Source organism: Chenopodium album, chromosome 20 (assembly GCF_948465745.1).
Source record: "Chenopodium album chromosome 20, dcCheAlbu1.1, whole genome shotgun sequence".
Taxonomy (NCBI): Eukaryota; Viridiplantae; Streptophyta; class Magnoliopsida; order Caryophyllales; family Amaranthaceae; genus Chenopodium; species Chenopodium album.
In genome coordinates this window covers 39,339,335-39,440,988 of record NC_137853.1, presented here as the reverse complement: position 1 = coordinate 39,440,988, position 101,654 = coordinate 39,339,335, and the positions used below count along the sequence as shown (strand labels likewise).

The window sequence follows — 101,654 nt, the reverse complement described above, 5'->3', positions numbered from 1 at the left end:
GTCATCATCCTTGTTTATTTTATCAAGCCATTGCTAAGTTCTCAGAGGTACTCCGTAGTAAGAACTGAGGAGTGAGCTTGCATTGTAAACGCACTCTCGAGTCCATATAAATCTACTTCTGTATTACTCATAAAGGTTACGAGTATCGGGTTTGGGCACATAGCTAAGTTTTGCTACAGATTAAATACGAGAACCTTTATTGTAACTAAAAGACTTTTGCACATCTTAACATTTTCTCTTCAAGTATATGTATTAAGATAATTGAGTTGTCGAAGAGAAAATCCAGGTATCGGTTTAGGACTTCTTACTCTTGTTAGATTGTCGATTGTCTAACATGACTACTTTAAAATTTACGATAATTAGAAGAACTAGAAGTATAATTGCATAAGATTTATTGGCTTAACAACAATTGCCCTTGGTGAAAGGCATGCGTCAAGTTCAATATATACTTTCAGATTTGTCAATATTTGGAGAAAAGTATCCCCTTAATGTTCTGATGTACCTCTTTGAGTTCTTTGGAGGTCCACTTGGGCACTAGGATTTTAGGACCATATATGAGGAATTGGATCACAGATTCACTGTAAAGTATACCTTTTAGAATTTGAATTCTGAGCTTGTAATCAACAAAATTGTAAATGAAAATTTGGTTTATTGAAAATAAGCTAAACAGTTTGGTTCATATTTTCAAAAAAATAATTCAAATATTAAAGTTGAGGTTAGAAGGTGAATTTCGCACCATTTTTGAAGCATAATTGCCCTCATAAAAGGCCACGGTCATGCTAATGGGCTCATAGTACCGATTCTTGACATTGTTTTCTTAATTGGGAGGAAATAATCATGTAAAGTCAATTATATGAAATAATGAAGGACATAGATTTGTTTGGATATTTTGTTCTCAATTATTAACACGACAAATGATTTATTTATGATTATCTTTGTTGTGAGTTTAGTTATACATGTTTTTATGTTTTTAGGGGGTTTAACTTGAGTAGAGCACTGTCGTGTTATACTGTGACAGCATTTGTTATACTCACATAAATTGCAAGTAGTTGTAATTGTAATTGTAATTGTAATACATACCGTATACGGTTCAAAGTTACATGTTGGAGAATAGTAGACATCATTGTCCCATTTCTCTGTCTTTTTTGCAGCTGCAGATTTCTGCTTTGGAAAATGCTTTTTTTTTTTTTTTAATAAAAAAAAACTAATTATTCAATAATAAATTATATTACTTTTAAATTTATTATTTTTACTGTAATTTAAAAAATACTAAATGCTCCACCAATCCATACTTAAGGTTGGAAGAAAATTCAGAAGCACAATACAAATGGCAAGCAGCTTTAAATTTGATGTCTTTTTTGCCAAATTTGTGAAGAGTGGAATAGAGTTTAAGCTTAAAATTGGGAGGACGGTGTTATTTTATAAAGCTGAAAAGTTAAAAAGAAACAGTCAAATGAAAAACAAAAATTCTACATACAACTTACATGAGGAGATGAGAGAAGAGATTCTTTGCTCAAAGTACAAATTCAAGGATCATCTCTTTGACTGCTTAGCTTAGCCCGGTGGTAATTGAATAATGATGTAATAAATTTTGGTTTTTTTTTTTTTTTTTTGGGCGGGGTGGAATTTGTATATAAGTTTCAAACTTAATATCGAAGCCAGTTAACTTTGATCATTAATAGTGGGTATATACGCCGAATATAAATTGTAGGCAATGATCCCATAACTTTGTCTATGTTAATATTACAAAAACGATTGGTGTCTCTTACATAATACCTTACCAAGTAAAGAAAAAGCGGAAAAACACAATAACTACTAAAATCCTTACTAGTACATCCTTCCCCGTACACCCTTGTTAAGATCAGCCACCTCCTCTTTTATCATCATCAAGCTATAATTATTAATTACTATCCATCCAAAATGCTTATGGTGGAACCTACTATAATGGCATTGTTATTTATTGGCTAAATCACACTTATGTCAACATCTTCTATACCATTGGCCAACTTCATCACTTGTAGAGCCTCATGTTGCTAGTACAACTCCTAGCATATGATATAGTTCAGAGTTTCAGACCAATATTTAGTTGATTCGTGAAATTAAGACATCATCTTACTACCGGTTATAACATGATTTATTTAGGTGCTTATTAATTGTAACTTATAAACACCAATAGGTTAATTTTAGAATTTTTGTATGTGTGTATATAAATAATTTAATAATATATAATATTCATTTCGAATTTTACCAATAGGTTAGTAAGAAAGTTGATAATACATTAATACCCACAGCAAATTGCATTATAATGGTGTGATTCTTCCGTATGCTTTTTTAACTCTTCTTTAGTACTTGAACTGTTTTTTGGGGTATGATTCTAGCAAATTTGCTTTCCCTAGTTTTATAATTATCCATTTTGGGTAGAAATCTTGCGGTTGAAGAGATGAGTTCCATCACGTTGCCAAAAGAATACTCGACATGATGTGGTGGTTTGCGTGTCAATCAAAGACGTTAAGGATTACCTACAAGTCATGCAAAATTCAATATGGTATGCGAAATCATTCATTCATCATGTCTTTATTAAATTCAAGAATTATTAATAGGTTCATTTTGGTTATAAAAAAATTTAATTTGTATCCCTCTAATAAATTTTATTATTTTCATGGTACTCTATGTTATTCCAATTTTCTACGTTCTAAAAAAATGTCAATTAGAAACAAGTAACATTTTTAACTGCCTCAAAAAAAAAAAAGGACGTAACATTTTTAACGTGGAGAAATTAGGTAACGCTCGAGCTTATAACATAATTTATCCATCTTTATTGTGAATATGAAATTATAGTACAGAATGGAGTACATTTTTTTTGTAGGTTGTTTCTTGTTTGGTTAAAAACTGAAGAACATAGCATTTACTTATGGGGGGCCATTTCCGACTTTTTACTCCTTTCACCTCCTCGTATGTTTTAGCATGAATTATTGTTTGGTTGTAAATTATTGAGGCTGAAGTCGCCATCATCCATCAGGTGAAATTATAGCTTACTAATAAGGTCTATAACTATACTATACAATCCTGTCTATAAAAACCAAATAATAAGGGGTATTTGTGATAGCTTGGTAGAGTTTAAAATGTTATTAAAACCGCGTTAACTATTTAGTTAGTTAAGTTTAACCGTAATTAGAGGCCAATTTTAACTATTAAAAGCAGTGGCGGATCCAGAATTTTACGGGTGCTAGGTCACCATTAGCTATCGACCGCATACCAATCATAATTAATGCATTGATATTCTAAAAGTTAATTAAAAAAAAAAAAAAAAAAAAAAAAAAAAAAATTCCAAAAGTATTAAATGTTACGGGGAAGGAAAAGGATAATGACAAGTCACTAATGAAATTACCCAAAAAAATTAGAACAATGACCTTTAACAATTTACCAGTTTGAGAACTAAGTAAGTAGTGGTAGATATTATGTAAAAGGGAAAAAAAAAAAAATGATGCCCGTAGGAATTGATCCATGATCTTTGACAAAATTTATAATGCCTCCCACCACTACAATACTAAGAACTCACTTGTAAAGTTGTAAGTATGCATTATGTTTACATATTAATCTTCTAAATGAAAAAAAAAAAAAAAAAAAAAAACACGGAGTGTAGCTTCCCCTAGGAGTCGAACCGCTGACATTAGTCTAAAAATATGAAGCCTGCACCATTAGACTACGGAGTACATATCATTACCAATTACAGTATTTAATATTTAAACATTTCCCGTTTTTGTGCTAGGTCACGTGACCCACCTTGCACAAGGGTGGCTCCGCCACTGATTAAAAGTAGTTTTTTTTATACGCTTGAGTTGAGAGTAATTCTTATATTTGCAATTAGGTATCTTACCATTTCCTCATTTAAAGGATTAGCTAAGCAGCCTAAGATATTGTTGCAATGTAATATAGTCAAAAAGGCTACTTAACCATAGAATCAGTTAATCTGTAACATTATTTATACATTTAGAAATTGTTATTTTCCTCTGAAAATGAACATATAAGTACACTTGAAAGACATATAAAAGTCAAAAGTCAACTGGGATTGATATATGATGTCCTTTTTAATGATCATGTTGCTATTATTTGTCATGATATTTAAGGTTATTTGCTTCTATTTTAAGAAACAACTACTGATTAGAACCACACAACACATTATTTATTCTAAAATTGGAAGCAATTATCTCTTTTGGAAGATTATGGTCAAGTGTTAGGTTTCCTTTATGAGGAAGGAGGTGTTAAGGTAGGATGGCCGTATTTATTTAAGCTTATAAAGCTAGCTATAGTAGGTCAATTTGGATGTGATATCTATCAAATTTGTGATTGTTAATCATGAAAAAGAATATTCACAAGGTTGATTTTTTTCTTAAAAAAAGCTAGGGCTCTAACAATCTAACATCTCATCTATAGACTATATATGTTTTACGATATTTGTTACTTTGTCATAAGTTTTCAAACTACTCCATGATATTACATACTGAAACATATACAAATGTATCAAGTAGGATTATATACAAGTCTGAAACATGTATATAATGTTTAAAAATATTTAAGACTTATATGAAATAGAGAGATGAGTATATACTTTAAATATATAACATGTCAGAAACGTAATATATAATCTATTATAAAAACACGAATTACGGACGCGGTCTATAATAAAGAGAGAAGTACAATGTATGCCATTGGGTTTAGTTTGTGATGCTAAATTGGGACTAATTAGCTCAATGTTAATTGGCTTAATTTGAACTTTACTAGTTAATTGTGCTCGAGAGATTCACAAGCTGAGACAAATACTTGATTGCTACAAACCTGGCCTAGAACAATGAAAAATTAGAGACCAAGTTAGAGAATCAACACAGTCCCCCCACATGCAGCATGTGTTTTACAATTAGTCAAATTAATTAGTGAGCTTAGTCCAAGAAATCACTTTGTTTTCCTTAATTATATAATTAATCTCTCCTTAATTAATTAATAGATTACCAATAACATCAACGTACATTAGACTACATAACCATATGTTCATTTGCGGGGCCCACATGGGATTTAGTACTTTCAAAGGTTATTTGTTTAGCTAGTGCTTAATCCAAGATCTAAACTTGCTTTAGTATGATAATTAAAGTGCAAAAGAATACTTTATTAATAGTTGCACGAAATTCTATGAGATCGTGTTATATGGGATTGATCTGAATAGGGGAGTCTAGCTAGGTCTAAGTAAAAATGCTTTTATGGGCTAATAAGATCCTACATAGATGTAATTAAATTAATACTTTGCATGTTCATATGAGTGTACTTTATACTAATCCATGCATAATTACTTTATTTAGTCTATAAGATTAGACGTGAGTTAGCTAAATCTCTTTAAAAGAAAGCCAAAATCTTGAGATGGGGAGATCTGCCTATAGTATATTAGACACTAGTCTAAATTTGAGTCAAAAAGGGGTTCAAAAATATGCTAAACGTTCTAATTACTAGAGCATATTTTGTTCTTGTGTAAAGTAACAATTGAGAGGTTTTAGGGTAGGCATGATCACTAAAGTTGGAACCCATGAAAAATTCTATGAATCTACTTCATCCAATACAAAAGTATGGGTTTGGATAGGTTCAAGAAGGTTATTATAATCTCGAATGAGGTATAATTTAAGACAAAGTTTTAGATGTCTTGTGTACCTTATCGATTGTAAAGTTATATATCAGTCCGATCTCCTTAAATACATTACAGTGTCATATTACTGCATTATTGTGTATTCAGTATGCTATAAGCATATACCAATTTCTATGAATTCTCGGGTATACGTAAAAATAAATTTTGCATATGGGGTTTAAGTTTGGGTTTAAAACATTCTCAAAGTCCAACCCCCACCCAAAATATGAGTAGAAGAGAAGAGTGTTTATTGCTCTAGAAATAAGGCAAAGTACAAAAAGTAGATGTGGCTGTTAGCACTTCCAAAAGGCAAACATTCAATTCTATTGGAGTTTGACATTAATTTCAAGGGGAAATTGGAAATGGGTACTGTTTTTATCTTGATTACTGAACTGATGAAACGCAGAATGAGAAGAATTGCATTTACAATGAGTTCTAGCTTCCTGGTTCAAGATCTTAGGAAATAGTGAAATTGAACAATGGTGATGATTTTCTATGATGTGGGTGCATGGTTCATCTTGAAAAAATGGCAAGATAAAAAAAAAAAATCATTTGGAAAGATTGATCACGCTTTTTATTTAAGGATGATAATCGATATATAACTACGGACAAGTGTACGACTTTGATACATCATCAAATAAAGTTCCTGCTTCGTATAATTCAAATTTAGTTGAGTAGAACACAACCTTTACTGATGAAAGTGAAGTTTATGAAATTCGCCATATAATTACAAAAATGTAATTTAAAATTGCTCCCTGAATTGTTTTTCCTATAATTACTCAATGTGTAAGTAAATTAGAGTCTTGATTTTCAGCAGAAAAGCCTGAAACAAAAGTTCACTGGTAGCAAACTCAACCTGCTGTAAGCTTTTTTTTTTTTTTTTTTTTTTTTGAAAGAAGTCCTAAAGGACATTAAATTTCATTAATAATAGCCATACGGCATCTACAATTGACAATTAACGATAATGAAAACGAATTGAACAAAATCAAACAAGAATAAATCGGGGAAGGGCTAAGAATCCAAACACATAAATATAACAATTCGGCACATTCTCGGTTCGTTGTCTCATACAACTTTTTGAGTGGATCCGTCGCCGCTTCGTAATTTTGGGAGAAAGAAAATTCTTGTGTTGATTCCATAACCTGCTGTAAGCTTTTATTAAAGTAGTATTAAATTGATAAATTTGAAGCTATTTGTCTTAACTAAACTTGGCATGTTTCAAGAATTGGGTAACAAACAATTAATTACGACAACAGTTGCTTCATAAAATCTTGGCTGAAATTGTCAAAACTTGTACTTCTACTAGCAGTTAATAATCTCATTTACTGTCTCATCAAAATTTATAAGGGTTTTCTGCACTTCAATAAATTCCACCCAAAATTAATAGTCATACTACTCAGTAAAAATTCATACAAGCATTGTTGTATGATTAAATTTGAAATTATTAAATTAGATAATGTAAATGATCTACGTTACTTGAATAAAACAACGTGATGTCCTTAGTTATCAGAGGTTGAGATAATACGAATAAAGTAAGGAAGAACCAACGGGGACAATATCATCGTCGATAATTTTGAACTGTTGTTGTTATCATTAGGAGGACCAGGATGAAGTAGAAGAAGACAATGCCAGGGTGTTTGATCTAACTCTAACCTGGAGTAGGAGTAGGAGTACTACCCTGTACCCAGCTGCCCACGGTGAGTACTATTATGGGAATGGGATAGGTTGCAAAGGTTGGGCAGGTGAAAATTTGGTAGATAGATTACCAGTATACTTATCCAAATCTGTGATAATTAAACTATCATTAATTTTGTCTAAAGCAATTGTTAGTAGTTGATTACTCAAAGTGATTGTTAATTAATTTTATTGGTGGATTTTTATTTGAGAATGTGTACATTTGTCAGGTTGGACCTTTGTGTCCTCCTTACTGTCCTTAGCCCTTAGGTATAAATAGTTCGATTGAACAAGTTTATTAAATGATTTGAGCATGTAAAAGATTGAAACTTTTTAAATAGACACAAAATACATTTTGTGGAAAATCTTTGTTCTATGAGTTTCATCTTGACTGTAAATTGTGAATCATCTTAGTCACCACTAGGGAGTGTTATTTTGATTTGTAAAGCAATATAGACCTTATCATACAAATTCAAAACTTTTGCTTACCACATTACACTTAGTTATATCTCAAAACTAACAGCCTTCGTACATTAAGCGTACCTCATAGTAATATACGTATACCCCTTTCAAATATAAAATTTAACATTTCGCTGTAACATATAAACAATTGAATATGATGATCTTAAAGCAGCAATAATAACAGGTCATGAAGTATAATTTATTTTATTCATTATATATTTGTCATACTTTCTTTAAAATGTATTTTAGACTACATTCTTCATATTAAACTTTAATGAGTAATACAAAATCTTTGATCAAAATCACAATACATAACAATTAAAGTATTTATGTTAAATGATATTCCGTACTCCATATGATACCACACAATTATTATTATTATTCCTTAATTTGAATGGACGTATGTGCAATAATGCAAGGATATGATATGTTACTATAAATATCACTCCAATACTGGAAATAATCATAATTGCTTACATATTCCTTGTACGTACATAATCACGATGATAACATACTTTATAAGGTATAAATACTGAAATACAATATACTCTAAATATACAATTGGACTATATTCTACTTCTACGAGACAGCTTGAAATAAAACCCGAGTGTATAATAGAAACCTTATGTCGCCGGGGCTTAAGATCAGAGTAAAAAAGCCTAGAGTGGAAACGAGTGTCTCTCTAAACTCTCTACTACCCCCTCTCCTCTTAAACTGCAGCACTTTATTCTCTCTCAAAAAATTCGATACTTTGCCTTGCTCATAACCAGCATAAGAAGAGGAGAGATTACACCCTGCCCTTCTCTTTCTTTATGTTCCCCACATTGTCTTGTTCTTCTTCTCTCAGAATCTCATTGTCATAAATCATAATAAATCATAATACTATATACTTCTTACTTCATTATTTACTGTCTCAATCCCTCTCTTTCCTCTCTTCATTTGTCTCTTGCTATGTTTCTTCTCTTTTGGCTTCCTCTGTTTTTTCCCCTGTTTTCCCCCCTTTTTTCTCTTCACTTCAAATTAGATTCAATGACTTCTGTTTTAACCAATTTCCTAACTGGGTTTTCTTTCTTTGACCTCCTTGCTTAAAACCCAGAAACCAATTTGATTTTAATCCTGTGTTTTCTTTGTTAGCCTTGATTTCTTTCTCCTCATCATTTAAAGGGATAATAAATAATTTTTCCCCCTTTTTCTTTGTCACATTTCTTGTAAAGATCTTTCAATCATTGGTTTAAGAGTGTAATCTTGATTCTTTTCATCAATCTATTATTGGGAATATTGCACATTTTTCTAATTTCTTCTCATTTTCTAACAAATTTGTTGCACAAATAAATTTCAAATTTAAGTACCCTAGAAAAAAAAAAAAAAATCAAGGTTGTGGGAAGTGTTCTTCCTATATGAAGTAGTGAAAACAATGACTGATGGAAGCTCCAAAAAAACCAAGGTTTGTGTGTGTTTGTATAAGAAATGCTCATAAATTTTTCCTCTTTCATTCTGTGAAAATAGATTTATGAGTTTTATTAATTAATTTTTTAAAAAAAAATTTCTGCAAAAATACAGCTTTCATGGCCCAAGACATTGGTAAAGAAATGGTTGAATATCAAGAGTAAAGCTGAAGAATTTCATGCGGATGATGTCTTCAATGAAGGTAAATTTTTACCCCATTTCTTGTTCAATTAAACCCCCAAGAACCAATATTTGTGCTGAACCACCCTTTTTACCAGGGTAAATTTCTGTATAATTTGATGTTTTTCACATTCTTGTAGACTGTGCAATTTCATCCTTATGCAGTAATTTCTGTATCAAAACTGTTGTATTCGATTATTTTTCTGGTTTTATTGTGTCATGTATGAGCTCATATTTGACAGTTAAAGATCCCTAGTTAAGTCCCACCATTTTCCCTTTACAAATGCTTTTTTTCCCTCTCTTTGGGGCTAAGAAATGTGGTTGTTTGATTTCAGAAGTTGAGTGCAAGAATACTATTGCTTTTTAGTACCCTTTTTTTTATGGGTTGTGATTCTTTTTTCAGGTTGTGATGAAGATTGGAGAAGCAATTACAGGGAGAGAGAGGCATGCACTCTAAAGAAAAGCAAAACAGGTTCAGTATCAATGACATTATATTGCTTTTTGGACCACCCTACTCTTTGAATTTCCAAATATATTCCTATTTTCCAAGAATTGCTTTTTCTATTCAAACTTGTGCTTTAATCTCATCATAATTGATCTTGTTCTTATGCTTTTTGTAAATCCTTGTTTTATCAGAAAGATCATATAGGAGGAGTTCTGACCGTGCTCGCCGAATTAAGGTTGATTTTGATAAATCTCAAGTTACTGATGTAGAAAATTATAGGTTAGACACCAAATTTCCACCAAAATGATATAAATGTTTTTATTTTCGTACTTTTGAGAATTATTGTTCATTTTTCTCATTTTTGGTATGGGTGTAGGATATTTGTAGCCACATGGAATGTAGCAGGAAAATCTCCACCTAACCATTTGAATCTTGAAGATTGGCTTCACACATCACCTCCTGCTGACATTTATGTTCTTGGGTGTGTTTTTCATCTTCAAACTTCATATCGAGTTCCTTAAATATTTGCATTTTCTTGTAATGTACAAGCCCTTATTGCTGTTTATTTGGATTTTTAGTTTTCAGGAAATTGTTCCTCTGAATGCTGGCAATGTTTTGGGTACAGAAGATAATGGTCCTGCTAAAAAGTGGCTATCATTGATTAGGACAACTTTAAACAGTCTCCCTGGTTCAAGTGGTTTCTATCAAACACCATCTCCAATCCCTGATCCTATTGTAGAGTTAGAAGCCGATTTTGAGGGATCAACAAGGCAAAAGGCCGCCTCATTTTTCCATCGAAGATCATTTCAGTCACTGAGCCGGAGCATGAGGGTGGACAATGACATGATGGAGCCCCAACCACGGCTTGATAGAAGATTCAGTGTCTGTGATCGGGTTATGTCAGGACATAGGGCTAGTGACTATGATCCTAACTACAGATATTGCTCCTCAGATGAAGAGAACAACAACGAATCACCTGTTGTTCCACATTGCTCACCTATGTCCTATTACAATGGATCTAACCCCGGGGAGGACTCTGAAAGACAAAGAGGTCAGTCTAGATACTGTTTGGTCGCAAGCAAGCAAATGGTGGGAGTATTTCTCACTGTTTGGGTAAGGAGTGATCTAAGAGATGACGTTCGAAATATGAAAGTATCCTGTGTAGGAAGAGGATTAATGGGATATCTTGGAAACAAGGTACTAGAATGTTTTTTTGTGAAAAGTGTGCTTTTATGCTTGGAAGGGTGGTAGGATGAAGCAAGAGCTCTACTGATGCTGGAACTTGACATATAATTTTTGCAGGGTTCAATTTCAATTAGCATGTCTTTGCACCAAACGAGCTTTTGCTTTGTATGTACTCATCTAACTTCAGGACAAAAGGAGGGCGATGAGCTAAGAAGAAACTCTGATGTCATGGAGATACTTAGGAAGACTAGATTTCCTAGAGTTCCTGGCATGGGAGATGAGCATTCCCCTCAGCACATTATGGACCATGAGTGAGACCTCTTCTCAAGTCTAATACTTTTTATTACTTCTTATTTGGTTGCTTTGGCAGATAGCTTAGCAGTTGAGTCATTTGATGTGTGTTAAATTTCATTGCAGTCGAGTCATTTGGCTTGGGGATTTAAATTACCGAATTGCACTATCCTACCGAACTGCCAAGGCTCTTGTTGAGATGAGAAACTGGAAAGCCCTGCTACAGAAGGACCAGGCATGTTTCTGAATTGCAAAGCATCTGGTTCTATCAGAGATTATTTTCTGCATATGCAGAATAATATTTAGTCTGAATATTGAAGTGTTTGTGTTTTGTGTTTTATGCAGTTGCGCATTGAACAGAGACAGGGTCGCGTTTTTGAGGGATGGATTGAAGGAAAGATATACTTCCCGCCTACATACAAGTATTCCCATAATTCAGATAGATATGCAGGTGCTGATACTCATCAAAAAGAGAAACGAAGAACTCCTGCATGGTAAATCTTATGTATATTTTTCTTATTGTATTCTTTCACCTAATGATGCTGATATTTTTTGTACAAACCCAAGGAACATTAAGCAGGATTATATTATAGATGTCTTGTTAATTAATATTATGTCCAATATACATTTGATGACTAGACATGTGAGGATTATAACATCTGATTAGGCTGTTGATTGCCTGTGAAGGTGTGATCGTATCTTATGGTATGGGAAGGGCCTCCGTCAACTATCCTATGTGCGTGGTGAATCAAGGTTCTCAGATCATAGGCCAGTTTACAGCGTTTTTTTGGCTGAGGTAGAGTCTCTCAGTCGAGGCAGAATCAGGAAAAGTATGAGCTGCTCCAGTGCTCGTATAGAAGTGGAAGAGCTTTTGCCTCAAACACCTGGATACACAGGATTCAATTTCTATTAAAGGGATTGATTATCAATCAGGTAATCTCCTTTGCTCTTTTCTTTGAGGCATCTTAATATCACTTTCAAATCTTGAAAGTACCTGAACTTCTGTGCAGAAATACGTGTCGCAAACAATGATAAGGGTGTTCCATGAATAGGTGGACATTACAAAAGAACCTTTGAAAGGTAGGTTACCAAAATAACAAAAGCATTGCAATCACTTTGCAACAATCTAATCTTTGATTTCCTGCTATGCATCTGTTTCATCCTTCTGATGTTGCCAATCGCTTTACACTCCACATCAAATTTTCAACTTAGCATTTTTAGCATGACCCCATCGTTGTACGCACCCTTAGGAGGATACATGCAAATTATAGTACTCATGTCTTTGAATTTAGTTTCTCTTTTCCTCATTAATAGCATATTTGCACAACTTCCTTTTTTCCTCATATTTCACCTATAAGTCAAATTTGTGCCAAATTTCTAAAGATAAGTAACATCTTTGTTTTGGTCCCCCTAATATGTAGGTAGTGGAACTGTTGCAATGGGTAATAAGTATAATGGTTGAAAGTGACATGTTACCATCTTCCTTCCCCCAAAAAAGGTTAGTTCTTTTACTCTTTCTGTTATTGCTGTTATTCTTCTTCCTTCTGTATTTTTTCCCTTTGTCTAATTCTCTTTGTTCTCCCATAATTTTCTTCAGAAATCACAGGTACCCTTAACCTGTTATACTTTGGTGATTCCTTGTTACTAACCCCACAAGTCTGCAACTTACCATTCTTTTCCACTGCCATTTAACCCTTGGCATATGCAGTTATGCACACAGTTTGAATCAAACAATAGCTTTAACGGTAAGTTAAACTACGAATTGGACTAATCCCTGCCAAATTTCACCCTTTTTGTGTATTAGTAACAATTAAGCTAACTTTTGAATCTACTTGATTTTATGCAGGGTAATGTTGGCTCTATTCGAACCTGCCTATGAGCCACTATCGTTTTGACACAGAATTACCATTCTTGTAAAAACAAGTATAGGAGAAGTGGATATGAGATGACAATAACTAGTTAGACTCAAGAAACAGCCCTATTGACATCTCATCACTTGTTAGTTTCCTAACTGTTAGGCAATTAGCCGGACTTTTACAATTTTTAGTGTAGAGTAGATCGAAGATGAACATAATCATTGTAGATTGTTCAATTATATCATTAAAGTACTGTATAAAACTATAGATCAGATTTTAGGAGATGAGGATTTGGGGTGACAATCATTTATTGGACAGAAATACAAAGTAAAAGAGCAAAGAAAAATAATAGGAAAATTTGATTGATCTATGAACTACTTTTTACCCCCTATCCTTTTTCTTTTTTCAGTAGTTGTTCTGATTCTTCTTTTATCTACTACTGTTGATGGTTTTACTGGTTAAGAGAAAAATACAAAAAGAAGTGATTTTTATATTATTTGTCTTCATATGCAAAGCTTTGCTCCAATTTTCATGCTTTGTATTGTAATTTCTTTTTGTAATGTAAGTTAAAATTGATGAAGGTAAAAAAGAATCTACTTATTAAACACACATCATACTCCATGGCTATTGTCAGCTTCTTACAGAGATGTCATTATATGGAGTTATAAGGAGGAGCATAACAAGAACAAAAGAAAAGTTTTACCTTCATTTTTAGGCAGTTGTGTGATAATTTTATCTTTTTTTTTTAATTTTTTTTTTAATTTTTTTTTGGTTATGTTCCAATTTTGAGAATTGACTTTCCAATCTAAAACTTAAGTTGGGACAATTTGAAAGCTAATTTTAGACACGTTGAAATCTTTTCCCTGATTCTATTTACGTCAATCCATTTGTTTGTATATGTTAACAATGCCATTAAGTTTAAGGTTTCCAAATATACCCTTTTTAATGGTTGGTTTTTAATTTCATTGTTATAATGACTAGATATATGAGAGTGAGGGATAACTCAAGTAGTTAGAACTCCCCTCGCGATTCTAAGAGATTTTGGAACTAATTCTCATCACCCACGAGCAAGCTTTTAGAATTTGAGGTGAAAGATGAATAATACCTTATACAAACTTTTCATCAATAAAAAAAAAGTATGGGTTACACAAGTACCACTTACTATAATTTGTGTAGGAAAATGGTGGTAGTAGGAAAACAGGAATGGTAAAATGAAGACAAAAAGAAGAAAAACACCCTTAAAGAATGGGGTTTTGTTTCGAAGGACATGTCGCAGTCTCACTTGCTAATAGATTTTGTGCACACTTTATCATTAGACCATGTTGATTTGTATACGTGGCATTTGACAAGATATTTTTTGTGGGTCCTAAGATTCTTATTGGTCACTAGCTTGCACAATTTTCCAGCTGGCACCTGTGCCCCACTCAGAGATTATCTACTTGTACTCCGTACTTGTAGTAGACTTATACGGTACTGTATTGTTTTTTGGTTTTTAATTTTTTATGGATTTCCTACTAGATTTTGTTTATACTCACAAATATAAAACAAACGAATCATTTGTACTCCGTATAAGTTTTTTTTTTTTTTTTATTATTATTATTTTTTTCACATTATATTTTCTTCATCTCTTGGACGAATACTGAGAAAAATGATAATCATAAATAATTATATTACTCCGTATAATTATTTACAATCTTAATCAATTATTCCTTGTTTTTTTAACTCATCTTAGTTATTTTAATTAAATATTGTCTCTATTTTTTAAAGTTTTCTTGTATATACTACAATATTGTCCATATTTTATGGCACTGTGTAATAGTGATTGGTTGATGATTGTTAACAATAAAGGAGTGAACTTATATGTGTAAATACATTGAATTCTCAATTAGGGGCATGTTCACATTAACTAAACTAAACTGAACTGAATTAATTGAAGCTGAATTGAACTGAACTGAACTGATTGAAGCTGAACTAAACTGAACTAAATAGAGCTGAAATGAATATTTTATGAGAAAAAGGAAATTAGGAGCTGAACTGAAATGAACTAATTGGAACTGAACTGAAATTAAGTTGAAGTGGACAGACCCTAAGATATAAAACGCTTCATATAAGAATTAATGTATTCTAGTAATAATACGGGATAGTATATTATTCCGTACATTTTACCCTATGTAGAGCTAATTTTATGGAGTACAGAGTTGTTAGTAATTGAGCTTATTGTTTAATCGAATAGCTTAAGGAGACAACGCAAGACAAATGAAGAATATAGAGCAAGTAGGATAAGTGCAAATTCCAAAGCTAACCTGAATTTTGGTTAAGCCGACATAAAATGGACGTTTTTGATGTTAAAGGAGAATCTAAAGCCTGGTTTTGTTAGACCAGATGTGACTTGGACTCATACTTGTCTTCCCCTTTTTTTTTTAACTCCCGTTTTTTTGAATGTGAAATTTATCAAAATTTTCTTTTTAAGATTTCCAGAATTTCTTTAGAATCTTCAGTGGCGGCCTTGATTTTGTTTAGTACTCGTAATAAAATTATCCTTTTACTTTATAATAATCATTCATTATGTGTCAAACTAATCCTTGTTAAAAAGGTGCAATTTTACTGATTCTGCTTTTTACTGCTTTAAAGTTTAAACGTTCAAGTTGAACCGTTGTATAGTATGGAGTATATTACTACGGAGTAGTATTTATTTGAGTATGATACATGAATCATACCTATTACGTATTCTAGCTTGAGCATGCAATTACTATCCTAGGCCTCTTAAAGATTGTTAGGCTTAATAATAAATTTTTGGTCTTCAAAACACAACTTAAATTATTCATACGAAGTATATCATACCTTAGCCCCATGTGAATAAAGATTAGACAAAGTACAAAACGTGTAACTTATATCTTTATGTGTAATATAAGAAAATGCATCATTAAATACAAAAATTGATTTATTTGATTGAAATGAGCAATGAAATTCATATATACAAAATGATAAGTAGAATGAATTGCAATTTCTTTATGTTAACCAAACAAATTAAAGCAATTTTATAATAATAATGATACAAGGGTAGTAATTAACTTTCGGACCAATGCAACCAACCAACGTATGTACTAATCTATGTTGACTACTCATAAAGTCGTAATTTTATACGAAATCTTTAAGGGGGCCTCTAAAAATGTCAATAAATTTTAGATCAAAGTATAATATAGCCATTATTGAAACCATAAATTAAAGAACCCTAGAGGGCCTAGGCTCAAGTCACTCAATGTTATTATTGATAGTCCATTATTTGCCTCTACTAAAAAATGCTCATGATAGATAAAGGTAGAGTACTCGAATAAAATAATAACTTGATAGAATCACAAGGTATAGTTGCCCCACTATATGAACCTATTAATCATTGAGTGGTCCCTAACCCCTTGATTTGGTTTAATGCATGATATAAGATATGGTTTGATCATCATCATAATTAGCTTAATCATCCATTACTATTGCTCAATGGTGCATTCTGCTTGAGAACAATACAACACACTACCTATCATACGTGGAAAATACTACATACTCAGATACTCTCGATCTTTGTACCCAACCCCAAAATCCATTTTTACTTTGGAAAAGAGTTGTTAAGAGAAATGTATGTAACATATGAATCTTATAAGTGTTTATGTAAAGTTGTAATCTCCATGAATATATAGAAATGAGACAATGTTTTAACAGTGATCTTAAAATAAAGTATTCTAGATATACAATAAGTAAAATATAAAAAAAATTGTGATTATGGTTGCGTTGCAAAGGTCATAATCTATGTCGTACTCATAATCAAAATATAAATATGTGAAATTGTGAATGCTATTTAATTTTTAGATCATATATATTGATGTTATGCAACATACATGTATAGTAGGAGTCATCTAATTAATTAGTACGAGGGCTAATTAGTGCTTGCGCATACATAATTGCATATGTGTGACCATTCACGTGGTAGGATCATTCACATCTCCAATTTATATGCACGTGATGATCACGTGAAATCATGGACCAGAAGGGGACTGTTCTATTCCTACACCAGTTTTTGAGATGTTGTAAAATAGATAGTGCAATAATTTTTTTAAGAAAAATAAATTTATACAAAAGTTTATTTACTTCAATAATTATTTTAATTAATTATCTTTCGAAAAGTAGTAGTCTAGTAGAGTGAGGACCAAGCAATGAAGTAATGTTTAATGAAACTCAATAGATCATGTGATTATTAATCTTTTGTTCACCTAATTTTTATATCTAAGTCGAATAATATCTATATTAAATTATCAATATATTTGATGATTATATACTAGTCATTTTCAAAACGACTACGATAAGATTAAAATAAATGGCGCTTTGTGATTAGAAATTCGTTTGAAATCATGAATTGTAACCTTCAATTCTAGATAATTTTTGACTTTTAAAAACCTGAGGGAAAGATATTAGGGTGCTTTGTATAAATTTTTCCCATATTTTTAAAGGTTTAGAGTGTACTGCATAGTAAACATGCATTTTCTTGTTGGTGGGTTATGGGCTTATGGCTTGGTTGGGGGGTTATTCAATGTTGTGATGATGATTATAAGGTTAAATATAAAATGAAATGGAATTCCTCATGAAATTTCCTGCAAAGCATCATGCATACATACCCACATTCCCTTAAACCCATGCATATCCTCCATTCCCCTAATTATTGTTTTTTTACGTACTCACTACTTTTGCCCCCTTGTCATCATTGTTATTAATACTTCCTTCATGTATAAAAGTTTTTCTACTTTGATTATTTTTTTAACCTATTGTCGTCCGGCCAATCAAAATGAATTTCAAAGGCAAAGGGAGTAATACTGATTAAACTAATTATACGATTTTTTTTCTTCTCAATCCCACATAACTAATAGTATACAGGTATTAGCTTAGGTTTAATATAGAAACTTTATGGTAGATCGGTAATACATACTCCTGATTTGAGTATGTTAAATACGAGTACCATTTAAAATAGTTGAGCTCGAACTCAACAAGTTCAAGATAAACTTTTATCACCCTCTAACTCATGTCATTTCCTTTTAAAAAAATAAAAATTTTAAAAAAAAAAAATTAAAGAAATTTGAAAATTGGCACTCCACTAATTAACAGATTTTGGTGAAAATAAAAAGACTGCAGAAGCATCATACATCTATGTGTGACTTTAAAGATTGGAGAGGTAAAAATGTACTGTAAAAATGGCAGTGTAATTAATGAGTAAAGTTGATGGGCCAATATGATGGGCCTGACTTTAATTCTGAAAACTGAGAGTGGAGGGCTTCTTTTGGGCCGCTGACACACCATATTGTTAGCACGGTCACAGGATACTTACTATGTCTGTCGCTGACATAAGTTGCACGCTTTCAGAATTTTTATTACGTAAACATGCAATCATTTTTGGTCCATCCTATTTTAACTCGATTTCTCAATCTTTCTTGTTGGGAGGTAAAGCTCCTTTCTATGGTGTTGTCCATGCCATGCTAATGAAATTAAGAATATTCCACCTTTTTTTTTCAGTTTTTATCATCATCAAACTTGTTACATTAATCTTGTAAAAATAAAATACAAGTAGATATATAGGTGTTAATTAATATATTTAGTCATCTCAAGTTAGGTCACATCATAGTCATATACTATTACAAAGTTATGTTTCATATGTATGACGTATAGAGTAATCTCTTACTTCTTTTTTTTTTTTTTTTTTTTTTTTTTTTTTTTTTTTTTTTTTGAAGAAAGGATGCTAGATTAATTGTTAAAGTTTACAAAATAAGGTGATCTATTCCACCATAATTTGCTAATATTTACATATAATAACAAGCTTTATATCTTACATGATGAAAACATAATATCACAACATAACATGCAAACTCAATTAAGGATATCTCACATATGCAATTTAATGTATAAACTTTTAGTATTACTCTCCTACCCCTTTTAATCTATCAATTTAATTACACTACTTATGCAACCTATAACTACGAGTAGATAGATCGAGTAACATATTAGACTTAATGATGATTTATTAAATCATCAATGTCTATGTCCTATAGCACATCCATTAATTTATGTCACGCACTTAACCAAGTTTCATGCATTAGCTAGTGAAGATATATAAAATAGTAACAAGCTTGTGGAAAAACCCATAAAAGAAGTTACAGTACTTTGGTTCAACAACATTGGTAAAAAGCCATCAATATCAAAGAAGTTTAGTAGGCGAGTACAGTTAAAATATAAAGTATTGCCAAAAAGAGGAACAACCAAGTGAATTGACCCAATTACCAAATTTCAACAAATGACATATGCAATAGCCTATAAATCAAACAAATAAACAATATATTTGCAAATTAAATACATGCAATATTTTTTCACTGTTACATTTAATTTTATTTCCCTACATTATCTTAGCTTGCTTATGTAACACGGCATCAGAATATCTGCAGTGTTACAGTTGAAACAAAACAAAAGCACACGATCGATCGAACTGAAGTTTAACGTACATATACGTAAGCCAAATTTTAAGGTTGAGTTTGTAGTATCAACTCGTTACTTCCCACGTGCATGCATGTACTATAGTTTATTTTATTTCTATTTATAATATAATGGAGTATATTTTTTGAACTATTCATTCTTTATTTGCCCAAATTTAGTCAACATCTATCTTTGAAGGGTACATTGTATTTTAAGGTGGTGCATGTTTGGTTTGGCTATTTTTTCTTACATAAAACTTTATTCTTTTTTTTTTTTTAACTCTATAGTTTCACCAATAAGGTAAAATGTAACATGAGGTGAAAAATATACTTAAGAGTTTTTGGGTTATGTTATGGGTGATGTTTAGTCTACATCAGATGATCATGTAATAGTACACGTGGACCATGCATATAAATAAATTGGGGGGTAGTATCTAGTGGTGAATAAGAGGAATTGCTAGCTAGGGTTAGGTTTTGCTTTCCTAGGATGAAATCTAGACGTACCAATATTAATTATATTGTTGTGAATTTTGATTAGTATATGAGTAGTGTAATCACTTGACGAATGACTGAATTGACATGGGTCTCTATTTATGTCCTTTTTGAGTTTGGTATGTGGTTGTTGACAAAATAAATACGAATTGGTGAGCTAGTAGCCTCCAATCGATCTCTATGAAGAAAAGGAGGTTATGTGCTTAATTATATATTTTCTAAATTGATTAGTAATTACCTATTTGAGACTTGCGAGGGTGATGATATTTATTTACCAATTATTATGAGCAATTTAGACGATAAATTACTTAAATTGAAAAAATGAATGAGGATTTGTGGAACAGAGAGAGTATTGCACTACGTAATTGGATTTATTTTGTACACGGATATGATTAAATAATTGACAAGTGATTTAAGTAAGACTAACAAATAGTGATTGGTGAAATACTTTCATTCATCATGCATGCAAGAGACTATCTAAAGTCAACCCTATAAATCAAACACGTTACAAGGGCACATGGTAGTTATTGTTAGACAGACAAACCATTTTATCGTTTTTAGTGAATTCTTCTTTTATTGGATTACCATGCCATAGAATGCATGGGAAAGAGTCTAAAGCAATTAAACTTGCTGATTAGAATTGATTAATGACGTTAATATAGCAAAGATATGACTAGTATTGTGAAAGCTCCATAGTTTGTATTTCATGTGCATCAACCTTTGTCACACCATTATTGTTGTCATTTTCAGTCACCCCCTATTGTGGATCTTGTCGACAAGTAGTCGTGATAGACTTGCTACAGCGAAGGAGAAAGTGGTGACTATTGCATTTAAGAAACTAACTTTATCTTTTTTTCGAGTTTCAAAATAATTACGTGTAACCATTTTAATGAACTTCTTTTCGAGTGAAACTATTTATTAAACCATATTGACGGTGTAACTTCTTAATTAACTTTAACCATGATCCATGTACTCCAATAAGTGGTATATATCACTATAAAGGGTGAGGTGGTAGAATAGTGACATCACTTTCCATACTACTTAGATATTTGGGGTTTAGGGATCAAATTTCTAGTGGTTTAACCATAATCCATATACTCCTATAAGTCTTAAAAAAATTCATGTATTTCCCCTCAAATGAGTCCCCCTTTTCTTATCTACAAACAAAAAAAAAAAATGACTATATATGTAAAAATTTGACTCTACAAAAGATCTCATATAAAAAAAAAAGAAGGAAAAAAAAATGAATGCAAACCTTAAAGACCAAAGTTTTAACAAATTAACATTCTGTACTCAAAGATCTAAATATGACACAAGTTAACTGAGCAGGCCGGAAATGAAGTCAATTGAATGACAGAAAGTTACAGCCCATTGGGCCTTATCTCTTCCAAATCAAAGAATGGACATTTTGATCCACCTGAAGCCCAAATTATGATATCATTGAACAGTAAATATTTGTGAACTCGGATCAATCTCACAAGTTTCACAATTTCACACTCCTAAAATCCACCCTTTTGAGGAAATTTTGATGTTTTGGGGCCTGGTGGCAAAAAAGATTGAGACCCTTGGGATAAATCTCGGAGTCATATAATGCCGTTTGAAACCATATATGATCATTATATGTTATTATAAACGTCCGTGGTAGGCTTGAGTTTACGAAATCACTTCAAGTTGTGAACGGGTAAATGACCGTTTAAGGGCATATTGGATGGTTCCACCGACCAAATTTGACTCCTGGAGGATATTAGAGACCATGGTAAACATCTAGGCAATTTTATTTACGGGCGAAAAAAGGACAAAAAATTACAAAATTGAAGGCTATAATCCACGCTTTTTGAGAAATTTTGAGCTTTTAGGGCCCGGTGGCGAAAAGTCTTGAAACCCTAAGAGATACATCTCGGGGTCACATAATGCCGTTTGAAACCATAAATGATCTTAATATGTTGTCATAAACGTCCGTGGTAGGCTTGAGTTTATGAAATCATTTCAAGTTGTGAACGGTTATAATGACCGTTTAAGGGCATATTAGATGGTTCCACCAACCAAATTTGACTCCCGAAGGATATTAGGGACCATGCTAAATATCTCGGCAATTTTTATTTCAGGGCGAAAAAAGGTCAAAAAATTAAAAATCTATAATCCACGCTTTTTGAGAAATTTTGAGGTTTCGGGGCCTGGTCGCGAAAAGCCTTGAGACCATGAGGGATACATCTCGGGGTCATACAATGCCGTTTGAAACCATAGATAATCATTATATGTTGTCATAAACGTCCGTGGTAGGCTTGAGTTTACGAAATCACTTCAAGTTGTGAACGGGTAAAATGACCGTTTCAGGGCATATTGGATGGTTCCACCGACCAAATTTGACTCCCGTATGATATAAGGGACCATGGTAAACATCTCGGCAATTTTAATTTCCAGACGAAAAAAGGTCAAAAAATAACAAAATTAAAGGCTATAATCCACGCTTTTTGAGAAATTTTGAGGTTTTGGGACCTGGTGGAGAAAAGCCATGAAACCCCAAGGGATACATCTCGAGGTCATATAATGTCGTTTGAAACCATAAATGATCATTATATGTTGTCATAAACGTCCGTGGCAGGCTTGAGTTTACGAAGTTGTGAACGGGTAAAGTAACCGTTTAAGGGCATATTGGATGGTTCCACCGACCAAATTTGACTCCCTAAGGATATTAGGGACCATGGTAAACATCTTGGAAATTTTTATTTCCGGGCGGAAAAAGGTCAAAAACTTTCAAATTTGAAGGCTATAATCCACGTTTTTTGAGGAATTTTAAGGTTTCGGGGCCCGGTTGCGAATAGCCTTGAAACTCTAAGGGATACATCTCGGCATCAAATAATGCCATTTGAAACCAAAAATGATCATTATATATTTTCATAAACGTCTGTGGTATGCTTGAGTTTACAAAATCACTTCAAGTTGTGAACGGGTAAAATGACCGTTTAAGGGCATATTGGATGGTTCCACCGACCAAATTTGACTCCTGGAGGATATTCAGGACCATGGTAAACACCTCGGCAATTTTTATTTTCGGGCGAAAAAAGGTGAAATGATTACAAAATTGAAGGCTATAATCCACATTTTTTGAGGAATTTTAAAGTTTTGGGGCCCGGTGGCGAAAAGATTTGAGACCCTAAGGGATACATCTCGGGGTCATAAAAAGTCATTTGAAACCATAAATGATCATTATATGTTGTCATAAACGACCGTGGTAGGCTTGAGTTTACGAAATCACTTTAAGTTGTGTACGGGTAAAATGACTGTTTAAGGGCAATATTGGATAATTCCACCGACCAATTTTGAATCCCGGAGGATATAAGGGACCATGGTAAACATCTCGGCAATTTTCATTTTCAAGAGAAAAAAGGACAAAAAATTACAAAATTAAAGACTATAATCCACGTTTTTTGAGGAATTTTGAGGTTTTGGGGCCCGGTGGCGAAAAGTCTTGAAACCCCAAGGTATACATCTCGGGGTCATAAAATGTCGTTTGATCGAAACCATAAATGATCATTATATGTTGTCATAAACGTCCGTGGTAGGCTTGAGTTTACGAAATCAATACAAGTTGTGAACAGGTATAATGACCGTTTAAGGGCATATTAGATGGTTCCATCGACCAAATTTGACTCCCGAAGGATATACGGGACCATGGTAAAGATCACGTCAATTTTTATTTTTGGGCAAAAAAAGGTTTAAAAATTAAAAATTTGAACGCTATAATCCACGCTTTTTGAGAAATTTTGAGGTTTCGGGGCCCGGTGGCGAAAAGCCTCGAGGCTCTAAGGGATACATCTCAGGGTCATATAATGTCGTTTGAAACCATAAATGATCATTATATGTTGTCATTAAAGTCTGTGGTAGGCTTGAGTTTACAAAATTACTTCAAGTTGTGAACGGGTAAAATGACCGTTTAAGGGCATATTAGATGGTTCCACCGACCAAATTTGACTCCCGGAGGATATTAGGGACCATAGTAAACTTCTCGGCAATTTTATTTCCGAGCAAAAAAAGGTCAAAAAATAACAAAATTGAAGGCTATAATCCACGCTTATTGAGGAATTTTGAAGTTTCGGGGCCCGGTGGCAAAAAGACCTGAAACCCTAAATGATACATCTCGGGGTCATATAAAGTCGTTTGAAACCATAAATTATCAATATATGGTGACATAAACGTCCGAGGTAGGCTTGACTTTACAAAATCACTTCAAGTTGTGAACAGGAAAAATGACCGTTTAAGGGCATATTGGATGATTCCACCGACCAAATTTGACTCCCTGAGCATATTAGGGACCTTGGTAAACATTTCGGCAATTTATATTTCCAAGCGAAAAAAAGGTCAAAAAAATAAAAAAATTAAAGGCTATATAATTCACACTTTTTAAGGAATTTTGAAGTTTCGGGGCCTGGTAGCAAAAGCCTAGAAACCTAAAGGGATACATCTCGGGGTCATATAATGTCGTTTGAAACCATGAATGATCATTATATGTTGTCATAAACGTCCATGGTAGGCTTGAGTTTACTAAGTTGTGAACGGGTAAAATGATCGTTTAAGGGCATATTGTATGGTTTCACCGACCAAATTTGATTCCCAGAGGATATTAGAGACCATGGTTAACATCTCGTCAATTTTTATTTCTGGGCAAAATAAGGTCAAAAAATTTCAAAATTAAAGGCTATAATCCACGCTTTTTGAGGAATTTTGTGGTCTCGGGGCCTGTGGCGAAAAACCTTAAAACTTTAAGGGATACATCTCGGGGGCAAATAATGCTGTTTGAAACCGAAAATGATTATTATATGTTTTCATAAACGTCCGTGGTAGACTTGAGTTTACGTAATCACTTCAAGTTGTGAACGGGTAAAATGGCCGTTTAAGGGCATATTGGATTGTCCCACCGACCAATTTGACTCCCGGAGGATATTAGGGACCATGGTAAACATCTCGGCAATTTTTATTTCTAGGCGAAAAAAGTCATAAAATTACAAAATTAAATCCAAGCTTTTTTAGGAATTTTGAGGTTTCGGGGCTCGGTGGAGAAAAGACTTGAAACCCCAAGGGATAGATCTCGGGGTCATATAATGTCGTTTGAAACTATAAATGATCATTATATGTTGTCATAAATGTCTGTGGTAGACTTGAGTTTACGAAGTTGTGAATGGGTAAAATGACCGTTTAAAGGCATATTGGATGGATCCACCGACCAAATTTGACTCCCGGAGTATATTAGGGACCATGGTAAACATCTCGGCAATTTTTATTTTCGGGAGAAAAAAGGTCAAAAATTTTCAAATTGAAGGCTATAATCCACGCTTTTTGAGAAATTTTGAGGTTTCGGGGCCTGGTGGCGAAATGCCTTGAAACTCTAAGGGATACATCTCGGGGCCAAATAATGCCGTTTGAAACCAAAAATGATCATTATATGTTTTCATAAACGTCCGTGGTAGGCTTGAGTTTATGTAATCACTTCAAGTTGTGAACGGGAAAAATAACCGTTTAAGGGCAAATTGGATGGTCCCACCGACCAAATTTGACTCCCGGAGGATATTAGGACCATGGTAAACTTCTCGGCAATTTTTATTTCCGAGCGAAAAAAGGTCAAAAAATTACAAAATTAAAGGCTATAATCCACGCTTTTTGAGGAATGTTGAGGTTTCGGGGCCAGGTGCAAAAAAGCCTTGAAACCGTAAGAGATACATCTCGAAGTTATATAATGTCGTTTCAAACCATAAATGATCATTATTTGTATTCATAAACGGCCGTGGTAGGCTTGAGTTGACGAAATCACTTCAAGTTGTGAACGGGTAAAATGACCGTTTAAGGACATATTGGATGGTTCCACCGACCAAATTTGACGCTCGGAGGATATTAGGGACCATGGTAAAAATCTCGGCAATTTTTATTTTCGGGCCAAAAAAGCCCAAAAAATTTTAAAATTGAAGGCTATAAATCAATGATTTTTGAGGAATTTTGAGGTTTCGGGGCTCGGTGGCGAAAAACCTTGAAACCTTAAGGGATACATCTCGGGGTCATATAATGCCATTTGAAACCATAAATGATCATTCTATCTTGTCATAAACGTCTGTGGTAGGCTTGAGTTTACGAAATCACTTAAAGTTGTGAAAGGGTAAAATGACCGTTTATGGGCATATTGGATGGTTCCATCGACCAAATTTAACTACCGGAGGATATTAGGGACCATGGTAAACATCTCGGCAACTTTTATTTCCAGGTGAAAAAATGTCGAATAATTACAAAATTAAAGGATATAATCCACGTTTTTTGAGGAATTTTGAGATTTCGGGCCCGGTGGCGAAAAGCCTTGAAACCGTACGTAAGGGATACATATCGGGGTCATATAATGCCGTTTGAAACCATAAATGATCATTATATGTTGTCATAAACGTCCATGGTAGGCTTGAGTTTACGAAATCACTTCAAGTTGTGAACGTGTAAAATGACCGTTTAAGGGCATATTGGATGGTTCCACCGACCAAATTTGACTCCCGGAGGATATTAGTGATCATGGTAGACGTCTTGACAATTTTTATTTTGTGGCAAAAAAAGGTCAAAAAAAATTACAAAATTGAAGGCTATAATCCACGCTTTTTGAGGAATTTTAAGGTTTCGGGGCCCGGTGGCGAAAAACCATGAAACTCTAAGGGATACATTTCGGGGTCATATAATGCCGTTTGAAACCATAAATGATCATTATATGTTGTCTTTAACGTCCGTGGCAGGCTTGAGTTTACAAAATCACTTAAAGTTATGAACGAGTAAAATGATAGGTTAAGGGCAGATAGGATGGTTTCATCGACCCAATTGGACTCTTGGAGGGTGTTAGGGACCATGGTAAATATCTCTGCAATTTTAATTTCGGGCGAAAAAAGGTCAAAAAATTACAAAATTGAAGGCTTTTTGAGGAAATTTCGAGGTTTCGGGGCACGGTGTCGATAAGCCTTAAAACCTTAAGGGTTACATCTCGAGGTCATATAATGTTGTTTGAAACCATATATGATTATTATATGATCCTGAGATGTATCAATTAGGGTTTCAAGGCTCCGAGAGTTTATTTCAAAAAAAAAAGGCTCCGAGAGTTTATTTCAAAAAAAAAAGGCTCCGAGAGTTTAATCGGGTGGGAGGAACCATCCAATTTGCCTTTAAATGATCACTTTACCCGTTTTTGACATGCCTCTTGTATTGGCTATAAGCTCTCACGGGGCCTTTACGTTGCTTGATAATAGTCATATATGGATCCACACAATATTATATGATCCCAGGATTTATCCCGTAGTGTTCCGTGAAATTCCAACACTAGCTCCCGACAAGTCCTAAATCGCTCTGATTTCGTTATATTTTTTGACAGGGGTCTAAATTATTTTAGTTCAGTAAATGTGAACAGGCCCTGAATCAAATGTTATCAAATGTTAAGGTAATTGAAGTCATGTTAAAACATATTTTATCAAAGATAAGAAGTACTTAAGACTACATCATGCAAGCAGATGCCTTATCATAGAAACAGGCTAACAGCAAAAGTAAGGCCAACAGAGCAACTACAGACTCTGTAAGTATGGTACTTGAGGTCAGAATTAACAGCTAAAGACGCGTTACAGAAACTACTACAATCTGAAGCAACAAGCCTCTTATGCTTATGTTCCTCACATTAATAGGCAAATAGGAAAACTGTTGGCCGTCTAAGGTCGACTATAGAATGCTACTTAATTGGATTACAGGAGACCATGCAGCAGCACAAAGACAATTGAGATTAGAGTCATTAGATAAATTGTATATTGGTATTAGAGTATTATTGTGATCGAAAATATCATCCAAGTAATGAACAGAACAAAAAAAGTTCATGCTAAAGAAAAAAACCAACTAAAAAAAGTTACTCAAAACATGAACATTAAGCTTACATACATTTATTTGGAGAGGTTACTTAAAAAATCATAAGTACTTAAATTATGAACAACCTTCTAGCTTCTCTGCTAAATCAGAAAACTATCTTAAAAGAAGTCTGGAATAATAAAAATCAGAAAAGAATGAACTACTGAGATTTACAGAACCTAACTTTTAGTTCCTGAGAAATAATTTGTCTAATTAAGAGTCATTATATTTCTAAACTGGAAAGTACTTGCTGATCCCAAAAACTTGAAAAGCATGCCACTTCCAGATGTAGTTATTGTTATTCTAATTTACCCCAACAAGCTAGCTTAGGAAGCACCAGGCTTCCCAGACTTCGGCGACGTTTTCCGGTCTTCAATCCTCATCTCCGTCGGTGATATGGAAAGTCGTCTATCCTTTTTAATCTGTTGCGCACGACATTCAATGCTGCAAAAGGCTCCGAAGTTGCTGTATATGACAATAAAAAATTTTAAATCAAAAGCTAAGAATTTAAAAAAAAAAAAAAATGTATGGTAACTCAAACAGAATGAATTCAATAGAATGACTAGCCAAAATCATTTATTTCTCTATATTTTAATACGAGTAAAACAAATCATGAATAAAAGTAATGTTCTTAGGGCGTTGATATTCTTGATAATAATCTTTTTTATCGTAGTTGTTTTCATCACACATATACAATTTGTACAAATTAACCATTTAGCAACTCGTAAAAACCATTTAGCCAAAATTCTCAAAACATTAAAATTTGAGAGCAACTCCAATGACAAGCTAATTTTTAAATGCAAACCTGTACATATAAATTGTGGAAGTACTTTGAATCAATTTCTTACAATAGAAACACTTCTTAAGAAATTCACCAAACGGCACTTTACTCTGATCAAGCGGTTCACGTGTTGCCGGAGCAATTGTGAATATCGACGGTCGACTATAATCCGGCGGATTTCTCGGAACTATCGCCGAAAAATTACGTTCCGACAGAATTGTGATCGGAGCAGTAGGAAGCTCCGGCGAATATTCTGGAAGCAGGGGAGGAGGATGAGATTCCGGCCACAATTCCTCGCCGGAGATGACGGAGGTGTACCAAAGCTTGATGATCGACTATCACGAGATCGTTTTAACGACATTGTAGAAATTAGTAAATTGAATTAGGGGATTCGGAAATTAGGTTTATAGAATTTGGGAATTAGGGTTTATAGAAATTGGGAGTAAAGAGGGGATTCCGATATTGAGGGGCGAGAAGGTTTTGCCGAGGCGTCAAGCTCGGTTATTTATAGGCTATTGTGGACCCTACTTTTTTTTTTTTTAAATTTTTTTATTGGAGGAAACATCAGAGAACTCGTCTTAGACAATTATGCTGAATTTGCGGAGATTTTGGTGATTAAAAACGGAATCTTAAAAGTGAATCATATTAATGAGATTTATTTCCATGCTTGAGAGATTTTTTGAGATTTTTCTAAACTAAGATTCTGATTCTTTTCCTAATTATGTTCTAGGTTGTTTGCAATAAATAATTTAATGAAAAAATTGGTAAAAATAATCCTGATTTTCACATATTAGCTTTAAATAATCCCAATACGTGTCAACATGTTATTGGTTCAAGAAAACAATACCCAAACGGTTAAACCTCCCTAGCCCCTGCCACCACCCAAACCTTCACAAGTCGACAACCCCAACCACCTCTGGCAACCCCAAACCTCCCAAAACGGCCACTCCTCTGCACCTTAACCCTTATAATTACCGCCCCTCAGCCCACTTCCCCTAAATTTGCCTCGTCCCAAAGTCTGCCACCGGAAACCCCAATACCTCCTTTTCCCAAGCCACGAAACAAACCCCGTCATCTCCCTTTTTAATTTCCATCCACAAAAGTACAAAACCCAACCTCCTCTCTTTCCGCAGCCACAAATCCCCGTTCCCTCCCCTTCCACAACTCATAAAGCCCTTTAAACGAGGCAATTTAGATTGAGGAAAGGGAAAAAGGGTGGTTTTTGGGGGGTGGGATGGGGGTTATGGCGGTTTCGGTTGTGGGTTGGGGAGACAATCGATTTTGGGAGGTGGGGTGGGGATGGGGCGGTTTTTGGTGGTGGCCTGGGGAGGGTGGGCTGTTGGAGACTGGTGGCGAGGAATTGGTTGATTTTTTTTCCTTTTATTAATTTTACTTTATTTTTGACCATTCACTACCTAGTTAATAGATTAACAATCACTCATGACCAATAAAAGCAAATACGCCCCAAAGTTGAGATTAGTTAAAGTGTATACGTAAAGTTGAGATTATTATTGCCAATTTTTTCTAAAAAAATTTATTATTATTATTATTGTTATTATTATTATTATTATTATTATTATTATTATTATTATTATTATTACAAATTGAAAAATAAGTTATAACGTAGTTGTATTAATTGTTTTATTTTATATGTAAAATACTGAGAAATTTATTTAAAATAAAACTCTAAATAACTCTTTTGTCATAAAAAATATATTAGAGATTGCTTACTTGACCTTTTATGTGTCATACTTAATTATTAATGGATTATTGTTATGTACGTGGCACACCACTTGGCATTTGGCGAAAATTGGAATGTCAAGTATCATTGTCTTGTGGATGGCTTCTAGATCCGAGTTTGTATGTTAGTGAAATCTTGACATGATATGACAGCAATGATACACGTACACTTTAGCTGTTCATATCAAAGAGGGAGTTATGAAGAAGAATTGTCATTTTAAACGTTCAAATAAAGGGCAAAATCTAAAACTACCCTAATTGAAAAGCAAAGGGTAGGGAACTCACCTTCTTAAGCTTTAATATAAATTGCCGCATCTAAACTCCTTGTTAGGCTACCTTCTTCACTCATCGCCTTGTTTCAAATAAATCTTCAATTTTCCTCTCAGGCTTCTCGTTCTTCATCTATCTCCATCCCAATTTAATTTCTCTATCGAATCTTTCTGGGAAAGCAAATCAACAGTTTGCGGATCAAAATTTACAAGGCATCGGGCCTGGTAATCTTTCGTTTCCCTTTTTAAAATCTGTTTAAGTTCATTTCTTAAGATCATCTTGACTACTTTTAATTAAATTATTTTTTTTTGAAGGAATAATTAAATTATTTCAGTTTAGGTAAAAATTAATTGTTAATTTTTAAAATTCTAACAATGAGACTTTAATTTTGATTTGCCAAAAAAGTAAAACGGATGGCAACGGGTCGGACTCGGAGCGGATTATGCTAAATCTGACTCCGATCCGACAGGAAGTCGGAGGTTAAATCCGACTCCGACTTAGTATCCGATCTCTAACTCCGACTCTGATCTGATCCGACCGACTTCGAGTTTTTTTCATTATTCAATATACTTTGAGATGTTGGGCTATTTGGGCCTTTACAACCCATACCCAATGCCACCATGACCCACATAAAAATTCACTATCTATTGGAGTCGGAGTCGGATAATCCGTCAAAGTCGGATGTTTATCGGAGTCGGATTTTTTTCTCGGATTTTTTGTAGGATTCGACTCCGACCCTCCTCTGACTCGGAGTCGAATTATTTTAACGGAGTCGAACTCGGATTACTTTTTTCTTGGATTCGGAGCAGATTTTTTTACCTCGGATCGGGCGAAGTAAGGTCGGATCCGGATTGGATTGTCATCCCTAAATAGCGGACTCTAATAAAAGGACGGAGGGACTGATCGATTCTCACCCCGCCTTTGTGGCTCTCAAAACACACAAAAAAACATTTTATTTTCTCTCGACTTTGACTATCCTTTTTTTTTTTAAAACAAAAAAAAATCTATTAACTTTTTTTTTTTTTAAAAAAAAAAATCTATTAACTTTTTTGACACAATACTTATTAACATTTAAATTTACATAATATCAATAAATATGGTCAAAGCAAGGTAAAATGGTCAAGTAGGTCAATTATTTTAGAACGCAGTGAGTAGTTTATTTTTATTTCGGAATTTATATTGGATCCAATCTATTGAAATATAATTCTAATTAGTATATAAATTTGAATGGGAAGTTTCAAGTTATACTGGACTCAACTTTTCAAAACCGAATATTATTTTGAATTTAATCCAAATCCAATCCGAACACGAATTAACACCCTTATTAAAACTAGGGTATCCTACGCGCGCGATGCGAGCAAAGGGGCTAGCTCTTGCGGAGAATTTGTATTGACATGTATTTATACCGTTGGTTTGGGTGGTAGACATGGTAATTTTAATGCATACACTATCTGATTTATGTGTCTATGTGGTGAATTTGTAGAATAGTATAAGAAAGCCACCAAAATCTTTTAAGACAATTATTTTTTAAAACCCTAAAAAGTTTGATAGTGTTATTTCAAAATTATTATTAAATAATATTTAATTGATTTGCATCCCTTCATATTTTAGGCGTCGAGTGTTAGTTTAGAACTCTTAATTGACGTGCATGTTTCAATAATACTTAGTGTAATATTTTTAGCGTGTTTTTCTTCAATTAAATTTTTTGTGAGCTGTGGACTTGTGGTCATATGGACTATGGAGTAATAATATGTAAGATGTTGCAGCTAAAAACATAATTATGTATATTTTTTCCTCTTAAATTCTCTCAATAATTAATACCAGCTATTTTTTTTTCCTACCATCGATTGATTTCCCTTGATTTTAGGATTTTTAAGCTCTTTATACCTCTTGATAACATACGTATGCTCAAATATCACTGTATGTACATTTCAAAAGCTAATAAACCTTAACGATAGTTATAATTAAAGGACAACAAGATAGTAAATAAGAAGAGCAATTACAAAAGAGTAAAAATAAACAGTATCTTGGTTATAAACCATCTCTTTGTATATACAATTTTTATTGCTTTATAAATAATAATAATATCATATGAAGTGCAAAACATTAGAATTTTTTTATTAAAAAAAAACATTACATGTTTTTTGTTTAAAAAAACTGAATTAATTGATGATATATGAATAAAGAAAAAAAGACATTAAATATATTAATGATAGTAAATATATTAATGAGGGTAAAAAAGTAAATACACATTTTGCACACAATTTGGTATATATTTTTGAGGGTATAATTGGTAGTACACTATTCCTAAAAGTTATTTTCTACTTTTTATAAGGTAGGGATAGGGAAGTACAAAGCTATTTGGTGAATGGATGGATTATTCGAAAATATATACTTCTTTAGTTTGTATATAAATTTGGATTTTAGTTTTTCTTTGAATTATATTCAATTGATCGTTTTATACTCTTTAGTCTTTACCTGACCACTTTAGTTGTCATAGTTTGATTGTTTGAGCAAAGTCTAAAAGTTTTCAAGCAATATTGAACAAATACGTAGCAAAATTAGGGTAAATAATATTTTTAAATTTATATTTAACAATATTTTTTAGGGGCTTGGTTGATAAATATCCCAAAAGTTGTTACACAATCCTTTATAAAATAAAAGATCATACTTTGCAACTGATTTCCAGGACTTAAATAAACCATCCTTCATTAGGGTTTTATTTTTTTGTATATTTTTTCACAGTTAATCTACCATGGATTTGAGTGATTATGATTCCGACTCCGACTTCTACGAAACTAATGAGGATTACTCCAATGGCAAGGCCATTACAAACTACACAATATTAGACGAAACAGAGATTCAACGTCGACAAGATGAACAAATCTCTCAAATCTCCTCACTGTTATCACTGTCCAATGATGAAGCAAGCCTCTTGCTTTACCATTACAATTGGAAGGTTGATAAGTTGCAAGACGATTGGTTTGCCGATGAGCACGCTGTTCGTGTCAAAGTCGGGTTATTCATCAACCCTAATGATAAAGACATTGATAATATCAAAGGTGATGGTGATACTTGCAAAATCTGTTACGACGAATTGAAACCTGGAAACTATCGATTCGTGTCGTGCGGACACAAGTTTTGTGTTGTGTGTTGGAAGAGTTACATAAGTGTGGCTATTAACGACACGGGTGCTGGTGCTTTGTCCCTCAAGTGTCCGGCAATTAAGTGTCAAGCTGCTGTGACTCGTGATTTGGTTGTTGAGTTGGCGTCGAAAGAGGAGAAGGAGAGGTTTGATGAGTATTTTGTGAGGTCTTTTGTGGAAGGAAGGAAGAATACTACTAAGTGGTGTCCTGCACCGGGTTGTGATAAGGCGGTGGAGTTTGTGCTTGAAGATGGAGAAAGCCATGGATATGATGTTACATGTGTGTGTTCGCGTGCCTTTTGTTGGAATTGCGCGGAGGAGCCTCATAGACCGGTGGATTGTGAGCTTGTTGCGAAGTGGACCTTGAAGAATTCATCGGAGGCTGAGAACACTAAATGGATACTCGCGTATGCTAAGCCTTGTCCCAAGTGCAAGCGCCCTATTGAGAAGAATCATGGATGCAGTCATATGACTTGTTCTGCCCCTTGCAAGTAAGAGCTCCTACAACTTTTAATTTTTTTTTTTACTAGTATTATGAAAAGATTTTTATAGATGATTACACGGAATAATCCCTTTTGGTTCATGCTTGTAGCCGACTCTACCTATGGGATTAAGACTTTGGTTGATTTTGATTGTATTGATTGATTGACTAGTATTATGAAACACTTCAGTAGATGTTAGCTAGTGTGTTTGATAACATCTTGAGAATCGTAAAGCTAAGTTATGAGGTTGAATCTCATGTACATTCCTGTCTTTGATTGTTGTATTGTATTCAGGAAAAACAAAGTCTGTAAATCAAATTGTAGAAATTGAGTGTCTTGATGGTACAAATAATCTGTATATAGATCATCGTTTCACCTAGAGATGGATGTTGTTACTTATATGAATTATATATTCTTAGGAAAAACAAAGTAAATTAAATACTAATTTCATTATTACTTTACCTAATTTCAAAATAGAATGTTAAAAAAAGGATGGGTTAATTGGGAGTAATTAGACTTGCTTTATGGTTGGAAATTTAGAAATTGATGTTTTGAAGTTAAAATTAGAAAAGAGTAAAGTTTGACAATATACCAATTGATGGAAGTGGAGGGATATTTACGCCTAATTATTTGTTTAGGTTATTTGCATTATATGAAGGAACTTTAATTTTTATCAGAAAATTGAACATTATCTTAGATTATGTGAAGTGTTAATGTATGAATAATTTGTGTAGGTTTGAGTTCTGTTGGTTGTGCCTAGGGAATTGGTACAAACATACGGGGTGCAACAGATTCAATGTAGAGGATAAAGATATCGATGAAAGAATGAGGAAAAATGCGCAACTATCTATTAGAAGATACTCACATTATTATGAAAGGTGGGCAAGCAACCATAAATCGCGACAAAAAGCCATGGATGACTTGCAAAGAGTTGAGGAGCATGATCTGAACAAGCTGAGTGGCAGGGTGAGCACCCCTACAACACAACTAGAATTCGTCGTGCAAGGATGGAAGCAAATCATAGAGTGTAGGCGAGTACTGAAGTGGACTTACGCGTATGGGTACTACTTAGAGGAGGACAAAAAGGAGGACAAAGATTTTAAGGTAAAAAAAGAATTGTTTGAGTTTTTGCAAGGTCAAGCTGAGACTCAGCTTGAGAGGCTTCATTCTTGTGCTGAGATAGAACTGTCGCGATTCCTTAAAGATGTTGTGAATGAAGATGATGATACAACAATGAAGAACCCTGATGATGATATGGATTTCAGTAGGTACCGTGTTAAGCTGGTTGGTCTAACAAAGGTAACTGGTACACACTTTGAAGAGTTGGTTAAGGCCTTGGAGAATGGATTATCGGAAGTGGATTTGGGTCGAAAGATAGGGTGCAACAACAGGTCGAAGAAGAGAAAGGATTCGGCTTCTTCTTCACAAGATCCTCAAGGTTTTGTTTATGATCCGGATGACTCTTGGCAGTGTGATCAGTGTACCTTCATAAATACAGGCACAGCTACTTCGTGTCAGATGTGCTATACATAGATTTGATTGAAGGTTTATGTTTATTTAAGTTACTAGTACCATTGTTTACAAGACAGAGGATTATGGTTTGGTTTGAGGTTTTTTATTTTCTTCTTATGTTATTTGCTTGCTTTGAATTGGAATCTGTGAACAAAATGATACAGGATTATGATTTAAGTTTTTGTTTTAAACTATTGTAATTTCATGTGTTTTTAACAATGGTTTTTGTACTGTATTATTTTTGTTCTAGCTCCCTTTCCAGAACTTCAAAATGAATAGTACTCTGTAGTATGCAATGAATGTTGAGACCCTAAAAACTTAAATCCTAAGCTACAAGCCTGCAACCAAAATACAACAAGTTTTCCTACCGGGTGGCCATCTAATTAAATTGAATTGTTGGAGTACAAAATTTTACTTAAATCAGTTTTACATGATAGAGGAGGCTGAGGCTGAGATCTAAGGATGGCAACGGGTAGGATCTAGGTAGAGTATAGTAACATCCGGACCAGAGTTTTTTTTTTTTTATCTTTACGACCTTACCCATACCCTACATGGACCCTAAGGTTCTAAAATTTTAAAAGCCTTACTCGTACCCTATGAGCTTTGGGTCTAGCAAGGTCGTCGGGTGGGGGGTGGGGTGCCATTTGGGTCTTTTACCTACTTTTTTTTTTTTTTTTTATTCCTCATCCAAATTCTAATCGTCTATATTATAGTGTACGGCTTTTGTAGTGTGTAAAAATTATAGTAAATAACTTGCGTGAATATGACTGATCAATCAAACATATTGAAAAAACAATTCTAAGAAGAAGAAAATTTACTCCATAATATGAGTATAATGTTAACTCCAAAATATTATTGTCCATAAGCACATTAAATTCAAAGTCTCGCAAAATTAACTGCACAGCTATCAAGTTAGTAGGTTTCTGTATTTAGTAGTTGTCTTCCATATCATTTTGTATTCGACGCTAGCTTTTAGGTAGCTTTTAGTGGTTTGACCAAGTCAAACCACTACATACTTAATAAAAAATGTGAGCGTTTGGCAAGGTAGTGGTTAGGGTAGCTTTTAGTGGTGGAGGTAGCTTTTGTGAAAAGTTAGAAAGATTAGCTTTTGATATTAGAGGTAACTGTTGAAAATTTAATCTATAGTTTTAAAAATAAAATATTGATTTTTATATGTAACAGCTAGTCAACCGCTACTTTACCGAACGCTCATATCTAAATTACTTATCTTCACAGCTAACGGCTTATTGACAGCTAACAACTACCTACACAGCTAACAACTGTATCCACAGCTACAGCTACTTTCACAGCTATATTTTGCCAAACACGCCTAATCAATGAAATTACTCTCCAATTTTCATTTTAAGAGAACTATATAAAAGGTAAATACAACTATTTTTGCCCACCACTAGAGAGAACGGTTAAATTTTGTGTGTACGGCAAAAGTGTTAAGTTGAAGTCAAATTAATTATTTTTATAATCGTTATTATAAGGATAAGTACAATATTTTACTTTATTTGTTGGCGTTAATTAGATATTCGAGGGCGACGTTTATCTTTCCACTTTATTTAATATTCCATATTACTATCTCCATTTTACAAAAGAAATACAACAAAGAGAATTAATTTTTTTTTATTTATTAATATTATCTAATCTATACTATATACTAAAGTAATCACCGGAGGGGACACTTGGCATGATTTTGTGAAAATTTTTCCCTCCAAAATGCTTTACTTTCTTTTTTTTTTTTTAAAAAAAAAAAAAAAATTCTAATAAAATATTTAAAGGATAGACATTAGTAAATTCAATTTTTTTTTAAAAAAAATGTTACGTAAGTATTTAATTTCAATTAATTCTATTTCAATTGACTATTATTATATTATACTTTATAAATCCGTGCATTGCACGGGGTTAAAACTAGTTAACAAAATAAATGATAGATTTAATAATTAATAAAATCAATTATGCAATTTAAAAGATAACAATGCTGTTGTCAAATAAAGATAACAATGCTACAAAATAAAAGCAAGAAAATTTAGATATGAAAGCCTGAAGGGTGTACTCCGCATAAAACTAAACTCTCTGTGTCAAAAAATAAAATAAGTAAATAAATAAATAAAAACCTAAACTCTCTACCTTTCGAAATTCAATCTCAAACTTATTTCCATAAATATTAATACAATTACTTTCCATAAATAATATGCAATTACTCTAACATATGTTAGGATTCCTATAATAAATTAATAACATCACAGCCCTTACCATAAAACCAATTGGTAGAAGCTCCCCAAGATCAGAGAAACCCATCTCAATCTGCCCAAAAAAAAAAAAAAAAAATTCGTCGACAAGCCATGGAATCTGATGATGATAACTTGGAAGTTTACGACAGCGATTATGGTGAGGAAGAATACAACTACGGCAGTGATTCCGACACGGGCAATTATAGCTCCGTGTCAGATGAAGATGAATCTAATGTCAATCACTATGGTACCTTCAACTCAAAGAAAACTTATACAGTATTGAAGGAGGGTGATATCAAGAAACAGCAAGAAGATCAAATTTCTCATGCTTCTATTGTTTTATCTATATCAGAAGTTGCTGCAAGCAAGCTGCTTTATTACTATAAGTGGAACGTATCTCAGCTCCACGATCAGTGGTTCGCTGATGAAGATAAAGTGCGCGATAAGGTTGGTTTACCTAGCGCAGTTGTACCCTTTTCAACCACTGAGGAATCGATCACTTGTGGTATCTGTTTTGATGTCCTGCCTTGGGAAGAATTCTATCCTATGGTTTGTGGTCATCTGTACTGTAAAACATGTTGGAGAGGGTATATTACTACGTCGATTAATGATGGGCCAGGATGCTTGTCGCTAAGGTGTCCTGAGCCTTCGTGCAGAGTGGCAGTTTGTCGAGACTTGATAGATGATCTAGGAACGGAGGTAGAAAGAGAGAAGTATCATCGGTATTATTTAAGGGCGTATGTGGAGGAGAGCAGGAAAATTAAGTGGTGTCCTATGCCAGGGTGTGAGAATGCAGTAGAATTTGAGTTAGGAAATAATAAATTTGATGTTACTTGTCTTTGTTTTGGTAGCTTCTGTTGGAATTGTGGGGAGGATGCTCATCGCCCTGTGAACTGTGAAACCGTGTCTAAGTGGGTGTTGAAGAACAGCTCTGAGGCCGAGAACACCAAATGGATCCTAGAAAACTCGAAGCCATGTCCAATGTGCAAGCGCAACATTGAGAAGAACAAAGGGTGCATGCATATGTCTTGCTCTCCACCCTGCAGGTACCAGTTCTGTTGGCTCTGTCTCGGGGATTGGAAGAAGCACGGGCAAGAAACTGGGGGTTTCTATGCGTGCAACATATACAATGATAAAAAAGAAAAAGGATTGTTGGACGAAGAAGAAACGACCAGGAATAGGGCAAAATCATCTTTGGATAAATATGCACATTATTATGAACGGTGGGCAGCTAACCAAAAGTCAAGGGAGAAAGCAATTGAAGATCTCAAGGCATTAGACACTGGTATACTAGTGGACCTTCGCAACAAGACCAATGAAACAGAGGTACAACTCAAATTCATAGCAGAAGCTTGGGAACAGATAATAGAATGTAGACGAGTATTGAAGTGGACTTATGCGTATGGCTATTATTTACCTGAAGACGAGCCTGTCAAGAAACAATATTTTGAGTATCTCCAAGGACAAGCTGAGGCTCAACTTGAAATACTGCATAACTGCACAGAGAAGGAGCTTAAGAGTTTCCTTGAGAAAGATGATGAGGATTTCGGAAAATTTCGTGTGAAGCTTGTTGGTTTAACTGCTGTCACTCAATCCTACTTCACAAAATTAGTTGCATATTTTGAAACTCAGAAGTAGTAAGCTAAAATAACCTCTGAATCAGTACTATTAAGATTCCCAAATACTACGACAATTGTTTATGTTATAATTAGTTACGGCCCTAATTATCAATCTATGTACATGAGTCACATGATACAGGATCACAAGAAGCTACTTCAGAAACAGATTATGATCCAGTTTTGCTTGTTTTGGACGGATTATCACGTTTGATTTATGTATATTGGTAGTTTTACACTTTGTCTGATTAGGTGTTTAATAGCAATAGTTTGTTTTCGTTTTATCTATTTAGTATACTGTTTTCCAAGATCTTGAATGCAATTATATTAAAACGGGGAAGTATGACTAAGTTTGATGTACTTGGACTTAATTGGATTTGTTTATTAGTGAAAACTGCTTTAAACCAAATTCTCAGTGAGATTGGCTTGAAAATTAGATTTAGTGAACTTATACTTGATTTTAAGTGTATCAAAAACATGCTTGAAACTAAAATCTGAAACAAAAGCTGTTACATGGATAACTCAAGAACACCTTGAAACCAAAATCTGAAGCAAAAGCTCACATCCATAACTCAAGAAATTATACCTGGCAAGGATAAAATTTCTTTCTATTGTCAAACCATTGTTTGGTTCGTCGTGCATGTTTTTACATACAGAACAAAGCAATCAGTCTAAAACAGGATTGAATATTTTTTCTATCCTTGATACAGAAAGGATAAAAGAGCAGGGGATGACATGCTAAGGTCACCCCTGTATATGCCCAAAAAACAGTAATAATGAACTCAGAAAATGGATGGTAATTAATACATGTAGATCTTGGAGTACATATAACTATACAAGTTGATAAAGTTGTCAATTATGTTGAAACAACCCCAATTGAAAATGTGAAACAGACATCAATTTGGAGCAGAGGAAATATTGTTAACTGTTTTGATCCTGGCATGATGTTTATATTGTGAAACTGATCGGTACAAATTCAAGCAAGAGTTGAGATTCTTCTTTAACACAGTGGATTGAAAGAGAATGGAATGAGGCAGAAAAAAACAAAAAAATATGAAGTATCATTTTCACAAAGCTGATGACAATAAATACATGATCTTTTCTGAAGCAGCATTACCTTGAGGCCTTGAATAGCAAGTCTTTGTGCACATTTGTTGCCTTAATAGTTCAAGTAATTCTGTTGAAATCATTTGAACTCTAAAGTTGTTAGGGATTGTTTTGTCTTCATGACTAAAAGGAAGATCACCCGAAATCAGCATAATTTTTGTAGGCGCTGAAGGTTTACACAGTTGACCTTCACAAAGTGTGAGAAACCTTTGTCTTGTTTTACAGTTGCTTCAGATTCCTACATCTGATTGCTTGTTCATGGAATTGGAACTTGATATCTGCCAATGGAAATTGTTTACCAAATCATATTTGATGAGTAAAAAATCAATCAGGCAAATCAACAAATACTCTAGGTTGAAATAATGGGGAGTGGGTTATTCGCATTTGTTCTGGCCATTGGTTGCTCCAGTCTACAGTTGATACAGTGTTATATAATTCAATTGTTTTATAGTTGTTTCACTTTATTTATATAAATTCAAGATTGGGAATATCATGGATGATAATCAACCTTATCCTATGTACACTCAGGCTAATATGAGTGATCTTCCAAGCTGTTCTGCGGAGTTCATGACTACACATCTACACATACATGTATCCATTGTATCAAATCACTACTCCGGTTGCTGACCCTACCCATTTTAAGCATGGTTATAAATTTGTAACTCAACAGTCACAAAGACATCCTATTACACAAGAACTATCACTTTCTATTTGCTAACATAAAACCCATTATTAGGTATTAAAATAAATCAAAGCCTACAGAGACTTTCTGAAAAGAAGGGACAATAACAGATGGATGCTTTGACTTACCATTGGCTGGCTACCTTCCACTACCTTCTCCTCTTCCTTCCAAACCACTTTAAGGCTGTGGCTAAACCCGTTGAACTGGAAAAAGAAACAAACCAACAACAATGATATAACTATAACAGTTATATACTTCATTAAAATATAAAGTATTACCTATTAAATGTGCATTGTCAATGTTTTAACACCAATCAAGTATTAATTGATGCAAAGTTTGTGAAACTATTACTATAGAAATAGCAGAATATATTATGGTATAACAAATACACTAATAATCAAGAACTATTAACAAGCACACATGCACAAAATATTACACATTTCTTCATAAATATAGTAAACACAACCAAGTTTGTATCAGCCAAAGCAAAGGTAATAAAACCTAATCAGCAATCCAGACTGTACTCACAAAATAAACAACTTAGAATTATAGAATTGCCCCCATCGTTGGCTTTTGACTCGACAAAATCATATTGACCAAACAAGAGGAGACAGTAAAGGTTCTCAAAAGAGCAAAGATCAAAGAATATGTGGCACTGTAGCCTTGACAGTTTCACAGATAGTGACAGAGCAACCTTGGTACAGATCTACAAACAGGCAAGACGGTTGAAATAAATAGTACAAGTTGATTTTCTTTCTTGATTGGTAATCAGATATCATCATTCATCAATAAGGCGCCAGGGTTACTTTGTACAATTTGATTACATCTTTCACATCTCTCAAGTCTATCAAGCTTTGAGTCTTTGACACACCCTCTGCACAGCATAGTGCCACTTACTTATATAACCACCCACTTACTTATTTATATAGCTCAGAACTCTCTTTATTTCATACTATGTGTACGTGTAGATTAAATTAACTAGTCTTGTTCCTATATTATCAGTCACTTAATATTCGAAAGCAAAATTACATTTGAATCGATAAATAACCAAGTAGTATTACTTGTGAGTTTCGAAATTCCAGTACATAACTCCCTTAATCTAATAGGGAGTATGCGGTATGCCTATAACAAGTTTAGGGGATCTGAGCCTATAAGCATTTATCAACTTAGTTCATGGCTTGATAGTTAATATCCTTTTCTTAATGCCAAAGACCTTTCACGGAAGGAAAAATTCCAAATATTTATATTTGAAGAGACTAAATCCCGATATACCCAAATACAGGATTCTAAATAGCTTCAATAGAGACTGAATATCAACAACATTAGTAATTACTTTAGTACCTTAGTGGCTTAGTTCAACAACCAATTCCCAAAAATTCAATGAAGGATTCATATGTAATACTACGTACTATTGATGATTTCAAAGGTACTGAATCCAGGTTCTCATACAAATTCAAATTCTCCAATTTTTATTTTTATTTTTTTAAAAAAAAAACCCGTTACTTTCATTCCTGAAACTTTTTTTATTATAATAAACCCTAATGCTAAATTTTCAAACTAGAACCCCCCTTCCTTATAATGTCACAACCGAATTACAGAAAACAATCTAAAAAACACCTAAATTACTCAAAACCAAAACTCTTAAATAAAAAGGCCAAAAAACTAACCCTGATTAAATTTTTTTTAAAACTAAGCATCTCCGATAAGAGTCCCTAATCAATATATATAAATCTTTTAAGAAAAATGCAAAAGATGAAAACTTAGCTCAAAAGATCCATATTAAAGATCCATAATAAACAACAATATGGTGTATCAATGCAACAGCTTAAAAGTTAGTTGCATAACCTAAGATTGAAGAGTAGGATAAAGCCCAAGCAATCAAGTAAGAACAGAGCAGCAAGCTTACTGTTCATTTCAAATTTAAAGTGTGGATGAATAAGATTAATTATGAGAAGATGTTGCTTATATAAAGGTGATAGTATTTAGTTAAACCTCAAGGTCATTAGACCATCGGGCATCGGAACAAGGAATTATATGGTAAATTAAACATTACAGGTTGCTTATAAACATAAAAGATATCCAAAGACTTAGAAGCGTACCTTGGAAACAAGTTAGACCAGGCAATTGGTGATGCTAAGTAATTTTGTGATTAAGCTCTTGAGAAAATTCAAGTGAAACTCCACAAATGATAGTCACAGAAGAAGTAAATATTAACTTGTTAAGGTCTTTCTTCTTAAGTCATCAAAACTGACAAGCCTCAACAGCAAACCACAAAATAGCCACAAGTCACTGAAGACACTAAGCCGCTTAAATTCCTCTAAAATAAGCCAACCCATTTTTTGAAAGCCAATGCAGCTTCTCTTTTCTTTGATTGGGCTTCCGTCTGATAATTTGGAGCCTTACCCTTATATAGTGTCTTATGATACTTCAGAAAGAGAGTACGGTACCTATACTTGTCAATGAACATGTTTCCTTTCTCCATCATCTCCACCACCTCATTTGCACGATAAAAAAATCCACCCCTAACAAAACTGTAAAGAACAGAATCCAGAAGTTCCTGATCAAACTTCATTGGGGTGGCAGCAGCAAGACTTTTCATTTCGCCCCAGAGCTCTGCCACCTCAACATATTTTCCTCCGATGGCTGCGTACCCAGTTACCATAGAATGGAAAGTTTGAGCATTAGGGGTGTGTCCCAAGCTTCTCATTTTCTTTAGAGCCTTCTCTGCATCTTGCATTAATCTCTTTTTACAAAAAAAATGAATAACATTATTCCAATCATGGACGCCACAATCTACTGTCTCTCCCTCCTTAATTTCCTGCAAGAGTTTGGCCATAAAACCTGCTTCACCACTCTTTGCACAGCTCCCAGACGGAACCATATATTCTTGATGACTAGCTCTTGGCACTTTAGCTTCCTTCATTTCTTTGAAGAGATTGAGAGCCCCCTGAGTATCTCTCTGTAACACCTTGGCCTGCATTAATGCTTCATAACAACTTGCATCCAGCTGAATCCCAGCCGTTCGAACTTCCCGAAGAAGTGACGTAACCTCTTTTAGCCTTATTTCCTTACAGTACGCTTTAAGAAGCGAGGAATACACGGAAGAGCTGGTCTTGATCCCAGCAAAACGCACTTCATCAAGAAGATCATGTGCTTGATCTAACCAGCCAAGTGAGATGCATGAATTAATAACATCGGCCAGCAGTGTATCGTTAACAGAGGATAGGGAGTCTTCTTTCTCTACCTTGATCAGAAACTCAGCCAAGTCCTTAGTTTTACCAGCGTCCAAAAATGCCTTAGCTAGCTTCACATATGTTTTTTCTGTTGGTTGAAGAATACCCCGTTCAGTCACGATCAATTCTGTTTGCTTCTGCAATTTCAGCGACAAAGAAGTCAGTAATTTTTTTGCCTCTCCCTCCATATAAATGAAGTTCCGGTCTCTGCAGAAATCTTCAAAAGACATAAAAGAGCCTGGCTGACTCTCACCTTTATCGAAAGTACTTATCTCCGTTGTGTTATTGACATTTATGGAAGAGTATGACCTTGCAGGTTCAAACCTGAGTGTGGCAGCAGCTAGAGAAGTATTAGCTTCTTTTGCCTTACGAAGCATCTCTAAAACCATTCGAGAAGCGGAATCCAGGTCTCCAAACTTCAAGTGGCAGTTAAGCAAGCAATTATAGTATTGTCGAAATTGAGTATCATCAAGGTCCTGAGCTTCATCAATGTGTCTCTTCAGCTTCTTTAGTTCTTCGCTTCTCCCATTCCTTTCATATATATGTGCCATGAGGATCAATAAGGTAGCATTAGTTTTAACACCAATTCTAGGCATCATGTCAAGCAGCTGCTCAGCTATTCTTGTTGTCCCAGACACGAGACACCCAGCTATAGCAACACTAATGGCAAGAGTGTTAGGCTTCATTGCAATTAAAGGTGCATTACTTTTCTTACGGGGGTCTATCCTGTTATCCTGAAAGAGGTAACCTATCTCAAGAATCAGCTCAGCAGCAAGATAGGCTCCAGAGGATGACAGCGACATGTAGGCTAAAACAGCAGACCATGCTGTTACTGGGGGATATTCTTCCATTCTGATCAACTTCCTTAAGATAACAGATGCTGGCACTGGCTGACTGCATCTAGCAAGAGCATGAGCAAGGTATATAAGAGTCACTTTCTCAAATAATGTCTGTTTACCTTTCTCAAATGCCTGTTCCACCAGCCCAAAAGCTCGTTCCAGCAAATGGGAGTCCAAGGTTTCTGCATAAGCCACAAGCAACTTGTTTACCACAGATTTCCTAGGAAATCCTTCCATCTCCAAATGCTGCTCAAAATATCTCCAAGCATCATCATACCTCTGCTCATCAACTGCATTATGTATATCCAAACTCAACTTTGCTGGGTCACGAGCCTGAACCAAGATAGTACCAGCGGATGTCGAAAAGAATTCTGTTCGCTTAAATATATGGCCCTGTTTGATCAAACTGAGAGCAAGCCTACTTCCATGAACCAATGAATAAACGGCTGGTTGAGAAAGATTTCTTTCTCTAGAATTTGAAAAGACGCTAGGTGTAACATAATGGGCACCGCCAAGCCATGATGACAAAAACTGGCATCTCATCTTCTTGATTCTCAGCATTTCCACTTTTTATCTGATAATATCTGCACCAAGGCATCCCACTAATTGATGAATCCATCAGCAGGGAGAAAAGAAAGATATCAACTCACTTCATCCAAAACAAAAAGTCACACAAACAATTTTAAGATACCCAGGAAACATTGTCACATTTCCTAAGATAATACTCCCTCCGTCCCTTAACACAGTGCATCTTTCTCTTTATTATGTGAGGAATAAATGCTCAAAAGAGGCATTGTATTAAGGGACGGAGGGAGTAGCGTATATGGATTAGAATTCCTAAGCTATCATTCGAGTGATTCAGCTATTATCAATAATCTTCTAGTAAAAACATATCAAACTCTTTACTTATGCAGGACTGAGACAATGGGACGATTAATACCGTGTATGCTAAGATAAAAGCAGGCCTGTCCCCGAGCCCGGGAGAAAAGGTCCAATTTCATAGTTACATCCTAACACTAAAGCCTAAAGAGTTCTGCAACAAATTAGCAACTAAAATTGATTCAATTATCAAATTAGGCTAAAAAAATCTCATAATCTTAGGTGCAATAGGTCCAATTTCAAAGCTCCAACCAAACATTAAAAGGTTCTGCAACCAATTTGATGATTCAATTATCAAATTAAGCTCGAAAAATGACATAAGTTTAGGTAGAAAAGGTCCAAATTCATAGTTCCATCCTAATCTTAAAACAAAAGTAGATTCAATTATCAAATTAGACTCGAAAAATCACATAATTTTCATCTTTAGCAATAAAATCGATGGTTACGATCTTTGATAACCTTAGTAATTATAACCAATAGTTCAAAATTTGAGTAAAGAAGAACCCTAACATAAGCATACTGACAATAAAATTAACGGTAATGCATAAACCCTAGATTGTGAAATTGAAATTGGATGAATACAAAAAGAAACAACACCTTACCTGAGAAGCTGCTTCAATGGAGGATAGAAAGAGAAGTGGCCTCAGAATTATAGACGTGAGAAAGAAATGCAATAAAGAGCAAAAGGAAAGTAGTAGGAGTACAAAAATGGTGTAATAAATTAATCATCCAACAACAGAGTAAGAAGGAGAGAGAAAGAAAGGAGGAGAAGAAGAAGAAGAAGAAGAAGTGAGCGTGAGAGAAAATGGTACGCGACCCGTATACTGCTGCAAACTATTATGGGTCGGGTTTCACTTGGGTTTGGATACCAAGCATACCATGTTTGTGAATTACTGAATTGTGATGGTAACATTGTATTCAATGCCTGTAATCCACACTTTTTGAAGAAATTTTGAGGTTTTGTGGCCCAATGGCAAAAATTGTTGAGACCCTAAGGGTTATATCTCGAGGTTATATATGGCCGTTTGAAACCATATATGATAATTGTATGTTGTCATAAATGTACGTGGTAGGCTTGAGTATACGAAATCAATGCAAGTTGTGAACGGGTAAAATGACCGTTTATGGGCATATTGGATGGTTCCACCGACCCAATTGGACACCTGGAGATTGACAATTTTTATACCCGGGCAAAAAAATGTCAAAAAATTACAAAATTGAAGTTTATAATCCAAGTTTTTTTAAGGATATTTTGAGGTTTTGGGGCCCAATAGCGAAAAGCCTTGAGGCCCTAAGAGATACATCTCGGGATCATATAATGCCGTTTGAAACCATATATGATCGTTATATGTTGTCATAAACGTCTGTGGTAGGCTTGAGTTTACGAAATCGGTGCAAGTTGCGAACGGGTAAAATGACCGTTTCAGGACATATTGGATGGTTCCACCGACCCAATTGGACTCACGGAGGCTCTTAGAGACCATGGTAAACATCTCGACAATTTTTATTTCCGGGCAAAAAAAGGTTAAAAAATTACAAAATCGAAGGCTATAATCCACACTTTTTGAGGAAATTTTGAGGTTTCGGGGCCCGGTGGCGAAAAGTGTTAAGACTTCAGGGGATATATCTTGGTGTCATATAATGCCGTTTGAAATCATAAATGATCATTATATGTTGTCATAAACGTTCGTGGTAGGCTTGACTTTACGAAATCACTACAAGTTGTGAACTGGTAAAATGACCATTTAAGGGCATATTGGATGGTTCCACCGACCCAATTTGACTCCTGAAGAATATTAGGGACCATGGTAAACATCTCGGCAATTTTTATTTTTGGGCGAAAAAAGGTTAAAAAATTACAAACTTGAAGGTTATAATCCACGCTTTTTAAGGAAATTTTGAGGTTTCAAGGCCCGGTTGCGAAAAGCCTTGAAACCCTAAGGGATACGTCTCGGGGTCATATAATGTCATTTAAAACCATAAATGATCATTATATGTTGTCATAAACGTCCGTGGTAGGCTTGACTTTACGAAATCACTTCAAGTTATGAACCGGTAAAATGACCATTTAAGAGCATATTGGATGGTTCCACTACACCGACCCAATTGGACTCTTGGAAGGTATTAGGGACCATGGTAAACATCTCGACAATTTTTATTTACGGGCGAAAAAAGGTCAAAAAATTACAAAATTGAAGACTAATCTATGGTTTTTGAGGAAATTTTGAGGTTTCGGGGCACGGTGGCGAAAAGCCTTGAAACCCTAAGGGATACATCTCGGGGTCATATAATGCCGTTTGAAACCATATATGATCATTATATGTTGTCATAAACGTCCGTTGCAGGCTTGAGTTTACGAAATCACTGCAAGTTGTTAACGGGTAAAATGACCGCTTAAGGGCACATTGGATGGTTCCATTGACCTAATTGTACTCCCGGAGGGTATTAGGGACCATGGTAAACATGTTGGAAATTTTTAGTTCCGGGCGAAAAAAGGTCAAAAAATTATTAAATTCAAGGCTATAATCCATGCTTTTTGAGGAAATTTTGAGGTTTCGGGGTCCGATGGCGAAAATCCTTGAGACCTTAAGGGATACATCTCGGGGTTATATAATTCCATTTTAAACCACATATGATCATTATATGTTGTCATAAACGTCCGTGGTAGGCTTGAGTTTACGAAATCACTTCAAGTTGTGAGCGGGTAAAATGACTATTTAAAGACATATTGGATAGTTCCACTGACCCAATTGGACTCTTGGAGGGTATTAACTATTAAGGACCATGGTAAACATCTCGGCAATTTTTATTTTCGAGTGAAAAAAGGTCAAAAAATTACAAAATTGAAGGCTATAATCCACTCTTTTTAAGGAAATTTTGAGGTTTTGAGACCCGGTGGCGAAAAGTGGCAAAGTGTGAATTTTATGATACTCAATTTTTGTACTTAGTAATTAGCCAAAACCTCATTGATTAGCAACTCTATAGTAGTTGGAATAACAAATTAAATTACTGTAGTTACAACAAATTAATTAACAGAATTTAGCTATATACTTCGTATAACATTGTATTACTGTAGTTTACTAGCTGTCTCAAATGTTGTTGCCAGGCTACATTAGTCTCTAAATTATGGCCTGAATAAATCCAACCAACCATAATAATGTTGAAGATTAACCAAAAGATATCCTCAAGTAATATGCTTATTGATTATGATTGAAAAGCAAAATGGAGAATAGAAAGAAAATGCACAACAAAAACTGGTAGTACATTTTATTACCACCTGAGCTCACCTCCTCATACTATTATTTATGTAACAATGTTCGGTTAACTTCGGCTGTTACACTTATGAGGAGGGTATTTACAACAAGAGCAGCTACACAAGAAAACTAAACACAACAAGTAAGGATCATTTTTACTCTCTACAGAACCAAACAGCTTTCAAAACTCAGGATTGGTTAGTCTCATTCCTTAGCTTCAGTCTCGGAGTCAGACTCTTTCCGGCATCAGATGATGGAGTAGCCTCGGCGGTGCTCTTGCTGCCTCGGCCCTTTGAAGAAGAACTCTTCTTCTTGATTCCTGAACACCTCGTCAACCTCCTCGGCTGAGGTTCCGAATGCCAATTCCTTTGCCTCCTTCTCAATGTTCTTCAGTATATTCCTTTGTCCTGTTTTACATTTATGAAATGATCAAAATGAATAACTAAGAATAAACTAATCCAGTACATATAAAGATGCTTTCTAGATAAGTTGTACGAGTATCTGTTGCTTGTTTATTTCTGTTGCTTGTTTATTACCTGCAAGTGGGAATTTATGGTTGTTCTCGGCATTGATCTCAAAGCAGATAACCTCTAAGTTTTCATCCTCAGAAGCTACAGTGACGAAGGGGTGACCAGGAGGGACTACAAACACCGAGCCTTCTCTGAGCTCTGAGTTGATCTTCTCATAGTGGATTGGGGATGCCTCTTCGCCTCGCCTGCTTTTGTCACTGTGGTGGCGGTGGTGCTGCTGTTTGTGGCCAGACTTAGATACATGGGGACAAGCCATCTCAAAGTAGCCTTTTCCATTTAGCACCACTGCTATCTTTGTGGCCCTTGAGTTGTAGTATGGAGTGTGCATGGATCCCTGTCAAATAAAAATATCATAATCAATGTTAACACAATATTAATACAAAAGCATTAAAACAAATCAGTAACAACATAATTAAAGTCAAGGTTCACCATTGACAAACCTGAGTGATGTTGGCAAAGGCAACAGCAACATTGAGGTCTCGAAGTTGTCGGTAGTCGTTAGAATCAACTTCAAAGAGTGACCCAAAATCATTAGATTCTCTAGGATTCTGCCTTAAGAGGTGAAATGGTGCTGAACCCCTTGAACCCTTCCCTCCAAATGGCCAGTGGCTGCCTTTTTCATGGGTCAAAGCCCTGATTTGTTCCTCAGATGCCTTTATTATAGCTCCCTCCCTCTGCTGTGAGAATATCCTCTTTAGACTATCCTCTGATGTCTGTTATCAATACACGTATGTCAGTGTTGCAGGCGTTGATATTTGAGTATTTCTTGAATTGATCCTGACTGAAAGATCTTTACCTTAAAGGCGGCTTCGAGTATGTCAGAGCTGAAGGCGTTGAAATATGACTCTGGGTTGTCACCTCCTGGCCCGAAGAATGACTAAAGCCACAGAATAAATTCATATGATTAGATAAACTACTTACATGAAAAATATTGTACAAAGGAATTCAAGTTAACTACCTCAAACCTTCCGATGTTCGAAACAGGATTGATGAGCTTGACCAAGATTAGTTTGTCATTGTTTCCTCTGTTGATCAAATATGCAGTCACTCCAGCAGGTATCACCAACACGTGCCCATGTTCTATGTTGAAGCTTTCCCTCCTATCTGTGTAAACTAGACTCACGGTACCCTTTCCTAATATCAATCCAAAAACAAAAAATTTACATAAATAAATTAATAAAGTTAAATTTATATTAATGATGATTAAATACGTAGTGTTAACTCTTTAGAACGGATGTATTATGAAATGAAGGTAAACTTTACATAAATTAGGACTCAAGAATATCACTCGCAGTACAATTCAATTCTATCATCTAGGCAATCAAGAATCCTAATTCAAACGCAATTTAGAATCAGAATTCTATTCGAAGTGCATGTATTGTAAAACGAAGGTGATATAATTTTACACAGATTAGGACTCTCGGAATACTTGTAATAACACAATTATATCTTCTACGCATCATAGAATCCTAATCCTACCTAAAGAAGGACTGCTTCTCTCATCATAAATCTATAAATATAGGTCCATAAAACCCAGTTATTCCCACACCCTGCAATCAGCGGTATCACTTATAAGAAAGAAAAACAAAAACAAAGGCACACCCACAAAAACAATGGCTCGTCAACTTTTCCTCCTCTCAGCTTTCGTTTTTTTCCTCTCAATCTCTTGTGCTTTGGCGACTGATTCTTCTAATACAACTGATTCGCCTAACATAGCTTTTGTCAAAAAGACTTGTAACAGTGCCACAAATGTCACCCTATGTTTAAACACCCTTCTCCCCCAGGCCGGCCGCATCAACAGCCACCCCAAAAAGGCCACAAGCCTCGCCATCATGGCAACCATAACCGAGGTTCAAACTGCGTCTAGCAAACTCACCCACCAAGCAAAACAACCTAAACTCAAAAACCATGAAATGAACTCCCTCAATGAATGCAGTAGCATGATCGCTGACTCCGTCATGGGATTGAACCAATCATTGGAGGCAACCAATCACTTGGGTGGTGGCAGTAAGGCGGATAAGGAAACTAAGAGGCAAAACATGGTAAACGATGTAAGGACAGTTCTTAATGCTATCAACCATTGCACAAGTTATTTGCAAAGCTCACATGCTAGAGATGTTCTGCTCAAACGAGTTGACGACATTGTCACACCACTCGATCAGCTTGCTACTAACGCCGTTGATCTCATCCATCACATGGAGTTTTAATTAACTCAATTATCCCATCTAATAAACTTATTACCTAGATTTTATTACTTAAGATTATTGTTACTATGCATAATTATATGTTCTCAATAATTAGTTTATTATTATTTGCATTATTTCTTTATGTTTCTATGCAGAATTAGTTTTCTATTTCTTATTCAACCATGTAATTCCATCTTATAATAAAGTTTCCATTGTTACACCTATTATATATTTTATTAAATAATTTTTTCAATATAAAGATTTATAATTATTGCTCCAAAAAAATCCAGACAAATCTAACCAAAAAAACCTATTTGTCACTTTGAAATATTTTATATCACACAAATAATAACAAAAATTGCAAATATAATGTAAATAATATAAAATGGAGGTAGTAGTAAAGTACTTACCTTGGGCAACAAAGAGGACAACATCAGCATCCCAGTGATTAGGAACAACAAAAGTCTGAGGATTAGCCTCAAAGATCAACACCCTAAAATTCTCAATCCTTTCAAAAAGTTTAGACCTTTTTGTAAACTTCTCAAGAACTCTCACTCTCCCTTCTTCTGACTTTAATTTTGTACTCCAATGTTGATCATCAAACACATAAGGCCTACCTTTACCACTGATCTCTTCCTCCTCTTCTTCTTCATCTTCGCTTCTCCCCTTCTTCCTAACTACAATCTCATCATCCTCATCTCTCCTCCTCCTAATCTCCCTCTCTTGCTCTATCTTCCTCTGCTCGCACTCGCTCTCGCAGACCTGTTCCTGTCTCTTACCCTCCTTCTCCTCCTGGCACCTCTGCCTGCACTGTCTGTACTCCTTTTCGGGGTCGTGCCGCGACTGCGGCTCATCCCTCTGCTCTTTCCTCTCCTTCTCTCTGATGTACTCCTCACAGGCAGTCTCACACTGATGCCTCTGTCTGCTGTCAAGCTGCCTCTGCTGCCTGCAGTGTTCTTTGCATAGTCTCACTTGTTGATCTTCCTTAGATACAGAGAGACTAGCGCATAACACTACCAGCAGAGAAAACACCAGCAGAATTACAGACACTTTCCCTTTCAACAACCCCATCTTTATCTTACCACTTTAACTCTCTTGTTGTGTATTTTTTTCAGCTAGGCTTTTTATCAAACAGTTGGTGTGCACTGCTTTGGTTGATGAATTAACTGGGTTTCATGGTTGAGTTTATATAAGTGATCAAATGGGTAGTGAGAATTTGGGGTTGACATGCATAATGCCATCTGTAAATGGGTTTTGATTAACGTGGCAAATGTTAAGGAAGAAGATGATCGTCGTGTAAGAAATAGGACAGATGCTGAAAGAATGATAAATTTTGTTCGTAGAAATTTTGATTTAGATTTTGATGAGTGAGTGAAGTAGTGGATTGGAGTGGAGTGACTGAGTGAGTGACAAAGTCGAGTATATCATAAGATTTTGAGATTGGAATGAATTAAATGGGTAAATTGGCAGGTTGTTGCTGTTAGATCAGTACGGAATTGCGCTGATTTTGAGAGTTTTGTTGTTAGTGGTATTGTGTACGGAGTATTATACGTCTTTATGAAGTACGAAGTATTACAACATGAGAAGAGATATCAAGCAAATTTTCGTGGAATTATGCGACTCACTTTGTGACTTTAAGGTCAGAGTTCGATCTTCAATTTTCCACCAACTACATTTGCTTGGATATAGTAGGATTCTCTTCCCTCCCCCCTCTACTCTCAAGTCTCAAGCGTTGACTAGAGGCTGATTTAACCTGTGAGAGATACCAATTAAGGTGCTTAGGACTTTAGAAATAAAGACTTGTCTTTTCCTCCATTTGACTCCACCCTTTTCATGTGTTTATCTCATAACATATAGATTAAAAAATCGTGAAGATTGAGATATGATTAGAGTCAATTCTCTAATTCAATGTATATAAAAACTGAAACTTAAGTAAATCTGAATACATAGTAGCAATTTGGTTGTCAAATCACTCAAATGTTTAGATGAAAGGTATTTGTGGCTTTGCATCTTTCTTCAAAGTTGCTGAATTAGTTGGCTTATCAAGGCCTTGTAAAAACCTTAATTAGTTAATTGAACACTAAATATATAGATGAGGTCTAATTAAAAACTACCTCCAACAATATGATCAGTTATTGTTAAAATGGCCTAAAAGTTTGACTTGTTATCAAGCAAGATGGAGCATATTATACAGAGTATCACTTATCTCGAGTAACAAAACAAAAAAGTGCAGCTGTTACCCAATGATTTAATACAATAGAGGAGTACATGAAATTCATCGGAGCATAGGAGTGAATGTTGCTCATCATAATGGATATGTACACTTTTAAAGAATTGGGACTCTGGGTAACTTACTCAAAGAGTGACAAATCAAAAACAAATTTTATAACATGCTGTTCTTTTAAACTCATGGACTAGAGCTAGGTTTCGGTTAGGACGGTCAAGCACAGCACAATTGTGGCTCGGCATGCATGAGCTCAGCCCAAGTCCGACACGAGAGATACATCAATGGGATATGAGTCATCTATGGACATCATGTCAAGCCTGGCACAAGCATGAGGCAGGACCATAATATACAAACTCCTTGTATGTATCAAAAATTCTCAAGGACTATGTTTTATATGTATAATTATAAGAGAAAACTCAAAAAAGGCAAAAAAAAAAAAAAAAAAAAAAAAAAAAAAAAAAAAAAAAAAAAAAAGTTCAAATGGTGCAAATCTGAAATTGAAATAAAGCATGCTAGAAATTTTATTTTCAAATAAAATTATTCATTAGATGTAAGTACATATCCTACATTAGAAAATCAAAAGTGATAAATAAGATCGATCACTCTGAGCCAAACGGTCGAACAAATCTGAAATTAAAATTTATATTCTAGATTAATCGTTCTAGTGTTGTAAGTCCTATACTATCTATTTTTATTTGTTAACAATATTAATCTATTATTATTTGTTTTCAATATTATTATTCTATTTTGTCAAAAAGAAAAAAAAAATCATTATTATTCTAGAGGCTAGATTATAAAATGCTCCCAATGTTATCCGATCAGCATGATAAATACTACGCATACTGCAATTTGAGAGGTAATTTATTCGTCCGTCGCTGCTTCCTGAATTCAACATCCTAGGTTTGTACCTGTAAACAAGAAGAAAATTAATAGCATACATTAGTTAATCTACGTAGTATTATCAACGGACTACAATTTCGCAAATGCAACATTCTATGGTCAGTTTTTAATGTCTTCTCGTTACTTCGTTAGTGATATATGCAAGAAACATTGCAACCATAACATGATAGGGCAAGTGAGCTGAATTCAACCGACCCGACCAGAGATTGGTGTTGGACTGGTCACGCTAACAGGTGGAGTATGGGTATATGACCAGCACTAACCCACAGAAGGCTATATAGTTAGCCACAACCTTAAGGACGGATTTTAATGAGAAGTACGCAAAACTCTTGGCTTGATTCACCTTGCCCAGCACAACTACTATGGCTCGTAAACCAGACCATACTGCACTTGACTGACCCATTACTAGGGGCCAACCCATGTATAAATCAGCCCTAGCTTTATCTAGATTGTCACATACGAGCACACGTCTACAATGAAGCACAGGGATTACTTACATCCGTATTAGTTCTGCCACAAGCATTCTCACACTGAGTGTTGCACGAGTCCACAGTTGGTCGGCCAGCAGATCCTTCGTCGTCAATCTCTTCCATGCATCGATCAAAACACCCAGGATCACATCGTTCAATCCTAGATACTGCCGAAATCTCAACCATATTCACCGCAAAAATAACTACTACGCACAACACAAACACAGCCGCAACCTTGTTGGCCATTTTGTTCTTCTCTACTGTTTTTTCTTCACTTTGGTAAATTTGAAGTTGATTATTCACAGGCGAGTTTTTATAGGAGAAAGCTTGTTTCAAAACATTACAAGGCTTCAGAACTTATAGCTACTATTTTTAGACATTTAATTGAAACCAACAAATAGGTCAAAGGACCATCAATTCTAACAAAAATCCCTCAGCATTGCACACATCAGTCTTAAAACTTGTGGCTGTGATGCTGTATTTACCTGAGGATTTAAATCCTGAGAGAATACTCAAAATATGCTCCAACAATCATTTCCGTCTGTCCTTGAACATCAATCATTCATTACTTATGAAGTAACAAAAACAATCATGGGTACCAAATAAACTAAAAAAAGATTAATATATTTTAAAGATTTTAAACGACACATTAAGAGTATAAATAACAAAATAACTTAATTCCACCCAGGAACAAAAGACTAAAATAGAAAACAGCAGAAAAGTACGTAATACTCCAATATTGAAGCGTGAATAGGATTATATTTTCTGAAAATTAAATTCATAACATTTCAAAACCATACAGGTTGAGTTGTCCAGACCTTTAAAGGTCACAAAATAGAAAGCCTAGTCTAAGAAAACTTAAAACATCTTCTGCAGTGATTCCCATGCTACACTTCAAGTCTTTAACGGTACTGAAAAAAAAAAGGATGAAATAGGTCAGATGATACGAAATACAGAGTAACGACCTTCACTTAAAACACTATAAATCAAACAGAAGTTTAATGGAAGCCAAAACATTCTCAAGCAAATATTGGCAACAAGTATAAGAGGCATCACCAATCAAAATGGCTTAGTCAAGTGATGCCTATGATCTATGTACTATAAGTATAAGATGGTATCTCATTAGAGCAATCGAATAGCAATCATGTAGGTTGAGTAGAGGAACAGAGCAGTAATGAGACAAGTGATGCCTATGATCTATGTACTATAAGTATAAGATGGTTTCTTTCAAACATTGGAAGGAAATGATTGTAAAAAGGGGAAGGGTAGTGGATCCTTTCAATTCCTTCCCAACCCTTCCGTTCCCCTCCCCTCCCCACCTCTTCCCCTTTCGATCCTTCACCCCATCCTATATCAAACATGACAAAATATTGAACCCCCAACCTAGTCTCTACATCCCCGGCCATTAAATCCAAATTATCTCATTCACCACATGAGGTACACAAGAGGATAATTTCAGCTGCAAATCACAGACATAAAAGTTTCAGTCATGTTCATACTATTCCATTTTTATAGACTATCACTGGGAAAGCAACCAAGAGATAGGAGTATAATCCTATTCAATCAACAAGAATTCCTTAGTAAACTTGATCATCTTTGATCTAGTCTGGTTTACCCACACACAAAACCAGACTAGATCATCCAAGTTCTTACCCAGAAACTGAGTGGATTAAAGTAAAAGTTCCAATAAAATAAGTTCTGATAATTATTGTACGCAAAATAACATCCACATTGCAATTTTCAGATAGCACCAATCACAAGATCATCTCTTAACTATATCAAACTACAAATCAATGCAGAAAACACCATAGCTCAGATTAATACATACAAAGTAACAGCATTACGTCTCCTAAAGTTAAAACTTGTACGGGTAAATCAGATTATCGAAGTCACAGAACCAAGTCAACAAAAGGCAGGAGAGTATCACCGATCACAGCTAAACCTCAAGCTTAAACTAGTAATCAATTTATCAATGTCTATGGAGCTCAACCTCAAACATTGTAAGCTGAATAGAAACCCATAAGCTGAAATTGATTATCGACACCGATAACACGTCATTGACTCTGCCTCTGGCACCAATTAATTCAACTTCCAACATTCAGAGCTCAATAGAAGCACAACAACTCAACTAAACTAAACGGAACGGAAAAACACAGGAATCCAACATTCATTTACATACTAATTTCAACTTACATTACTATTCTTCGTTAGGTAAACGCAAATTATAACCACTGGTTTCCCAATTCACAAGCATATAATCATCAAAAATAACAAAACACAATGCAGAATCCAATATCAGGTCGATTAATCAAGTTTAACAAAATGAATCAAGCCAAAAAGCCAAATAAAACAGATAAAATCAAGCAAAAAAACAGAAAAATAGGTAAAATTGTACCTTGATGAAACCGATTTCCTTGGCATTGCTGCGGAAGCATTGCCTGCAGCACATCAAACCATACTTGCGGATGATTGCGTGAGGGTTGCCGCAAACTCGGCTGCAATAAATCAATGTCAAATTAAACAAACAAAAAAGTCGAAAAAATGGATGAAAATTAGAATCAGCATAGATTTGGAAAGAGAGAGGGATTACCAGGCGCGAGATCCAGGACCGTAGTTCTTAGGGTGAGCATTCCAGATGTTAGAGTGACCCATTTTCTTCTTCGATTCAAGATTTCGGATAAACCCTAGATGAAGAAGAAGAGTAAAGCGCCGCTTGTGTTTCTGAAAACCCTAGCAATCTGAATGTTAGAGGAGGAGTCAGAGAGGTATATGATGGGAAAATCAGTGTGTCAACGCAATGACCATCCTGCTCAAACGCGCCGTTTTGTTTTTGTTTTTGTTTTTTTTTTTTTTTTTCTTTTTTTTTTAAATTTTTTTTTTCTTTTCTAAGTTCAATAACAGTAAAAATATTTCAGTTCAGGTGTAGCCGGGGTTAATCGGTCGGTCAGTATTTACTCGGTCAAGTGTTACTCGATCAAGGGTTATTCAATCAAGAGTTAACACCAATAAAGCGCTGTTAAAGAAGAAATAATAAAGATAATCAATTAAAATAATTTCAATTTTGTAAAAATAATTCGTAAAATAATTAACAAAAAAACTATGCTTATAATTAATCTTATGCATGTCAATTAATTTTTGGGCACAATTTTATGAGGAAAATTTTGGTAAATACGAAGTAGTATTAAATGTTATCAAATTTTTTCTACATCATTAACATTCTCTCTCCAAATGCAACAAAATGTTATTAGAACACTTTGTACAGTCCAAAACTTTATTGTGGCTTATTGTTAATGTTGTATCATCAATGGACAATGGGTAATAGTTCTCATTTAGGTGGCTTATTGTTAATGTTGTATCATCATTGGACAATGGGTAATAGTTCTTATTTAGGTTAATTGGTAGATTAATCATATTGATTGTAAGAATACACAAATATTTTTCTTCTTTCTGCATTTGGAATTAGGGTCTGTTCACATTTACTTAATTTCAGTTCAGTTCAGTTCAGCTCCAATCAATTCAGTTCAATTCAGTTCCGTTCCAATCAGTTCAGTTCAGTTCAGTTCAGCTCTTAATTTCCCTCTCACATAAAATATTCATTTCAGCTCAATTCAGTTCAGCTCCAATCAATTCAATTCAGTTCAGTTCAGCTCCAATCAGTTCAGTTCAGTTCAGCTCAGTAAATATGAACAGGCTCTTAGAAAACAATTTATATGTATTCTTCTATATCACTGATTGAGTCATAAAGTATAGTATGTTTGACTTTGCAACATTAGTGCTCAGTTGCTCACTATCGCAATGACAATGGATAGTAACTAACTATACATGTAAATTTTTGATACTATAATAAGCAGATCGTTGCAATACTTACGAAGTTCTATTTAGCTTAGTAGCAATAATGAAATACAATACACCAAGTCTATTGAAAACTTCTAATCATGAGATTGAAGTTCAATCCCCCCATTATTGACACCCATTATTGACAAATTATCTAGCCCGCTAACCCAAACCAGGTTGACCTGTGAGGAGTTCCAACCCGGTAGGGCCCTTCATCACACCCAAAAAATAAATAGTGGAATACAATTATTACTCAGTGAATGATAAGTGTTACTAATCAAATGAACCAGACCCATAACCTGACCTTACTAAGCATTCAATCTTCTGAACAGCAATGATAAATAACCAAAGATACAGTGTTATTTGCTCAAGCGATTGAGGCGAACAACACTTGTACCATCCATACCGATTAAATAAGAACCCAATCTTGGAGAATTAACAGAGATTTCAAGTTTTCAACATGCCAGAATTCAGTAACCCATTTTATAGGAGGTAGATGCTGTAGATTTTGATTAGGAAAAAAAAAAAAAATAACCAAATACACAAAAGAAAAACCGAATATACTCCAGGGCAATAACATAACCTAAATTTTTGTAACATTCAAATCTAATCCATTCATAGAATCATAGCAGACTAAAAATTCCAATGGCACACAGGTCCAGTGGTTTTACATACTCCATAGTCAACATTTAAACGAAAAAATAAAAGTGTTCCATAACTCAATCTACAAAAACTTCAGAGCTGCTTCGACATTGCTGCCAAATTGCACATCAACGGTACTGAAAAAAGGGAAAAGAATAAAAGTCAGACTTGATGAATCAAAACATTTCTTTAGTAATTCAAACATAAAATTCAAGTTACAAGAAAGAATCCGCCAAATTAACAAAGAATGTCCAACTTCCTTGAATAAAAGTCGGTGATAGACTAATAGTAGTCATTACAGCCCCTGAACTTCATAACTTTTCAGTTCGAAAAGTATCAGATAGGCCATTAATATTGTCCTCTTACGGAGTAATATGCAATTTTTCCCCCTTGAAAATTAGTGGAGGAAGACAAATTCACCATGACATTAGAGACAAGTGATGACATGCCACATTAATGGCTAATACATGATTAATGGGATTCATAACAATAACTCAGCACGAGTTTGCCAGCTTCAAGTTAACAGCCTATCGCACACTTCATAGATACTTCAAACAGAGAAAGCCAAGTAAATGTGTATAGCATACACTCCTATATCCTGCTGGGATTCATTACAATAACTAAGCACAAGCTTGCCAGCTTCAAGTTAACAGCCTATCGCAAACTTCATAATTATTTCTAACAAAGAGCTCCGAGTAAATATGTATATACATTCCTGTATCCTCCTCTAAACAAAGTCAGCAGAGAAGAACCATTGTAATTGCATTCCTATTTCATCTTCCTATTTCTTAAGGTATAAAGTTGGAAAACCATATTTGTCACTGATAATCTTTCTCCAAAAGCAATGATCTTCCTCTAAATAATATATTTCCCCAACAATAAAGCCATACCTTGATTACAAATCCCCAAACTAAACACCGTAAAGACAAAGTTCACCGTCCCAAGCACGAATCAATATACTGATAAAACAGTATAGAATATCATACTGTTAAGCCAAAAACACTACAATATAACACACTAAGTTTCATAAAGCCTAAAAATCTGTCAATGAGCACCAGCTATAAATTGATGTTACATAACAATCCCAATTTCCAATCCTTAAAAAGACATTGCAATATCTCCAAGTGCAATATCATCATCAAAAAAACTCATTTCAAGCTATGTTCTCCGGACTCTTCACTTCACCTCAAGTACCCATGTCAAATACTCGACACTCATATTTGATAGAACATCTAAACACTTCATTTGTAACAAAATCAAGATAAAAGTTATGCACCCAAATAGTAATGTCAAATTTTTAACCTCAAAATTACTTGAAATTAGCACTAGTTTATGATCAGAGAGAATTGACAATTCCATTCACATTAAGGGCATGCTTGGATTGGGTGTAATACATTAAGGGGGTAATAAAAGTCAAATTAAGCATAATGAATGTGAAAATAGGGAAGAAGGAGATAGTGATGGTGTGAGTATAAGAAGATTATGTAGTGATGGTATGGTTTGAGGTGAAGAAAGAGGAATCAATACCCTCATTTTGGGGGTAATAGTTACACTAGGGGGAGGGTGGGTAACTATTACCCTCATTTTGAGAGTAATAATTCCTCCATCTCTCTCTTTTCCTCATGGCACAACTAGTTTATTTCATTTGTAAGCACCATGTCTCCTACAACAATACCTCTAATTACTTATGTTTTTTCAAGTTTGACTTTTATTACCCCCTTAATGTTTTACCCCCAATCCAAGCATGCCCTAAGGTGTAGATTAAACAATAACACATATGCATATAATCAAACCCAAGACACCCTCTCAAAATAATCCGCTAAATTAGCAAAAAAAAAAAATACTAATAGTACTCCGTAATAAATATATATGAAACAAAGAGAAAGAGATAACCTTGATGAAACCAATTTCCTTGGCATTGCTACGGAAGCATTGTCTGCAGCACATCAAACCATACTTGCGAATGATTGCGTGAGGGTTCCCGCAAACTCGGCTGACAAAATTTGAATGAAAATAAACAAACAAATTAAACCCAGAAAAATTAACACAGATTAATCTGAAATTCTGAGATATAAAGATGGATTACCAAGCGCGAGATCCAGGACCGTAGTTCTTAGGGTGAGCGTTCCAGATGTTAGAGTGCCCCATTTTTGTTACTTTTCCGGCGCTTTCAAAGCTCTCACTTTAAACCCTAGAAATTATGCCGATAGACTGGGGAAATGAGAAGGGGTTTTTATTTGCTGGATTTTGGACCCAACACCCAACAACTTTACCTCTCAACGCGCCGTTTTGGCCTTTTTTCTTATTGGCATTTACAAGATAGACTAATAGAGTATATCTAATTAATTTGTTATTCGTATTACCCAGTGATAATTGTATACTCCGTATAAGATTAACATGAAACCGTCAAAAAAATGTAGCTAAATTGTACGACATCAAACCGTATTTTGTAGTGCAGTTTGGTTATACGTATGGTTTTGTGCGGGGTTGAAAAAAAATAAATTATACGGTTTGGTGCGGTTTGTTTCGCAATCATCCCTAAGAGTGTATAATGAATTTTGCGAATATTTGATAACATCTAAATTCTTTAACCCTATGTGATTGAAAACTTCAAAATACTTATTGTTATTTTTTGGCGTGGAGCAAAAGCCACAAGAACAATGATGTATACATAATTTGATCTTAGTAATACCACCCTTCAATATTTAACCAACAAACTAGTTAACGTTCACTTCGATATGCAAATTATGGTTAAGCACTTGCTAAGTATTTGTGTGAATTTTAGAGGCAGATGATATTGGTGTATTTCATCAATTTGTTAATCTATTGAGGCTCTTCCCCTATTCTGCCAATCAAAGTATGTCAGTATTTTCGTATTCCAACAAGAATGGAATTGACAAGTTATTCTCAATTTTCAAAGAAGAATTCACCCTTAATCATAAAATCGGAGTGCATAACTCCTAATTTGCATTATGATGAACAATATAACCAGTAACCATCACCACCACAAGACTCATTTCGCAACGAACGGAAAGCCGCTCTGTTTGAAGGAATGAAGGCCTTCTCAAGCAGGGCTATGATGAAAGTAAAACAACCATTGCAAAAAAATTTAAGATAAACCCATAATAACAGTATAATAGCACATAAACACCACCATGAAAGTACATGATCAGTCTCCCTTAAGATTTTCCAAAGCATCCATGATGCAAATTGTTTGTGGCACACATTATTACTAATGCCATTTTGTACACCAAATGTTACAAGATGGATGGCGGGAATTTCTTGAAGATCTCTCAAGGGCTGGACAAATGATCTGTTCTTAGGGGCGTCTTGGAAATATGTCAATATTTGGGTTATAAGACTAGTTTTATTCGAGTTTATAACACTGGTTTCACTAGAGTACCCCGAAGAAAGGATCATTTTATCCGGTTTCTGAGAGATCAAATCCATCATTCCTCGACGTATAATGTCTCTAGGTGCCAAATTATCATATATGTCCAGACAATTTTTCATATACATGGAAATGTTGAATGCTAATGGCCAAGCAGTATACTTGTCCTAAAGAGTTCAGAGGTGCAGCATCGACGTCTACCAAAACTTGTTGCTAAGGCATGTAGTGTTTGATCTAGCCCAGGCTAAGGCGTTTTTCAAAGATTTTTTCTTGAGCCATTTAGGGGAAGGAGAGCGAGTGCTTTCATGAGTAGTCTCCGATTTCTTCAACATCTCCCACATAATTCGAACATCTTCGTATTCACAAGCTTGTACTTCTTGACTTAGTATCAATATTCCTGTTTGTTCAAGTCATAGCAGCCAAATTCATTAGGTATTGTTCAACTATCTCAAATTTAAACAAATAAAATTCGAGCAGGAGTTAAAAACTTTGCTTTCTTTTCTTTAAGTATTAGAACCAAAAAAACAACCAATCAAACATACGACTCAATTGAATTACTAACAGTCAACCAAAGTTGTTAAGGGTCGTTTTCATCTTTCTAATATCTTAGCTGCTTTAACTTCAATTAAGTACCATCAACTTGAAAGATCAAACTATCAGACTAATAAGAAAAACAACATGCTTACATGATCCTAATTACGTAACTTTCAGCTTACAGGAATCTAAGTCATCACAACTTGTAAGCCAGCAAATCAAACACTAGTATATAGTTATATGCTTGTAATCGTCATTATCATCTACTAATAGACAATATTATTGACTTGTCCGACAATTATTTTTGACTTATACACTATCCACCTCGACCTCTCATCCCTAACTGTATGTTACAGGTCTTCACGTAACATAACAGTATAACAGTTTAAACAATATTATTATTGCATATTCCTTGAATCCTCATGCTTCATGTTCTACCCAAATCATGATAGTCATGACATAGCTAGCGTCCTCAACTTCTCATTCTTCATGCTCACCCAACTACTTAAAGCATAACATCATCTATTATATATAATAATGATCGGTCCTCAACATCCCGTGCTAGTAGTTAATACGCCGTACCAACTAACTGTTGAACAACCACGAAAATTAATCCATATGTAATACCGTATGAAGTATTTAGTATAGCGTGATGAAAAGGCTGGATTGGACCTCAAATCCTCAAAATTTTCCATTAGCAACAACAATTGTGTTTGATACTTACACTCGCTGAATTTTATGTGAAATTTCTAACTATATACCGTATTTCCTTCGTTTTTTTTTTTAATATTTCCAACACTTACTTAAAATGAAAATGTTACAATACTTCCAACATAGTATAAATGGAAATTTATTTTAGAGAAAAGATGTATTATTTCCCTTAATTAAAGCACATGACCCACTAAATTACACTCCTGACAACCACTCGCCTCATTTTATAGAGTATTATATCATGTGAACCTCACATTTCTTAAATATCATGAAAAAAAATGTGTGTTGTAACTATTGAAAACCAGAGGAAGTACAAATTGGTTCGTGATATAGTTTCAAATTTAAGACTATACCGTCCTCTAAATAATCTCATACAAGAATACATGAATTTGTGCATTATCCCTCGATTAAATTTGCATACCACATACATCTTCATCATCTATTAAGACTATTAATTATGTTAGTTATGTAGATGACTATTCCTCAATATTCTCTCACTAGTACACGGAGTAGTTAATACCAAACTACCAACTAATTACCAACGGTTGGACAACCAGAAAAGCAATTAAAACCGACCCATGTGATCAATAAACATAAAAATAATTTAGAGTCGTCAGTTTTGTAATATCTCCTAATAAGCTCAAATTTAAAGCCAATCTAATACAACCAAATTATCAAAAGATTGAAAATTTTTCACCCATGTCACATAATCATATTTATTGTACCAATAATAACCAATTTCCCATTATCTCATGCATATAATTAATTAATTATAATGTTTAATCATGATTTCCACAAAATAACTACAATTTGTTGAGCTAAATCTTTATCAAAACAGTTTCTAATTTCCATCAACAAATTTCGACTTTTTTCAGTGACAATCATCATCTAAGAACATTTAAAAACGGAGGGAATATTACTTACCACGCTTGCGAAAACCAATACGAGCAGCGAGACCACGGCAAAGTCGTTTAACAGGATAGATGATTCTTTTCTCCAACCAATAACACTCCATAGTACAGTACTTCGACTAGTATCGATATCTCACCCTTTCTTTTGATATTCAATTTACAAATATGATGAAGATAATATAATTCGTTACGAATTTTGTTAGACTAATCCCCTAAAAACTAGGATATATCTTCTTGAATAATAAGAATAAGTAAAATCCCTTCTTTACGAAGAAAAAGTCTTTTTTTCTAATTTCTGGAAACGGGAAGAAGAAGGCTCCTTCCAAGAATAATAAAGTTAGGAAAAAGATAAATGTATGGTACGATACTTTTTAAACCCACATATTCATAAAAAACAAAAATTATTAAATTTAAAAAGTCGGCAAATCCAGTAAAATACGACCACGTGGTCAATTTTTAGTCTGGGAAATTAAACAACAGGTTTAACTGTCGGTGGCCTTTTCTTTTTACACGTGTGGTTTTCATATTCATCATGCTTGACTCCATTGTCACTTAGCTAAGATATTACTTTTAATTTTATTCATAAATATAGACAAGAATCACAAGATATTACTTCAATTTTATTCATTAAATATGCAAGATATTATTATTACCTTGCTACTATTGTTAATTTGTTATTGGTATTATTTTCATTATTATAAAGTTGAAAATGATGGTTTCACCTAACTTGTGGAGACTTTGGGCTTAGAGGGTTAATGGTTGGATTCAAGAAATCTTTTTTTCCACAAAAATACAAAAATATATTTATTTGGCAAGTTGGTGGATCTAATTGGTCAAATTTATTATATTTTTTTAGTTTTATATTAAGGGATATTTTTTGTTTTATTTGTATGAGGAAGTATTTTTAAAACAAAACTAGAATGTGACTACATCCACTTGAAGTTGTGGTGTTGATACTTCGTATAAGCTTGTATTAGTTAAGGACCTATTCACTTTAGCTTAATTTTAGTTCAGTTCAATTCAGCTCCAATCAATTAATTAAGTTTAGTTCAACTCCTAATATCCTTCTTTTATAAAATATCCAGTCTAGTTCAGTTCAGTTCAGTTTAACTCCAATCAGTTCAGTTCAGTTCAACTCCAATCAGTTTAGTTCAGTTCAGTTTAGTAAAGATGAACAGGCCCTAAAATCCCTAATATTGTACCAGTTAACCTAGTATCTTCTCACAAGGCAATCTCATCCAACTTTATAAATCAGACTTGTTTCAAATAAGAAGATAAATTAACCTTACATCGGTTGGCTCGGTAGCTTGATAAAGCTTTTACCATGTACCCCTTACCATAGCACGGAGTATCACCTTATTTTCTTAGTACACATCCACTTGACTCGATGAATTGTATAGATTATTGTTAAAAGATACGGAGTAAGGAATTTATAATTATATAATTAGATGGAATATATACAAAATTTTGTTGGCAATGTACATAGAATATATTAATTAATGAATAATTAATCTATGATTGTGACTAGATTAAGACATTTCAACTATTGCCGTTCTTAGTTGTCTTCTTCTTTTTTTTTTTTTTTTTTTTTTTTTTTTTTGACGGGATAGTTGTCTTTGTTAATTGGTGGAAGCATGCTATAATGTTTTCACAAGCCATTATTTAACATTAAATAACAGACAAATGCTTGTATACGAAGTAGTAGAATATAGTACGGATTATGTCATTGAGATGTCTAGTCGATAAATTTCTTTAAAAAAATATACATACTACGTAAACTCAACCTACATACCTTGATACCTATATAATAAAAGTTTCACATCAGTTTTCTCGAAGTATAAGAAATGGAAACATTTTTACAGAAGTTTCTTCGATTCTTAGTGAATATATTCTTCCTTATCCAATAGTGTAAAGTAGAAACTTGACACATTAAGGATATATGTTATGGATTAGCTCTTTCCCTATAGATTAATGTTTTAGATAAAAGAACTTGTAATAAGGTATGGAGTACACAATCATCTTTTTTTTTTTTTTTTTTTTCTAATTAATCAATTAGCGTTACGTTAATCTTGGTTTTTAAGAATATGCAGGGTACATTGTTTAAAACAAGTGAGAAAAACTTTAAACTTAAGGAAACATTTATTCTTTTCTTTTTTTTTTTCTTTTTTTTTTCTTTTTTCTAATTAATCAATTAGCGTTACGTTAATCTTGGTTTTTAAGAATATGCAGGGTACATTGTTTAAAACAAGTGAGGAAAACTTTAAACTTAAGGAAACATTTATTCTTTTCAGTACAAATCAAAACATTCAAAACTTGTATACATACATGCAAATGCCTCTAAATTTATCCCCTCTACCACTACTCACAAATTCCAATCCTTTACTAAACCAAGTACTTGTACTCCGTACTATTAATGTATTAGGTTTACACTAGAATTTAAGGGTTGTGACAAATGACATGAACTAGGGTTAGAGGTGACAATTTAAACATCCAGACCGGGTTCAGTAAGGTCAAGTCGAGTCGCTTAGCATTATTTTTTTTTAAACTTTAATTATGTTAAATAATTACATCCACACGTGTTGAAATCTGAACCAGATTTTTTTAAAATCAATTTTAAATTGGGTTGGATCGTGTGCGGTTTTAACACCTCTACTTTGGGCCTTAACCTAGCTCTGCCGTTACCAAATTAGAGAAATTACCCTTGAGACAAGCAGCAGAAGCAGTGAAGCACCGTCCTTCTCTCTGTAGTCTCTATCCTCCCCACCCGCCAACATCAGCAGTCAGCGAAATAAAGCGGCAACCGTTAATTCTTAAGGTACCACTATTTCTCTTTTCTACTCCCTCTTTTTTCAACTACGTATAATTTTGACTTTTAATTTATTTTATTTTATTTGTTTTATTATTATTTTCGCCCTGATTAGTGATTACTACTTGTACTGCATTATAATTCAATTTGGTGTTGTGATTGTTGATAATGATTGAATGATTGTATTCTTTAAGCAGAATTGTTGCAAAAAATACTCAAATTATTGCAGAATTAATATTCATTTCTCAACTGTTTTTGTCCATCTCATTAATTCAACATTAGTAGTATATCAATGGTTATTACACAAATTAAATGTTGTTAGATATTGGGTTGGAATTTATCTATATGTTAATAATATGGTGGATCAAATGTTTTTGAAACACTGATGTTTTTCAAGTGTATCAAAATATATGTGTGCAAATACCACCCGATTTCATGTTTGTTTATCATTGTGATTTGTGAGTGACTAGTAAAGGGGAACTGGTTCTTCAATCAATTCTTAGCGGATTTCATTTTATCGTTCTATATTGATGGGGTGGATTTTGCATTCGTTGAAGGGGTAATGGCTAATGTAGGCCATATGCTGAACTAATTGGCAATGAAATTGTCAAAACTTTGATACTGGTGGGACTTTAGATTTATATACATCGGGTTTATCCACTAATATTGGTCAGGAGATTCGAGTTTCAGGATGTGAAAGATTATAGCACCCTCAGGCTGTGTTTATCACTGTTTATGTTATATGTTTGTTTTCTTATTGTATTAGAATCTGAACATAAAACCAAGTTAGATGGTTGAATAAGTAGATGTACTGGTAATGATATCAAACATATAAATTATTCTTGTGATTTAGTTACTTATTTGAGCAGTTATCCTGATTTTTGTTGGGAGTGCCAAAGCATCGTTCTTGATGACAATGCATGACATTCATATTGAGATAAATACCTGTAGCAAGTCACTACCTCACCAGATGTTGCTTACCCTCTATTAAGGTAGAAAGGTCAATTAACATGTAGTTTAAAAACAGGTAAATGACATAGGAGTAAAGTAAGAGAACCCATTTAATGGGTTACTGTTTCTCCAATGATAAAAAATATGGGAAATTCCCTGTTTCTCATATTGAGAAACGAAATTTGTTTCACATGGGGGCATTTTCGTGAATAAATCAACAATATTTCATTATTGTGGGCTCCACAATTGAATATAGTTGTTGGTTTATTTATCAAAATGCCATGTGAGAAACAAATTTTGTTTCTCACTATCCCTTTCTTTTCGGTCACAAATTCTTTCACTTCTCTGATCATTTCCAGCTATTCTCTGTTGTCATTTGATCAAGGTATAGAGTATAGATATCTGAAATCAAGCACATTATTGAATTTTTAATTGCTGAAAGCTGAGGTATAAAATTTGGTTGAGTTGGATGGAGTTTTTGACAACAACTATGTTCGAAGCATGACTCTGCTATTTCCTGAAACCCTTGAATTTGTATTGTGTCCGCGTACACCTGTCTGTTATATCTGTGCTGCACATTAGATGGAAATCCTGGAAAAACTTTCACTTGTAAATTATGGACACTTTGGAGTTTGGACACCACACTTGTCCAAGCTTATATGAAACTACAAGAAGACAAAGAACGATAATATAAATATTGGGCACTTAGGAGTAGTCTTAGATAGCTGACTGCTCTATCCCACATTCATACTGTACATGACATTGCAGTTTGTAAATGACTAAACAAGTTGTTTTCAAGTCATTACCTTAATTTCTGTCTGCTGCTAGATAGATTATGTCAATTTATCTGTTTATTGACATTGTTTTCTCTACCCTTCCCTCCAGCTATTGGCTGCTAAGTTAGCTTTGCAATGGGGAAAACTGACGAGGGCTCAAAATCTGGTAACGTGAAGATGGAATCTTACTCCAACAAGCCCAAGACAAAAGCAGCTCCTAAAGTTTCATCTTACATTTATTGGGTAGCTTCCCCTTGCTCTGATGATGAAGATTATTATTATGGTTCTGATGAAGAGAAAGAGCAGAATGTTGTCTGACTTGTCTCTTTTCTTATCAACTAGCAGCTGAGTTCAGTTCCCAGACTATTGGATATTACTCTGACTGGCAAAGATGTTAAAAAAAAAAAAAATGCTCAATCGAAACAGGAGGCGCTAATGGGACAGATGCTGCTGAAGCTCAGGCATCCAACATGTTTGATGTTCTCGGACTCTCGGGTTTACAAGGATACATAGGTTTGCCCTACTTTGTCATTTAGTGGTGGATGGAAATTGAGGATCTCACTGGCTAGAGCACTTTTCACACAGCCTACACTACTATTACTCGATGAACTCACCATTCACTCAGACCTCAGAGCTGCTTTTGGTTAGAGGAGCATTTATGTTGATGGAAGGAAAGTCTTATTGTAGTCCCACATGATAGGGATTTTCTCAACACAATCTCCAGTGAAATAATCCATCTTCATGACATGATGATTCATAAATTTCATGGAAATTTTGATGGCTTTGAGAGTGGTTATGAACAATGTAAAAGAAAATTATGGAAATTGAAGAAAATGACGAGCAATTGAAAGCCACATAAAAGGTCAGGCAATCAAGTTCAGCAAAAGAAGGTGTTGGAGTGGCCGAGTGGGTTAAATTTACACAGGAAAAGAAGGAATCTAAAAGCAAGGGTGAGAGTAGCATTGCTGAGGATGGGCCACTGACAGAAGCACAAAGAAAATGGAGAGATTATACTGGAGTCTAACTTCCTTGATCCTACTGAGCTTACTCCTTCCCTACTGCAGCTTATTGAAATCAGCTTCAGTTATCCAAATTCAATAGAATTTAGATTGTCTAATGTAGATGTTTGGGTTGGAATTGCTATTGTGGGGCCCAATGGATCGGGGGAAATTTACTCTGCTTAATATTCTTGCTGTGAACCTGTCTCCAACATTGGGCAGGGGGAGGGAGAGAGAGCTAAAGAGGAGCTTAAAGCTAAGCGTTGGAAGATATCTGCAGCACTTTGTGGATCTTCTAACAATAAATGAAACATCAGTGTAGTTTTTCTTTGTCTCCATGCAGATCAAGAGGGAATGAGTAAACATGAGGCCTCTTCAGGGCATAACTGGTCAAGTTTGGGCTCCCAAGTTATAACCATCTGACCCCAATTGCAAAGTTATCAGGGGGTCAAAAAGGTCAGGTGGTATATACTTTAATAGCAATGTTGAAGCTTCAATTTGTCATAGGATATACAACCAATCCTTGGAAATGCTGAACATCTACGTGTGCCCTGGCAGATGCCTTGGATAAATTTACAAGCAGAGTTGTTCCTATCAGTCATGATTCTTAGTTGATTTTTTGTGTGGGTAAGGTTGAGGAGCGTAGTCAAATTTTGGTGGTGGACGATGGGACTGTGAGAATCTTCTTAGGGGCTTTCAAGGAGTATTTGGAAGTGCTGCAAAGAGAGATCATGGCTGAAGTGATGACTGACATAGCATGCACGCATTGATTTATTTGTATAGGTATTTGCTGCCTGAGAGTACTGTTAAATTCGAAATTTGGCATTTTATGAGGATAGTATAAATTCCCTTTTTTTTTTTAATCGTATAAAATTCGGAAAGTTTCAAATTCAGAATTTCTGTCAAATGCCAGAGAAGTTTGTTCTTGTGGCAAATTCTAGGGCAAGGATTTTTGCTTCTACTTTTGTGCATCCCTGCCTTCTGCTTAAGCTGATGTGAATTAATACCTAAAACTTTTTACTGTGTTATTTGTGAGTTGTGACCACTGTCTCTCTTCTCAATTCCGATTCTTTTAAGGGGTTGCGGCAATCAATATCTGAAAGGGCTTGGCACCCAGGAGAAATCCCTCCGGCCAGATTAGTTGAAAGATTTGAGCTAAATGAGGCGGTACTGTCAGGTACTACTACTCTTTTTGCTATACTGTTATCTTCGATCATGACATACTTCAGCTATATACAGATATTTTACTTGCAACATAGCTAAATACGTGTAGTGATTACTGATTAGAGAAGGTGAACGTATGACTATTGAAATAATTTTAGCATCAAGTGTAGGAAAAGTTTAGTTAGAAGTATGTGTTTTTGTTACTCGTATTATGAGTAATTTATCTGGTTGCATTTATGCATCATCTAATTTCTTTCTCAAAGTGTGTTATCATAAGGTTGTGTTGTAAGTAAAGAAAAAAGAGAAAGTATATCACAAAAGCTAAACAAACCTAATGTAACACCATACTTAAAGTTGAACAATGGATACATTGATATTTATTATTACAGGAACATATAAAACGAATTCACACATACTGGAGGATAACAACACATAAACACAAACTAAGAAATTGAAACATAGATAACATCCGGAAAATGTTATAGCATACAAGTATGTATCACTGCATATGCTATTCAAGTTATTACATTTTTAAAAGCAACGAACATAATTTAGCCATACATGTAACCTTAGAGTCATTCAAATAAGCAATTTAGCATTTACCCTTCATGACTGAGGTTGAGTAATAAGGAGGTTCATCTTTGGCAAGCCATCGCTTAATGTTGAACCTCTTTACAGCGGAGCTTTTCCCCGTCTGGTCATTAACAACGGTGACTTCCAAGTAGTCAACGTACCAACCAGGGTGATCACCACCATTGTTGTGGCTCAATTCCATTTTGCAAATTTTGAGGCATTTTCCGGGGATTTTAAATTTGTCCAACTGACCCTTCTCAAAGTAGTCTTTTGAATCTGGTCCATCCCTATACCTTCTCAAACTTGGAGCATCTATTGTTTCGCCATTCTTGGCATACAGACGAAGCAAAATCCTAGCATCTGTTCCAGCTCTTTCGACATTTCCGGTTTTCAGTTTCACGTTATACGTACATGACTGCATATGCACAAAAAAAATGGTATCAACCCATGTAGTAGTGTGTACTAGTGTATGGATTATGTAGTCAAAAGTTGGATATATTCCCTCGGTTTACGAATAATTAATGTGTTTGCTTTATGATTAATGTCTTCCTAGGCTATAGTAATGAAAACTAAGCATGGATATATATAAAACTTCTGTGTATATGAAGTGCATTTACGGTACTAAATCTTTTACAACCTTTATAATCATATTTTACGCAACTATAAAACCTCAAAAGGTGAAAGAAATAATCAAAAGTTCGAACAAGAGAGGTATGTATACAGCTACGTAGGAGTATATAGTGCCAAACAACATCTTAATACTTGAGGATCAACTAGTGTGTGACTTGACTTATTATATATAGGTTCACAGTGGCGGATCCAGAATTTTACGGGTGCTAGGTCACCATTAGCTATCGACCGCATACCAATCATAATTAATGCATTAATATTCTAAAAGTTAATTAAAAAAAAAAAAAAAAAAAATAAAAAAAATTCCAAAAGTATTAAATGTTACGGGGAAGGAAAAGGATAATGACAAGTCACTAATGAAATTACCCAAAAAAATTAGAACAATGACCTTTAACAATTTACCAGTTTGAGAACTAAGTAAGTAGTGGTAGATATTATGTAAAAGGGAAAAAAAAAAAAATGATGCCCGTAGGAATTGATCCATGATCTTTGACAAAATTTATAATGCCTCCCACCACTACAATACTAAGAACTCACTTGTAAAGTTGTAAGTATGCATTATGTTTACATATTAATCTTCTAAATGAAAAAAAAAAAAAAAAAAAAAAACACGGAGTGTAGCTTCCCCTAGGAGTCGAACCGCTGACATTAGTCTAAAAATATGAAGCCTGCACCATTAGACTACGGAGTACATATCATTACCAATTACAGTATTTAATATTTAAACATTTCCCGTTTTTGTGCTAGGTCACGTGACCCACCTTGCACAAGGGTGGCTCCGCCACTGTAGGTTCATCTAGCTTAATTAGCTAGTTTCATGCATGAATCAATAACTAAAAAACTATGCAAAAGATTAAGAAGTTTTAACGATGAGAATACAAAAATTGATGTATAGTCAGGGTCTTACAGAGTGAGCAACAATGGCTGAGGAGAAGAAGAAGACGACGAGAATACTTAGAATGTAAGTACCCTTTGCCATGCCTATTAAACTCTTTCTAGCTTTCTCACTATTTCTTGACTCAATTAGAAGATGTGGAGAAATATTTTTGAGTTGTGGTTTGGCTAGCAATAGCACCTCGCCTATTTATAGCAAATATGGCAACATACTAAGTACACCTTATGTATTTTTAAAATACTTGTATAGTATTATCATATACTCTATATTGATAGATTAATTAATTTAATTAATTAATTACGGAGTAATAGATGTTGAGTCGATAACAAGCAGTCAAGAAGGCAAGGATAGACAACTAAACAAGGCGTCGAATTTTTCCTCTCGTTCTTTGAATAAAACAGTACTTCGTATTTTTCTTGTACTGTACTACGTAATTATGTTTTTAATTATTGAAACGTTTTCATATTTGCACATAAATACATTACTTCTCTAGTACGGAGTAAATGATAAAGAAATGGTTTTCATATTTCCACATAAACACATTATTAATTACTTCTTCCTAAGATGTTATTACTAAGGGCCTGTTCACATTTACTTAATTTCAGTTCAGTTCAGTTCAACTCCTAATTTCCTTCTCTCATAAAATATTCATTTCAGCTCAATTCAGTTCAGTTCAGTTCAACTCCAATCAGTTTGGTTCAACTCAGTTCAGTAAATGTGAACAGGCCCTAACTTACAATGATAAAGACAGTGAAAGTATATAGTAAATATACAAAGTACTAATATAAAAAATTACATTGGCAAATAATGCAACATAGCTAGAAATAATTTTTAAAAATATAGTGTTATTGCTTTCCAAAAAAAAAAAACAATATATAGTCTTAATAAATACTAATTTAGTAGGCATTGATTAGGTTACAAGGATTCAGTCAGGAAGATGGACATCGAACAAGGCATAGAGTTCGCCATTTCTTGAGGAAGAAATATGACTATTTAGACAAATCCCTATGCAAACCATATACGTTAATCTTTATAAGATAATTGAATTTTTGTCCATATCTACAAATTATTTTAGTAAGTATTTGATTGTGTAGTAATAATAATTGTCAAATATAGCTGGTCACGACAGATGTACGATGATAATTGGTCGAAGCTGATCGAGGAAGATAACCTAAGAAATGAAAGGCTACTTATTCTATTTTTGATTAATTATGGGATTGGATCGGAGGGTAATATATTATTAAGATAAAGACAAAGCTCAAAGTTGACAATAAAAAGCAAGATCATTAATTCATTATCATTTATATTTTGATCAACTCAAATTAATTCAAGGTCAATGAATTGAATAGAACAAAACAACAAAGCTTAAAACGTTAAAAGTAAGGAAATAATTAATGATCTTTTTGTTATATTAAGTCTCATATCATATGTAAGTAGTAGTACTAAGTATTACTTCTTTTATAATAGAGACAAAAAATGTACTCGTATCCCTACCTTATAAAAAGTAGAAAATTACTCTTATGAATAGTGTAATGTCAATTAGAGGTGTCAAATCGGGTACCCAGATGGAGTTTAGGTTGACCCACGACGGGTCGGGATGTTTGGGTCGGGTAATGATGGGTCATTTTAATCTTACAAACCAAATCAAATCGGGTTGAGCTTCATCAGATTCGGGTTAAAGTTGAGTTCAAGTATGGTCGGATACAAATCGAATTGGGTCGAGTCAAATTCAAATCGAGTCATATCATGTTAAGATGAAGTCGGATCCGGATTTTATTGGGTTTATTTGGGTCAAAGTGAATTTATTTGACTTTGGATCGGGTCATTTCCAATTCGATTAGATCTTGGTTCAAATCAATTCAATTCCGGTTAAAATTTGAATGTGATTGCTTCGATACAAAAATAATGGGTTAACTTATTACTTTATATTAAATTGTTGCAAATAATATGAAACGAAGGTAGTACAACACTCTTTGCTAAATTACTTCATTAATATGACATGTTAAGATCGAGCATATTGTATACAATAATCACCCCGGATCATATACGAGTCAACTTTGCAAGTGGATTGCTTCCATGTGAATTGTGGTACTCGAATAAATGATATTGTTGTATCCACTTATCTAATTAGCTACATTATTTAGGTATATAATGATAATATGGGATTTTTTGACTTTAGAGTACTAAAATCATGGATTAATTCACTATTATATCGATCAATGTGCCGTTCCTATAATGTTGACTCGATTCAAACATATTCTTATTGCTTTGCTTTACTTTTGTGGTATCTCATTCATACGGAGTATCAATTATCATTCCTTTCTATGACTCTCTTCTTTGTTCTCTCTACAAATTCTACAATTCACAACTTGAATGTTGACTCTAGAAAAACTTCATCAAACAACGTAACTCAAATGTAAGGATATGATTCCAAGGTTGAGCCATCAAACATTCTCTACCACGAATGTACCAGTGGTAAAGAATTTGATTTCAAGATAGAACAAAAAGTTATGTTTAGAAACAAGTTGGGTTTAATTGAATTATGAGTGATTTCGGGTCGATTTTAATTGGGTCATGGGAAGTTTCAAATCGGATAATTAAAGGTCGGGTAAAAAGTGGTATTTATTCGGGTCTAAATGGTTTCAGGTAGATTTCATTTCGGGCTAGATCGAATTCAAACCTTATATTATCGGGTCTTATTGGTTTCAGTTAAATATGAGTCGATTCCAAATTGGGTTTGGATCATAAATTATCAGGTGGAGTCGGTTTCGAGATAACGTCGAGTCGACTTTAGATTGGATTCGGATAAAAAATATCCGGGTCCTACCAGTTCGAAAACAATTCGGTTTCAAGTAAACCTTTCGGGTCGGGTAAGTTTTTGACACCCCTAATGTCAATCATACTCTTTAAATTGTGTATTTACATATATACCCTCATTAATATGTATAAGTTTTTTTTAATGAATAGTGTTTGGACAATTATACCCTCTAAAATATTTAATTATGTACTTATTTGCTCTCATGCATTAATGTTAGTTGTATTGGACATTTATACCCATAAACATAGTTGTTTACATATTTTAATTCTGCTAACAACTAAATTTGTGATTTTAAAACAAGCCAAAAGAGCTTCTAGATATGACTAGCTATGCGCGCGCATCGCGCGCGTTAGCTGTCCTAGTATACTATACAAAGTACAAAATTAACACTAATGTAATACCCCATAACATTGATTGTATGATCAACTTATAATTTACTTTTCATTTGTTAATCCAAACAGATATTTAGTATATAACATTTGTATTGATATTTAGTATTTACGTAGTATAAATTTTAGAATCCAAATTTAAAGGGAAGATTAATACAAACAAAGGTTAGAAAATAAAGTTTAATCTCGAACACCAAAAATAGTGTATATAAAAATTCTCAACATAAAACAGTTTCCTAATGGATAATAAAACAACTATTATCCACGACTTAAAAATTGATAAGCTAAAATTTAAAGTACATTTTTATTATTCATTCATTTTTTTTAATTTAAATTTCTTTTGGCACATTAAACATAATAATGCTACAAATCATGATTGTTTCTAAACGAAGACGTGCATCTTTTCCTCAGTAATTTAGATCATCTCTCGTCTTCGTATAAACCATCACTTCATATTTAGTCTCACTTCAACTTCTTCCCCATTCCATTTACTTTGGCTGTAATAACAAGAAGAAGAAAAAAATAAATAAATAAAAAAACCACAAATTAGTTTAGCAACATTGTAAAGTCCTCCATAAAGTAATTGGTTAAAGGGTGGTACTCAAGACCTATAATATAATCAAACCCCTATTTACGCGCGCTACTATATTTTGTGCCTCATAAGCCAATATAAAGAACTTTGACAACTATATTGAACCAAATTAAAACACCCTTCATATTCTAATGTTAATTAAAGTAAAATCGAGCCATAATCGATCTATTTTATTTTAACTTGAAAAGGTAACAAGATTTTTTATTTTTACCACCTTTTAAAACTAAGTTTTGATTTTTATTTTCTTATTAAATATATATATTTTTTAATAATTTAACACCTTAAAAAAAAATAATTTTACCACCATTTAACAACCATAATATATACAGTAAGATAAAGCTAATCAAAGAATTATAGGCTATGTTATGATTAATATCCCAATTGATAAACATACCCCTGGTTTCCTCTTCATCACATTTTTCATCACAACTCATCTCACAATGGGTTTCACCTCCCTGGCAAGAGTTTTGGCAGTCAGCGAAACATTTCTTGTACACCTCTGTACCGGCACCATTAGGGTCACCGGCCTCTACCACCAAGTTCATGGCCGCGGCCACAATCATGCACATCATAAACATTGCAACAAACTTGTTAGCGGCCATTTTTTTTGTAATGTACGAATTATCTTTTGTTTTGAATAAAATAGTACGTGTGATGGATTTAATTTGTTGCATGAGAAGAGCCTAGGTTATATATATTGTGGAGTGCTTATTTTTGGACAAATTAAAAACCTTAAAATGTGGGCTATTTTATGGTGAACTTTTAATTTAGTGCTATTTGATTGGCTAAAAGCTAGGAGTTTTTATATGTTTTAAGCCTCTAATTTTTGTTAATTAACTTCCTATAATCTATCTTTCTTCATGGCAACTCAAATTTGCCAGGCGTTTTACCCTTATTTTTAGGGTTCTAATTGTACAAAATGTAGATAAAATAGAATTTTAAATTTCCAACCATGTACAAAGGACTTAGCTTAGTTGTGTGTGGTGATCAAACTAAGCTAATTAAGGGTGCTAATGAGATAAGACAACGTATGAGCTATTCAAGCTAGACAATTAGTCAATTAATAATATATTGAGCCGAGGAGTCAACATTTTACTTGTTCACATTTTTACTCAAGCTTGCATCAGATGAGAGTTTGACCACATATAATCCGAACATAATTATATTCTTTAAATCTATTAATTTCGTATTATGAATCTATGAGGAGTAACCCGTTTTTGTTATTTGTCTCTTTTGACATTCACAAACACACGGGAGTTATTCTCTTAACAAATTCATCAAGAAAAATCAAAATAATATGTAGTATATCAATTGTTGCTTTAGTGGAATTAGACACATCAAATAGGAGGATTGTAGTAGTAATTGTACTAGTAGCTTGTAACAAATTCTATTATTACAGTTTAGAACCCAATTCAACAAACAAGGGCCTATGGATCATGGGAGCACTTGACCGCAATTTAACTTGATGTATACGTACAAACATGTTACATTACAATCTGAATAGCATGAATCCCATTAGAAATGCCCAAATAGTAGTAGGTGATGAGAGGATCATGGATGCACTTGAGGTTGATGGGGTCAACACTGGTCGAATTCTAGGAGTCTTTGATGGTGCCTCAATATCCACTGTGGATGGTGCCTTGACATCCACCGTTGATGGCGCCACCACCTGTGATACTTCTGTGGCTGTTGGTTCGGGTGCTGGTGTAAAGGCTGTTGCTTTGGATGCTAGAATCATGTGTTCAAGACAAATATTCAAAGAATTAAGTCTCATATTATTATATTGATACTTCCTCCGTTTCTTAATATGTGTAGCATGATGACTCTATCAAACATTATTATGATTATCCATAGGCCGTTATGCTTTGGTAGTAAATACTACAATTAGTCTAAACTTATTATGGGAAATTAGTTAGTTCACCCACATTTGATTTTGATTAGGGTAATTTTCTAGTCATCCAGTTTGAATATTTTCGAGTATGAGTCGGATAAGTTTTGTCAATCAAATTTTTAATTTACGTACCTTGGGGACTAAATGCCGGGCTAGGTGATGATGAAGCTCCTGGAGGAGTTGCTCCAAACTGCAGGGGACCTGTTAATTAGATAGCATGTAAAAATATCCGATTAAAAATCATAAAAAATAATTAAGTGCATGCATAATCCAGATTTCAACTTTTAGATTATTCATATTACACTATTAACGTGACTATTATAGTTTCGGACAGAGTGTAGTTAAGTAAAACGATCGTAGTTATTGTACCTGGAGCTGGGAGAGGACTACCAGAAGCTGCAATATGACATAAAACACCAACCCAATTACATTTTTAACAATATAAAATCAGAACTAAAAATCTAATCTTATAAAACTACGGTTGTGAAATGAGGCCATTTACCTTCACACTTAATAGGAACACCACCACTGTTACAAACCTTAGGGAGTCCAAGTGCAAGAGTTCTGTTAACAAGTTGAGGCAGAGGAACACTGGCAGTGACCATGAGGCAAGCGCAGTCGACGCTACTGCTCATCACTGATCTCAATGCACCACAGCAATTCGACGATGGAGATGAGCCATTGGCCGTGCTGCCGGTGAGGTAGTTCATGCATGGGGTGAAGGTGGCTATCATTGAGGCTGTGCATGGTGTAGTCACCTGCCCATTCACTGAACTTACCACTAAATTATAAGTTAAGATTAATAATGCTACTTTTGATGAAATAAAATTAAAACTATCCATTTACTTGATTTTAGTACTTTTCTGTAAGTGTTTTTTGTTTTGCTGAATTTTTGTGGTGAAGAACTTACAAGAAAATGAGTGATTTATAGAGTGGAAGTGTATTTTGAGTGTTGTTATGAGTAAAAGCAGAGTATTTCTGTAGTGAGACCAACTGCCTATGACTTATGTGGAAGGATATGAGTGGAAGGTTCTAATGATTTTAATTTATATACTTGTTTGTCCAAATTTTTTAAGGAAATGATTTGGTTGTGTTTGGAATGTTAGGTGAAGATTATAATTTAAAGATTGTTATTTTTCATAGTTGTTACTTGTTATTATAGCATATTTCAAGTTTATTTTACTGTGACTTGATTGAATTGCTTCTACTGTTGATTGGAAATCTACTTGCAGAAATGATTGATTGGTGATAAAAGAACGTCAACTACGTAGTATAATAGAGGATCTTTTCAAACAGTCAAGTCACTTAATATTGGTTATGGATTATGAGTTATTTTTGACATTATAATGTGACAACTAATTTCAGACGGATGGAGTTGAAAAAAGAACTCTTAAACAAAATTTGTTTCCTATCACTGTGAAATTAGACTATCGAGGATCTTGGTATGAGATAAACTAGTTTCCCAAGATATGTATACCTTTTGGTAAATCTACTTTGTCATACCAAATAATTTCATAAGAGAATACATGATAGGTAGGAATTGAATAAAAGAAAATCAGACAGGACTAACTTAGTATATGTAATAATGTAAATAATATGCTAAATCATGCAAGTGATATAAAATAAATTATATTGTTCAACTAACCATATGAACAAAATATTGGTTTGGCCACCCAAACTTAACTGCATTTTGTTGTCCACTTCCAACTATAATCCTATAAAATCTTCCCTCTCTTTCCCAAAATAATCATCTCATCTAATTCAACTAATTCTCAATTTCCCTCCTTTAATCACTTCTTTTTTTCTTACTTTCTTTGGTTTTTTCTTGCAAATTAAAATGGCTCCAAGAGGTTCTAAAGTATGTTTAGTGCTCCTAGTTTTAGTAATGGCCTTAACATGGAATGGAGTAAAAGCTCAATCAGGCGGAAACAGTTGCACAAGTGTGTTACTTAGCATGTCATCTTGCCTTAACTTCATAACCGGCAACTCCTCTTCCCCTGCATCTTCATGCTGCTCGGCTCTTTCCAACGTTGTACAATCACAGCCTCAGTGCCTTTGCTCAGCTCTCAGTAGTGGGGCAGCTTCCTCTTTAGGTGTTGCAATCAACCAAACCCGAGCTCTCGGCCTCCCCAATGCTTGTAATGTGCAAACTCCACCTGTTAGTCAATGTGGTGGTAAGTTTTTTTTCCATTCAATTAAGACTGATTACTTCTTCATAATACTGTATATAACTAAAGTTCCCTAAAAGTACACAATCTTATCACTAACATAACAAAATCGCGCTCTTTATTTAAACAGGAACAGGAGGATCTTCAGCTTCAGGTGCAGCTCCAGCAGGTAGTCCAGCAGCAGGAAAACCTGATGCAGGATCTGAAGGTCCATCAGCTGATTTTCCCTCAGGTAAATACATGATTTTTTTAAAAAAATTAACAAAACCCGAAAAAACAAGAAACTGATGCAAGTTCTTTATTGCTGCAGGGTCTGGATCCAAGACAGTACCATCAACTGATGAATCAAATGGAAGTACCGTCAAATCTTCCCTTTATCTGCTGTCTTTTATACTCTCAATTGTGTCCTGTACTTCAGCTTTGGCAATTTTTTGAGCCATTTTGTAGCATCCTTTAGCAATTTTTATGTATGTGATTGTACTATATCTATTATTTTGTCATGGTTGTAGAGTGATTTTTGGGACCCTATTGGCTCCCCTGTGGCCCTGTCATTGAATTAGTTGAGCAGTTTGTGTAATATTGTTTGCTTGATTGAATGTAATAAAATTGTACCACACTTTTGAGATTAATTTTAAGGTGTCTATATCAATCTTTTACCAAAAAAAGTGTCTTAATTATCAATTTTGAAATATAGCAGATTACTTGATTTACTGATAAGAAAGTAGTTGGATTCAAGTTTGTTACAGAACTACTACTTTTCAGCAATGTGCATTATAGGTTATACAGCTTTGATGTCCATATTTAGTACCCCAAATGAAAGAAAAATTAGCAATTTATGATAAAACGCTAGACAAATTAGACCTGGCATATTAACTAAACTTACACCTTGAACCAAGTTAATTCACTTACATGCCTAAAATTAGACATCAGTTTTGACCTCTTTTTTTATGTTAACAACCTCCCTATAAAACTCGTCCTCATTAAGTCTGAACATTTAACATCTATTTTGTTATTGTACGTGTAACACACAAGATAATAATGGCCTCACTAGTCGCGCTGGTGCTAGTCATGACCATGTTGTCGGGTGTAGCCCTGGGTGATGATTTGGCCCTAGCGTGCAAAGATGCATTAGTAAGCTTATCGCCGTGTCTTGATTTCATCACAGGAAGCTCTTCCACCCCGACCTCTTCGTGCTGCTTGCAACTACATAATGTTGTTCTATCACAACCTTGGTGTCTTTGTGTTGGCCTCAAAGGCAATGGCTCTGAAATTGGAGTACCCGTCAATGACACCAGGGCTGAATCCCTCCCTAGAATCTGTCACATTAAAACTCAACCTGTTAGCGAATGCAATAAACTTCCTGCAGGATTCTCCCTATCTTCTTTGCCTGCTAATGCTTCGACACTTAAGGGTTCGGCCAATCCTAACAATACAACATTGCCTAAACTTCCTACCATTCCTTCAGCTGGTACGTACGTAACTTAGAGCAATTGGCATATAGCTTAGTGTAGTCGGTTAGGAATTTACCTTATAACCTTGAGATCACAAGGTCTCTATTGTAGTTTGTAGATATTTAAAAGTGAGAATCCCTTACCCTTTCCTAGAAAACATTAGGGTCGAAGGCTGGTTAGGGATCTTTTCTTCTAACATTTTTTTTAAGAGAAACGATTAGGCAGACTTATTATTGCAAATCATGCTCCACCAAAGTTTTTGGGAAAACGAGTTCATAAAAATTGGATCCGAACTCTTACCTTAACAAAGAATATATGCGTTTTGACATATTTCAATCTTTAACGTTATGAATGAAAATTTTCACTAGCTATTAATTGGTGAATTTATATAATGCAGGGACAGGACCGAAATCGGATTCTGGGAACACATCTAATGGGAGCATGACCGAATTCCCGATTCATTTTACCCTCTTTCTTCTCTTCATCACTTCGAGTGTTTATGCTAATATTGCAATTTGAAGTTAAAAACGTGCTTATATATTGATTTTTTTTTTTTTTTTTTTTTTTGAAAACGAAAAATTTCAGTTTAAATCAGCTTGTTTGTGTATAGCTCTGATCACTTTTATTTATTAAAAACCATATGAATTCAACAAATTTCAGATTTTTCATGGATTTCCTTACATTCCAAATTGCTTACCCTCCCGCAACTACACGTTGGGGAAGTGGCCAATTAGCCCTAAGCCCCTTATCCACTAAGAAATGTAACATTATTCGCACGCACTCTTTTTATTGTCTTTTATTATTTATATGTTAGAACAATAATTTGCTTATGTTAGACTTTATTCGTCTCGTTATATAGACAATAAAAAATATTATACGAGTATAAAAGATTTTACATCGATAAGCATGAAACTTCATATGTGAAAATTAAAAAATAAAGGGCATTTAAGAAACCTGCTAACTCTTTTTTCAATTATGCATCTTATGTTCTCGTAATTTCCATTGACAAAATGGTGGATATTGAATAATTGTGAATAGGTTTAACTTAAAAGGGAAGTCTATAACCTCAAGTTAGTTTTGTTGACTCCATAAATTTAAACTAATATAAATAGCATGAATTTTAGGAAAATATGATTAGTCAAACCCATAGAATTTTGATTTAAATCACTATGGAAAAGTATATTACTCGTATGAAGTATCTATCTATCTATAACTATATACTAAAGGCGAAACCAAAGATGACACGTGTCATCTTTTGGTTAAAAATTTTCCCGCCAAAAGTGTTTTTTTTTTTTTTTTGCTTTTTTGTTTTTTGTCAAAAAATCTTCTTAGAATATTTACAATACGTAATACAAAGTATAATATTTTCATTCCTTTCTTACAAAAATAAAATACTTTTTCCTTCCAAAATAATCATTATGTTTCTTTCTTATATATTATACTCAAATATTAATTATTTCATTATTTGATATCCTTATATATTATACTCAAATATTAATTATTTCATTATTTGATAAGTTAAGTATCTTTAATTATTTTATATATGTATAATTTTGAATTCCTATCTTTATCTAATAATTACATACTACATAGATTAAGGGTTTGTTCACATTTCCTGAACTGAGCTGAACTAATTGGAGCTGAACTAAACTGAACTGAACTGATTGGAGCTGAACTGAATAGAGCTGAAATGAATATTTTATGAGAGAAGGAAATTAGGAGCTGAACTGAACTGAATTGATTGGAGCTGAACTGAACTAAAATTAAGCTAAAGTGAACATGCTCAATTTATTATTACTGTAAATCATATTTTAAACATATTATCATAAATTTTTAAGTATTTAAAATTGGAATTATATGGGTTAAAAGTTATATTTTTTATATAATATTTTTGTATCAACACACCACGGCTTTTATGTTACACCACATGCCCAAATTATTACTACTGTAAATCCTATTGTGATATTATCTACGCGATAATATGACCTTTTTTAAATTATATATTCAAATTTTAAAAGTGGTCAATTTTATATGAAAAAAAAAACTGTATATAAAGATAATGTACATGAAAGGCTAGCTATATACATATTTATAAAATTATTATTTGTTTGTCAAAAAGAAAAATAGTACGGAGCATCACTTTATTGTGAATTTTAAAACACTCATAGTCAAAGGAGTATTTTTACGAAACTCAGTTTGTTAATAAACTCTTTATACTTCGTTTGATTTTTCGTGTTTTATTTTAGTAAATATTAGAAATAATAAGAAGATAAATTTATCGTAGTTAAATTTTTCATGTGATTTATATTACTTTTTGACAATTTTATTTTTGATATTAAATACGAATTATTATGTTACAAGCACTAACGATAAATATAATTATAGTGTTACACCAATAAGAATTTGAAAATTACCGTGCATGGCACGGGAATTAACCTAGTGAGACACTATTAACGAAAAATCAATACTTTGACTAATATATATGTCAATACGCAATTTTAACCATTCATATTTGTAAATAATTAAATACTTCATATATATTATCAAGAAGTATAAAAGGTTAATATGATGAAAATATATATATATATATATATATATATAAACAAATTCAAAAATAATTTACATGGGAACACATATATTTTTATATATTAATAAAAAGTATTGTCAAAGTAAGTGTATAAATAATCAAATTGATACGATTAATAAAAAACTAAGGGAGTAACACTTTACATTTTGATAATAATATAAATTTTTATAACCCTTTAATTTGCTTTCTTCTTTTTTTTTTTTCTCTTTTTTTTTTTTTTTTTTTTTTTTTTTTTTTTTTGGTAAAGATTTCTTAATGCTTTGCTTTATGCTATTATATTCACACTTTTTCACTCTTATTATTTTTATTCACTTCTTTTACTCCTACCAATTCTAATAAACTCTACCTTACTTTAACCGCACAATTTTTAATCGTATCCAATTCAACCACCACATAAACAATATTTTCTAAATCACCTTGCAAACAGTAACATCATTTGGAGAAAGACGTGTTATATATATTATAGTACTTGGTATAAAATTGCATGGAAAGATGGAAGAAACTCACTCGAAATACTTATAATCAGTTGATTTGGTCGTAACTCGTAAGGCATCATTCGATCTAAGTCATCTTATATTCTAGAGACAAACATGAAAGACACGTAATTGAAGCTTAATTTTGATTAATTAAATAAAAGCAAAGAAAACAACATAAAAATAATAATAGTCCAACCTTTAACAAAGGCATATATAGTAGGAAAAAAGTTGTTCACCTATTACAAACCACTTTATTTGTTCCTTTCCTTCTAAGCTTCCTCTTTAAATACCCACATATTATAATTTCATTTACAATACAATCATATTATATACAATTATACACCTCCAAAAATATACATACCCTTGGAAAAATATCTATCAAATAATTTTCCAAGAAAAAATTAATTATGGTGTCACCAAAATATGTCATGGTTCTAGTACTAGCAATTAGCTCAATGTGGGCTATGTCAATGGCTCAACGAGTTCTTCAGGAATTAGTAGTGATTGCACCAATGTGTTGGTCACGTTGTCACCTTGCTTAAACTACATCACCGGGAACTCGTCGACGCCCTCATCAAGCTGCTGCAGCCAGCTAGCTAATATTGTTAAGTCCTCACCACAATGCTTGTGCGAGGTTCTTAACGGTGGAGCCTCAGGCTTGGCTGCTAGGTTGAACATTAACCAAACTCAAGCTTTGACTCTTCCTAAGGCTTGCAATGTTCAAACTCCTCCTCTTAGCCGTTGTAATAAAGGTAACTATACTGTATGATATTTTTTTTTTTTATGTTTTCTCCTAATTAATTTATATTTCTATCATATAATTCATCATAAATTGAAGTAGTCGTTCGATAAATGGGTCATCTTCATGTATGATTTAATTTCTTGTTGGTTTTAAGATTTACAAGTAGAATGATTGCAGAATACATAACAAATGGATTAAGTTTGGTTGGATTTATTGGCTGATTTGTGTTTAATTAGTTTTATTTGTATATGGGTTTATTTGAGAACTTTCCTTGTTATATCATGAGTTAATATATACAGTAATATCTAAGTCAATCAATAGTTGAGATATTACCTATTTTGTTAGATAAATTTTATTTTTTTAACTACAATAATTCAAACTCCATTCAAGTTTTTTCAGATAGTTCGGGTGCTTCACTTATGTCAAAAGCAATATATACTCTCCCTTTATTTTCTTGTTTTTCAAATTTCAATACATATAAATTTAATTAGCTGTTAGTATAATTATTGTAATTTTCAAAATGTAAAAATTTAAGTTTATATGTAAAAGACATTTAATGAACATTTTAACAAAATCATACGGAGTAATATTATGTTTTCTTCATTGTGAATAATACAAAAGTAGTTTCAGTAACATAGAAGTTTATAAAATTGTCAAACCATGTCAACTGAAAAACGAAAAATGTATGTTCTTAAATTCAGTGTGTCAAATTCTAATACTTTTTGTGTGCTAATTTTACAGCCGCTTCTCCAGCAGGATCTCCATTAGGAAGTCCAGGTTGGTACCTAACTTTAATAATTACTTATTGAATACTATCATTTAAGCAATTTTAGACATCCTTCTTCAAACTTTAAAAAGAATTTACTAACTTTTCCTTAAAAAAATCGCATACACCCATTATCATATTAAGGGGAACTAACATAACATCACACTATCAGTTTAAACAAATTAGAATTATCCTATGCATTAGCACGAGCACGAGTATTTCATTCCTGGCATAAATACTAATTAGTTTTACGTATGTGAAATTGCAGGAAGTGGATCTAAAACATCACCAACAGATGGTGATTCTTCAGACGCAACAATGTCAAAGTTACCGACTATTCCTGCTTTATTTGCGGTGTTATACGTCGTCGTTTCACACACTTTAGCCTTTTAGATATGTCCAAATTATTTGGTCTTGTTTTGGACTGTCTTATTCACTCTTCTTGTTTCCATGTGCCATTTTTAATTTGTTGTACGGCTGTACTACCACCACACCCATTTTGTAATACATCTTTTTTATTTTATTTTTTTTTGGAATTGAGTAATTTGTTTTGTATTTGAGGTGTATACTTTTTTATTTAAGAGATTATTATTTCCATCATTATATTGCAATAAAAGAGGTGGTGTTGTTATGATTTGACATTAATTATTTGACTTCTCTATTCAAAGCCTTACAAATATGATCTTCCAATAGAAGCTTCTCAAAAAGACATAAACAATAAAGAATTTTGGAAATCATTGTCGAGATTATAAGGTTGAGTAATTTCTAAGTAATTTGTTTGACTAATCTAGTTGTATTGGGATACAATGAGGATAAGTTAAATTTGAAACACGTACATGAGAATCGATCAAACTCCAAATCAAAGTTTGTTTTTGAAGCAAGATCTTAAAATACAATACAGTATTGTTTTTGGCATGAGATTGTTGAATGACTAGGTTGATTTAAGCTCATAATTTGTTTTAATAATACTATCCATTAGAATAATAAATTAGGCACGCACAAATCGGAAAGGTACATTAATATGTTTATTAATACACCACCCAATACGACATTAATGGCTACTTTAAGGCAAAAGGATCATGATGTTACTATAACCCCTTTTAAATACTATTAAGATTTACCATCCACATCAACAGTTGCAAATATTGAATTTCTATTATACTAATTTTTTTTTTAAGGTTGCCCACCCGGTTCACCGGAGCTTAGCTCCGACTACATCCGGATCCGACTCGGGTAGCACACCTGGCTTATGGTGGGTGAGTCTCCCAACAAGAGTTTCTGCATACGGCGAGGCTCGAACCCGAGACCTCCCTTAAGCGACATCAAGTTGCTTACCACTTGAGCCAACTCTTGTTGGTTTCTATTATACTAATTTGTTCAAAGTAAAATCAGTGATAGAAATAACAGTTTTTCACTTGAAATAAAATGCTAACTCTACATGAGCTTTTTATCTAGGATAAATTAGTTAAATTTAAAGGTTTTGTCCAAGATAAATTTAATAGTCCAATTGGAAATGGGTATTTTCATTCATTACTATTAAAACCGCTAATTTGTTTAACTATTAATTGTTATTTCAAATTAATATGGCAGTTTACTTTTGTTAATCGCTAATTAAAATAGTGCCCCTTAGAAGTTAGAACAAAAGCTAACTCAATATCCATAAGTTTTTTCCAATGTAAAATAGATAATGCATTTAGAGATAGACTTTTTTGTAACTATTAAACTGCTAATTGAATTAGCGATGTATTTAACTAGAAATCCTTACTTCAATTGATAATTTACCCTAGCTAATCGCTATTGGGGACTTGTTCAGTCCAATAAGCTAAAATCTCATCTAGGTTGTGCTAAATGATCAAGCTCAAAGAATTATAAATTTTCATTACCATACTTTTAGACGTGTCAGTTTTCCAAACAAAACGATTCAAGCCACTCAAAGGGGTTAATGTATCTTTAATTATGTTGTGCACCCTACAATAAAAGAGTGATCCTTTAGTTAAGCCCATCCACGATATTCCTAACTTGCACTCCTTTAAGGAAATCAAGGTTGCATATTCATGAAGACTAGATTGACACCAATTGTCAAATTCCAAACAAAGAGGATTCAACCTAATTGCATATTCCATAAGCATCCTAAAATTGATTCCTTGCAGGGAGGGCTTTGACAAATATTAACCAAACCCAACTCTCTAGGGCACCTATCATTCTTTTTGTCCCTTTTTTTTGTATCACGTAACTTATAAAGTTGTCACATAAAGTGGGTAATGGTGCAAAATAAAGGAGATAAAGAAAGTATTTATTTGCAGATTTCGCATAAGTTATTGTTTCGTGCACATGTATCATGCGTGATTTAAAAAGTGAACCATATTGAATACTCCTGTCAAAAACCGATTAATAAGACAAGTATTGCAATTATTTAGAATCGAAGAGATACGGAGTACAAAATTTATACGGAGTAATCTCATAAACGGATGAACGTAGATCTGTCCTCCTCCCCCTCTCTATTTCTCTCAGTTTCCCATTGAAGCGCACTTCACGTTCTCATTTTAGGCGATTTCTCAATTTTTTAATCCTCCATTGAAGCACTTTTCGAGGTAAGATGTTCTTTCATTTTTGTAATCATCAAATATCAATTTTACATCTAGGGTTTATCGTTGATTTTGTTGTCATTATAATCAATTTAGGGTTCTTCTAAAGTCGATTATTGAACTATTGATTGTAATTTTTAAGGTTATGAAATATCATAACAACGAGCGATTTTGTTGCTAGAGAAGATAATTATGTGATTTTTCGAGCCTAATTTGATAATTGAATCAAATTTGCCTGTAATTTTAGAATGGAAGTATGAAATTGGAGCTATTCTACCTGAAATTATGTGATTTTGTTGAGCCTATTTTGATATGTATATCAAATTTGCCTTTGATGTTAGGATGTAACTATGAAATTGGATTTTTTGTACATGAAATTATGTGATTGGAGCCTAATTTGATGATTGCATCAAATTGGTTGCTAATGTGTTGCGGAATCCTTTCATGTTAAAATGGAACTATGAAATTGGACCTTCTCTCCCTGCCGCAGGGCGGCAGCCGCCCCTCCTGCTCTGCTCAGGGAAGGGCCTGATGATATATAGTCTTACAAGGCATAGGAAAAGTTCTCGGACCATTACGCAATTTCCTATTCCACATTTCCTCCACCAACCAAACTCCGCCCTATAGTGTATCTCTCAAACCATCTTTTATTGGGATGTCTTGATATTCTTTCTGTCTTTGTCCAGTTTCTTGTGATGTGTGACCTGTGGTAGGTTTGTCTCCTACAAATGTTGTTGAATGCATTGATGGCCTGAAATTGAGTCGATCAATCTTTGAATTAAGTGGAGCTTTGGTAAAAAGCAGGGAAGTTGATGGATTCTATCAAAATGGGGGCTCAATGTTGTTTGGGCTTAAAGAATGTGGAATATATTTATGGCATTGCTTGACCTGTATGAACCCAACCTAGACCTTTTAAGTAGAATCAGGTTTAAGAAATAAGTATACATTATTTTGCTCACTGGTTGAGCTGGGATAGGTCACTCTAACAAAGGTGCAAATTCTTAGATGTGGTACGCCTAGAGGATAGAGCTAGGGGTGTTTTCAAGGTTTTTTTCTGTTCATTTGAAAGTCTCCAAATGAGCTTAATAATTGGCAAATGAGCTAACGTACCCTTGATTACACAGCAGAGCCTCTCCAACCAAGTCTGTGTGTTTTTTTTTACCAACAGATGACATGTGTTTATTACTCTTCCTTCTGATTTCAGAAAACTTGTATGCTTGGCATATTTTCACATGCTTTTTCTTTCTTTTCTTAGAATTTGAAGCCTTTGGACTAGTGGAGATTGGAATAAACCATGTGACTTTACCTTCAACATTCCTTATTTTTCCCGTGTGATTGTTCACACATAATAAAACTCGTTAGCCACTTAGCCTTGATGAAATCCATGTAACCTATACAGTAAATGTTTCCCACTTTTAGTTGTTAGTTATTGTTTTAGTCGTCTTGTTAAGGTTTGTTTGTTTAATGTTTATTAGCGTTTCTTTCAAGTGGTATATGTCTTATAACCTGTTCATTTTCCATTAGTGGTGTGATTTGTGATGATCATGAAATGAAATGCTGATTTACTGGTTGATAGTAAACTGGTGGTCTTACGTGAATATTGCTGCTAAATTATTGCTATTTTCCCCTTGATAGAATATATGAGATTCTGAATAATTTCAGTGCCTTTCTCTTACTTTGTGCTCTAAATGATTCTGACCAGCATAAATGATGTGTGGGTACAATAACTCTTATTTCAGGTTGTACCAAAATTCTACTTAGGGTTTCAACCAACATCAATTGTCTTCACACGTAACGGATGTGATTCTATTTTATCATGTCTGTGCTGATTGAAGGTCTCCCAGATGCTGTTGCCCTCAGGTGCCTTGCTCATGTTCCTTTTAACCTTCACCCCAAGTTAGAACTTGTAAGTCGTACTTGGAGAGATGCTCTTCGCAGCCGTGAGCTTTATAAGGCCAGGGAAGAGGTAGGTTCATCAGAGGAGTTTCTGTGTGTATGTGCTTTTGATCCAGATAATCTATGGCAGCTGTATGATCCCCTCCACGACATTTGGATCACACTCCCTGTTTTCCCATCAAAAATTAGGCATCTTGCTCACTTTGGGGCTGTCTCCACTGGTGGGAAGCTATTTGTGCTTGGTGGTGGGAGTGAAGCTGTTGACCCATCAACTGGTGATCAGGATGGGAGCTTCGCAACCAATGAAGTATGGTCTTATGATCCTGTCATGAGGAGGTGGGCCCAGTGTGCTCCCATGCTGGTTCCTCGTGCAATGTTTGCGTGCTGCGTCTTGGATGGAAAGATTGTTGTTGCTGGCGGTTTCACTATTTGCCGAAAATCAATTGCTCAGGCTGAAGTTTATGATCCTGAAAAGGATACATGGGTTTCAATTCCTGATCTTCCTTACACTCATAACTCAGCATGCTCTGGAATGGTCATTGGGGGCAAAATGCATGTTGTGCACAAGGGGCTCTCAATGGTGCAGGTCCTTGAGAGGCCTTCCGACGGTTGGAAGGTAGAAGACTATGGTTGGCTTCAGGGTCCAATGGCTGTAGTTAATGGAGTTCTTTACGTCATGAGCCATGGCCTTATTTGTAAGCAGGAAAGCGATAAAAGAAAGGTCATCGTTTCAGCATCGGAGGTAAGAAAGAGAATTGGGTCTGCAATGATTGGATTGGATGGAGACATATATGTAGTTGGAGGTGTGATCGGTCCTGATCGATGCAACCGGGACATCAAGCCGACCTCTGATGTTGATGTTCTGACTGTAGGGAGTGAAAGACCAAACTGGCGCCGAGTAGCTCCTATGTCCAGATGCCGTGGAACCATACTTGGATGTACACAATTGAGAATTTAAAGATCTTTTCGAGGATGTTGTGTTCTGTTGTAAGAATGGTGCCCCTGTTTTGAAGTTTGGCACCATGAGCGCAGGGGAACATGTGTTACTCTCTAATGTCTATTCCCCTTGACTTGTGTTGTAACTGGTTACTTATCGCTTGATCATGAAATGCTTGAAGTTTATACAGGCAACAGATCAATGTGGAATGTAAACCTGTAAAGTTTCTTGAAGAATTGGCCAATTCTTAGAGCAATTTAACAATTACAATTTGTTTAACCTCTTTGGGTGCTGAAGATGTTGGAATGAAGATTGATCATTACTTTCTAAGTTAGTTTTTATTTGTGTATTTTATTTTTTGGCGGTGATCAATAATTAAGGTGAAAAAACTTTGTATTGCGGAGGATATTAAAATAAATCATCAATGTAATTTAAGATGGATTTTTACTCTTTTCTAGAAATAGAGGGACACATGAAAAAAAATGAAAATGGTATTCATTTACAACCTTTTTTCCCAAATTGTTGTCCATGTTTTGTTGTTTACCTTCCACTATCATAGTTTGGATGAGCTAAATGTATCTAGAAATGTCGACTTTTCGACTGTGTGCCTGTGAAATTTCTTTGAGGCCTAGCATCAGTCCATAAACTCAGAATTCATATTAGTATATTTTTCCATTAATCCATAGCAAGATGGTACAACGTCCAAATTTTAACAGGAGGGGAGGACTTTCAAATAGTTTCAGATTTTAACTTTCCATTTGGAAATCTTTACAATAGAAGTAACAATTTAAGCAAATTACATCTCGTCTACTACTCAGTCCCTGAACTAACGTATATATACACCGTTGTCTTCCCTTGAAACGTCTTTTGCTTCTCTAACATCCACATTTAAGCCTTACTGAATCTAAAACCCGGAAAGGGTACGCAAAAATGACAATTAGGTCAATCCATGTCAGAAGTCTGAACCTATTTGACAGTATGTACAAACTCTTAAAAATGAAAATGGCCATGTATCTACAATTTACACAGGCAGCCAATTCGTTAGCCATTGATCGAGTTGAGAGTTAATCACAAGCCTCAGAAACTCACAAATTGTCTTTCTCTTGGTAGCACCTTATTTAGACATTTTGCCTTTAATAACACTTTATAATTAATTTTGAGAGTTAAGTAACTCACGAGTTATTTCGTCTATAACTATTTTCTTTTATTACGGAATAATGAATTTAAAACTTGGGTTGGACAAACTGCACTAGGCTACTAGCTTCTTTGGACGGCTTTATATTGTATAAGAATTATTTATATTAATTATTATTATGTCAGAAAAGTTAGTTACAACTAACTCTTGTATGAATAGGCTTAGTCATCAATTATTCACTGTAAGCTGAAATCACGTCTGAGATTTGGGTTCTAAATAAGCAATTGTTTTCTTGCGATTGATTTCTATGTTTTCAGAGTTTCTATTATTTTTCCGAAATTCGATTGCGAATGTTAAAACTTAATGCATATTTTGAATTACTTAGAGATTAGTCTGCGGTTTTTTACGATCGTTTTCGATTTGAAATATTTTGAAGTTGAATATTAATGTAGGTAGTCTTGATCCTCTTTTCATTGCTACTTCTGATAATCCTACTTCGTCTTTAGGTGTAATTCAATTTTCTGGACAAAACTTTATTAGATGGAGTACAAGTATAAAACGAGCGTTAGTTGCTAAGAATAAAGTTGGATTTATTACTAGAAGTTTGATCATCAAAGGTGGAAAAGAGCTAACTACATGATGGTTAGTTGGATCTTGAGTTCAATAAGATGTATAGAGAATAATTGATGACTAAGCCTATTTATACAAGAGTTAGTTGTAAATAACTTTCTGGGATAATAATAATACAAGTAATTCTTATAAACATTAATACTTATTTAACAGTAATTGAGATGTAATTTTTTGTTAATCAAGAATTACATTTCACAAAGTACTTGAATAGTTGTTTCAATGGCTAATGCTCCTCCCTTTGAAAATGTGCACACACACCTTAAGATAAGGTGTGTATTTTCTTGTATGGATTGTTTTTCACTTGGTTTTGTCATTGATTTCTAAACTAATACTCCGAATAAAAATATAACGCTTATTTGTAACAAAGGGTACATATAACATGCCACAAAAAAAAGGGGTACATATAGCACTATACACAATAAATTAACGAGAGTTCGAATGATAAATTCAAGAGAAAATAAAATTGTATAACCATGAAAATATGTAAATGACCCGTATACAGTTTTTCCCGTGTGACAAGCCGTCAGCCCAAGTGGTTTTACAGAAGATGAATCTGACTTCAGAAGAAGCCCAACACAGTCGCAACTCACAAACACACGACCAACTTTGACTCCTGACCTGTTACTCTGAATAATTTGCTAAACCCTGCAAAACCCTAAAAATTAAAGAACCAAATTTGGGGGAAATTGGAGTACTTTTAACAATGGAGGAATCTCAGATGAAGGAGAAATTCATGAAAGAAACAAACGAAACCCAGATGGAGGAGAAGGATACCGACGATACCCAATTGGAGGAGAAAGATTCCTACTTACAAACTGAGGTTGCTCCTGCTCTTATTGCTCTTCATCCCTTCGATCAATCCATTGCAGTAACTGTTGGTTCTGAGCTCCGAATTTTCAATTTCATGTAAGCCAGATTTCCTTCAATAGTTATTTCATTATGATGACTAATTACTGTTATCAATGTCATTGCTTTATGTTGATTTAATTTGTAAAAAATCCTGAATTTTTGGTTTTATTTGTTGGGAATTCAATTTCTGAAAATGGGTTAATGGGGTTTCTCATTAAATATATGATTTTGATGTGTGGAAGTTTAATTGACTTGAATATACAAAAGGGTGTTCTTTTATGATTTTTCTTGTTCTTAGGAATGATTGGTTTCTAAGTGATCAAGCGGTTTTAGTGAATGATGAGTTGTATGGAGTATTAAAGTTGAACTTGGTTGTTATTTGTGCAATTGTAATGCTTGAAGGTTGAATTCAGAGTTTTTTTCACATTGCAGCAAAAATTGTGCAGTCACTTTGGCAGATGAATCCAAGGAGATGTTACATAGAGATTCTATTAGAGCTGTACGTTTTAGTGACTCAGGAAAGCTATTGGTATCTGCCGGTGATGACAAGCTCGTTAAAATATGGAGCGCGGAATCTTGGCAATGCCTTTGTACTGTGTAAGCTTTCCTAATTTGTCGAGGGTCTTGGTTGTGGAAAGATTTTTACTATATAATGAGTTTGCTTCTATTGTCAAGTGCCAGGAACATATTGTGATTAGGAGAACTTATTTTATGTTATTGCAGTCTTGTGCCTTACACAGTTATACCCTGCCAATCTTAATTCGGATGCTTATTCTGTGATAACTAAACTTGAAGCTAGTTGGCTAGCCTGTTTTCTGGATAGCATGTATCTTGTTTAAAATCAATGTCTTCGTCTTTTGTTGCAGTAATTGCATATTCTTAGACTTTCCCTTTTCACCTTATGATGTATTCTAGATTGTTTATGGAACAGAAATTCGGAGAAAAGGGTAAGCGCAGTTGCTATTAGCAAAGATGAGCAATATGTCTGTTTTGCGGACAAATTCGGAGTTGTTTGGGTTGTAGACCTTGTAGGGATTGCTGAAAATCAGCCTATCCCCAACAAGAAGGCTGTGGCAATTTTTGGCCACTACTGTAGCATCATTACTAGTCTGGTATGTAAATCAGTAGAGTCCAATGCCCACCACTTTACCTCTTATGAATGCATGGTCATGTTTTGAGGCTCCTGTTGTTCCTTGCAGGAATTCTCGCCTGATGGACGTTTCATAGTCAGTGCTGACCGTGACTTCAAAATTCGTGTAACCTTTTGTCCATTTCTCTGTATGAGTATGCAGGCTGTTATCTCTTGAACTTGCTATATTGAATAAATTTCTTGTCACAGGTTAGTTTGTTCCCCAAAAATCCGTTGAAAGGAGTCCATGAGATTCAGAGCTTCTGTCTTGGTCACTCAGAGTGAGTCTATCTATCTGTCTGTCTTCATTCCTGTTTATTTTTAAATCGGTGTGGATAATGATGAGATTATGCCTTGCATCTTAGATGCATGCTTTTGATACTTAATGTGAATGTACAATCATTTCTTAGAAGGTGAAAAGGTTTTCACAAATTCTACATTTCTGCTTGGAATTTGCTTATAATATTTAATCCATCTTACATATCCAAATTCATGGATTCTTGATAGCTATTTCTTTCACTATTTGAAGTTGAATCAGATTCTTAGAATCACATAGTTGTTCATTTGGACTTCTAATTTTCTCGATTCCCTCAAACAAACTTATGAATTCAACAAATAATACATGATTCCACTTAGCATTTTGAGCAAATTGTGCTTCTATCTTTCTTAGTAATTAATTAGTTGAGTTAGGCCATGATGGTACATTGCACATTTGGAGTTTGGACTTCTATGCAGCCTGATTAGTGTTATACAGAATTCAATAAGTTCTTTTCTGTTTATCTTTTTCCAGGTTTGTGTCATGCCTCACTTTTGTGCACAACTCAGATTTCCCACAGGGCTTTCTTGTGTCAGGAAGTGGTGATTCAACTGTGAGTGAGATCTTTTTTTTTTGCTTCTGTGGAAGAGGGCCAGTTTATATTGGATTCTGATTTCTCTTTGCTTTCAGGTTTGCATGTGGGATGTTATATCTGGGTCACTTCTTTGCACAAGTGATGTGGGAAGAGAGGTATGTCATTATGCTCAAGGAATAAAATTTTGCATTTCCGTACAACTCCTACTCTTGAATTATCGTTGTATGAGCTAAAAGAAAACTGAACCTGTCTACCTGTGGTGAATTAATAAGCTGATTACGTCAATTGATAATTTTCAACTTTGGAGTAGGAAGTAGGCAGGCTATGGTATCTAGCTACTTGACATAAGGATAGTGTTGAGCTAACTAGAGTCTAGATATGCCGGAATGCCGCACTTAAGTTGTTGAGGTTCAACAGTGCCATTTTAAGCCATTAGTTTTTCTTGGTTGTTTAGGGTTATATTTGATAAAAATCAAATTACTGCAGACATTTTAGCCTGCTACGAGGATTGAGAAAGACTGTTCAGCCAAAGGCTTTGAATTTATGCAGTGCCTTTACTATCATCCTCTTGTGCAACCACCTTTGCTATAAAAGTGCATAATGAATTTGATAATTTGAGTTTAATTGTGATGAATTTGAGCTGTGTGGAATTTTTACTGTTTTTGTTTTTTGTTCTTTTGAAGTATGATAGCTATTATCAATTATCTCAATCTACAGCTATTTGGTGGATAATGCATAATGCCTTATAAAAAAAATATTTTGCTTTTTAGATATTCTCTGTATTTATTGTCGATTGTTGATTTGTCAAAATCTTACGCATGTTGCTCTGGTTAATGAAGGCAAATTTATCAGAGGAAAACCATCCGGCTGTTACTGATCTATATGCCACTGCTGATGGGTCATTAGTTGCAGTCGCGATTCAGAGGCAAGCTCTTGAAATTCCTTTGTCTTTTGATTTGCTCTTATCGATGTTCTGATATTAGACTTGTTCTTTAGATATATAATTAAATTCTTGTCTTAGTCCCACATTTTCTCATATGATTTCTTCTTTTGTATTTCAGCTTGCAAGGGATATTATTATTGGGCTGTGACCTCTCAGCCAAAAGGCTTTCCACGCTCAAGGTAGGTTCATATTAAATTTAGTGAGAATTAATTTTCGTGGAACAGGACAACGGTTGTAAATTGTTGGGCTGTCCCTGTTGTCCATCCCTTGACCCGCCCGCCTTACCCCATTAGATGGTCACTGGTCCCTCTAGCTAGTCATGTAGTAGTCTGAGTACTTTATTGCCAGGAATCTAAGGATCAAATGTGTAAGCACCTTTGCATCCAAATTTTGTCCTCTAATCTTCAATTGAGCTGAGTCTTTGCATCCATGCCTCAAGACTACTTTCAGATGCTTGACTAGTTCTCTTTCCAGAATGTTATCTACCATGTGACATAATTGTAAAGCTTTATTAGCTACAGAAGTTTCAGATGTATTAACCTCGACTATCTGCAGGTGGTTCCTGTACCTGGAGAAACATTCATCCCAACAAGACTTGGGATGACGTTGTCAGGAAACTTGTTATGGATGGTTACTGGTGCCTCTAATTTACCTGGTTCAAAAGAGTCATCCTTTGCACGCATCAGAGCTGTGTCGAGTTTTAAGAAAATGTCTAATGATTCAGATCTTGAGCCTAGAGTTTTGGAAGATACAGAGGTACCTGGAGGAGATCAATTGCTAGAGAAGTTGCAAGGAAGTGTGTCTGTAGAAAGTACGGTTTTCTCTGCTGCTGCTGATGCCCTAAATGCTGCAATGAGCAGTTTATTAAGAAAAAAGCAGTATTCTGATGAGAAACGCGATTTCAGAAAGAAGACTAGAAATGATAAGAAATTTAAACAATGAAACGATTATTAGCTAGCTCTTCATTTATTTTTATTGAAGTTTTTTACACATGGTTTAGAGCTTGAGAATTCTCACATGTAATACTAAGGTAGAATGTGTTGCCATGCCCTTTGTTGTATCACTTTTTCCGCGAAAAAGAATTTTGTAATTTATTAGATATCTCTTACGAAGTATTCATATTGTTTATCCAGCTACACTGTATGGGCAATTCGATCCTGCTGCTGCAGAGGCTTCATTCCAACCTCTTTGTATGGACTACTAACCACTTAAATTCATTACTCATGCTTTCAAATTTTGTTTTTCTTACATCCAACTAACTATAACTTCAGATGTGCATAACCTTGAATCTTTTCTTCTTCTTATAACTATACATATCCTTTTTTTTTAATATAAAGGGAAAAGGAAACATTTTAAAGATACATAATCCATTAGAAATTAGATTAAGTAAGCATCGCAATGTGCTGAGTGATACTAGGTCCGATGATGGGCTCTATCTCAGCTATGACAGGAGGGAAATAAATAAAACCACAGAGAGTTATTTCGGGTTACATTTTATTTATTTTTTTTTCTGTTCTTATAAATGTCCATTTACTTGTTATTAAAATATTGAAAGTGCTACTGTATTTAAGATTTGAGATTGAATCTCGTTTTACATCACTGCTCTAACGGACTCTACACCCAACGTTTGAAATCGTGAAAAACCTAAATCCTGATATTTTGGTTGATGAGTTAATGCCTATGGAGCCAAATACCTATCCTAATGATTCCTAAGAATTGATAGATTATTAGATACCCAATGCCACTAGCTCGGCTATGTTTCAATAATTCATAAGTTAAAGACAATAGTGTAGTTGGTTGGGCCTAAAA

The 101,654-nt window shown here is 34.2% G+C and overlaps 9 protein-coding genes and 4 pseudogenes across 13 annotated transcripts; 9 read left to right on the top strand and 4 right to left on the bottom strand.

The window, feature by feature from the left end:
* The first annotated feature begins 8,474 nt into the window (after nt 1-8,474).
* LOC145597449 (type I inositol polyphosphate 5-phosphatase 4-like) lies at nt 8,475-13,577 on the top strand. Of its 2 annotated transcripts, XM_081653622.1 has the most exons (14): nt 8,475-9,248; nt 9,365-9,452; nt 9,834-9,902; nt 10,067-10,154; nt 10,252-10,356; nt 10,454-11,072; nt 11,178-11,371; nt 11,478-11,586; nt 11,697-11,845; nt 12,039-12,284; nt 12,362-12,435; nt 12,777-12,849; nt 12,949-13,096; nt 13,198-13,577. In XM_081653622.1, exons 1-10 carry the CDS (start codon nt 9,219-9,221, stop codon nt 12,262-12,264), a joined length of 1,677 nt encoding a protein of 558 aa, XP_081509748.1. In that variant the 5' UTR covers nt 8,475-9,218; the 3' UTR covers nt 12,265-12,284; nt 12,362-12,435; nt 12,777-12,849; nt 12,949-13,096; nt 13,198-13,577. The 2 variants fall into 2 exon arrangements, with proteins under 2 accessions (XP_081509748.1, XP_081509747.1); XM_081653621.1 differs by having other exon boundaries at nt 12,039-12,435.
* Nucleotides 13,578-33,647: 20,070 nt separating this feature from the next.
* On the top strand, nt 33,648-36,052 carry LOC145597213 (putative E3 ubiquitin-protein ligase ARI8). Its single transcript, XM_081653364.1, has 4 exons — nt 33,648-34,528; nt 35,254-35,728; nt 35,759-35,818; nt 35,852-36,052. Exons 1-4 carry the CDS (start codon nt 33,648-33,650, stop codon nt 36,050-36,052), a joined length of 1,617 nt encoding a protein of 538 aa, XP_081509490.1.
* Nucleotides 36,053-38,382: 2,330 nt separating this feature from the next.
* Nucleotides 38,383-39,909, top strand: LOC145597212 (putative E3 ubiquitin-protein ligase ARI7 pseudogene; annotated as a pseudogene).
* A 766-nt stretch (nt 39,910-40,675) lies between these two features.
* Nucleotides 40,676-47,372, bottom strand: LOC145598165 (pentatricopeptide repeat-containing protein At1g03100, mitochondrial pseudogene; annotated as a pseudogene). Of its 2 annotated transcripts, none has more exons than XR_014103486.1 (4): nt 47,230-47,372; nt 43,776-46,350; nt 41,805-41,879; nt 40,676-41,272 (listed from the first exon to the last, which is right to left on the bottom strand). The product of XR_014103486.1 is annotated as a pentatricopeptide repeat-containing protein At1g03100, mitochondrial pseudogene, transcript variant X1 (transcript). The 2 variants fall into 2 exon arrangements; XR_014103487.1 differs by having other exon boundaries at nt 43,776-46,332.
* A 2,502-nt stretch (nt 47,373-49,874) lies between these two features.
* Nucleotides 49,875-53,683, bottom strand: LOC145598241 (vicilin Jug r 6.0101-like). The gene is made up of 6 exons (XM_081654572.1): nt 53,008-53,683; nt 51,370-51,545; nt 51,208-51,288; nt 50,852-51,124; nt 50,418-50,745; nt 49,875-50,288 (listed from the first exon to the last, which is right to left on the bottom strand). Exons 1-6 carry the CDS (start codon nt 53,666-53,668, stop codon nt 50,128-50,130), a joined length of 1,680 nt encoding a protein of 559 aa, XP_081510698.1. The 5' UTR covers nt 53,669-53,683; the 3' UTR covers nt 49,875-50,127.
* A 17,202-nt stretch (nt 53,684-70,885) lies between these two features.
* On the top strand, nt 70,886-72,619 carry LOC145597211 (ABC transporter F family member 4 pseudogene; annotated as a pseudogene).
* Nucleotides 72,620-73,402: 783 nt separating this feature from the next.
* Nucleotides 73,403-75,133, bottom strand: LOC145598897 (PLAT domain-containing protein 3-like). Its single transcript, XM_081655299.1, has 2 exons — nt 75,023-75,133; nt 73,403-73,900 (listed from the first exon to the last, which is right to left on the bottom strand). Exons 1-2 carry the CDS (start codon nt 75,092-75,094, stop codon nt 73,505-73,507), a joined length of 468 nt encoding a protein of 155 aa, XP_081511425.1. The 5' UTR covers nt 75,095-75,133; the 3' UTR covers nt 73,403-73,504.
* Nucleotides 75,134-80,298: 5,165 nt separating this feature from the next.
* On the bottom strand, nt 80,299-81,568 carry LOC145597209 (non-specific lipid transfer protein GPI-anchored 16-like). The gene is made up of 4 exons (XM_081653363.1): nt 81,203-81,568; nt 81,070-81,096; nt 80,833-80,901; nt 80,299-80,537 (listed from the first exon to the last, which is right to left on the bottom strand). The coding sequence occupies exons 1-4, from the start codon at nt 81,540-81,542 to the stop codon at nt 80,299-80,301; spliced, it is 675 nt and encodes a 224-aa protein (XP_081509489.1). The 5' UTR covers nt 81,543-81,568.
* A 903-nt stretch (nt 81,569-82,471) lies between these two features.
* On the top strand, nt 82,472-83,497 carry LOC145599140 (non-specific lipid transfer protein GPI-anchored 5-like). Its single transcript, XM_081655550.1, has 3 exons — nt 82,472-82,874; nt 82,999-83,100; nt 83,179-83,497. Exons 1-3 carry the CDS (start codon nt 82,538-82,540, stop codon nt 83,301-83,303), a joined length of 564 nt encoding a protein of 187 aa, XP_081511676.1. The 5' UTR covers nt 82,472-82,537; the 3' UTR covers nt 83,304-83,497.
* A 409-nt stretch (nt 83,498-83,906) lies between these two features.
* Nucleotides 83,907-84,838, top strand: LOC145597368 (non-specific lipid transfer protein GPI-anchored 15-like). Its single transcript, XM_081653523.1, has 2 exons — nt 83,907-84,336; nt 84,717-84,838. Exons 1-2 carry the CDS (start codon nt 83,907-83,909, stop codon nt 84,836-84,838), a joined length of 552 nt encoding a protein of 183 aa, XP_081509649.1.
* A 2,896-nt stretch (nt 84,839-87,734) lies between these two features.
* Nucleotides 87,735-89,448, top strand: LOC145599214 (non-specific lipid transfer protein GPI-anchored 26-like; annotated as a pseudogene). The gene is made up of 3 exons (XR_014103705.1): nt 87,735-88,134; nt 88,866-88,901; nt 89,159-89,448. The product of XR_014103705.1 is annotated as a non-specific lipid transfer protein GPI-anchored 26-like (transcript).
* Nucleotides 89,449-91,307: 1,859 nt separating this feature from the next.
* LOC145598294 (F-box/kelch-repeat protein SKIP30-like) lies at nt 91,308-94,793 on the top strand. The gene is made up of 2 exons (XM_081654631.1): nt 91,308-91,481; nt 93,215-94,793. Exon 2 carries the CDS (start codon nt 93,292-93,294, stop codon nt 94,327-94,329), a length of 1,038 nt encoding a protein of 345 aa, XP_081510757.1. The 5' UTR covers nt 91,308-91,481; nt 93,215-93,291; the 3' UTR covers nt 94,330-94,793.
* A 1,856-nt stretch (nt 94,794-96,649) lies between these two features.
* LOC145598732 (uncharacterized) lies at nt 96,650-100,962 on the top strand. Its single transcript, XM_081655118.1, has 10 exons — nt 96,650-96,979; nt 97,355-97,519; nt 97,854-98,034; nt 98,122-98,178; nt 98,262-98,332; nt 98,842-98,920; nt 98,998-99,057; nt 99,742-99,827; nt 99,964-100,024; nt 100,401-100,962. Exons 1-10 carry the CDS (start codon nt 96,777-96,779, stop codon nt 100,785-100,787), a joined length of 1,350 nt encoding a protein of 449 aa, XP_081511244.1. The 5' UTR covers nt 96,650-96,776; the 3' UTR covers nt 100,788-100,962.
* Nucleotides 100,963-101,654: the final 692 nt, after the last annotated feature.

Bases quoted from the DNA above. Each gene is read 5' to 3' on its own strand.
- LOC145597213 (XM_081653364.1), top strand. From the start codon at position 33,648: ATGGATTTGAGTGATTATGATTCCGACTCCGACTTCTACGAAACTAAT. The intron at 34,529-35,253 runs GTAAGAGCTCCT...TAATTTGTGTAG, and splicing joins ACTTGTTCTGCCCCTTGCAA to GTTTGAGTTCTGTTGGTTGT. The intron at 35,819-35,851 runs GTAACTGGTACA...GAGTTGGTTAAG, and splicing joins AGCTGGTTGGTCTAACAAAG to GCCTTGGAGAATGGATTATC.
- LOC145597209 (XM_081653363.1), bottom strand. From the start codon at position 81,542: ATGGATAGTTTTAATTTTATTTCATCAAAAGTAGCATTATTAATCTTA. The intron at 81,097-81,202 runs GTAAATGGCCTC...GTCATATTGCAG, and splicing joins TGTTCCTATTAAGTGTGAAG to CTTCTGGTAGTCCTCTCCCA. The intron at 80,902-81,069 runs GTACAATAACTA...TCTAATTAACAG, and splicing joins TAGTCCTCTCCCAGCTCCAG to GTCCCCTGCAGTTTGGAGCA.
- LOC145597449 (XM_081653622.1), top strand. From the start codon at position 9,219: ATGACTGATGGAAGCTCCAAAAAAACCAAG. The intron at 9,249-9,364 runs GTTTGTGTGTGT...GCAAAAATACAG, and splicing joins GAAGCTCCAAAAAAACCAAG to CTTTCATGGCCCAAGACATT. The intron at 10,155-10,251 runs GTTAGACACCAA...GTATGGGTGTAG, and splicing joins ACTGATGTAGAAAATTATAG to GATATTTGTAGCCACATGGA.
- LOC145597368 (XM_081653523.1), top strand. From the start codon at position 83,907: ATGGCCTCACTAGTCGCGCTGGTGCTAGTCATGACCATGTTGTCGGGT. The intron at 84,337-84,716 runs GTACGTACGTAA...TATATAATGCAG, and splicing joins TCCTACCATTCCTTCAGCTG to GGACAGGACCGAAATCGGAT.
- LOC145598241 (XM_081654572.1), bottom strand. From the start codon at position 53,668: ATGGGGTTGTTGAAAGGGAAAGTGTCTGTAATTCTGCTGGTGTTTTCT. The intron at 51,289-51,369 runs GTAGTTAACTTG...CTGTGGCTTTAG, and splicing joins CGAACATCGGAAGGTTTGAG to TCATTCTTCGGGCCAGGAGG. The intron at 51,125-51,207 runs GTAAAGATCTTT...TATTGATAACAG, and splicing joins TACTCGAAGCCGCCTTTAAG to ACATCAGAGGATAGTCTAAA.
- LOC145598294 (XM_081654631.1), top strand. From the start codon at position 93,292: ATGTCTGTGCTGATTGAAGGTCTCCCAGATGCTGTTGCCCTCAGGTGC.
- LOC145598732 (XM_081655118.1), top strand. From the start codon at position 96,777: ATGGAGGAATCTCAGATGAAGGAGAAATTCATGAAAGAAACAAACGAA. The intron at 96,980-97,354 runs GTAAGCCAGATT...TTCACATTGCAG, and splicing joins CTCCGAATTTTCAATTTCAT to CAAAAATTGTGCAGTCACTT. The intron at 98,179-98,261 runs GTAACCTTTTGT...TTCTTGTCACAG, and splicing joins ACCGTGACTTCAAAATTCGT to GTTAGTTTGTTCCCCAAAAA.
- LOC145598897 (XM_081655299.1), bottom strand. From the start codon at position 75,094: ATGGCAAAGGGTACTTACATTCTAAGTATTCTCGTCGTCTTCTTCTTC. The intron at 73,901-75,022 runs GTAAGACCCTGA...GTGCATATGCAG, and splicing joins CAGCCATTGTTGCTCACTCT to TCATGTACGTATAACGTGAA.
- LOC145599140 (XM_081655550.1), top strand. From the start codon at position 82,538: ATGGCTCCAAGAGGTTCTAAAGTATGTTTAGTGCTCCTAGTTTTAGTA. The intron at 82,875-82,998 runs GTAAGTTTTTTT...TTATTTAAACAG, and splicing joins ACCTGTTAGTCAATGTGGTG to GAACAGGAGGATCTTCAGCT. The intron at 83,101-83,178 runs GTAAATACATGA...TTATTGCTGCAG, and splicing joins ATCAGCTGATTTTCCCTCAG to GGTCTGGATCCAAGACAGTA.